At 31.8% G+C, this 124,391-nt stretch overlaps 2 protein-coding genes across 2 annotated transcripts; one reads left to right on the plus strand and one right to left on the minus strand.

Moving 5' to 3' along the window:
* Window positions 1–1,490: 1,490 nt before the first annotated feature.
* On the minus strand, window positions 1,491–119,366 carry LOC127733470 (adhesion G-protein coupled receptor V1-like). Its single transcript, XM_052242825.1, has 103 exons — window positions 119,197–119,366; window positions 117,566–117,814; window positions 116,952–117,053; window positions 116,543–116,662; window positions 111,124–111,246; window positions 109,939–110,721; window positions 107,363–107,471; window positions 106,827–106,970; window positions 105,655–105,803; window positions 105,050–105,188; window positions 104,222–104,436; window positions 103,548–103,736; window positions 102,487–102,637; window positions 101,999–102,192; window positions 100,730–100,853; window positions 99,320–99,574; window positions 98,110–98,239; window positions 97,488–97,711; window positions 96,803–97,023; window positions 96,193–96,349; window positions 94,906–95,123; window positions 94,099–94,223; window positions 93,447–93,575; window positions 92,976–93,190; window positions 90,857–91,092; window positions 89,777–90,037; window positions 89,172–89,309; window positions 80,545–80,817; window positions 79,963–80,166; window positions 79,519–79,642; window positions 78,790–79,074; window positions 78,203–78,375; window positions 77,069–77,333; window positions 76,574–76,702; window positions 75,035–75,153; window positions 74,556–74,734; window positions 73,702–73,876; window positions 70,713–70,862; window positions 69,784–70,159; window positions 69,280–69,405; window positions 68,730–68,915; window positions 68,114–68,253; window positions 67,495–67,594; window positions 67,021–67,200; window positions 66,025–66,282; window positions 64,541–64,625; window positions 63,903–64,047; window positions 62,078–62,219; window positions 60,212–60,450; window positions 59,644–59,828; window positions 58,778–59,135; window positions 58,240–58,386; window positions 55,622–55,902; window positions 53,533–53,798; window positions 52,296–52,527; window positions 51,537–51,741; window positions 51,103–51,261; window positions 50,441–50,588; window positions 49,614–49,785; window positions 49,107–49,236; window positions 48,628–48,804; window positions 47,571–47,810; window positions 47,233–47,355; window positions 46,405–46,572; window positions 45,518–45,910; window positions 43,000–43,194; window positions 41,195–41,430; window positions 40,702–40,841; window positions 40,027–40,269; window positions 39,074–39,249; window positions 38,171–38,446; window positions 37,783–37,935; window positions 36,266–36,486; window positions 35,453–35,612; window positions 34,606–34,768; window positions 33,681–33,794; window positions 32,300–32,481; window positions 31,440–31,622; window positions 30,558–30,719; window positions 30,002–30,089; window positions 29,239–29,388; window positions 26,670–27,001; window positions 25,796–25,948; window positions 24,936–25,082; window positions 24,105–24,250; window positions 22,555–22,759; window positions 18,337–18,443; window positions 17,710–17,829; window positions 16,790–16,897; window positions 16,387–16,554; window positions 15,164–15,250; window positions 14,627–14,690; window positions 12,924–13,004; window positions 12,147–12,250; window positions 10,230–10,434; window positions 9,654–9,761; window positions 8,385–8,525; window positions 7,881–7,962; window positions 6,658–6,772; window positions 5,445–5,602; window positions 4,962–5,083; window positions 3,311–3,496; window positions 1,491–2,292 (listed from the first exon to the last, which is right to left on the minus strand). Exons 1-103 carry the CDS (start codon window positions 119,356–119,358, stop codon window positions 2,014–2,016), a joined length of 18,759 nt encoding a protein of 6,252 aa, XP_052098785.1. The 5' UTR covers window positions 119,359–119,366; the 3' UTR covers window positions 1,491–2,013.
* LOC127734477 (asialoglycoprotein receptor 1-like) lies at window positions 81,456–87,576 on the plus strand. Its single transcript, XM_052244368.1, has 2 exons — window positions 81,456–83,026; window positions 87,121–87,576. The coding sequence occupies exons 1-2, from the start codon at window positions 82,378–82,380 to the stop codon at window positions 87,378–87,380; spliced, it is 909 nt and encodes a 302-aa protein (XP_052100328.1). The 5' UTR covers window positions 81,456–82,377; the 3' UTR covers window positions 87,381–87,576.
* Window positions 119,367–124,391: the final 5,025 nt, after the last annotated feature.

The following is a 124,391-nucleotide window of genomic DNA, read 5'->3' on the forward strand; positions in this document are numbered from 1 at the left end:
CTCTTTATAATAGTGAGTGTCCTTTAATGAGGATTTTTTTTGCCGTCTTTTGTACTTTGAGCAAAAACTAAAAAAGATAGAGAGAAACTAAACAGATTAAATGATCAGCAATACCAGATCAACAAAACAGAGATTTTTGTCGTGAATGCTATTCTTGTCTACAATGTTGGAGAATGTTCTTTGTTGGATATGCACATAGACCAAGGTGAGCGACACAGGCTCTTTAGAACCTCTAGTTTATATTGTGATTGTGCATTAAAGTTTTGGTTTCATTTGTTCATTTAGATTTCCTAAGATGAGGTTTATCAAGTAACCAAATTGAATTTTAAAGTAGGACTGTTGTACTAGTTGAAAATATGAAGCAAGTACTGCAATGCTGATACCAATGAGCCCCATAGCCAATACATTTCCTCTATACCTTTATATAACTGTAAAGTTACCTGATCATATTATGGTTTTGGTGTGTCATTTTTCAAATTTCTACTCCTCTGAACCTAAAAGGTCAAATTTAATCAACCTTTGCAGGTAAATGGTTTGGTGAAAACATTTGCAAAGACTCCTAATTTTTGTTCATTAAATGCAATGAGTGTACCACATTGAATCATATCTTCTCTTTGAATCAAACTACAGATATCCTTATAAAAATATCTCATTTTGTTCCTTATGGGCCACAAAAAAAAAACATGAACAAGAAAAGTCAAAGTTTTAAATATCTTTTCTTTGTAAACTATATTTTAAAAAGTTTATACTGATAAGGTGGAAGCATTCCATTTAGATTTCCATTAAACTGTGAAATACATTTCATCTTCTCTAATAACTTCATGGCAGTCTTAACCTAACTTGTCAATATTAATAAATGAAAGGTTCCCTTATTCTTATTTTGCATTGATTGGACCAACAACAACAAACAAAATGCTGCCAGAGGCAGTTCTTGATTGTGATAGGTCAATTTCTAAATTTCTACTGACCTGAAACTACAAAGATTTCTATATAAAAATTCCTTTATCCATTATGAATAAATGACATACATGGCAGCAATGAAGCCAAAGATGTTCATTAAACCCTTGGGAAGTCACTCTTTTAATCTACACAAAACTTTGAAATATACAACTGCACATTTTATGAAGCTGATAGATCGAGTTTTTCCAATTTTCAATCAAGACTGTACATAATTATGTAGATATGACAGAGTCCATGTTTTACAATGAAAATTAAAAATCATTCTGATAAAAAAAAAATAAAGAGTGAACAACTACCCATAGTAAAAAACAATACTTTCATTCATTCCTATATACACCAGATTTTATATGAAATTTTTTGTGATAGAAAGACAGATTAACCACAGACAAACAGGAAAACTATGTCTTTGAACATATAATTGAGGGGAGAAAACACATTAGGCAAGATTGTGCCTATACTAAGATTCCTTGGTGACATATAACATGTATCCTTATCCATTACAAAGTGTTACTAAAGAAAAACTATAAAAGTAAGGTATAAAAACATTTATTTGCTTAAACATTTAACTATATAACATGATGTGATTGCACAGATTTTGATTGCATGGATAAGTTAAAAAATATATGACTGACATAAAAAAAATAATATGATTACCATAAAAAACAATGACAAAAAAAAAAAAATATCACAGAAAAACATGACTAGATTTCATAAATATTAAATTAACCAATGAATAAAAATATAAATGAAGTATTGCTTACAGCTTATGTACTATGAACATAATGGCACAAATGAATTATACAATTAAGCGTTCTTGCCATGTTAACAAATCATCTTTAAATGTCAGATTTTTGGTAAAAAAGTTTCCATAACTTGCAACACCTATATTTGTTACTTCATGCATTACTGATAATAGCAGATTATAAATCTATTCAATTTTGACTGAAAATTGATAGTAACCCAATTGGACTCAACATATATCTCTGGAAAAAAATTGATCGTTACAACAACTGGTGATAATTATTTGTAAAATAATATATTAATAATTATAAACTATAAATGTGTATCAGCTATAGAAATCCTCCTCAATTCATATTTGTCAACTTTGCTTGAAATGTCTGAAGTCTTCCCTGAAGCAATGCTGGATGTTTCACTGGGAATAAAACTATCATTTTTTAGTGCAAACAACAGTTCATCTAAATCTTCATCCTGGTTATCATCTGTTATTGATGGAATTAGAACAGGTGGTGTGACGTAGATGTTACGGTTGAATGGAAGAGTACGTTTGACCTTCATGGTGCTCTTTGTGTTTATGGAATCTTTTTCCCAGCTCTGAAAAAATATCAATCAGTATATATGATACTCTTTATTAGCTCATGTACTTTCAATGTATAAATATATAATGAAAGAAACAAAATACTGTAATTCCAGAAATTATTGCGATTGTTTTTATTAATGCGAAAAATGTGCCAATAACAGGTTTGCAATAATAAAAAACTTGCATTCATAATTTCAGAAGTGATTTTCCTTCACAAAATTTTTGGGATCGCATTAATTTAATCACACATTTTTACTATTAGTCATTGATTCGCAATAACAAATGCATGCATTAAATTCTGAACTTACAGTACCATAAATGATGTTTAACTAAACAATCAATTGATTACTGAAGAGATAATTAATAATATAATTTCATACGGTTGAACGTAGTGAATTAGAGTTAAATTATTTTCTCTTGTCTTTTCATGATGTATATAGGTGTCGTACCTATCGTGTGGTCAGTTTCCTGTTTCTGTCATTCAGCACGACAGCGCCAAAGCGAGCGGTTCTCTTTAATCACTTGGTAAATTTTAATTTATTCAATAAGTTCCCCCTTTTTTATTATTTATAAGATAAGATTGATAGGACTGGAGGGTTGTTTTTTCTTTTTGGTATTATGTTGTGTGAAGTATATAGTTGTGTATAATATATACATATGTGTTTTTTGAATGTTCATGTGTAACATATTTAATAAACATAGCAGCGGCGTTGTTGTGTAGCTTTGCATGTTAATTATGAGTTTTTGTATTCTTCATACTTTCACAGTATGCTATTTCCTTTAAATGGTTTTTCAAAGGCATACATTATCATGGGGTGAGGTACATGAGACTAGTATTATGTAGTGAAGTTTAATACAGAATGAAGGTTGTTACAAGAGAACTGATAAAATTTACATTCAGTTATAAGGGGAAAAGATGATTAAAAAGGTAACAGATCTGAATGACTTTGTAATGGTTGAGTATATTGACAAAACAACCATTAATTAATTTTGCTCTCATACAGTTTGATAGAGTTAATGGTAGATACTAACCTCATTAAGTACAGAAGCTCTGGATCCCTTCAGACTGCCAATGTCTAGAATGTTGTTTGTATGATGGGATGGTATAGACAATCCATCTCCACCAGAGGTAACTGGAAATGCAGATTTTTGTGGTCCAAAACATTTCTGTATCCAAGGATTACGGAGAATGGTGTACAAAACTAGAGCCATTACACCCTAAAATATTTTTTAAAGTTGAAACATTTATACCTTTTACTTAAAACTTTAAACAAAAATAAAAATTCATTTAATTTAAAAGGTTTTTTTTCTAATGGTATAAAATACAAGTGAAGGCACTCATAACAGAAATAACCTCAGCTTTAAAATAAAAGATAACAGATATCAAGACGATGCAATCAAGGCTTCCAAAACGGTCATATATTCCGGACATTTGTATAATGTCCGGTAAAAGTCCGGATGGGCAAAGCACGAAACGGTCATCTACTTTTTAGTTTTCAAGGCTTTCTTATGAGACGGTCATTTTAACATAATTCGCGATCTTTTTGACCCAACCTTTTGCCTTTAACAGCCACACATTTCCGGTCATAAAAGTGACATGATCATTAAGTACTATCAAAACAACTCCTACTTTAATACATTTTCATTTTAATCAAGGCTAATTAGTTGTCGAACAGCTGAAATTTACCTGTTCAGGTGACAGCTAGGTAAACTATTTTGAACCGGACATTGATAGGTCTATTCAAAGTTATTTTCTTGAATTTCACCGGTTTGCATCTAATTAATTTAGTCAAAAAGATTTAAATAATCAGAAATACATTTACAAATATGATTTGATGAAAAAATTAAAAAGGTGAAAATGAAAAATCGTCAAAACCACGTTGTTTGAACCAGAGACATGTCTCTGTTTAAACTAGTACACGTGTGCGCAGGTGTGAAATTTAATTATGCATCCTAATTTCTTCAAAAAATGCTTAAATTGTCATTGATACCTTTATCTCACGTTTATTTTGAATATTTTCTTGAAGAAATAACGTAGAATGAGCTACTTACACTCATTCATGCTTTGCAAACGTACACGGAATTTACGTATCCGTCTCTGGTCCATGTTTTACCATTGTCAAGACAACATCCGGTATTTTAAAAACGAAAGTAAAGTTTTTGACAACGTTATTTTGCATAAATAAAGAGTCTAAGGCAGATATAAGTACGCTGATGTTGCACACTTCGAATGATGCACTGCCAATTTAACAGTTTACGTCAGAACTTCGAATTTGAATCAAAGAAAGTTTAAATTAAATATTATCGTTTTTTTTAATGTCAATCATTGGGATGGCCAACTCGGCAACTGATTACCATAATTGCCTTTTGTTTATTTAGTCTTAAGAGATTAAAATCAGGATAGTATATAAAATGTCCGGCTGGCTAAAAATAATTTTGGAAGCCCTGGATGCAATAAGTCTGAATATTGAGAATGACACTTACAAAATAACTCAAAATGGATGCTCAAAGACAAGAGAAAATATTTTCACGGTTTCCCCCAAGTTTCATAAATATCATGTTTGTCACTAGGAATAAGCAATACTCAGGTCATAAATTGTATAATACTCTCATGTAGCCCTTCAAAATATGGATTTTAAAAAAAGAAATCCTTGTGATTATAGTAACATTGTGTAAAACCAACCTGTATGATGTTGAAGATACAGAAGAGAATAAGCATCCATAGCTGTCCATAAGCCAGATGTAATCCTCCCCAGAACCATGTCAATGTTATCACTCCCCAGAATGACATTAATGTACGAATCTCTGAAATGTACAATAATCATCTTTATATTCGAAATCACTTCTAAAACTTGAAATGTCATATCTTCAAAATGTCTTGTATATTTTATTTACTATGTCTAAAAAAAATTATCCAATTCATATTTTGCTTTGGTTAATATAATCTAGTATCTTGTAACTAAATTTAATACTAAAAGCTGTATCATAAACTAACATAAAAAATAAACCAAATTGAATGTCAGTCTACATTAGTAATGCACCCAAAATATTTTAGTTTCTGTAAGACTACAATTGAACTTGTGCACTACATTTCAAGTTGGATCTTTAATACTTCAAAAGAACATTGTCTTTTAATGACTTTATGCCTTAATACAATAGTATTTACCATTGATATTATATCTGCCTCTATAAATGTCATCATAAGCCTGCCATTGTGGTGTCACCTGGAATGCCTTCATAAATATTATACCCACCATGATCAACATGAGAAGAACAGGTACTATTATACCTCCTAAACCAGCATAGGCATTCACAATAAAACATCTACAAGGTCAAATTTTACATATAGATAAATACTTATTGCTAAGAAAATAAAATCTTTCCCCAGAATCAGTTGTTGTTAATCAAGGTATTTAAATTTTTGCAAGGTGAACTGTCCCATTGAATAGTTACAATAGTTAATTTTCTCTGTGGAGTTCATTCAATGGGAAGTTTAAATTTTTATATTTAGTTTTTCAATGGGACAGTTCACCTAGCAAAAAATTAAATACCTGGGTAAACACCAACTGATTCTGGGAAAAGGTTTAATTTCCTTCGCAATAAATGATCATAATATCTTGACTATTGTTCCATAATGTTATCAAGTGATACAAAACTTCATAAAAAAAAATTTTTCAAATCATTTTTGTAGAGCCTGCAACTATTGTCGCAAAAGCGAGACATAGCGATCCTACATTAGTGGTTGGCGTCGGTTCCTGTTTTTCCGTATATTACTTATTTATATATAAATGGACTTAGTTTTTCTTCCAGTTAACATTACATACAGTCTGCAATTAAAGTTTTTAGAACATTTATTAGATTCATAAACCATCCTGGATTTTTACCAAACTTGGATAGAAGCTTCTTACAATCAAAAGATAGTATCTAGAGGAAAATTTTTAACAATTTTTTCCCCATTTTTGTTGAGCCTGCTACTAACAGCAAAAGTAGGCGAGACACTGGGTTACGCGGAACCCTTATGAATTTTCATTATGTTCATGAGGCAGGTTTCATAGTGCTTTTTGCTAACAGGTGACCTTAGAACATTTACTTCTGACCTTAACATTAAATATTGATTACCTCATTCTCAAGATAAAGCAATCATATCAAGTTTAATTATGTTTTTAAAACAAGTAAATTATGGTAATTATTACTCGTTGTATACAATATATATATCAAGTTAATCCATTAATTCACCTTTTTGAAGATGTTGCATTAATATTTCATCATCATTTTATCTTGCAGTCAAATAGGCAAAATTCTTTGAGTGACAAGTTTTCAGTGATAGTTTTTAAAATAACTTTCTGCAACATCCCTAATTAATAAGTTGAAACACTTACATTTGTCCATTATTGTTAACGTCACCATAGATATGATCCACAGGTAGATCATACACATATTTATATAGGTTATATGTGACTGTATAAAATATGGCTAGAATAACAGCAGGGCTTCCTGTACAAAAAAGAAGTAATATTTTAAAGAAATCATTCATTCACAAATTAAATTAAAAAGTTGCCCAATGTTTCAAACTATAATTCGATAAATATGGCCTTGAAATTCAACTTTATCATAAAATATCAAAATGGCCATAATTTGGTTCTCAAATGGATCTATTTCAAAAGCCTTACTACAAGGTTAACCAAATCTCTTCATTAGATAGAAATAACAAGATGTGGTATGAATGCCAATGAGACAACTCTCCATCAATGTCACAATGTGTAAAAAGTAAACAATTATAGGTCAAAGTACAGCCTTCAACACGGAGCCTTTGCTCACACCGAACAGCAAGCTGTAAAGGGCCCAAAATGGCTAGTGTAAAACAATTCAAACAGGAAAACCAACGGTCTAATCTATATAAAAAAGGAGAAACACTTGTGAACCACATCAACAAACAACAACCACTGAACAACAGGCTCCTGACTTATGACATTCTAGGCTTTAAAGCCAGTACATTTTAGATATATAGTCAAAAAATGATGATTTTGTGCATTTGTTGGACCTAAAAGCTTGAGGATACCCTCGGCCACAACCTAGGATCTAAAATGTTCTGTAACCAAAAGTTGCCAATGATGATATTGAATCGCTAGACACAAAAACTTTCTGGATCAGGGGTGGCTGCCAAAGTAGATTATTTTAAAAACTGTTAAGATTTATTGAAAATTTGACCAAATCGTCCGTTACAACGTAAGGTGATGTACCAAAAAAAAAGTTATTTTGTATTAATAGTTGTATCACAACTATTTCAATGTCAAATTTGTAGTATTTTGTCCTGATTAGAAAAACATAAAATTCTTGGGGCCAATTTTAACCCTTTGTAAACTTTCTCCTTTTCAAAAAGATTAAAAAACATTTTTTGGGAAAAAATTCCATATTTTGTGTATGTTTGATTTTTATGTTTTGCCATATTTCTGAATACAAGCCTAAAGAGTATTTCTACTTCTTTGAACCTTTAAAGTTGTGGTTTAACATTTACCAATGAAATCCAAGGAAATTGGTATCCACCAAAAATAATGAATCCACACTACATACATCAGCTATAAAAACCAAGAGATATACTAACCCCAGCCTATGAGGAAGAAGAAAACATATTTTCTGTCTGTATGTTCATCATTCATTACTAAGATCTTCCAGTAATTCATTGCCTGAAAATAGTTAAAGTATAGATGCATCTGTTTGAGCTTAGAAAACCAAATGAAATTGAGCTGAATTCATGGATTTTTTTTTTTATTTAAACAGAAATTAAAAAGTTTTGTGTTGTCACATAACACAAATTAAATTAAGAGTGTGAAATTTTACAAAAATCAACAAATGGTTATTTTGATTTCTCAAATACTTGGTGAATAGCTGCTTTTGATTATTTATATATATAAAAGTAGACCATAGAACACAGTGAAATGGAAATTTGACCCTATCTATCTGACTGAAGGGTATGCCAGTGTTTTACAAGAATCAGGATTTTATCAATGAGCTAATATTCTTTTGACTTGTAAGGAAGAAAAGTATATAAATATTATCAGCCACATAATACTCTTATTTTGTTATAAATCAGTGATTTATGTATTACCTGAGCTAATATCCATGTAAACTGTGTCAGAAAGAAATAATGAAGAAACAATCCCATGACAATGCATCTATAATTACTCTCTATCTTGTTATATATCAGTATCTCATCAGGACTACCATAGGCTGATACTATGTAACACAGCTAAAATAAATGGAAAACTATGTAACACAGCTAAAATAAATAGAAAACTATTAATGTCCGATTGTTTGGTGGTGTTTAACTCCACTTTCAGCACCCTTTGCATCCAGGTTCTACTGATGGATGAATCCATTTATTTAAGGTATACAACCACTAATTCATAGCCCCATTGCTTTCTATGTTAAATTCTGCAATTTCAAGCATTAATGGCTACTTTGTCTTAAGTTCAAATAAAGTGGCAGTCATTTCATGTCTAAACTATACCTTATCCTGACTTGTGCTGAAAAATTCAACATACCTTTAATTGCATATTAGAGCATACTGGTTCCCAGAAGTTTGATAGTACAAAAACAGGTACTTCTGATCTGAACAACAAGGCAATAATGCCCTCCTATTATAATTTTATATACTTTTTTATTATTCAAAAGAAACTTTCAACAAGGGTTCTACAGTAATCCCAAGTCCCCAAGCTTTCATTTGATACCAAAAACTACCCAAATATTTCAACTATTGACAAAGATACAGCTATGCATAGGAACTATTTTGTTTAAAATATGTACTACTTTCTTGTATGTTCTTTTCAGACCGGGCCAGAATTAGTGGTTCTATACCTTAAGTAACTGGAGAGAGTTCAACCTTCGACGAAAACTATGTCACACTATTGAAAAAACTATTCAACAAATAAAACGACTAATAGGCTGGCTTTTACAATTAAAAAAATGCTTTGCTTAGAAATAAAGTGATTTAAAATGCAATGCACTTTCTGTAGAAATAACTGTTAATTAGGGTATATTCAGAAATTTTTTGATGTTTTTATCATTGCCAAAATTGGGGACAGGATAGGATTAGCAAAATTTAAAAATTGTCTTTAAATTTTGGATAGCTTTATATGTATGCAGCATTTCCTAAAATCACAACATTTAATCTTGTATTTCTATTCATTTTGCCACAATCGAAATAATAAATGTACACAAAAATGTCTGAATTTTCAGTAGTCATGTATGCTCATTTCTGTTAATTTTCAAAATACTTTGATCTCCATTTGGAAAGCTTATATTTGTAAAGTTTTCTTCTCTTTAATGACGCCATATCAATACAGCAAAAAATTCAGATTATTGTATAGTAACTTACCTGTGTTGCAAAACAAGCAAAACACATATGCATGAGTAAGTTGGCAGAGAACATTGCATGTAACATAGAACATATGTGATGAACTAATATAGCCAATGCCATGCTCACCTGCAATGAAAGACTATATACTTTAGTAAATGTTCGATATTTATGCATCTTTTTTTCCATTTTTTTTTGTAAATTCATGGTAATAATTCTATACCACACATATAAAGACTGATATTGTAAGTGTTTTAATACTAAAAATTGAGCTTTAAAAAAATCACATTTTCCCTCACAAATATAAATATCTTTTCAATCCTTGAAATTGCAATAAGCCTTCAATAAATGAACTCAGTGGCAGATCTAGGGGGTGTGTGATGGGGTATGACCCCTTTTGATCCCCCAAAAGAATCTAATGTTTCTAACGTTTTGTATGATTTTTTGGCACAAAATGGTCCAAAACACGATATATATTCAATTTTCTAGAATTAAGACCCCCTTTCAAAAATCCTGGATCCACCCCCGATTTAACTCATATGTTTACAAATGATAGTTATTAGTTATTACCAGTTATAATTTTTTTTTAAATCTTACCATACAAAAGAAACATGCAACAAAAAACCAGGATGAATATCCCACAATTCCAGCATCTAAGGCTGTTGCCTTGACAGCATAGTGAGACAGATGTTTACATGAACAATCAACAAAATCATCCTGGCCCGTTGAAAGGTCATTGGTCACTTGACACCATCCTGATGGATTGACCCAATCTTTACTTCCATAGTCATAAAATACACATCTGAAAATTGGACACATAAAATAGTTATCATAATAGCTCTTTAACTGGGCAAGAAGAAATATAGAAAAGCTCTCTATATGGAAAGAGAAAAAGCAATTTCTTTATTCAGGCAACTCCTCAGAAGTCATTTGTACAATACTGACAAGAGTCATGATGTTAAGTTACATCAGAGCCATTATAAAAAAAGTCTTTCAATCTTTAATTAAATTCACAGTATCACAGCCTAATGTGCATACTTTAAGGTTTTAACAATATCATAACTTATTTCTAAGCAGATCACCAAATTATTTCAAAACACCTGATGAGAGCCAAAAAACAGCAATCTCTTCGCATACTGTTACTATTCAATAAAGGTCTTTCTCTTACTGACACACTTATCAATAAAATAAACTGTTATAACAGAGATATGTCTCGCCTTTTTGTAATTTTGATAATGCAAATGTTGAAATTAAAATTGCAATACTTTAACATGTAAGTTATGCAAATATTCAAAGTCGATGAACCATGACTTAAGGTATATGGCTAAACAATCTCTATGGAATGAGATGTGCCACTGCTAATACAACTGCATACCAAATACCATTGACTTATTATAAGTCGTTCCCTTTAAACAAACCTAAACATAAACATTAACTTGTAAACTATGTAAAAGTTTCAAAGTCAATGAACCATGATCATGGGTGGGGCAATATAATCTCCTTTGAAACGATACTTGCAAATGCCAATAAATTTGCATACCAAATATCAATGACTTAACATTAGCAGTTCATCTTAAACTGATCTAATCACAAACTAATACATGTAAACTAAGCAAAAGTTTCAAAGTAAATAGACCATGACTGAGGGGACGGGGCCAAATATTCTCCATGGAAATGAGATGTGCTAATGCTTATACAACTGATCACCAATTAACATTGGCCACTCCCTTGAACTGACCTAATCACAAACTAATACATGTAAACTTAGCAAAATTTTCAAAGTCTATAGACCATGACTAAGGGGGCGGAGCCAAATAATCTCTATGGAAATGAGATATGCCCATGCTTATACAACTGCATACCAAATATCATTGACCTACCACTAGTGGTTCCCCATAAATTGACCTAATCACAAACTAATACATGTTAACTATGAAAAGTTTCAAAGTCAATAGACCTTGACTGAGGGGGCAGGCCCAAATAATCTCCATGGTAATGAGATGTGCCAATATTAATACAACTGCATACCAAATATCATTGACCTACCACTAGTGGTTCACCACGAACTAGACCTAATCACAAACTAATACATTGTTGAAGCCGCCGCCGCCTTCATCGACGCCGGAAACAGCATACCTAAGTCTCGCTTTTTGACTCCGTCAAGGCGAGACAAAAACCCTAACAACAAGAATGCATTGTACACATGAACATAGGCTTAAAGCCAATATCTGTTTCACTGTAAATCCTATTTTAATAGATACAAATTGAGTAATTTAAATCATTTAAAAAAGCAAGACTCAGTGATGCTACTAACGACAGCTTATCAATATAGTCCAAAGTATTCCTGGAATTTTAATGGACACATATAAACAGCAAACATGGAAAAGTAAAATGAAGTATTGAAGCTATATGTATCTGTGTATTATAAATGTCTTTTTGTGTAAAAATTGTTTAACTTGACATTAATACCATGTACATGTATAGGGAAAATGTCTTAAGTCATCTGACACTTACTGTGCCTGGTTTGCAGCAATCCTATTATCTAGTGTATGTATCTGATATACTGCTGGCTTGTTAGTGTATGCAGATGGTCTGCCTTTTATACCAAAATTAATTATCTGAAAATATAAAAAGTTTTTTCAATGCAACCTTTTAAAGCTTTTTTGTGGATATTTCAAGATTAGATGTTTAATTTAGAATGTTCACCTTGGTATTGTAGGGAATATAAAAAAACAATAAGGTGTTAAATAAAACATGTAATACATTGCAAACTAGTAAGACTGATAATATTCACATTTTTTACCAACACAATAAATGCAAATTCATCCTTAGCAAAAAATTATATAAATATAACTTTTACTGGTTTCCTAATAGGTAATTCTGATAATCAGAAATTGAAGGTCCCAGTCATTACTGTTCAAAATCAGAAACTAGAACTTGGCTTTTAAAATTTACAATTCTGACTTAAAACTGGAATACAGTTTCTTTTCTCTGGAAACTAGTTGCTTACATGGCAATAATCTTTTATTTTTATGTAGATAATTTTTCAGTTTCATGGGACATGTTTCTCCCTCATTCCTTTGAGGTAACTCACCAAATTGCTCAGTAACTGTGGCTTATCACTTGTCATAAGTAACTCATCTTATTGCTCAGTAAATGTGGCTAATCACTTGTCATAAACCATAACTTACCTTATTGCTGAGTAACTGTGGCTAATCACTTGTCATAAACCATAACTTACCTTATTGCTGAGTAACTGTGGCTGATCACTCGTCATAAACCATAACTTACCTTATTGCTGAGTAACTGTGGCTGATCACTCGTCATAAACCATAACTCACTGCTATACTCTATCATATGGAAATCTACACACTGAAAATACATTTTATATTTTTACAGAGAAATATCTTTGTATTTAAGCATAGGTTTAGTTTCCAGGACAAAGAATCAATGGATAATACCATTCTGATATAAAAACAAAAGAAAAAAACAATTTACAGGTTGTTGGGTTAAGTATACTCCAGCTCAATTAATTCAAAGTATCTGCAAACAGGAAGTAGGAATCTGAAAGATCCAAAAAGTTCTCATAGACAACTATTCATCATTCTCAATCTGTTGACAAAGTTTGAAATCATTTTGTGCAGTAATGCTAGAGATTTGTGTGACAGAAAATGTTAAATTTATTCAACAAATTGAAAAATTCAAAGTATGGGCAAACAGGAAAAAGATATCTAACAGATCTGATAAAGTGCTCACACTGTCAACGTATGTTTGTTCTGCCTAAAAGATGTTCCCCTGGATACTTTGTTATAAACAATTCCATAATATCTGTTCCTCTTGGAACAAATATTCTATATCTTTTATTCCATGGAAATAATATTACAAAATATTATGGATTACAAATGTGTCGAGTTTTGTGATTGGATAACAACACAGAGATGTCAGTACCAGTATATATTCAGGAAACTGCAGGGGGATATACGACATTTTTTATCCCAATTGGAAGCTCAACAACGTGTCTCAACGAACGTTACTATGTGACGTAGTCTGAGGCTATACAGAACACATAAAGAACGTTAGAGGCTCACAGAGGGAAAATAATGATGTGTATCCGTCAATAATACGTTTTTAATTTAAAACCACGTGATTTACACATCAAATACTTAATTAATGTCTTAAAGTGCTATTACAAATTATTGCATACACAACAGAATTACTTTCACAGCAAATTACAAATCCTTCACGTATGCGGAAAATATATTTACTGCATGGTGAATGTTTAACAAATAACTTGTTCGGGAAAAAACATTAAGGCACAGGTAATCTGTAATATATGTGTAATTCATGTTTTAGACTTCGGCTCATGGAATATAAACTCTAAGCTGGGAATGTCACATTATATACCCTGTCTGAGACCTGAATAACATATAATATTTCTTCCAATTGAAACTTATATAATGAAGGAACTTCTATTTCATGACACCTACTTCTATCAAAACAAGACCTGAGTTTTCATCTGAATTATGGTCCAAGTGGATTACAATTGACCATTTTAGAATCTAAAGGATTGTGGGTTATTCAATTGTTCATACCCGAAAATAAAAATAATGTCACGTCATTGGTTAACTTTCCATTGTTTAGGACGTTTTTAACCAATCACAACGTTTTGGTGTACACTTTTGAAAATATTACCAAGAATGCATTTGATTCTGAAAAGGCAAATTGTGTAAATGTACTGTACATGTATTGCAAAAAGGATGTGTGCCAAGGCATAAATGCCATAAATATCTATAAAGAAATGTAAACAAGTCTAAATTGAAAACAAGGTTCAAACCTATGATTGCGTTGGATAAAAACCGCAATTTTTATACGTGTGCATGCAAAACAAATTTCTTGGTAGAGGGGTCTAAATACAGCACAAACAACATTTTCTAAAAGACCAAATGAGTGAAAAAGTATATTTTAACAAAACGCATAAAGAAATCTATACATACACTGTCTACTTGATTTGCTGGAGGATCATCTATTTCGTCTGGTACGGTAAAGGAATCATCTTGCCTGAAAAAGACAACAATAAATATATGTATTATTGAGGTTAAACTAAAAATGTAATACTATAATCTATGTGAGGTGTGTCAAGTCTGCAATATGCAGAGCACAGTGAAATCCAGTTTATACATGGTTAAATGAAAATAGCTCAATACACATTTATTATAAACGTTTTAGTGAAGAAACTTACTGTAAACCAACTAGTTTTTCATGGCTTTGGCAAGGAAGAAAAAAACGTGAATATAAATTGTTGCAGATATGTACAACTTGGATATTTCCTTATATAAATACAGCAACAATATTGGAAAAACAAGGAAATAAATCGCTGCAAAGTCGGCTAGAAATGGCCAAACGGAAATTTAGTATTCACGAAAATATCATATTGGTTTACAGTATTTCAGTGATTATATTTGCGTTTGTCGCTCTTGTAAGAGACCATGATATATTTTTAAAACATTCTTACTATTTTTACATGTACTTACTGTGCTGGGTACTTAAAGTTCAGTATTTTCTGCATTGGCCATCTTGCTGCTGAGATTTTTGCATGCAAACAATACTGCAGAGTTGACCTAAACAAATATTTTATATCAATGGATATTTGTTTTGGTTATTTTACATATATCCAATATAATGAAAGAACTGTACTAATGAGATCAAACAAAGAAAACTGTCAGCATTCTTTGATACAATACAAATTAACAGTGGTTTTCTCAAACCTGTGTTTTTGTTGCCTTATAGAATTTTGCATTTTTTTTCTCAAAAAAAATTTAAATTGTAGGTTTGTTTGCATTTTTGTACCTTTTGTTTTGAGATTATAGCAGTGACTGTTGAAAGATAAACAACTAGTTTACACATGTTCAAGTACCTGTACCAAGTCAGAAGCCTCAATATTGGTTGTCATTCATTATATCTTGATGCTTTTTGTTCTCCGGGGAATTTGATGTTGATGGCTGATATTTGATACTTTTTTTTTTTTTTTTTCATTAATGTTTAGACTCTGGGCAATTAAGAGCATACTATGATATATAGACTCCTGTTTATTTTTCTAGACTATATGGATTATTATCTCTTAACGTACCTCAAAATGAGGAACACAATTATAAAATTCTTACCGGTATTAAAAACCTCTGAGCAATGATATTGGATAGGGTACTATTTATTGAAAATTGAATTGGCCAAAGTATTTTCGTTTTTTGAATACCATAGAATGAAGGTGTAAAAACTTTGGAGTTTTCAAATATTTGTAAAGAGCTGAATTTCCAGAGGATTTAATTGTGTGGAAAAAAAAATTGTTTATATGCTGAAGTGGCATCATACAAGAGCCTTTAGTGGTTTCCAAAATTGTGAAAAATTAAATCACATTTTGTTTTTCTATCCCGAGAATTTAACCACATATGTGAAAATGTCTCAGCTTAGAACCCTGTCATCATACATTTCCAAGTTTATAATATGGACAGAGAAATTGAAGAAAAGGCTTCCACTACTGCCTGTCTTAAATGAATTGTCCAAATTGACCAAGATGTTGACATCTAGATGTCTGTATTTTTGTATCATTGGGTTGTTATCTAATTGATGAAAAATCTACCTCTCCATATCACATGGCTTGCAGTTTTCTTTTTTCTTCATAATGAGTATGATTCAGAATCTTTATTACTTTTTTTCAAATAACAACACTTTAAAACATGTTTGAGGTCACATGACTTACATAGTAGGATATTCTGGACTAGAACAAGATTTTCCAGTCAGTTTAGTATATGCTAACTTTTCCATTAACAATCCAAGTGATGATCTCCCTTTAGTAGCATCTCTTCTGCTAGGTTTCAACATTCCACATAAAATATTTAGTAATTCATTTAAGATCTCTTCAGGCAATCTGGAAAAATTTGGAAAAAAATAAATGTTAAGGGTGTCTTACTATTGAACTCCTTATAATACATTACAATTATATAATTTAAATTAGTTCCAAAACTGAACCCAAAAGGTGAATAATTTTTTGCTAACTTCAACCCTCTTATTTGGGGGTAAAAATACATCTAAGAAAACAGCATATTCTCAAACTGCAAATACTAATAACAATAAATATTTACCTGATCTTAAAATCTACTTACTCTCTTGTTTGTCCCTCATCCAAAATATTTTCCAGAATATTTTCCACCAATGTAAGTTCTGTTTTATCAAGATTATCCTTCACTATTAGATCTAGTTTCACTAAAGTTCTGATATAATAATGAAATACAATAAATTCAGATATATAAATTCTATATTCATTCATTCATAGTAATCATTCTTCAGAATTCATTGTTTTTTTTATTTAGTATTGGGTTTCATGCGTTATTTTTTGTTATGCAAATTTTTGTAATGCTTATTCCACATGTTGTAAAAGGTGTGAACTGCCTTTTCTGCTGTTGTATATCTGTTTGTCATTGATGCTGCTATGCATTGTGTATTCATTATTTCACAGTAGTTGTGGCATTTAGTTGTGTAGATCTCAAAAACGGCCATAACAAAGTATTGCTGAATAAGCACTTGGAGATTTTCTATTCTGTTATTCAATTATTGCATACTCTTACTATAAATATGTCATATTAATATGCATGTTTATAATTGTTTGTAAAAGCTCTCAACAGTTTTCATTCATTGTTGTAAATGATTTCTTGAACTGTACTAAATAGTAATAATTCATACCAACATGTTTAACCCTGCCACATTCTGTATGTGCCTGTCCCAAGTCAGGAGCCTGTAATTCAGTGGTTGTGGTTTGTTGCTGTATATCATATTTGTTTTCTGTTAATATTGTTTTGTACATAAATCAGGCCATTAGTTTTCTCGTTTGAATTGTTTTACATTTGTAATTTCAGGGCCTTTTACAGCTGACTATGCAGTACGGGTATTGCTCATTGTTGAAGGCCATACAGTGACCTATAGTTGTTAACTTCTATGTCATTTGATCACTGGTGGAGAGTTGTCTCATTGGCAATCATACCACATCTTCTTATTTTTATATAAATGTTGACAAACTTTTACATACTTAAGTATATCTGTGTTATTCTTTACTGATCCTTGGTTGATAACAGACTTCCAGATCTCTATATTAGATTCCTCAACAATTAGAATGCTAGCTTTAGAGAATGATACGTCAGGATGGACACTGTCAAAGTAAAATAAATTTCTATAATAAATACTTTAAGTAAATTAAATCAAGCAAATTCCTAACATTAAATTATTGACAAACAAGACTGGGAAAAATGAGTCAACAATGTTACATTGAACATTTCTCTTCATGTTAACAGCTATCTACCCTAAAACTGTAGTGACTCCCCTTAATACCTTGAGAATGACAATACAAGACTTCATAATTAAAAGGTCTTTACCAATCTCCTTTGATATAATTGCCTTTAATTCCCCTGAAACTGTAATGACTCCCTTTAATGTCTTGAGATCAATAATACCAGCATATAATATGTCATGGCATGGCTTTTTATAGCTTTTCTAGTATGTAAAGAATTTGCCAATTTTGAAGGCTGTACATTGTCATTTATAATACCAGCAGTTGTTTTAAACATCTCTGTCCTTTGGACTCTCAGCTGGATAGTTGTCTCATTGGCAATCAAACTACATCTCCATATTTTTGTCTCCACAGTTAAAATGTCCATACCTTGCTCCATTGTTAGGATTTTTCAATAAAACTTTAAAGAGTTTGGGGTAAGGATTTCCGTCCATGGCTTTCTGTGGTGTTAAAGTTACATCTACATGTTTGATTTCCTGTGAATAAAGAAAAATTTAATTTTCATACAACATTGAAATTTTGAGCTACCCTGTAAAGTAAATGATGTGATTGTAAGATATGGATGATTGCCTTGAAAACATTGGCAAAAGTTTATCATTTTGAATTGAGAGTTACTATTAAAGAGGACTATATCAATCTAATATATTGATTTGTTATTATTTGTTTGATACCAATTTTCAATGGATTTCAGGGGTATAGGGGAACCACAACTTTAAATGTACAACAAATTACAAATCTTCTATTGGAATATATGCAGGCTTCGGAAAAACAAAAAATTAAATATCCATGAAGATGCAAGTTTTTCTCAATCAACAACTAGATGTGTCGGAACGACTTGAATGGCCCTGTCTCAAAAAACAGAAAAATCTGCAATTTCAACAACATATGTGGACACAAACATGCATGGATAGTATCCAGCTCTCAAGACCAATACTAGTTTGATGAAAAATTTTCCTTGATCAATGAGTAGTTAAATTTCAAACTATCAGCAAACAGGAAGTGGATGTACTGAAGATGTGTTGAAACGACATGAAAATCAGCATATTGGAACTAAACATAAACTTGATCTGTAACTCATCATGGTAGACTCACAAATCAAAAATCAGCGCAAAATCTGAAGGCGTATAGAAAAAAAGTCCGTATAACTGTGATTTTCAACAATTTATCAAAGTCCAAAGCCCGTAATTTGGGCAAAAATTAGTAGAATGGAACAAAACTTAAACTTGATCTGTAACTCATCATGGTTAACTCACATACCAAAAATCAGCCCAATATTTGAAGGCGTTTAGAGAAAAAGTTGGTATAACTGTGATTTTCAACAATTTATCAAAGTCAAAAGCCCGTAATTTCGGCAAAAATTAGCAGAGCGGAACGAAACTTAAACTTGATCTGTAACTCATCATGGTTAACCCACATACCAAAAATCAGCCTAATATCTGAAGGCGTTTAAAAAAAAAGTCCGTATAATGGTTTGATGCGGAATGACTGAATGACAGACAAGGGTAAAACTATATGACCCCGACAACTTTGTTCCAGGGCCATAAAAACAGGTACCTACGAATTTAAATGATTCAACAGTAATAGACATATTTTATACATACATATAAGTTTTTGAGAAATAGATTGAAGTGCAAAATTAATCAAATAAGGAATATATCAGACAGGTCAATATGTCTAAGCCATATTCATGGCAAGCAGGGAATAGGTAGAAAGCACTGTCAATGTTCTAAGCTGTCAAATAATTTGGCTTGGTCATATTCATAATTGCATATGCCTTAAAATAAGAAAAGATTCATTTATCAATTGTACCTAATAATGCAATGAATATCTGGATACAATAATTTTTAATCTTAACTTATCAAATTGCTTCAAAAGAATAACTAGAGGCTCTCAAGAGCCTGTGTCGCTCACCTGATTCTACTTTGGTTTTGGAAATCATGTAAAAATAGATTAAAATCATAACAGATACCCTAATAATGAGTGAGGCTAAATTTGGTTTAATATTGGTCCTGTAATTTATTAAAAAATCCTGGTGGCCATCTTGAACAGTAAATCGGCAACAAAGTAGCAACACTTAATCAGCACCTCATAAGAAACATTTATGCCATGTTTTGGTTTCATTCCATTCAGTGCACCTCTAGAAGAAGCATTTGTATGTATTTCCCATAGGGTCGTATGTTAAAGGAAGTCCCCCCATTGGCGGCCATCATTGATGAAGGATCAGCTTCAAAGTAACAAAACTTAGTCAGCACCTCATAAGGAACATTCATGCCATGTTTGGTTTCAATCCATTCAGTATGTGGTTCTCTAAAAGAAGACATTTGTATGTATTGTCCATAGGGTCCTTTGTTAAACATTGTCCCCATCTGGCAGCCATCATGGATGAAGGATCAGCTTCAAAGTAACAACACTTGGTCAGCACCTCAAAAGGAACATGCATGCCATGTTTGGTTTCATTCCATTCAATGGTTCTCTAAAAGAAAACATTTGTACGTATTTCTCATAGGGTCCTATGTTAAACTAAGTCCTCCGCTGGCGGCCATCTTAGATTATGGATCGGCTTCATAGTAACAACACTTGGTCAGCACCTCATAAGGAACATTCATGCCATGTTTGGTTTCATTGCATTCAGTGGTTCTCTAAAAGAAGACATTTGTATGTATTTCCCATAGGGTCCTATGTTAAACTAAGTCCCCCGCTGGCTGCCATCTTGGATGATGGATCAGCTTCAAAGTTACAACACTTGGTCAGCACCTCATAAGGAACATTCATGCCATGTTTGGTTTCATTGCATTCAGTGGTTCTCTAAAAGAAGACATTTGTATGTATTTCCCATAGGGTCCTATGTTAAACTAAGTCCCTCTCTGGCGGCCATCTTGGATGATGGATCGGCTTCATAGTAACAACACTTAGTAGGGACTTCATAAGGAACATTCATGCCATGTTTGGTTTCATTCCATTCGGTGGTTCTCTAAAAGAAGACATTTGTATGTATTTCCCATAGGGTTCCATGTTAAACTAAGTCCCCTGCTGGCGGCCATCTTGGATTATGGATCCGCTTCAAAGTAACAACACTCAGTCAGCACCTTATAAGGAACATTCATACCATGTTTGGTTTCATTCCATTCAGTGGTTCTCTAAAAGAAGACATTTGTATGTATTTCCCATAGGGTCCCATGTTAAACTAAGTCCACCGCTGGCGGCCATCTTGGATTATGGATCGGCTTCAAAGTAACAACACTCGGTCAGCACCTCATAAGGAACATTCATACTATGTTTGGTTTCATTCCATTCAGTGGTTCTCTAAAAGAAGACATTTGTATGTATTTCCCATAGGGTCCTATGTTAAACTAAATCCCCCGCTGGCGGCCATCTTGGATTATGGATCAGCTTCAAAGTAGCAACACTCGGTCAGCACCTCATAAGAAACATGCATGCCATGTTTGGTTACATTCCATACAGTGGTTCTCTAATGAAGACATTTGTATGTATTTCCCATAGGGTCCTATGTTAAACTAAGTCCCCCGCTGGCGGCCATCTTGGATTATGGATCGGCTTCTAAGTAACAAAACTCGGTCAGCACCTCATAAGGAACATTCATACCATGTTTGGTTTCATTCCATTTAGTGGTTCTCTAAAAGAAGACATTTGTATGTATTTCCCATAGGGTCCTATGTTAAACTAAGTCCCCCGCTGGCGGCCATCTTGGATTATGGATCGGCTTCAAAGTAACAACACTCGGTCAGCACCTCATAAGGAACATTCATACCATGTTTGGTTTCATTCCATTCAGTGGTTCTCTAAAAGAAGACAATTGTATGTATTTCCCATAGGGTCCTATGTTAAACTAAGTCCTCTGCTGGCGGCCATCTTGGATTATGGATCGGCTTCAAAGTAACAACACTCGGTCAGCACCTCATAAGGAACATTCATACCATGTTTGGTTTCATTCCATTCAGTGGTTCTCTAAAAGAAGACATTTGTATGTATTTCCCATAGGGTCCTATGTTAAACTAAGTCCCCCGCTGGTGGCCATCTTGGATTATGGATCGGCTTCAAAGTAACAACACTCGGTCAGCACCTCATAAGAAACATTCATGCCATGTTTGGTTTCATTCCATTCAGTGGTTCTCTAAAAGAAGACATTTGTATGTATTTCCCATAGGGTCCTATGTTAAACTAAGTCCCCCGCTGGCGGCCATCTTGGATGATGGATCCGCTACAAAGTAACAACATTTGGTCAGCACCTCATAAGGAACATTCATGCCATGTTTGGTTTCATTCCATTCAGTGGTTCTCTAGAAGAAGTTCAAAATGTAAAAAGTTAACGCCGACGACGGACGACGCTGGACGACGAGGGACGACGCCGGACGACGACGGACGACGCCGGACGACGGACGACGGACGACGGACGACGGACGCCAAGTGATGAGAAAAGCTCACTTGGCCCTTCGGGCCAGGTGAGCTAAAAAAAGCATTTACATTACTATTCTTGATATGCATGTATAAGACAATAATGTTGTATTGTAAACTTCATCTTTAGAAATTTTTCAAAACTGTGCCATTTTAGTTTAAGCATTAATGCACCTGTGTGTTTTTCTGAAATAATAAGACTCCAGTCTTTAAGTTGAAGGCATAGTTCTCCAGTGCAGGGTATACATCTATCTGTTGTAGTGTTATCTGACTTGTAACTTGCTCTGTTTGATAACTGACATCTATGTCATAGTTACGACCTTTAACCCTCTCTACATTTAATGTCACTGTTGCCTCATTTTTATGTATTACTTTAAATCTGAAAAATAGTATCCATTCATGACTGCATGAATTAAAGGTCATAATATAAAAAAACTTCATGTGTGACTTAAAAAAATCCTGTATTTGAAGATTTGTTGGTTATTTATGTGATTGGGTTGCTGCTTTATTATCATAAACCCTGCATCTTCTTTTATTCATCTATATTTGAAGAGAAATCAGAGAAAAATGAAATTTATTAAGGTTCAAACAGATCCTAATCCAAGACCTTAAATGACAAAATTATGTGGTTATAAGCACTGCCACTGTGTCTAAGTGATCTACATAACTTGTCAAATACTATGTTTGAAAACAAAAGATATTGGCTGAATGTACAGGAGACAAAAAAATCTACTGAAATATTGGAAAATAGTCAATAGATCAAAAGAACAGCCATTTAAATACTTTTCTTCATTTTGACAGTTTCTGGAAGGTTTTCATGAGCTTAAGAACACACATCTTACAACACAAGATAAACAACCCACATTGGATTGATCTAAGCAATACTCATATATATTTATGAATAACTGATACAGTTTAATGAATCGCTTCAACCTACCACAATTGTAATCCTTTACGTCAGAAAGATCTTACAGAAAATGAGCCAAGTTGAGGTACTGTAAACCGAAATAAAGTATCCGCGAAAATAAGTTGGTTTACAGTAATTCATGTGTCTCTGTCAGAATCATAAGTTTCTCTTTGAGAGACAATTTCTATTCCTAGGCACATAATATCCACAAATTTAAGTGTCTCTCATAAAATTTCTAAAATATTCATTTGTTCAGTGTATGTTCACTGGTGTTAATATGTCCTTTGATTGAGTTAAGCTATTTCAGTTGATATTTTATAGTGTGTCTTTCTATGTTGTGATGTTACACTATTGTTTCAGAAAAAGGGTGAAGGTTTGGTACCATTAAAACGTTTAAACCCGCTGCATTTGTTTGCACCTGTCCTAAGTCAGGAATCTGATGTTCAGTAGTTGTTGTTTGTTGATGTGGTTCATAAGTGTTTCTCGTTTCTCGTTTTTTATATAGATTAGACCTTTGGTTTTCCCGTTTGAATAGTTTTACACTAGTAATTTTTGGGGCCCTTTATAGCTTACTGTTCGGTGTGAGCCAAGGCTCTGTGTTGAAGACCGTACTTTGACCTATAATGGTTTACTTTTTTAAATTTTGACTTGGATGGAGAGTTGTCTCATTGGCACTCATACCACATCTTCTTATATCTATTTAACTCATTAAGTTAAAATATTGTGCACTGAATGCAATGATTACTTAGTTCTGTTTTTGTTAGCAGTTATACTTGTATAGACTAGCACTAGAGCCTAATGTCGATGTTGTACTGACCTGGAGTCCTCAGTGAACTGTAGTAAACCTCGGACATAGTCACTACTAAGGACTGTTATGTTAGCTGTAATACTTTTATAATCCAGTTCAGCATCTTTGCCAGCACTAGTCAGTTGTATGATAAACTTCATCTCCTCTTCTGGTTCCTGAAAACAAAATATTTACAATTCATCTGAAAATACACTGACATAAAGCTTTATTCAAAGTCGATATATGCAATATAATTACAAACATAAGCTCGGAAGAGCTTTAAAAATTGAAAAAACAAAAGCACAACAAACAATAAATACATATCAAGTCATGCACACATACAATAAACATAGAAAGTAAGAGTTCATATTATGCATACACTATATATCTGGTAGTTAAGTAGTCCAAATAATTATGACGTCTTGAAAGGCTATTATATAGAAGGCATCAAAGCAAAAAAATAAAATAGCCTTTCAAGACGTCATAATTATTTGGACTAGCAGTTATGATAAAACTTATCAGTTTTCCAAAAGTTCATAAATATTTATTAACAATAAATAGGAGATCCTCAAGTCAATTTAAGGATATCCTGAAATCAAATCATGGAGGACCTGAAATATTTCAGGATATCTTGGTTTCAAATTATGGAGATCCTGAAATATTTCAGGATCGCCTTACCTAAATACAATTTATTTTGATTAAATCTGTGCCTCATAATAATATAGCCTAAATATTATAAAAACTGTCAATACAACAGACAGTGATCTTTTTAGGTCAACTCTATTATGCAGGTCACATAAAAATCAGTATGGTTATAATGGTAATTATGGAGAAAAAATAAATTACTTGATGTGGCCTTACCTGGTCATCCTTCAATGATACTTCAAATGTACATGATGATTCCTGTGCTGGGCATACAGCTGTCCCTGCTGTCTTCATCAACTGGTTCCCTAACACAGTATCCTCAGTCTCTGTACTGGTAAGAGATGCTTTTGCTTTCCATGATACCTGGTAAATTCCACAATCAATTCGATATGAAAAATGTTATGATTTGTTTAAGATTTACAAAATCATTAAGGGCTGTACCAGATTTAAACGCATGGGGGGATGGGAGGCCCTTTTTTCAGACACTGACCACCACTGATTTAAAATTTTCATCTTACTTATAATTCTAATAAAATTCTCATGAAAATGCATCCACCCAAAATTTATTTATTTAAGTGCCTCCCCTCGCCCCATGTGTTTTAATCTGGAACAGACAAGTACATGTAGTAATCTTTCCTTTTTAAATTATTTGTAAAGAATAGAAAATTACAAAAAAAAAAAAAAAATATCATTTTATAGAGCCATTCCTAATCTGTTCTATTTATGAAATATGGGATGGCTCTAGCTTAATAGAGAAATTCTGTGTATCAACTTTTAAAAACTAATACAACAGAGCTATCATAAATGTGAGAGACAAATAGAACTGTACAAGGAGTTCTGAGCAGGAGAATTGACCTTATATCAAAAGCTTCTCATATCATGATATTTTATGAAGAAAATTTTTTCATTTATTTACTCCGGTTATTTTTAATTTCCATCAAGAGAGACTGTTGAATTCAGCTGATTCATTGACAGTACCACCACAAAGAGACTACTACAGTAAAAAATTGAAGAATAAAAAATATTACAATGATTTTCATTAAAAGCATTTGGTTAAAAGTTGTAATATCTCTTACCTCAACTTCTCCAAAGTAGGCATTTATTCTTGATAGTTGGAGACTAAATGTAGGCGATGTATCTTCATTCACTGTTACAGATTTCGAGCTTTCAGAAAATCCAATTATTCCATTGGACAAGTCATTCTGAAGTATGGTTATTATAGAAAAACCCTGAAATTTAAAATCAATAATAAAATTAAAGTAGAGTGAGTTTTTAATAAGGTCAAAGGTACTCCTACATATCAGGCAATTACAATTTCACAGATAACAAGGGACATAACTATTTAATAGTAAAAGCAAAATCCACCATAAGCAACTTAAAATGTGAGTTTGTATTTGATAGAGTCTGTAATATTTATTTACAACAAGTCTAGACTGAGAGCAATTTTGAGCTTGACATATTGTACAGACACTTGTCTGTTGTTAAATAATGTATGCTGACTTCTAGATGTCTTCCCATTTTCTGTTTTGTTAGGTTGCTGTCTCATTAACATTTGTAAAAAAAATAAAATGTTTGAGGCATTGGAATCACTATTCATTTTATAGACATTGGAATTACTATTCATTTTATAGACATTGGAATCACTATTCATTTTATAGACATTGGAATTACTATTTATCTATTTATTCAAAATTACACTTTCAAGAAGAAGGATGAGAGAAACTTTTAACCTAATGTGAGTCTGCCATTAAAAATATATATGTCAATTTTTTTCTTCGATATCCTGCCATACTTACAATGTATCGTTAATTTTTTTTAAAACAAACACAAATTATCAATAAATCATTGGTATAAAATAATAATCTTTATAATGCTTTTGTTTCTAACTCTCTGACATTTTTTTTAGAAGTATAATCATGTTTAACCCTTGACACAAGTCTCTGCTATTACCTTCTTGCCACCATCAGGTGATCCCAAGGCTATTCTAGCACCACCTGTTGGCTGTGTCAGATAGATAATCATGGTTTCATCAGGCTCTGCAGTATTGTCTGCTAGTATTGTCACTGAAACAGATTTACTGACTTCCCCTTGTTGGAAGGTGACCTTGGATTCAAGGATTTCATAATCCTGACCACCTGTTGCTATGTTGTTAATATTCCTATTGCCAAGGGCTTGTGTTATGGTATCGTTTATGTCAGAGGATTGAGCTACTATCTGTGAAGTCCATGCCTCTCCTCCACCAACAGATCTCACCACTACACTAATTGTTCCAAAGACACCACCTATTCAAATATCAGTTCAAATATTAGAAATGATTTGTGAATTCATTGTTATACATGGGATACCAATTTCTTTGGATTTCATGAACAATTCGTACATGATCTGGTCTATATACTATGGCCCTGAAAAACCTTAAACAACATGGCTGGAACATTGTAGTATATGTGGACACTTGTAGTATATGTGGACACAATACCAACTGAATGCCCCTGAGTGGGAACACCCCCAAATGACCCCCCCATGCAGAAAATTTTGATTTATATTTAAAAAAATGTTTTCACTTGAAATATACATTGAATTTACTGACAGAAAGCATTTTGGATATATGCTGGTAGACTGATATGTATATTCTCTTTAAACATATCATTTGACCGCCATATATCCCAAAATACTTTGCTCTTAATAGTAAATAGTGCAGAGGCCACGCCAATTTAATTCCTTGTTTGACAGACACGCCCGCACATATTTTTTTCTAAATGGAAAAAAATATTTTTAAATATTCCTGCATCCCGCATCCAGAAAAGTAATCGCGTCTATTTGCCGCTGGATTTTTAGTTGACATTAAAAAAATAAAAAGCGATCGCCAGAGCGTTTTAGTCAACATCAAATCGCAACCCTTTAAACTGTTTCGAGCATTAACATAGATTTCTTATAAAAGTCGAGGACGATTCTTCACAAAATCATGCCAATTTTCGTTGTTAGAATAAAGGTGTATGTGCTAATACAGACACCTTTAAGCAAAAGTATCCATACCCCCTGCATTTTTATGCACCTGTCCTAAATCAGGAGCCTGTTGTTCAGTAGTTGTCGTTTGTTGGTGTGGTTCATAGGTGTTTCTCATTTTGTATATAGATTAGACCGTTGATTTTCCTGTTTGAATTGATTTACACTAGTCATTTTGGGGCCTTTATAGCTTGCTGTTCGGTGCGAGCCAAGGCTCTGTGTTGAAGGCCGTACTTTGACCTATAATTGTTAACTTTAAATACTGTAAATTCAGAAATTATTGCGTGCATTTATTATTGCGATTTTGTCATTTTAGACTAAAATGCGTTTTTAATTTTTGCGATATTGAGAAAAATCCTGTTTAATTCATATAAAAAAATTCAAAATGCGAGTTAAAATTATTGCGATTATAACCCTGTCGCACTTTCGCAATTATAAGAACATCGCAATAATTTCTGAATTTACAGTACATTGTGACTTGGATGGAGAGTTGTCTTATTAGCACTCATACCACATCTTATTTATATACAAAGTGCCAAAAAGACAAAGAACAAAAATGAAAACACCAAAATAATGGAGACACAGACAACCAACATATAACACAAAAAACTAAAAAGTACACACATCAACGAACAGCACGAACCACTAAAAACTGGGAGAGGCCTTGCGGTCATAAAACTTGCGAGCACGATTTTCGTACTCAGACTCAGAAATCAACCAATCAAAATCCTGGATTTAGTGTTTAGAGCACAAATTTTGTACTCCGAGTAATAAGTGTAGTTTTATGACCGAGAGCCCAGGTGTTCCAGAAGAATGAGCAGTTCCTGCTTCTTGCAAGACACCGGCCTTGTTGCTAGGTATTAGTCATGTCCGCTGAAGGAGGATAGACATCTATGACCATTCAATGGAGATCATTTAAGACAGTTGAAATAATTATTCAATTATTCAGTTCAAGATCTGATGTCCTCAGAAAGTAACAGTAATACAAGAAGTCATAAATATGCTGCAATTAAAAGTGGGCATTACATGTCTTGGTGAACAGGAAAAAAAACCACTTCAGCAGTTGATAAATTAAAGAAATGTCAAAGTACAAGTGGTAAATCAAATTTCATACCATCTTGTTTTGATCAACATTGTCAGAACCTATGATTTTATGTTTACTAAAAAAAAAATATAATCGCTTGCCTTTACTTTTCAAGCTTCGTCTCAAAAAATTTGCAAATTAAATTTTTTTTATTAAAATTTTCAAATTGCTCGCTCGTCCTAATTTTCGGGGGTGGAAAAATCCGTAGAACAAGATATTAAATTGGTGTGGCCTTCAGAGGAGTATCAAAAATCTATTTTAAAATCTTAGAATTGACCTGAAATTGAATTGAAATAAAATAATTCTACATCCCAGATAAGCATGATACCACAAGACCTTCAAAGCTGCTGTCAAATAAAAAAAAATGTAATCATTATCCAGAACACTATTTTATGTTATTTTCTTACAATAAAGTCATTAAAACTTACATACCTGTTCTGTGAATATTGAGAGGGATCTGTGTATACTTCTCCTCTACAGATATAGTGAGTGGTTCTATACTCAGTATACCATAGGGGTCATTGCTTTCTTCTATCCTCACTAATGATGTGGCATGTAGTATACTTAGTCGAGGAGATATTTCTGAAAAAGTGATGTGTCAAGATTGTAATAAAATTAAAATTGTTGTGAAAAATCAATCCATATATATATATAAAAAGTTAGAAGAAACATTAATGAGACAGCAACCAAAAAACACAATAAAACAAGAAAACAACTAGGGGTCAACATATGGTCTAATATTCTAGACACATGACTAAACCCTATGTTAATCTCTAAAACAACCTTAATCTAGACAATAGACATAGACTATTTAAGATCTGTCACCATCATGAAATTCCTTCAAGGACAAACAAACTCTACTGATCACAGATTTGAAATACATAGAGGTTAAATAAGTTTTTTGAGAACTCATCCATGTCAACTTTATCATCTCAATTACTTGAACAATCAATTGTACATATAAAAACTAATATTTAAAAATAGAATAAGAAAAATCACACATCTCGTAATAATATCACTTATTTGTTACTTAAACTAAGTATAAATGTTTGATAACAGTATATTCATATTTTCCTCAATTAAGTCCAACTTTCATATTTTTAATAAAGATACATGCTAATTAATTTAATTTAATTGTTTAATCAGTTTGATTTGCGGCAGTCATGTGAATGTATTTTGTTAATAATTGATTTACTTGGAACTAGTTCTGTAGGATATTTTTCCACATATGTCAGGTTAATGTGAAAACTTTCTTCCTCCTCTGGATGGTTATCTTGTAAAACCTGAAAAGAAAAATACTCTTAAACTGAAAAAAACATCAATTTAGCCATCATGTAAAAAAAATTTACAAGTTTGGCAAAACTGAGCTATTCACTCTTTACTAGTCATATAGTAAACTAATTGTATACAAAGGAACGTTCATTAAGACTATATAATACCAAAATATTTAAACAGAGAATATTGGAATTTTTTGTAGTTGGGCAAAATTGATGTAGAAAAGAAATTGTCAAGGGAGATAACTCATTATCAAAGCTACTGTTAATCCCAGTACCATTATTTCAACATTAGTCTTTACTTTAATGTTATCCTCAAAGCTTTTCTTAGTTCTCAGTTCCATTATTTCAGCGTTAGTCTTTAACACAAATGAATAGAATTCTCAAAGAATGAAAATTGTCGACCGTGCGAGACCTTCATGGGTAGTCAAGGTCGATAAACACCCCCTAGTAGTAAGAAGGAAAACTGATACACACCTGAATCATTATGAGAGCTGATATTTCTCCTGGTTCCATGATGACAGCATTGGTCTCTGTTGTAATGTAATCTAGACCCCTGTCAGCACTAACACCTTGAGACCTGTAGGTTACCTCTATTTTACCTTGGGAACCATAGATTCTTTGTACCAATAAATATGCCTTCAAAATATTAAATAAGAACTTTGAAATATATATTTATTTCAATACTTATATTTTTCTGTCCAAAAACAATACTATTTCCAGTGAGTTCATCTGTTATAAAAAAAATACTTTCCCTTAATGTCTAAGCATTAATAGTTACCTGTCAGCAGAGAAACACCATCTCGTTTGAAAAACAACAGATAACCTATACTGTAAATTAAGAAATTATTGTGAGGTTTTTATTAATGAGAATAACGTGACTACTTGAGTATCGCAACAATAAGAACTCACATTCTGATATCAAATACATATCTGTATGTAGCTTTTCCTTAAATCGCAATAATTAAACTCGCATTTTTGTTAATTCTTCAAAAATCGCAATAATAAATGCATGCAATAATATCTGAATTACAGTAATTAATGTGATTTTTGAAGAATGAACAAAAATGCAAGATCAATTTTTGCAATTTTAGGAAAAGCTACATACAGATATATGTTCCAGGTATCAGAATGTGAGTTCTTATTGTTGCGATACTAAAGGAGTCGCATTATTTGCATTAATACAATGTAAAAACCTCACAATAATTTCTGAATTTACAGTAGTTTGTTTAGATATTGAGGACAATAAGACCAATGAACTCCAAGGTAAAATACAACACAGTTATTTGTATCAAAAATATTTGAGTTGCTTTCTCCCTGAAAAGACATATTCTTAAAATCCTAAACTTTTAAATATACCTTTTCTGTCAGTTCAGAAACTACAGGACTGGTAGAATTATCAGCAAATCTGATTACACCATAAGGTTCTATCTGTACAGTGGTTTTGGTAGGGTCAAGTTTGGTTCCTCCTGATACTGTGGTAGATGGGGTGTGAGGTAAATGTATCACAAAATACTCCACTCTACCTGGTAAAGCTGTCACCTGCAAACAATAATTCAAAGAGAATCAGATTATTTCAAAGAAAAGCCAAAACTCCAAAATATGTTTCTTATCTGAAATTGCCATCTTGTTGAAATTCTAGATCTTTTTCAGCTTAACATTCAAATGAGATCTTGTTGCTCCAGTGGGAAATAGTTCATACATATTCTGAACAGTTCAACTATTAGGAAGATTCTACTCAGTATAAGGAGAAAAATAGCAGTCAACTTTGACGGTCACTAGAAGAAATGGGTACTATGTTGACTAGGGACAAAAATAGTGTCTTGCAACAGGTCATCTAACGACCCTTCATAAATTTGATGCAATGCTATTAAACCGGCATAGAGTGTGTCGATCACTTTTATATAAATCATCAGATTATACGTCTCCAATCACTCTATTGAAAGAAAACAATAATTCTGACATAGTACTTTACTAGGAAAATTTGATTTAGACTTGGTGGAAAACTGAAATCTTTAGTGTCTACACTATAAGGTATATAGCTATACACTTACAGTAACACTGAAATCTTTAGTGTCCACACCATGAGGTATAGAGCTTTACATTTACAGTAACACTGAAATCTTTAGTGTCCACACCATGAGGTATGGAGCTTTACACTTGCATTAACACTGAAATATTTAGTGTCCACACCATGAGGTATAAAACTATACACTTACCGTAACACTGAAATCTTTGGTGTCCACACCATGAGGTATAGTGACAGTTCCTATCTGAGGAGTTATGCTTCCTAAAACACCATTCCCTGGATCCTGGCCAGAACGATATCCTATTTGCCAAGGAATGTTTACAGGTCCATATGTCCCAGTTCTGTGAAGGGTCATTGTGGCAGTGTTGGTTTCTGAAAATGTAAAAGTAAAAATGACAGTGCAAATAATTAGTGATTTAGAATGATCACAATGAGAGCATTATAAAAAAAAATCTTGACACAAACCAATGAGACAAATCAGTAAAATATGTCTAAACCCTTTCAGACTAAAGATTTTTTTCAATTGAAATAAGTTTTCAGTTTACATAAGTTATATTGTTGAAGTAAATTTATTGTTATACTCTTATACAAGATGTCAGCTTGCATTTTTTTTTTCAAGTTTACACAGGATTTAGTTTGTACAGACTTTACTATAACAAGCATCATCTTATAACAGCAAAAAATTACATTGAGCATTACAATAAAGAGCTGCGCCATGAGTGCATGATACGCCCGTCGCTTTTTCAACCAATAAAGTTCCGTAACTCCTCAATGTCATATCAGAAATTTATAAAAACTAAAGGGAGCTTATTTTAATAGACATAAACCAGTCACCAAAGTTTCATGAAAACTGCTCAAAGCATTTTTCAGTGATTGTCCAAAAAATTGCCCCCTTTTTTATGAATAAAATCCCATAACTCCAAATCATAAAATCTAAAATTTATAAAAATCGAAAGGGAGCTTACATCAATAGATATAAACAATTCACCAAAGTTTCATGAAAATTGGTAAAAGCGTTTTTGAGTTATTGTTCGACATGTTGACAACGGACAGACAGATGGATGGACGGATGGACAACGGTATAACATAATACCTCCCGTAAATGGGCGTATCAAAATTAAAACAAATTTTGATGTATGATATATATATATGGCAATTACTGAATATTAATTCATTTCTTGAAAACTTCAAAAGAATCTACAGACCATATTCCTGCAAAAGGCTGTGTCATAATTTGCTTATAGCAAAGACTTATACTGCGAGAGATTGTGTTTTTTTTTTAAATTTTAAAATTACACATGACAAAAATCAAAAATGTTTCAACCAATATATCAATCAGGAAATGTATGTGTTTCTTTTTAATTGCAAGTTTGTGCCAAACAGATTTTTCATCAAATGCCCTCTACAAATAAAAACTATTTGATGACAAAATTCCTGAAACAAATTTATGTGGCAATCACAATCAATGCTAAAGGTGATCTTGAAAAAACATGTCATTATACTTAATTTAACAACACTAAGCTGTATCTAGTACATCTAAAGTATTGACAAATAGGTAAAGTTTTGCCTACCTTCATTTATACCGGCCAATAAATCTCTGAACCCTATCACACTATTAGCTGCTTCTGATGGCACTGTTATCTTGGCTTCTGTTTCTAGTGGCTTTAATGCTGGTGGTTCTGTTACTAGAAGTGGGAATGACAAGTTGGGTAATTATAAAAAAAAAATTAAATCAGTTTTTTAATGACTGCAGCCCTCAATTATCTTTAGGTATTAACTATATGTTATGTGTTCTTTTAAAAAAAATATTATTGCTATTTTCCAAGATTTTTTGTTGGTCTTTCTGTATGATGATTTTCCATATCATACTACTCGGTTTTTCTCTGTCAAGTAGAAAGAGAATGTATGATGTCATGGGCCTACGTCACAATGAGACTGCACATGAGAAACAACCTCTCATTGAAAGAACATCCATAATCTATAATCATATCTGGATGCATTGTTTGTAAAAATATCACAAAATACATGTACTTAAAAGTAGGAAATATATTTGTGTTGTTGGGCTGGTATCTTATTGAAATGTACCTCAAATCTCCTGACATTTATAACTTTTACTTATATTAACAAGTAAAAGTGTATTTAATATACGACAGCAGTTTTTTGCTTTTGATAGAAAAATCATTCTTTTCTTCCTGGATTCTTTAATTTTGGGTTTCAAGCTTATAACAAAATCCAAATATATAAAGATCATTTTTTTTTCTTTAACAATACCTTATAAAGATTAATGAATTTTTTTTATAATAAACTGTTTTAGACATCAACACACACAACTGTTTAAATAGTGCAATTAGAATAATAATAATAATTTACTGAGAACAAAGACCACAAAATGCCAAAATCTCTCAAATCCATCAGAATACTCCATGGGTTTGTGTAAATATTGTTCTGTTTAATATTTAAAAAAATATACAAAAAATATAACGAGTCTTGTTATACCTCCAGCGTCAAAATAATCTACTGCTTTAAGGGTAGCTGTAAATGTTGTACCAACAGCCAGAAATCCATTTCCTTCTATTGCTGTGGTAACCCTTACACTTGTCTGACCTTCATTGAACTGCACTCTGCCAGTAGTTTTTGAAAGAACAATACCAGACTGTGGCTGAAATATTTAACATGGTTTGATAAATTTTTTTATTTCAGTTTCCTAAATTACAACACATGGACAAAAGTCATTTCCTAATAATAAATAAATGTAAATGAATACATAATCAATGTACTTGTAAATTCAACATTTTTCATGATACTTTTATTACTATGAAAATCGTGACTGGATAAATTTTGCAAAAATAAAAAGTTATATCTTGAACTTTGATTGCATTATTTGTTTGCAGCATTTCCTGTTATCACAATAATTTATCAGCATTTGTGTCGGTTGTTCAACTTTTGCAATAATAAATGCATGCAAAAATATTCTGAATTTACAATATATGATAGCATTTTTTTTATTCAATAAAAAAACAAATATCTATAGAAAAGTAACAAATAATAAATAATGAATCCTTTATGGAACCTTAAGAAATCAAAAGATCTTAGTAAAATAAATCAATATACCATAACCATACCGGAACCAATCACATTCAATTTTGAACCTAGTTTCTTACCTGGAAGAATAAGATTGATTGATTGTTGGTTGCTTAATGTCCAGTGGCAAATATTTCATGCATGTTCAGGACGAGAACAAATTAACAATAAATACAATAGGTAGGTACTGTTTTAGAGATAATCTCGGACAAAGTCTGGGGAAATTTGGAAAGAGAAGAAGAACCTTATCAGTCATACTTACAATATCATATTTTAAGGTGAATGTCAGCACAACTTTACCGAATGTTCCTTCGTGTCTAGTGAAATTCAGTAGTACAGATCTTACTAAATCTGATGGGTCTACATTTATCACTTGTTGTGACTGGATTAGTCCAAATAATCCATGAGGGTGGTCGTTGTATCTGTAATGGAATGTTTTAAGTTCTCAGTATTTGTTCAAAGTAATGTGTGAAGCTGTTCATACAGTTGAGTAAAAGGGTGTCCAAGAAATTTTGTTTGGCTCCTTTTTTTAAATGAAGATTTTTGCCTTAAGAATGATTGATTAAACATCAAAGGCTATGTAATTTACTTGTATATGAGTGAGTCAGTAGGATACTCTTTGGTGTGATTATTACAACCAGTTCCTATATTTTAAGAAATTTGCTGGGGTGCAGGAACTGATTATTGCTCCAGAGCACCTCAGTTCAGCTCTAGTTTTTCAAAGGTATTTGTGTTTTTTTTACTTTAGCATTGTAAGCTCTTTGGGTTGGACATAAGGCATTTAAAATCTTCTATTGTATGCCTCTTAACCTGTTATGACTCATCAAAGCTTCTTAACAGATGTTACAAGACAGGTAGGTGTCGACAGTGGTGCTGACTTCTCCAGAGAACCAGAGTTCACCTTTGTTTTTGTTGGTATGTCTTGTTCATCCTTTCTTTTTATTGTAGTTTTGTAGATTGTAGGCTTTTCATATTCAAGAATGATACTAGCACATACAGTTTCTGTTATGCATGAAGTGAATCTGTGTAAATATAATAGAAAATACAAATCTAATGTGAAATAGAAAATACAAACCTAATGTGAAATACAGCTTCATTATTACTAGTATCTATCTCAGCACCACCTTCCACTGAGGTTAGGATAACCTTAAAAGTTTCTGTCAGTTCTGGAAGCATATCTGGTAATATCTGAATGTTAAAGCTGGCATCTCTCTGTAAATTACCAATATAAACAGAACCATTCCTGGGTTGGAAATCTGCAGTGCTATCAAATGGTCCAGTTATTTCCCAAAACACCTATTACATAATAGAAAGAACCTTATTCTATATTGCCAAAACACTTATTTTAAGAACTATCTGTAGGTAATTTTTTTTTTCATACAGCATCATATTTTAAAACAGGAAGCTATAACACTGGGCTTGGTTTTCAAATAAGACAATTTATACTTTTGACCAAACAAAATTAATAATACTATGGAATTAATAATACTATGGAATTAATAATACTATGGATTCACTATTACATGTGGAATAACAATTTTCTTTGATTTAGTGGGTAAAGGTGAACCCATAATTTAAATGTTCATCAAAATCCCACAAAAATATATGAATCCACAGTAGTTGTGTTTTGCATTGCATAGAAAGGTAGATGCTTTTGATTTGAAATTGTGTCAATATCTAGAAATTCAAAGTGTGAAATAGTCATTGACATTATGCTTTATTGCCATCTTTTCATACACTGACATAAACTTGGATTTTTATATAGTGTATAAAAGCAGTAAAAACCCTTTTGTATAATATGCGTTATGTACATGAATTACATACCTGTAAGGTTACCAACTACTCCTGTGGATGTCATACTCTCTATGTCCATTAATTACATACCTATATGGTTCCAGCTACTCCTGTGGATTTCATAGTCTCTATGTCCATCAATTACATACCTGTATGGTTCCAACTACTCCTGTGGATGTCATAATCTCTATGTCCATTAATTACATACCTATATGGTTCCAAATACTCCTGTGGATGTCATAGTCTCTATGTCCAACAATTACATACCTGTATGGTACCAACTACTCCTGTGGATGTCATAGTCATAATGTCCATTAATTACATACCTGTATGGTTCCAACTACTCCTGTGGATGTCATAGTCTCTATGTCCATTAATTACATACCTATATGGTTCCAACTACTCCTGTGGATGTCATAGTCTCTATGTCCATTAATTACATACCTATATGGTTCCAACTACTCCTGTGGATGTCATAGTCTCTATGTCCAACAATTACATACCTGTATGGTACCAACTACTCCTGTGGATGTCATAGTCATTATGTCCATTAATTACATACCTGTATGGTTCCAACTACTCCTGTGGATGTCATAGTCTCTATGTCCATTAATTACATACCTATATGGTTCCAACTACTCCTGTGGATGTCATAGTCTCTATGTCCATTAATTACATACCTATATGGTTCCAACTACTCCTGTGGATGTCATAGTCTCTATGTCCAACAATTACATACCTGTATGGTACCAACTACTCCTGTGGATGTCATAGTCATTATGTCCATTAATTACATACCTGTATAGTTCCAACTACTCCTGTGGATTCTTCACGTTTGATTGGGAACTGTAACTGAAAAGGATTTATTCCTGTTGGTTCATCTACTGTCCTTTCTGTCAAAGCCACACTATTAAACTGTATTACACCACTAGGGTCTCCATTCTTCTCAATCTGTAATTATATTGGAACCTTCATAATAACCTTTGTAACCTTCATAATAACCTTTGCAATCTTCATGATATAACCTTTCACATAAACGAATGAGTTTTTTTTTCCAATTTGCCTTTAATTCAATTTGATACTTTGGATAGGTTTTACTTAAGTTCAAATAAAAATGAAACACATTTGAAATGTTTATTCAAGGATCCAAAAAACATCAGTCAGTCTGGAAAATTATTAGACTTACAGTGACTGAAGCCTTGCCAGTATTTGGTCCTATCTCTCCATCACCACTTAATTTGGGGTAACCAGTAATTGTGACAATCTCTACAATAAATATTTCTTGTATTTCCCAACTGGAGTAAGGTTTAATATTCAGGGTAATGGTTTTTGCTGCTGATTCTCCATCAGACCACACTAGATTACCACTAGTGCTTTCTTGGTTGTTGCTGATGTAGAAGATATCATTGGTTTCCAGCAGTACTCTCTGTGGATTATTTGGTCCCATCAGTCTCCAAGTAACCTTAAATATAAATGGAATGTATTTATATGGGTCTTTTAGGCCTAGTTGGGCTAAAATTTGAGATCTTAAAATAAAAAATGGTATTCCCCACACTTGCCCTGTGGACAAGACAAAACACAGCATTTCTATTTCATTGATGCACCTTCTTTTTACTGACTAAATTGTTCTTGCAATTGACTAAAATTTTAATCAGTTGAAAAAAAAATTGCAATTTGAAAAGAATATTTGGCTCATTAGCAAAAAGAAAAACAAAACCTTCATTTAAAAGAAATATAGTACTGTGGATACATGATCAATCATTGAATTTCAATTTTTGCAGACTTCATGGGTTAAGGTTAACCACAACTTTAAATGTTCAACAAAGTACATATTTTCTAAAGGCTTGTATGCAGACCTTAGCAAAACCAAGAAATCTCTTATATCCATGAAAATACAATTTCTCCTTAATCCACAGAAATAAATGAATCCACAGTAAATCATTAACCATTCAATCTAGCATTCTAGTTGAGTTCAAGAATAAACAGTTTCAAAACAAAAGTCTTTTATCACACATAATTTCTCACAAGCAGTCACAATTCCTGACTTCAAAATCTTAAAAGATTATAATATAAAATAGATATATCTTACTGTTTGTTGACCTTTTACACCTCCCGACCTTTCAATGGTCAAGGTCGTTTGTACTTGTCTAGATGGATTCACCATGACAGTTTTCAGAGGACCTTTGAATCCAAACATTCCATTTGGATAATCTGATTTGGCTATGGTAACTGTTGTTGTAGAAATAGCACCAAGCTTGGCACCACCTGCAATTATTATAAACTCATGATGAAGTCCTGAATATATAACTAGAAAAAACATATAAAATTATTAGGCAGCATTCATTCATAAACCAGAACTGCCTTGTTGCAAATTTTACAGTGAAAAGGCTAATATAATATGTAGTGTTACAATGAATCAGTAATAAAACTCAAAAATTCCTTTCCAGATAAAACAAGAATTTGAGCCCAAAGGACACCATGCCCTGCTCGCACTATCTTATTTCCAGATCCAGTGAACTGTGAAATCTTGGCCAAAACTTTAATTTGGCATATATATTAGATAGTTCACATCATAATGAATATAATAGCTGTGTACTAAGTTTCAGTTTGATATAACCAAAATCTACCCTGAACAAAAACTTTAACCTACCTTGAACTAAAACTTTAACCTATCACATTTCCATGTTTTGTGAACCATGAAATCTTGGTCAAAACCTTAATTTGGCAAATATCAAATAGTTCACTTTATAATGAACATGTGTAGTAACTTTCATGTTGATATTACCACAAACTCTTTAACTTTCTTTAAACCAAAACTCTAACCTGATACGGGACAGGCAGACAGACTAAAGGATGGATTGACCCACTAACCAGAAAACATAATGCCCCTCTACTATCCTAGGCAAAGCATAAAATGAATTTGTTCAACAGAAAATTACTAAAAAATCATATGGCTTAATTGTATTTATTTTATTACCAAGCTAGACTTTATTTCCCAAGGATATATATTACAAAGCAGTATCTTACCATGTTAAAACTTACCTATAATACTATTAATGGTAATAGTGAACTGTTCAGCATACTCCATTTCAGAATCATCTTTCAGAACAATATCTATGGTGGCCTCATTTTCACCATCCTGAATAATGAAGTCAGTGTCAGCCATCACATAGTCCACACCAGCTGTAGCATTTATTTCAGTAACAGTAAATCTCACTGTCAATCCACCATAATTACCTCCCTTTCTGACAACAGGTATCTTAGCAACACCTGACTCTTCCAACACTGTAAATAATATAAAAATAAATTTACAGTAAAAAAAAACATGTGTTATATCTTGTTTCATACCTTAAGCAGCACTCTGAACTATTAAAACCAGAGGGTCTATTTTAATTCATTATTGGGATGTTTGTTCTGTTCTGCCTTGATACTTTGTACATTTTGTATTTGCACAGCAGAAAAAACTTCTTCTATGGGAAAACATTCATATAATCTATTTTCAAGCAAAAAAATCAAAATCATTTCTTAATCAAGAAGGTGAGTAATGTGAAACAAAGATTGAATAAATACAGATGGACAAGGTCAGCGAGTACATCAACCACACTAGTATTAGGGTCAAATACACAAACAGTCCTAAGTTTTGTCTGTATCTTCATTTCAACATAAAATGTTTTAAAATATGGCTTGAAGATGGAAAGTTACAAAAAACTTGAATACCAGTAAACTTGTCTGCTTTAAACTCCACGGTTCCCTCAGCATTATCATTCTTCTCTATAAGTATGGTCTTTACATTGAGGGATCCAATAGCTGGGGCCATGTCTAATTGTAGTCCATTTACAATAGTATAGTTATTGTTACTGTAAAATAAGAAACAGTGTTAACAGCATACCATAGATAAATATATTGCTATTTTCAGTAAACTTTTCTTTAATATGATAACAATCTTTCAACAGTACCATTATAAAAATCACAGAAAAAATCAAAAAACTAACTTTAACTATGTTTTTTTTAAATCATGCAACACTTCAACCCTTTTACTTTCATTTTGATCATGCAAGATGAAGTGAAGAAAATTCACACAAATAGATAACATCAAGGAAAATATAAAGTTATACAGGATAAAGGACATTTCTTGAATATTTTTTTCTCTGAACTAAATGGTCCCTAATTTTATCTGTATCTGTGTCTGTTTGCTCTGACTCCCACGTACCTTGGTACATTTAGTCTAGCAGACATCAGATTAAGATAAAACATCTCTGGACCTTCTGGTATATCATCTTGTTGTATGGTGATTTCCACATTCTTTTGTTTCTGTTCATGTTCAAAGGTCAATGTCCCTGATGTTCCATAGAAATCTTTATTGACCTCAGCTGTTCCAGGTGTGGTTGTGTACGTCAACATTACTCTGTTTATCCTACCATATAGACGTAGTATAGGGATACTGACCTATTCAATTAAAAATAATAATCATTTCTTCATGATAAACTAAAGCAGATATTACTTCTACAGTAACAAAAAAAAACAATGTTACACTGGCTGATAAAGGATTTTCAAAGAGGGGCCCAGAGGGGCCACTTTAAAAATTAAAGTCAGAAACAAACAAAAAATACACTAAAAGACACAAATGTTGGGCTATAAGTGGGCCCATAGTCTCGTCCCATCAGACCCCCCTGGATCCAACTATGCTTAACATGTATTACTGCAAGGACATACAACATTTAAAAAACACCGACAATACCAATATGGTGTCTTAAAGCCTTTACTCCTAAATGAAGTGTGTTCAACAGAGAATCAGCCATTATCAATTATAAAGTCTTATGGTTTGAATTAGCAGAAATACCAGTGGATGTTATTATAATCAATAGAACACGCCCGCGACATTGCGGATCCGTGACCTACAGTACGCCTTTTTTATAGTGTGGATTTTAATTCACTTGCATTAAAAGATGTAAATAGTATTCAGTTACGGTTTTTGCATTTCTGTATATTTTTAGGACAATAATATTTTATGAAGGAATGCATATACCCTTTTTGTTTTAGTATTTAAGTTCTTAATGTTTTATTTTTAAATAAGTAGTATTAAAATTAAGAAAGGTCTTTAAATACCCGTGTGACAAAGGTGCTCCGACAACGGAGGAATTTACTTAGAGAAGAAGAAGCCATATACTATTGGTATCGGTATCAGATTCGACCCGGAATTTGTTAATTATTGGTAATATTAATTATGTGGAAAATAAAAGACCCTGGAATGGTGTAATTTTTAATCAACACCATTGTCCTATATTAGTTACATATAAAGTTGAATTCTTTGATTTGTTGTATTTACATCATGACGGCTAACAAATTGGACTTAAGTATTATAGATTTCGCAGATAGTACGTCGACTGAGCATGCGGGAAAGCGTATAAGACACGGATCAATAACGGTCTCCGAATTTGGATATTTTCTCAAAAATTGGCGTTTTCTGAGGAAAAAAGATTGTTTCAAAGACAAATTTAGGAAGTACGAAACACTACATTTATACGTCATATCACAAATATTTCCAACTTTTTATGGTTTCAGAGGAGTTGCGGCTCAATGAAATTAGTAGTATAGATATCTTAATGTTTTTTGTTATTTGCAAAATTTTGTGCTGGTGGCTGAACTTCAATAGTCTCTGTTGCATTTATTCACAATGTTTTAAGACTCTGGCTGATTTAGAGCTTTGAATATTTTATAGACAGCCTGTCTATTTTTCAAGATCATGTGTTGACCTCTTGATATCATTTGGTTAATCATGCCATTGGGTGGCAGTATCATTAAGGTAAATTGCCCCACATCTCCTTTTATTCATATTCAATATATCAACCTAAGTTCTCCCAGATTCAAGACAAGCATGCTTCCACAAAACCATCAGTACAGATTGTAATTTAAAATGTAAGCAGCCACTTTAGTTTTCTAGTTGCTTCTTTATATTTTTTTTGCAAGGAGACATTTGGACCATTCAAAATTATGTAAATATTTATGAAGTCCTACTTTTGCTGTATCCTCTGTAACACTGGTAATTTCAGGTAATGTGAATTCAAACAGTCCATGTGGGTAGTCACTAGCAACATATATAATTTCAGATTTAAATGTTCCTTGCTGACTAGATATAGTGGCTCCACCTGTAGCAGAATTAATCTGTAATGTATAGATCCTCCTTATTTCTGCAAGGGTGTCATCTTTTGTCTAAAAATTAAAAAAAAATTGACCAAATAAAGATATTTTGATATGTAGTAAAAATTTGGAATATGTTGAAGAACAACCATATTATGAATAAAGAAAAGTAAATCTCATGTGTTGATGAATTATAATTCTTTCTGCAATATTTTGTTGAATTATAACTTTTAATATAAAACAAAGAGATGTGATATGATTGCCAATGAGACAACTATTCACCAAAGTTCAAAAGATTATATATTATTATAGGTCACTGTACAGCCTTTAACAATGTAAATAAAATGTTTCGCCGAGCTCAGCCTGATACGACCGCAGAGGTCGAACCGTGAACAGTAAGGGTAAGTTTGGACACAATATTCAAGCTTGATACTGTCTGAATTTGGATTATGATCAAATTTTTGACATAATATAGGTTTCTGACACAAAATAAATGTGGTCAAAGATCTTAAAAATTTCAAATAGGACATTTAATTTACCTAGTATGGTCTGATATCCAAAATCTAACAACATGGTTATATTCAGCACATAAAAAAAACACCAAAAATTTAATTTTAGTTGAAATCAAACACATTTTAATTTTTGACCTTTCAAACCTTAATATGGACTATAAATGTGAAAACAGGGTCCAAAATAAAAACTCTAAATGCACAATAAGATTCAGCATATCATAGAGCCACAATAATTCAGTTTTTGATGAAATCAAACAAAGTTTAATTTTGGACCCTTTGGACCTCAATGTAGACCAATTTAAAAATGGGGCCCAATATCCAAAATAGTAATACAAGGTTAGAACCCCCCAAAATAAAAGACTTTATATTAATCCCCTTGAAATTGGTTAAAAGATTTGTATTTATTTTCAATTGAAGATTCATTGCTATTGAGCAATACTGTGCAATTGAAGATTTCTTGCTATTGTGCAATACTGTGCTATTGCGCAATCCTGTGATATTGCGCAATACTGTGCTATTGCCCAATAATGTGCTATTGTGCAATACTGTGCTATTGCGCAATACTGTGCAATTGAAGATTTCTTGCTATTGCGCAATACTGTGCAATTGAAGATTTCTTACTATTGCACAATACTGTGTAATTGAAGATTTCTTGCTATTGCGCAATACTGTGCAATTGAAGATTTCTTGCTATTGCGCAATACTGTGCAATTGAAGATTTCTTGCTATTGTTCAATACTGCACAATTGAAGATTTCTTGCTATTGTGCAATACTGGGCAACTGAAGATTTCTTGCTATTGCACAATAGTGTGTGAATGTTTTTGGTGTGTATCTCCTGTCATATCAGTATTTGTTGCTCTATATATAAATCAGAAATAATCAATGTAAAAATGGAAAATTTTTAGAAAAAAAAAAAAAAAAAAAAATATGAAAAAAATCCCCCCCCCCCCCCCCCCCCCCAATTTTTTTTTTTTAAATTTGAAAAAATCCCCTCCAAACTTTTTTAACCCCCTTGGAGTAATTACCCCCAAACTCAATCCAAGCCTTCCCTTTGTGATATGGAACCTTGTGGTACAATTCCAGAGAGATCCATACACTTACACAAAGTTATTGTCCTGAAACTACAAAAAGGCTTGTTTTTGGCCTCTAATTCCTAAACTGTTGGTACCATAACCCCCATAATCAATCCCAACCTTCCTTTTGTGGTATTGAACCTTCTGGTAAAATTTAAAGTTATTGTCTGGAAACTAAATATGTCTTCGGACGACGCCAACGACGACGACATGATACCATTATACAAACGCCAAAAAATTTTTGCGGCCGTATAAAAACCCATACCGTATAGATAGCTACAAAAGGCTTGTTGTTTATTCTTTTAAATAACATCTGCCTTCTTTATTTTTTGGCTCTTCAGTGGTTGACATTTATTTATATAATGTCTAACTGCTTTGTGGCATACTAATTTTGCCATTGTGAGGATATTGCTAAAGGCAATCATGACTTCTTTCCACTCTTGTTAGTTAATTGCAATATTCATAAAAAAAGGCAACATATGTTCAAAACTTGTAAATCCATTATCAATATACAAATCAAGATAAAATGGCTGAGGGAATTGCAAATGAAGCCAGACTTTGTGGGTAAATGCCTCTCAATACACACGATATAAAATCTAGGCAACCCCCCTGCCTTTTGAAATCTGAAAATGTTGTCTCTTATTCAATACAGCGGTTGAATCAAATTGTTATTAACTAATAATGAAAAATTAGATGAGTAATAGAGAGAATACTGACATAAATAGGTGATGTTGAGGCATGTGATTGCTAGGCTTATGTTATAAAGAAAAATAAGTCATATATATAAAAAATAAAACATAATAGAATACCTGTAAAGTAATCTTAGCGGTTTGCTGAAGGTCCACAAACTGAACAGTTCCCTCTACTTGCATGAAAGCATCTAAATCTCTTGGTGTTAACACCCATGTCACAGCTATGTTGCCATAGATACCAGCTCCTCTTGTCAGAACAATTTCTACTTGGCCATTGTATGTCGAACTGGACTCTCCTGGTTCCCCAATATAGACAGTGTTATAGTCAGGTAATATTCTGACTGTACCAGCTGATCCAAGGTCAGGAAGAAGGACAACTGAAGCATCCCCTCTGATGTGGGAGATATCAGCATTATTATCAGCTGATATCAGGGAGACTCTGAATTTCTCCTCACCTTCTAGTATATTGTCTATCTTAGTCTTCAAAGTAATACTTTCCTTAACATCTCCCTACAAAAAAAATTGTACATTGTTTTTATTCCTCAGTTCAGCAAATTTCACTCTAATGTGAAAGACCACCCTTAAAATTCACTTACGAAATAATTTATGACAAATATCAAAATGAGTGGTCTCTAAAAATAACAAAATATGTGAATGTATCTTAAAAAACCTAAACTAATTTCCCAAATTTTGATTTTATTACCATTTTTATTTCATTTTCACTTTCATTACAAACTTTGGCTATACTAATCAAGACAATTGTCACAAATATATATGTGCTCATACATTATTGTATTTTGTCTTTTAGGAAATTTGGTGTTGATTGAAGTTCATTGATCTGACACTTGTCTAGTATAGAAAACATATGCTAGTTTACATGTGTCTTAGGTTCTTTGTGTTTTTAAGTTGTTGTCTTATCTACTTATCTTCATATCCCTTTATAGATAAGTAAAAAAAAACAGAAATTATTAAAGACAGTGGCTTAAAGCCAGACGAAAATTAACCTGTGCAAAAACAACAGTTCCAAATATAGGTTCCATGAAATCATTAACAGCTTCAGCATTGAGTCTCCATTGTACATTAACTACACCTTCCATCCCTTGTATTCTTTCTATATCTAAGGTTACTTCTCCATTAGGATCATTCACACTGGTAGACTCCTTCACAGAAACCTTCAAAAAAATAAGTATTTTAAATTGAAATGCATAGAGATAAAAATGAAAACAAAAACTTATATAATACAAACAGTTATCAATATTTGAAGGTAAAAAATCACAATTCATTCAATACAAATTGAAAAAATCTATATGAATAGGATTATGAATAAAACAGCATATTCACCTGTGGAAAAAGTTTATTCACCACGCAAAACATCGTGTGCTTTTATGTGTATAATTATGGTAAAATCGTTTGATGACCAATTGGTTTTTGGTAAATAATTGTCATTTCATACATTTTCTCTGTCAGAATACAGAATAAAACATTTACTGTCTTTTTGAAAAGTCAATAAAACCACATATTTACCTCAAATGACAGTAATTGTATAATATTTCACTAGCACAAAAAAAGCTTCAAATTAGTGATATCATTAATGCCAAAAATGTTTTAAACAGCTTTCAAGATTTACTATAAAATAAAAGGGTTATTGCATGAATTTTGGTGAATATTATCCCTCGTAGAATATTTATTGCACCCACAAGCTCATGCAATATAAAAATCTACTCTAGACAATATGTACCAATACACATGAATATTCATGTAATTATTCTATGTTACTGTACATTCCCACTGACTTACCATTACATTACTACAATAATGTTATATGACCTCACCTGATTCTGAACAAATCTGAACAATCCATTGGGAGAATCATTTTTCAGAATGGCTATCCTCACTCTGGTGTTTGGACCTAAGGCAGATCCTCCTGTCACTGTCAAAAGTTTGATATCAAAAGTCTATAAAAGAAAATAATACCTTTACAGTCAACTTCTAAAATTGGTTTTCATATTAAAAGGCAACTCTCAGATATAAAAAATTATGAATTTTAGGTATAGAAAGTTTAAAAAAAAAAAAAAAGACTGATAAATACAACACTCAATCTTATAAGTAAAAGATTAAATTGCAGGTATGTATTGACATATAAGAAGAATTAGAATCTAAATTTCAGTACCTCCATCTCTTCTGCTATGGTGTCATCAAGTATTGTAATAGTTATCTGCCCTGATTCTTCTCCATCCATTAGAGTTAAACTACCACTAGGTGGCTGGAAGTCAGAAAATGAAGCCTCTTTGGTTTCAGCTTCCCACGACACAGTCACAGTTCCCAGCAGACCAATAGTCCTCTTGACTTTCAGTGATATAGTACTGTTTTTACCATATTCTTCATAAGTGTCAATTCTTCCTTCAATATTCTGAAATAACATGATATTGTGAAAAAAAAATGCTATCTTAATAAATATTTATTTTATCTAACGTAGTTATAAACAATGTATAAAATATGAACAGACATACTGTACTCTAAATAACATTTTCTTTTACAAACAGCAGGGAGATGTAGGGGGTATAAACTCTAATGTGACCATGAGCAAAATGCAATGAACCAATTGCAAGACAATCTCTTTAGTATTTTCTACTTTACACATGGTTTCCCTGCTCTTTAAATTGTATTGATTGTTTTGTATTATATCATAATCGTCATCGTCAATAGACATATCAGCATTAACTTCTTTTCTTCAAAAATGATACCCACTACCCAACAACCAATGCAGTATTGATTTCAATACCTCACAAATGTTTAAAACAGCACTTGGTAAAATTCAAATTGACTTGATCAGATTGCAATAAAACATGTTAACACTTATTTAAGTTTGATTATCTCATTAATGACTGTATATGTAACCTTCTTTGCTAAAACTTTGGAATGATATGGGACAAAAAATATAAAACTAAAGTATCATTTAATTGGTATGAACTAGAAATTGATTTGTCTATAGTGTTGCATTTTTAATCAGCTGACCTACAACTAAGCTTTCAATCATGTTTCCCAATTTTGGACTTATTATTAGTTTTAAGCATTTCAAAATGAACCCCACTTTTCTTTAACTGAGGATTAAGTGATCTGAGAATAAAAAACCAATACTGTCGCTCCTAATCTAAAAAAAAATAAATACATCTGACATGAAAACTGATGGCAAGATAACAACGTCTTGTGCTATGTTACAAACTTACAGTTGTAACATCAAATTCTACAGATCCTCTTGCATTGTCATTCTCTGTTATAGTAATAGTTATAATATTCCCAGGGACCTTGACACTAGGTTCAGCTCCTGCTGGAGGGGTCAACCCCATTACTGTTACACCAGTGATGTTCACAATAAATGATTCATCTGCCTCAGGAATGTCATCCTAAAAACAGAAATTATGTATGTATTTATGTTCCCTTCAAATCCCTAGAATGAGTTCTATGGTTACTTTTAAAGACTCAAACACTTTTTACATATTAGGAAAACTCTTAGCAAATTATTACATCTGTAGTACCATCTCTTTTGTATACAAGTCTCATCTACTGCACTCAAAATTATTGAAAAATTAAAGAAATATTTTGAAACTGTAAAGAAACTTCTACAGTGATGACAGGCTGTGTAAGCTAAAATGGAAATACTTTTTAGAGAAAGCTTTATAATTCCCATTACAAGCAAAACACCTACCTGTTTAATTACTAACTTTACAGGGACCCTGGTAACATTCTCTTGCATGATTACAGCATTCATACTGGCTACATAGTCTTCACCTGATACTGCTCTTCTGTCAACAGGGTATCCAGTTGCTATGCCTGTCCTGCAATGGAATTATCTCCCTTTTTCAAAAAAAATTACAACTAAAATCTGTATTCCTATCCAATCTTATTATACACCAATATTGGTGAAGTTCTGGTTTTTATCATATTTTGTCTTTAACAAATCATAAATTAAGTGAGTGAAATGTGAATGCAAATATTTTAATGACACTCATTCCTCTTTGATTTGTTTCTCTATTCACACTAAGTTTTCTCAAAACATAAACACTGGTGTTACTGAATCCACAGTCAATGAAGTGACATATTTTCTCAGGTCTGTCAGGTTTATACAATGTTTCTTTTTTGTGATTTTAAATCATTTCTCATATGAATATGAGCAAAAAAAAGTTGTTTTTTTGGTGAACAGATATAAACATACTGGAATGAAACTTGAAGTTGACCCATCATGCCTTGCTGCCTTGTGATGTATACTTCCTGTGTCAGGTCAGTACCATCAGGTTCTGGTAAGATAACTGACTCTCTTTCCCACAGAACTACACCATAAGGTGAATCATTAGCTTGTACGATTATCTTGGCTACATTGTTTTTTCCTGAAATGAAAAATTATTCAGAGGCTGTCATGACACCAGTGCAAAATATCATGTTATACACACATGTACACAATAATGTAATGTTACACAGGCCTCTGTATCTGAGTAGTCTAAGTAATTCATCTACCACAATCACTAGCCTGTCAACACTGAAGTGAATTCTCACCCCACACATGGCATGCATGTTTGACTCCAACCTTAATTTAACTAGGATTGCCATTTTCCTGTCAAAGGTCGTAGTTCTTTCTGGGCATGTTGGTTTTTTCCACCAATAAAAATTGGCTGCAGCAATATAGCCAAGAGTACTGAAAGTGGTGTTAAACACCAACAATCTATCAAATATGTGATATTACATTATTGTTATTAAACACACATGTGCACTATATTAGAAATTTACATTGATTTGAAATTTATATCATGAATTAGCACTTTAATCTGCACAATGTCCATTTCAACAATGTACATGTCAGTTGTATATTTTTTGTTAGTTCTTTGTCAAGAGCATTACTTTGGGTCAATTCAAGCAAAATCAGAAATGATATAAAAATGTTATATAATTTTCTTTTTATGAATGACTGAAATTTCAAGATTACCTTGGATGGTAACTTACAATTTTAACAGAAGTCTAATATAAATATATGGTCACCAAGCTTACCAATAACAGCTCCGTTTGAAGGATCTGTTGAACCAGATTCTACGATCTCAGTAAGACGTATATAACTTATCTCTGGTAATTCTGCAAGGTTGTCATTCAGAATAGTAATTCTTATTTGGGCAACTGAATAACCATTAGGAAACTCAATCTGTAATTTACAAAGTATTTAAACAATGAAAATTCATGACAATACTAGATATGCAATAAAGTATTGCAGCATATTAGCATTTATATTTACTATATTGATAATTACGGATATGTTCCAATTGTTCTCTCCACAATCACATCCACTTTTCCATGATTGTGACATCACCAGATGAGACTTATCCCCTAACTCATGTACTTGCATGAACAACAGGACAGGTGCCTAATATGGAGCACTTGTGATCACCTCTGATTTTTGGTGGGTTTGTGTTGCTCAGTTTTTAGTTTTTTATCTAGTGTTTTGTCGATTTGTTTGTCTTTTTGTTGGTTTCTTTATGTTTCATATTTGTTGCCATGGCATTGTCAGTCGCCCTTAGACTTATTTGTTTTGAATGTCTCCTTGGTATCTTCAATCTCTTTTTTACTACAGTTCAAATAATGTTTCCAAAACACTTCTACTTTAAAATATTTCACTGAAATACAGTATTTCTGAATAATTAGTCTAAAAAATCACTTACTGTTCCCTCTAGAGGTGTTAGATCTGACAAACCATTCTGGTCTCCTGTTATAGACCATCTGACCACTACTCTACCAAAGAAGCCATGTTTTCTCACTACCTGGATTTCAACAGTATTGTCTTTGTCATCCTCCTCTGTAACTAATTTCTCCAATGATTCCTAAAACAAGAGAAAATCTATATATCTTTTCTCTATTTCACCTGGATATATACAAGAATGCACAAGTCGTCATGCTAAGTACATGTATACTACAAAGTTTAAAGTAATGAAAATAGGAAGTAAGTGTTTGACAGATCCGAAACACACACACACACCTTACAACTCATCAATGTTGAGCAGCTGACAAAATAGGAAGTAATTCTGTTCACTAGTATTGGGGAAATGTGTAACAATAAGTTTTAAGTTCATTCAACAGGGTTAAAACATGTACATACTAGAGGAAATTCTATAATTCCATTAGCATTGTCATTGGACAATATATTGACTGTAATCATATTGTGTGGACCAATCTCAGCACCACCTGTAGGATTGCTAAGGGTTACATAGAAGGTCTCTGTTTCCTCTGGCTGGTCATCTTGTATTATGGCAACAGATGTATGTAAGGTCTTCTGACCAGGTTCAAAGGTCATTGTGATTGTTCTGAAAGGAAAAAAAACTTATGGATCACCTTAAATTTCTCAATGTTAAAAAAGAATTTTCAATGTATATGGTAACCAAGATTACACTAAAAGTAAAACTATAATAGTACCCTAATAGAAATAGAAAATCACTATGTGGGGTAAAATATAAAATCTGATTACTAAGTTTTCTGATCTGTCATTTTGAAAGTAAGAAATCTGAAACTAAGAGACGAAATAATTACGGTTGACATACTTGGGGAGACCTGCTGCGAATGATTCCGACAACAAAGGTAGGCGTGTTATACACAGTTGTGTAGATAAATCAATTTAGATCTACGGCATGATAAGTTTTAGTGGGGTTGACAACCGAGAAATCGAAATATAACGGAATTTCGCGACTGGGTGACATTTTTCAAAAATGCTAGTTAAGTACCTTGTGTTATATTAAGGTATATAGGATTTTTTTTTCAGAGACACGTGCCTGTGGCCTAACTATTTCTTGCAACACCATTAAGTTACAAAATATAAACTTCCATTGAAAATTAAAAAAGTGAAACAATAAATGCATCTTACCTTGGAGAGAAGTCACTGTCTTTTATTTTAACAAATTGATATACGGTGGTATTTTCTGTAGATGCTAAACCACCTACAGTCACAACAGCCAGGGCACCAGTTGCCTGTGGTATAAGGATAGGAAACATTGTGGTAGCAGGAGGGCCAGTCCATACTGATATAAATTTTTTATCATGTATGTCCCATGACAATATCTCAGAATTTCCTATGCTGTTTGAAACTACCAAATAGGCTGAAATAAATAAATCATTAAAACATTTGTCTTAGTTAAATATAAAATAGTAGCATGTAAAATAATCTGATGAACATTTTATTGTAAAGCAAATTTAGTAATTACATTAAATTCAAAAGTGATTCATACCAAAGTACAGTGTATGCAGTATTTACACTATTATTATAATGTATGTTTCATGATAATGCAGATGTATATAGTTGTTAAACAATATAGAAGTACTATGCTGGGTAGCAGCCAAACATGTAGGATGTATGATAAATGATACATTTTTGGAAATGAGTGCTTTTTATTTCAAGTCAGTGGTATAAAATCTTAAAGATTTCCATTTAACACCTTTCTCTGCTTTTGTTTTATGGTAGACAAGTTAAATGAATTACTCTACTATGTTATGGCCAAACATTAGAGATTTTGTTGATACTGACCATTCAGAAAATTGTTTTTGGTTATGAATATCTTTCAGACCATTTCATTCAAAGAAGTGATATTTTCTATGGCAGACAAGTTTGATAAAGTAAATTATAAAGTTTAGGTAAAGCTTTCTACTGGATTAACAAAAGCAACATACAGATTTCAGAATTACATTATATATTGTATTTATTTGAACAGCATACTGATTTACATTTTATCGTCCTTCCCTTCCTCTATCATCCTGCTCAGTTGCTCCGTAATTCTTATATCATGTCTTTGAGACGTGAGCAGAACTTATCTGCAAGGTCACAATGTCTGAGGAGAAGTTACTAGTGCTGTCAAAATATGTGAGGAGACTTTGTCAAGCTTAACATTATCTAAGGGAGGGAAAAAGACCAGAAATAGCTTGATAAACAGATTATCAGATTTGCTGTGTATATATATATTGTAAAATATTTGCCACTGGACACAATGTGAAGCTTTTTTCTCGTTCGCAGCGCTCACTCACTAAAAAGGTTCACATTGAAGCTTGCGGCTGATATTTTACGATAGAAAACCCAGTAATCTATACATATATATATACTGTGATCTTACCTGTGTCATCTGAGCCAATAAAAGCTGATGTTGCTTCTACACGATATGTGTCTAAGTCACTATGCTTAAAAAACATCTGTGTTGTCGAGTCCCATCTATAGACCCACGATTTCTGGGGACTGTTGACAGAGTCCCCTCTATTGTTAGCAAATACCAATATATTCAGGGACTGTATTAGTAGATGTGTGACATCTACAGCTCCCTCAGTCCTAATTCTCTGATGTTCAGAAAATTTCTTATCAGCATTTAATTTATATATGACTGAGCTGAAACACAGAAAATGATATACAGATTATGTTGATTGTTCAAAATTTTTTGAAGCATATCTAAACAAGAGGCTCATGAGAGCCTGATATTGCTCACCTACAATTTCAGTTTCAGGCATTTGACTTATTTGTAGATCTTACTTTGCTGAACAATTTTGTCATTTAAACTTTCTCTCTTTCTATAATAATATTAGAGATGATACATAAACTGTAAAATTTCCTAAAAAATTAACTATTTCTGGACAGTAACCCAACAATAAGTTGTCCTATTGGTCTAAATATTACTTGACAGGTAGATCTAAACCTGTTTAACATTTTCACCTATGTCAGTTTTGCTCTTTCTGCTTTAGTTTTTGAGATGAAAGCCAAAAACTTCATTTGACTCCTATGTTCTATTTTTAGAAACTGCCGCCATGTTTTTAAATGGATCAAATACCCGAATACAATCTATAAACTAGATACCCTAAGGAACATTCCATTGAAGTTTTTAAGTATTTGGCCAAGTAGTTTCAGAGAAGAAGATTTTTTAAAAAGTAATTAGACTTTCAAAAAAAATGTAAAAAAAAAACGTTTTAAGGGCAATAACTCCTTAAGGGGTGTCTTGACTATTTTGATCATGTTGACTTATTTGTAGATCTTACTTAGCTGAACATGTATTGCCATTTATACTTTCTCTCTATCTGTTATAATATTAAAGTCAATAACCTTAAACAGTAAAATTTAATAAAAATAAACTATTTCCAACAGTAACCAAACAATGGGTTGTCAAACTTGTCTGAAAATTTCATAACAGATAGATCATGACCTATTTATCACTTAAACTCCCTTTCACTTTTGCTCTAACTGCTGTAGTTTTTGAGATATAAGCCAAAAACTGCTTTTGTCTCCTATGTTCTATTTTTAGCCATGGCAGCCATGTTTGTTGACGGATCAAAACTTCGGTTACAAAACTAGATACCATAAGAAACATTCAGTTAAAGTTTGAAGGTATTTGGCCCAGTTGTTTCAGAAGAGAAGATTCTTGAAATAGTTTACGACGACGAAGACAGACGACGCCAAGTGATGGCATAAGCTCACATGGGGCCCTTCAGGTCAAAGTGAGCTAAAAATAGATCAAAGACTCAAATGGCTGGGTTGCACTGATTTTATCTTGAACAAAAGAAGTGTTCTCTACTGAACATATAAATATATGGAAATATGATATGTAAAAATGAGAGAAAATCTTAAAACAACTCCATAATGATTGCCCAACCTCAATTGGTTTGCAAACTCTGTGAAGGTCCAAAGATCTGGGTTAAAAAAAGAATTATTACCATCTTTTGAAATCTTTGGCTGAAAATGACTAAGTTCCCAAATCTAGAAACCAGGTATTCCCCATTTCCATTCTCAATTTTATTCAACTTCAACATGTGTGCAATCTTCCTCTTAAGTTTCAAATATCTTGGTTGAAAACTGTAGGAAAAGTTGATTTACACAAAATTAGGTACCCACTTTTCCCTGACCGCCTGCCTGGCATCACCATACTATAAGCTGGTTTAAGATTCCAACCCAACCCAGCCAGAAATAACCAAGACTTCAAAATTATAAAAAAAATGCATTATAACATCTGATTTCAGTATGATTAATCATATTATTTGTAAGTTTAAATATCTATTTGTGTTTTAAAAATTGTAACTCAGTGAACCCAAGTTTACTTCATAAAATAGTTCCATTTGGAATTCTCTTTGTCTACATGCAAGGGCAAGGAGAATAGTGTTTATAGTCAGAAACTTGAGAATAAAAAGAGTGAATATCATTATGAAATCGAATAATTTAGGACTTACTCAACAATATATGTAGTTTGAACAGAATTATAATTATTAGCCACTGCCATATATACAACACCCTCCATTTCAAAAACAGCTACTGCTTCTGCACCCTGATTATCTAGAGATTGCCATGCTGCAAAGGTGAACATTCCTATAGACTGGTCCCATTTGTAAATGTCTACAGAAACCAGTGTGTTACCATTGTTATCCTTAGAGTTAGCGAATACCAGAAAGTTATCTGTTCCTGATGTGAAGGATTTAACATCTCTTGCTCCTGATGTTGATAAATCTTGAATCTGTATGGTAGAACAATGAAATAGTCTACACAAAAACTGTAGCAACACAACAACTGTAGCAATTATCAATAAATTTGAATAACATTCCTACACTTTAATACACATTATTGCTATTTATAACAATCTGGATAAGTTCTAAAATTACACAACTTTTTCAAACCAGTTGAAGCTATCTGGAGCCTTGTTCAAACAATATATTGTGCATAAAACTTTCATAGAGACAGATTTAAACCATCATAAACACATCAAACAAAGCATTTTTAACAACTTTAATTTGTCTTTTAAAAATTGCTTCATAAAAACTATCAAAATTTTAAAATGTTCACTTTCCAAACTTTTTCCTCCCTTAGCTCATTGCTGATGACCTTTGTTTTTGTGATATTTGACCCAAACAGGAAGTTGTCTAGAAGACTGTTTTTTTCGGAAGGGACTAAATAGCGATAAGGTGTATTGTGCCATTAATTGATTGATTCTTTTTTATTTTATGTCCAGTGAAAAATATTTCATGCATATCGAGGATGAGAACAAATTAACAATAAATACAATAAATACGTTATGTAAAGTTAGTCTATGAGGATGACAATTGTAACATTTTTGACTGCCAATTGAAAAGAAAGGTAAGCACTAGAAAAGGATTATAGAACTTTCTCAAGAAACAACAAAATATTGAATTTAAATTACAGATATTTAATAAATATATGTTGTAATGTGCCTTAATGTGTAAAATTTTGACCTCCCATTTGTCTTTTAGTCTTGGATATTGTATTGTGTAAAAATTAATCATCAAAATATATAAGATATGTGGGTCATTTTCAAAAAATGTCGAATTTTGAAATTGAAAAATATATTAAAAGTTACTTATTCAAACAACCCTCTACATAAGCAAATCAAAACAAACAGTACTTAAAGAACAACATGTTAAAAGATGCAATCTTAATAATGTCATACAAGAATATCTTGAAACATTTTTTGATAGGTGGTACAATATTTTGTCTCTCCTGTTACCATTTTCAAAAGAAATTTTGGGTTATTAAGAAAAGGTTTAGATAAAAATTTAAGCTTGTTTTACGTAGCCAATTAGATGGTTTTCAAGAGAATAAACTTCTATATATATATTCATTTTGTAAAATAATAGATTATTTGCCAATTTTCCAGGTTGTACTGAAAAATGTCTCTAAAAATTGGTTTTCAAAGGTTGTAAAAATTACTACCAGTAATGCAAGTCTAAGATAGCAATTCATATTGTTCGGCATTTTTTTCTCTCTTTCAAATAAACCCAACATCAAGTAAATCCCTCATAAGTTAGTTTACTTTTCTCTTTATTTCATTGGTAACAGGAACGTACGTTTATGATATGTCACTATATAAAAGTCTATCCTGTTGCCTTTTTGTCTATCCTGTTACCGATATCAGTATTGCACCTGCAAATGCTTAATTGGGAAGAATAAGACCTTATAACTTTAAGATGAGTTCAAACAACGAAATATTTCATTCGTTTTGCAACTATATGTTAAGATAATTTTTTTAACAACGTTTCTGTCTACAATTGTCTATCCTGTTACTGTAACCATAGTAACCATAGTAACAGGATAGACATAACAGGATAGACAAATTTCTTCATTTTTGAATGCTGTTGTGAAATGACTACTCCCTTTGGTGAAGTGATTATGGTTTTCTGTTGTGAATTTGATTTTCAACACGATATTGCACTTTTTACAAGTATACTGTTGGTGTAATTAATCAAAATTGTTGGTAACAGCATAGACATGAAAAAAAGTACCCTCTATTTTTTTTCACTAAATGTCTTAAAATTTATTTTCTCTACACTGTCGTACAAGAAACGTGGTGTTTTAAATATAAAGGTAACTTTGAACTTTTGAAATCAACATTGACTGATTCGATATTCATAGGGAGAACAATATCACGGCTGATTTAAGTAGTGGTAACAGGATGGACATGAACCTCCCGTACGCTGATTGAATTTAGTTTGTAGATAATATGTTACATAAAATGATTAAGAAGCTACGATTTTTCGTTAGAATACTTATTAACGTTCTTAAAAAGTCCCTTTTGCAGATATCAAGGCGATCAGAAAATCATTTGCAATGTGTTTTTCTGACACTGTACGCACACAAATACCCCAAAAATCGGACTTAAATACATTTTAATCTTATCAAAATAGATGTAAATCGTGTTTATTATCGATGTTCTGAATCATAAATCCGACAAGCTTTCATTTAAACCATTACAACTGAAATTTCCATTAGAAATACAAATTTTAGCATGGGTGTACTGAAAATTCGACATTTTTTGAAAATGACCCATATAAATACTTACTACTAGTAAGGTTCCATTTGTGTTGACTTTGTAAATTCTTGACTTGCTCTGGTACCTTCGTACATTTCCTGTGTTACTGATGGCAAGGTAGGTGCTGCTACCAATACTGAAGGAAACAGCTGCAGAGGCAATATCTGTTTCTATTGTCTGAAATTAAACAATGTAAATTATAGAAATCTATTTTATCAAATCATCATATTTTTAGGGTTTTTATAATTTTCAATTAAGTATTTAAAAGATACTGTGGATTCATTATTATTCGTTGGATACCAATTTTTGCGGACTTCATGGGTTAAGGTTAACCACAAATTTTGATGTTCAACAAAGTACAAATTTTCGATAGGCTTGTATGAAGACTTTGGCAAAACTATGAAATCAAATATTCACGAAAATATACAATTTTTTCTCAATCCACAAAAAGTATTACCCACAAAAATAAATGAATCCACAATATAAAAGTATATAAAAGATTAAACCATAGTTGTACATAGAATATTAGTTTGCTTGTTTGTTTGGTAAACCATACATTTATCTATACCTGCAATGGGATCATCTCTCCCTGCCATTTAAACAGAGTAGAATGAAACAATCTGTCCACATTTATAGTTCCTGCAGATCCATCACTACCGATCGCAGACGTCAATTCTCCCACTCGGAAATTTGTCAGCATGACAATATACACCATACCATTGTATGTGTAACTGTACCAGTTGACCACCTGTATAGATGGTATTGACTGTAAGCGAGACAAGGTCACCAAGGAGCGGTCAGTGTCAGTAATGGCTGTTCCAGGCTGTGTTGCCATGTCAACAGATATCCTTCCATCTGTTCCCTGAGATCTCTGTATGTCAAAGAATATCAAACCAACATTTTCATCTACAGTAATTGTCTTGTTGCTGAAAGATAAGCAAATTAAAGCTCCATTAAGTCATATAAAGATTCTACCACAATACTTTATAATATTTATCCGAAAGATATAGTTAAATTTTCAAATTCAAAATGCAAGGCTTGCAAAGCATTTTATTATTTTTTATTTAACTCTAGAAAATGAATAAAAAGCATTATTAATCAAATAAAGTATAAAAAAAATCTGTTTTTCTAATAGTTCTATAAAGTATAATATTCCAAAAAAGACAAAAATGGGTCTGGACCTGCTCTGCTGCATGCGATTGATTGAGGTAAGAAGTATACTGAAGCAGAACTGATCATTTCATTTCATTGGAGCCAAGAAAACTTTGACGGAAATTTTGCTTGTAAATTTCAGACTGTTGGCAAACAGAAAGTTCCTGCACGGCAAGTGAAGAAATTGCTTTCACACTACGCAAAACATTATCAAGCTATAGACCAAATATAAAATCAGACCCTTTCATAGAAGCCAAGAAAAGTTATGAAACTATTACATACCTTGTTCCCCTGGCATAAATTTGCATAAGACCATTAGGTGAATCATTAGGGTTTATAATAACAACTTTATCTGTATGCTGTCCCAGCAAGCCCCCATTACTTGGTTGTGATAACCTGACGGTAAATCTTTCTATCTGTTCTGGGTCACTGTCATCCACTGCCTCTAATTCTAAAATAGCTGAATCCTAGAGAACAATAAAACACCAGGTATGAATTAACTTTTCCATAAAGTATTGAAAATAAATATGTACATGAGGAATGGAATTATGAAAAGTATTCCTAAAACTGATGATATAAGCATTATTCCTTGCAAAAAAAACAGAAAACAATTGATCAAATGCACATAATTATGATATGCTCATCAAAAGAAACAAATTATTGTATACAAAATGACAGATATGCCATTTTTTTAAGTTCATTAATTCTAAAATCGCAAAGAAGGAAAATTGTAAAAATCACAACATATGATCAATATCAATATTATGTAAAAATTTCATGAGATTTGGTCACAATACACAGATTCTTTCCTATCTTAATGACTTATAAGCCAATATTTAAGATGGATTACCTGTTTATCTTGGAATACAATGATACTCTGCATAGGTGACAGATCATTCACATTAGATACTTGTTCTGGTATAACCTGGTAGGGAACATTGACCACACCATAAATCCCTGGTCCTCTGACTATCTTTAACATGGCTAAACCCTTCACGTCACCATTTGTCTCTTCAACAGTCACTGCTGTGTCTGTCTCAAAACTAAACGATCCACTAGCATCATCATTGGCTAAGATAGTCACATTGGCTGCAAACATTTAACAGATGAAAATAGTTTGTTTTTTATTTAAAGATATCTTGTTTGATGTTGTACAGGAATAATCAATTAAGTAGAAAGCAGCCAAAGAGGGATAAATATATAAGGGATTGCATAACCAAAGGGGTTAAAACATGTCAAATTTGTCAGAGGGAGATAAAATAACTTATTAGCGGTCAATGAAAATGTACATGTTAAACCATGGTCAAATGCAAAAAACATTCACTATGGGACAGTAAATTGAGAGAGCTGCATAAGTTTTACTTGTTTGCCCTCATCAGGAACAGTGAGAATCTGAAAATCCTTCAGAAAAAAAACCAACACAAGAAATAATATCACAAAGTGTAATTTAAACAGGACTGTCATGAAACATTGTCTTCCTTGCAGGTGTAGTACTAAGGATCTTTAAAGTGTGTTTTTACTTTTTGAAACAGGTAGAATATCTGCATGCACAACAAACCTATCTCTACTAGGAGTTCTCACATATAGCACCATTTCTAAGGTTAGCCAACATGACTTCAAATATCTCTATGTACAACAAACCTTCCTCTACTTGCAGTTTCCAGTATAGCACCATTTCTAGGGTTAGCCAATTTGACTTCATATATCTCTATGTACAACAAACCTACCTCAACTAAGGGTTGTCAAGTTGGTTAATTATTCGTTATTCATTACTTATTCCTTATTTGTTACTTATTTGTTAAAAAAGGGCAATGTCTAAAAAGCTAATAAGGAAGGAATAAGTAACAGAGTATCAGTCCAGCATGAGTACATTCACGAGAACAGGGTAAATTTGCATCGAAGAACTTACAGGAAAAGAGAATAGAATAAAGGCAGGAAAAGTCAAGTTATTAAAACTTGATAGTCTAACTTTGAGACGATAAACATGGTTAACAGACTGATTTGGCCCAGAGATAGGTTAATTTGTGGTTAGCACACTGGCTTCCTTTCAAAATATCTCAAAAAGTCATTAAAGTTAAGAAAAGAGTGATCAAAGTCAAGAAAGTTATAAAAAAAAAATAACAAAAGAGTTAGCGAATAAGGAAAAAGGAACTAATAAGGAATAAGGAATAAGTAACATATAAGGAATAAGTAACCAACTTGATGAGCCTCCTCTACTAAGAGTTCCCAGTAATAACCACCATTTCTAGGATGAGCCAATTTTACTTCAAATACTTGCATGTACATCAAACCTACCTCTACTAGGAGATCCCAGTATAGCACCATTTCTAGGGTTAGCCAATATGACTTCAAATACTTGCATGTACATCAAACCTACCTCTACTAGGAGATCCCAGTATAGCACCATTTCTAGGGTTAGCCAATATGACTTCAAATACTTGCATGTACAACAAACCTACCTCTACTAGGAGATCCCAGTATAGCACCATTTCTAGGGTTAGCCAATATGACTTCAAATACTTGCATGTACAACAAACCTACCTCTACTAGAAGATCCCAGTATAGCACCATTTCTAGGGTTAGCCAATATGACTTTAAATACTTTCATGTACTACAAACCTACCTCTTCTAGGAGATCCCAGTATAGCACCATTTCTAGGGTTAGCCAATATGACTTCAAATACTTGCATGTACAAAAAATGTACTACAAACCTACCTCTACTAGGAGATCCCAGTATAGCACCATTTCTAGGGTTAGCCAATATGACTTCAAACATCTCATCTGGTTCTGGTATATCATCATTGTTTATCTCTATCATAATATACTTCCTATTATCTCCTTTCTTGAAAGTCACTTCCTGTTCAATTTTAAAGTAAAACTGAATAATAGTAGTATATATTATTTAGAAAAAAGGAAAAACAATAAAGAGCAAACTTGATAAAATATATTGATATATAACAGAAGCAAGTAAACTAGTTTCAAAAGAACCTCAAGTATTTTTCTTTACCCTTCCATGAATTAATGTTTGGAAATTTATTCATTATCGTTATAATATCATTCAATTCTTCTGGGATGGATGGAAGTCAAATATAACATGTATATTAGGGACAAGAAAATATGATAATATTTAAGGATATGTTATTGGGTTATAACTATGAACTTTATTAATACCATTTTTTTATAATTTTTAATATTCTATTAAACATGGATACAGCCAGCAACCATCAAAAAGACATGTCATCCCATTCAGACACATTTTTCAGACTTTGAGCAAACTAGTCTTGGATATTACTCCCAAATTCTGTTCTTTAATATTGAACAATTTTTATAGTCTTTAAGTTAAACAAACATTCAATGAAAGTCAGGTTGAATTTATCTATTTTCCATAAGTGCTTTGCATGATGAATTTCTATTTCAACAACATTAAACTATCTAACTCTTGGCAAAAGTGGCAATTATAAACTTTGCAGATATCATGTACATGTATAGAACAGGTTCAAGAAAATGCATACACAAGCTTTTTGTTAAATAATTCAAGATATGAGTTCACTATTATGTAGACAGCTGTCTAAATTAACAATATAAGAAATAAAAAAAAAAACCAAACAATATAATCCAGGTTCACATACATTTTCTGACACAATGTAATAAATTTACCACATCTTTTGAAATTTCTGTGCAATATAACTCACGTTTCCCTTTTTCGTATATAATTCAATTGATCATAAACATACGTGCATTAATCATACATTTACACATATCACTTATATAGCAAAAAAATTCCCTTAACATTTTAAAATATGCTAAGAATTTAGGAAAATTTTGAAGCCTAAAATGGATATTTCTAAATTTTAAATGTAAGGATGTGTATGAAAACCTGCATAAGGAAAAACATAACTCAAAGCATATTTAAAACTGGGCATAGACATGGTGACAGTTTTACCTGCATGCTGGAGATCCCTCCACCTTTATTCCTAAATAAAAAGTGACATGTGAATCAAAGAAAATCAAATGTGAAGGGAAAATGTGAATACAACTACATGCTACTTGTATGTATGTCAATTAATTTTTCTTGTACTAATCATATATATGTAAAATTGAAAATGTTCAGCATTAAAAATGAAAAATAATGTTAAAGCCATAATTATGTTCGCAAATGTTTGTTTCCAATCCAAACTGAAACAGTAAATCTTATTATTCAGACCTTTAATAACATTTCAACATTAGAATATTCATCTGCAAATTGAAAATTACAAAAATGAAAGACACTGTTGCAAATCTAACATAACATTTTTAAAAGTTAAAACTTATAAACTATTAAATATTTTTTGACTGTGTTACAATTAAGAAAAAGACAATTATAAAAATATTGTTATTTTAAACATCAGCAACACACTGCTTATAGTAGATTGTCAGACAGATTTTCTTTATTCCAAGCGGGTATGCTCAATAAGAACAAACCGTATACTACCTCGAGGACCTTACATTCCACTCCCAATGCATCACACTAATAATTGATACAACAGTACAAACACAATACCTTAGGATCAAAACGAAAGTCTTGTCCTTGCGTAGTCCCATCAGTAATACCCTGGGCATAACAAAACACTGTCACTTCTCCAAATGTTCCTTGATCTCTAATTATAGTTAGTGTAATATTCTTTGTAATTTCATCTACTGCAACACTGCAAAGAAATAGGAAATTTAATCAAACATTCCATAATTTCCAACCATTTCCTGACTTTTTTTTCTGCGTAATGCAATTTTTTCCTATCACAACATTTTCACTAGTCAAGAATTTGAAAAAATAGCAGTACATAACCCATCACAAATATCTCAATGATGATTTTTCAAATACCATTTTGCAATAATCACCTTGCCTCTTTTGGCACAATAACCAGAGTCTTATATTCAATAATTTCTGAATTTACAAACAGTTATCTGTACTAAATCTTTTGGGAGTCTTTCTTACAAAAACAGCAAATGTAGTATCCCTTCAGTATAAAGGTCAACTATAATGTTATATAAAATTATAAGTATTTTCTGGTCTAATAATACTGATCTTGAAATTTCATTTTTTATGTATTGTTATTTATATTGCATGTCAAAATAGAAGGTATACAAAAAATTACTTTAAAGAAAAAAAATGGTGTTATTGACATTACATTGAACATATACCTGTGGGAATCTGATCCAAACATTATGATTCCTTTCGTTCCATCATTGGCTGATATAATTATCTCAGAGGTAGTGTCCTTTGTACCTGTTAATTAAATTTTGAATAATATCTGAATTATTAAAGATAGATGAGTCCATTAGGTAATTTATAGCTGCTATATCCGTAAAGGAGTAGGTCCGGTAAGGGCCGATTTTGGCCTCAAATTTCAGGTTCATCTGATGAAAGATTTTGATCACTTTTTAAACACTTAAGTGTCTACTTCAGTCGATTCAATTAGTTTATGTGACAGATTTGAACTGATTTTATCATTAAAGACGCTCAGATTCAAGCTGAAATATGAAAAATCTATCAAATATGCCATAATATGTCACTTTTCAGATGGTTTTTTCCAAAAATGAAAGTGGCCGCAACCGTGTTCACTCTCAACCTTTATATATGTTATGTGTTATCATCAAATACATCTTGCATTTAAATATTAAGAATGAACACAAATGCGGCCACTTCCATTTAAGACGGAAACCGTCTAAAATTTAACTCAAATGCTAAAAATTGAAGATTTCAGTAATTTAGCATGACTTAATGATGCTAATATCCGATATATATGCATTGTATTGTCAAAAACTGCCCATATTTATGTAGCAGAAGTATTCTACTTTCCAATAAATAGCTAAAAGTTTACATTTTAACAATTTTGTAAAACTGCTATATTTTGGGGCCAAAAAGGGGTCTTACTGGACCTACTCCTTTAATGTAAAGAACATGTCACTGATCTTCATCTTAAGCTATAGGCTCAACAAAATTCTCATATTTTGTTAAGATTATCGAGGTAAAAAGAAATCATGTGACAATTTAGAAGAAACTAAATGACACAATTTTATATAAAATTACAAGAAGATAATTCTCATTAAATGCTTTCAGGAAATTTACAGTAGAAATAGGGTCACCACACTTGTTCTCTTGCTACATAACAAATAAGAAAATGTGCAATGGATATATTATCTGAATTATCTCCCCTTAAAAGCAAAATCTTTAAATAAAAAAAATAATTTTTATATTTGTTTTCATGGTAAACACATGGGTACTGAAAATGACTATACAATGATTTGATAAAGAATATTAATAAAAACTGAGGTGGAAATCCTGAAAATAAATATATTTTGCCAGCTGAAGGACGCCTCCGGGTGCGGGAATTTCTCGCTGCATTGAAGACCTGTTGGTGACCTTCTGCTGTTGTCTGTTCTATGGTCTGGTTGTTGTCTCTTTGACACATTCCCCATTTCCATTCTCAATTTTATTTACCACAATTTTTAAAAATAGGTAAAATTTTCAGATTGCAAAGTTTCTCGGTATGCATTCAAAACAAGTTTTGTTCCAAAAATAAAACTTTCTGGTTTTGACACCACAATCCCAACACCTTTGATCAATTCAGATGCACCGTTATAAAAGGGAGTAAGATTATACCTTTAACAGGAATTATACTTACCTAGCTGAGGAGGCATGTTGGACACTTGTGAGTTATTCAGTAAGATAACACCAGTCAGTACTACTATAAAAACTTCATCCAGCTCTGGTATACTGTCTTCTTTAACTCTAACTCTGATTGTAGCATATGAGATTCCATTACCAATATCAACATACCCCTGTAAGGCTTCAAAATCATCCCCAGCAGTAGCCTTCAGGAGATCCTCTGACAGGGGAGTCACAGAACCCTCTTTTATTTCATATGATACTCTTATACCACCTGTTAATTAAGTAGTAAAAGTTAACATCTTTTATAATGCAGATTACTGACTAAGCCTTGGAGTCATATAAATACTGTTTGATGTATAATGTCTTAGTCAATGTATTTATTAGGATAAACAGCTAAAATAACTAAGGTTTGCCAATACTTTTACTACAAGTTTAACCTTTCTAAGGTACAGAGTGCTTCCGAGTACTGTAAATTCAGAAATTACTACATTCATTTATTATTGCAATTTTAGAAGAATGAACACAAATGCAAAATTAATTATTGCGATTTCTGGAAAAGTTGCAACAGATATATGTATCAGATATCAGAATGCGGGTTCTTATTATTGGGATACTCACCCAGTCGCATTATTCGCATTAATAAAAAACCTTGCAGTTATTTCTGAATTTACAGTATCCTTAAATATGTTAACATGTAGCAATAATTGCTGATTGCGTATTACATACACATACTTTAATTTTATTGTCATGTTCCCAATTTTATATCTCATTCTAGCCAATAGAATCTTTCCCTCATCATAAGGCAACCTATGAGAGCGGATATTTGTTAAGTAATAATTTCAAGATGACGTGAATATCCTATAAAACTAATAGCTTTTCATTGTGATGCAAAGCAATAAGATATAATAAAAGACCTGAAATTAAGAACAAAGAAGCAGTGAAGTTAAAACTATTTTTTCACCGAAAAGATTATGTAAATGATAAGTTAAAACACTATTTTTCCACAAACCTATATTTCCAAATTTTCTTTCTATCTGTAAATTGATCATGACATCTTGTTCCTCTTTTACAATCTGTAAAGATGTCTGACTAAACTGCAATAACCCATGGGGATAGTTACTACTGTTGATAGTTATGGTGGCCATCTTTAATTGTGAATCTATGATGGCTGCTCCTGTGGGTCCAACACCTTTAATATAAACCATTATTACTAACTGTTGTAAAAATTTTGACATTTCTAGTTGAATGTTCTATTTTTCGCAAGTATTTGTAATTAATGTAATCTTGAATTTTATTCAATTTCCCAGAGGATAGCAACAAAACAATACCATACTGTATGTAATGAACACTTTTCATTGACCAATTGATACTTATATAAAAAATATTAAAAAGAAGTGCAAAATAATTTCTTTGATGAATAAATTTTTCACAGCTAAGGTTTATCTCCCTCGCCTAACTTTTATTCTTCAAATGATATACTTACCAACAGTTCTAATATTTGAAAGAAGCACTTGGTACTCTTCATTCACCTCTGGTGTGTTATCATCTAAAATACTCAGTGTTACATCCTTAGATGTATCTCCCTGTAAGATGGAACAAAATTACAATGCTCAAAATATACAACTTCATATTGTTTGAATAATCTCAAATAAGGAAATGATGTGTATACATATCATATTGTGCAATTTTTAAAATGTGTAAGCTAATTATTTTTCACTTTATTACTTCTATCTACAACACATCTTGAAATCAGTAATTGATAAACAGATTCAAAGTGACTGTTTTATATCAAACACCTTGAAATAAAAGGTTTGTATTTGTTAATAGTTCATGAGGTTTTGAGAATTTTGAAAAATGATTTAGTGGCACTTGGAACTTGCTGTGACAACAAAACAAAACAAACAACCGGCAAAATTTTGTTAGCAACATTTCAAAGAACAAGCATGCTTGAACAAAATAATAAAATCATCAAACATTTTGCCTAAAGTCAGAATGATTGTATTAATATTAAACATAGTATTGTTGCATCGTGGTAATTTTTTTTTGTCTTTATAAAGAAGTTACATAATTTTACTACTATTTTTGTCATTCAAAAGACTTACGGGTAAAAATACAAGTGTTCCATTGACGTGTGAGAATCCTTTATCTGGGTCTACTCCATTCAATCCATGTATTTTCCAGTCAACCATTACAGTACCAAATGATGATCTTGCTCTTATAATAGCCAGTGTTATATCAGTACCTGAAAATACAATGTATTAAAATCATTTACATATCATAGAATTTTGTGTTTATATCAAATAAAAAGAATTGTCTACTTACATCCATTCCAAATATTTCTAGGGTAATGAAATAAAAACAAATATTAACATAAGAATCATTAAAAAAAACACCAAACTGCACCATGATAAGTAATAGCCAAGTAATAATTATTACCAAATTTATGATTTTTTTTTTACCGTAATGTTTCAGAAGATTTGCATTAAGAAGCTGTTATTGATTAAAAGCACAAAAAAAATGTTAAGGGGCAATAACTTCAACAAACCTGTCATTTCAAAATGGTGGTAGGTATTGATAAATAATACAACTTTTGATGAGAGATGTCAGCAAAATGTTCAATGAAACATAAAACAATGATGCTGTCACCTGATTGAATCGTTTAACATGTTAATGTAATTTTTTGGGGTAATCATACCTGTAAAATTAATCAGTACTTACCTTCTTTTCCAACCAAAGCAGTTGTTCCAAAACCTATAATACCAGCAATATTGTCATTTTCTAATATCACAATGGTTACCATTGCATCTTGGGAAAGTTCTGCACCACCTTGTGGATTTCTAAGTTTAACTATAACAGTTTTATTTTGTTCTGGTACAGTATCATCCAAGATGGTTACTGTGATTACTAAAAAGAAAAAAATATGATTTGCATGTATGTATTGAGCTAAATTTATTTCACCTCTTATATAACAGCTTTGGAGATAAATTATGATTTTATAAAACTATTGTAGTATGTTGATAAACAATAATCTAATACAGAAATAAAATTTTTTGATTGAAATATAATAAGCAAATTCTTTCCATAAAATTGTATGATGTATTCCGCTGAAACAAAGTACCTATTTAACTATTTAAGGCATGAGGAATTTAAGATATCAAGTTTTTTTTTCTTACACAATGTTCTTGAATTATCAATTATGTTTTGCAAATGTGTGAAAAATTGTTACTATCCCAAATTTTATTAATATAATAATGTAAGATGTACTTACATTTACTTGCCACACCAGAAGTAAACTGTAGCGTAGCACCGTCCCCTGTATAATCTACACCATATGTAGCAGTACTCGCTCCTATATCTATGTACCAGTCTATACTAACATCATCTAAATTACCTCCTGAAATAGTAAACACTTCAATAAAACCTGTAGATTCTGTTAAATGCTCCTTTCTAAAAAAAAATAATATTGAATTAGTCTCTGTATCTGTATCTGTTTTAATACTGACCTCTAATATATATTCTATGTAATTTTTTTTTACTTATGTGCACAAAGTATGGCATTTATAGACTACCAAATTATTTTTCTATGTGTATGTTTGTAAAACACATCGCTTCATCTCTAAAACTGTAGGAATACAATTTGCATAACTTGAAATCAACTATAAATTTAAACATAAGTTGTTTTAAATGAGTCATTATTACTGACTTATCAATCTTCATATTTTGTGATGTCATCGAGTATTACTGGTGGTTCTTCTTCTCTCCTTGTATTTACCTTTCCTCTCCACAACTAGATCTACGGCAAACTTGTGCCTTTCTTCCACTGCTATCTGATGTCCTCCCTCTATGGCTGTAGGATTATCACTTATCAGATTAAATTCACCATAAGCATTGTCATTCTGCTCTATGACAACTGTTGCTGCGGTAATACTACCCAATTTAGGTGGATGTTTTGTGGATGTAACACCAGATACTACCTCAACAGAATTAAGCTGGATTAGAAATTTCTCATCTATTTCAGGTAGATTATCTCCCTTGATGGTAACTGGAACATTTCCTGTGTTTGTGCCTTCAGCAATGAAAGCAACACCATTGTTTACAATTGCAAAATCAATTCCTTCTGCAGCTCTTCTTGAATATAAATTGTTCATCTGCAGAAAAAAAGACACAAATGAATAATTTTTAACTTCTGATCTATGATACAAAATTCATTAGCTTCTCTTTTTCAAAGGCATATATACTTTTTTTTTATTTGCATAATGTTGTATACATTTCCGAAGAAGCCTTTGCTGTCAAAGGTAGTAAGACACACGTAAAGCAGAAATTCACTGAAATTCAAAGATTAAGGGAAGAGGATATTGGTAAGACATTAGTTTCAGTAAAAGTTGGCCTTATTACAACACCATTGGGTTTTTACTTGTCATGCACAACATGCTGAGTGCAACTGCCTTTCCTCAGCATCAACGTTGTTTGAGTTTTCTATGTAATTTTCTATGAAATTTCTTTAAAGTTTTTGGTCTTGAAGACTTCCTTCTATTACTGATTTTTGATTGATCCCATGGAAACTTCTCAATTGTTTACAAGCAAATTTAAAAATAATAAAAAAGAACCAATGTATCTGAATGTCATGAAACACAGTACAAGGTAAAACTGTAAAAGGTTAGTTTGTCTTACCTTAGAGATCAAAGGTTAGTTTTGTCTTACCTTAGAGGTAAGTCTAATATAATATTGATAATCAGCAGTATTAGATAATGGTGTGGACAGACTAGTAGAATACCAGGCACATGTCTTCAAAGAGATAGACACTTCAAAGGCTACACAAGCCAATATCCTCAAACAGGCTTTTCCACATGCCTATTAAAAAAAAAGATTTACTAATGAGTCGAAATCAAATTTATTATTGAACTGTTCCTGATTTCATTGTGTCATTTAATATTTCATGTGATTTCATAAGTAAACCAATTTCAACTAATTAAATTATTCAGAAGACAATATGATTTTGTGCTGTTGTCATGAAACATTTTCAGTTTCTTGTCACCTTCCTTGTTGCTATGAAAGTTTGTTGTAGCCAAAAAAATCTATAAAAATATTGGAGTACAAGACAAAAAGAGAATAACATTTTATTACTTCACTTTTTCTAGACAAATTATATAGCGTGAAAAAAACAGAAACAAGAACCAGACACATACTGTCATTCCCTAAACCAGAATTTGCAAGATGTTAACCCTTATATTATTTCAACAGTGAACCCATGAGCTATGAAAACTACATACAAGCTAGTATTGGTTATATCTAATATCAAGTTAATGTCTCTTTCATTTACCCCATATCTACTCTTTAAACATAGAATTGACAATTCTTGGTTTGAGTTGCTGTCTCATATGCATAAACCCAAACCTCAATTCCTAATTAACACATGTCTGCAATTAGTAATAAACTAAGCACAACCAGAAGTGTACTAATATATACAACAAGAGTGCACACGCTGAATTGTCTCGCCTGTTTTACTAACCATGATTGACTTTATGTTCATGGTCCTAAAGATAAAGTTTTACTACAAGTATCACATAAACTTAACATTATCAATGATTCATGAAAATGAGGTCAAGGTCAGATAAACCAAGCCTGACTGACATGTACAACTTACAATAATTCCATACAACAAATATAGTTGTCCTTATTGCTTATAGTATCTAAGAAACAGATTTAACCAGGAAAACTTAACATTGACCAATGAACCATGAAATTGAGATCAAGGACAGATGATACCTGCCATACTGACATGTTCTCCTTACAATCATTCCATACACCAAACATAGTTGACCTGTTGCTTATAGTATTAGAAAAACAGACCTAACACAAAAAACGTAACATTGACAAATGAACCATGAAAATGAGGTCAAGAACAGATGAAACCTGCCAGACTGACATGTACCCCTTACATTCATTCCATACACATTTATAGTTGACATACTGTTTATAGCATCAGAGAAACGGACCTAATCATGTCACTTTAACCTTGATCACTGATCCTTGAAATGAGCTCGAGGTAAGGTGAACCCTGTCTGACAGACAATAAGACAATGCATGGAACTAATATACCAAATATAGTTATCCTACTACTGATAATAAGTGAGAAACTAATGAGACAAAAAAAAAAAAAATTTTCAAGCAGTTGCTTAACCATGGAAATGGTGTCAAGGAAAATGGACATATGACAGACAGAAAATATGTAACATAAAGTATCTGAGTACAAGGTATGAGGCATTCAGGTCTTCTACCTTCTGAAATATAGAGCTTTATACAAATATTTTACATCACTACCGCTGCCAGATAGTAATCCCTATGTCATACATACTGCGACAAAATTGTTGCAGGCGAGACAAAAACTAAGTACTTAACTATTTTTTATTTAAGAATATAGAAACATGTAAATTTATTTACAATATGCTGTACAGTAAAAACCAATACTGTATATTGTTCTATCTCCATATACAAAGGGAGATAACTCTAGCTAAATCTTGACACTTGGAATTGAGAAAATTTTTTAGAGATTGACTTAAAATGTTGTATCGAAATAGCCAAATACAGATGCTTGCAGCTGTAGCTCCAAGTTGAAAATAATGAGAAAAAATAACAAGAATGTGTCCATAGTACACGGATGCCCCACTCGCACTATTATTTTCTATGGTCAGTGGACCGTGAAATTGGGGTCAAAACTCTAATTTGGCATACAAAATTAGAAAGATCATATCATACGGAACAAGAGAACTAATTTTCAAGTTGATTGAACTTCAACAACATCAAAAACTACCTTGACCAAAAACTTTAACCTGAAGTGGGACAGATGGACAGACGGACGGACTGACGGATGAATGAACGGACACACGGACCAAAAAAACATAATGCCTCTAGGTGGGGCATAAAAACCCAATCCACTTTTTGCTGTCGGTACAAATTCTAATTATTCAAAGTAGAGGTCATTTGAATTTGAGCTTGTCTAAGTATATCTGGAGAGGTGTGAACATATTTAGTATAGCAATCTTAGGACCATTGTCCCAAAGTTTGAATAAAATAATCTTCCTGTGGTACTTTGTGGGCAGTAGTTGCAGCACCACTCCTGAATGAATAACTGCTATACTTATCACTAGATAATCCTAATTTGTCTAATGCACATTTTACATGAGAAAGGAAAAAGTTTCTTGATAATGGATCACCTTTCATAGTAACAAAAAAAGACTCAGAATTGCTAAAAATACTCATTCAGAGTCTATAGTATTTTTGTAATACAACAACAGGACATATATCTGAAGAGTTTTTGAACAAAGGAATAGTAATACCATATCTAAAAGGATCAGTCTTAGATTTTCTTAGAAACACAAAAATACAGTCATTTGTTATTTGAACATCACTAAGACATAAATTTGATTCAGGATCAAAATTTCGTGTAGCATGAACAGTGAATTCTTCACATCTTAAAAATCTGAAAAAAACTGTTACACATGCCGCTTCTATTAAAACATCTGTAAAACTTCTTCTATTGCAATAAATATTATTTTTTCCCAACTGCTTGTATTAAAAAATGTTATGACAAAAGAAATGTATGGCATACATAATGAGTTGTAATGGTACATAGTCAACATCTAACTAAGTATGCTATTTACATTTTATAATACTTGAAAAATTAACATACATCTGCTGGGTTGGTTTCTGATGTGATGTCAACCAAAAATCCTGTTAACCCTCTGCTGCCAACTAGTGGTTGATTGTAATAACTAAGAACACTGCTGCCATCTTTTGTAGCTTCAGTAACAATGTCAGTCTGTTTGGTGCTGTAGGAAACTCTAAGTTGTCCAAACAATCCTCCTCTGAAAAAGATAATATAAGGTTCCCACTATATAGCATCAAGAAAATTTAAATGGCACAGTATATTTTACCCTTGTTTTCCTTCTCCATAATAAAATGAGAGTAAAAAATCTTGTTACATTTGACTCCAAGCAAGACCAAAAGTAAGTTCTTCCTTGACCATAGAACCTAAATGTAAGAACATCCATATAGTGTGCTCATCAAACTTGTTAAGTTCTGTTGTAGCATCTTGTCATAATGTTATCTAATGACTATGTTGATATTTAAAATGGTATTTAAGACAAAGCTATTCAATGATGCCAAACAGTCAATAAAGGTTCAATATGCTGTGGCAGGATTTTCCAATTTGTCTCTGGGTTTGCAGGATCTGCTTACCCTTCCAGAGCACCTGAGATCACCCACAGAATTTTGTAGGATTTGTGCTGCTAAATCTTTAGTTCTCTATGTTGTGTTATGCATACTGTTATTTGTCATTTGGTTGTTTTTTGGTTTTTTGCCACGTGGTTGTCAGTTTGTCATTGACTTGTGAGTTTGAATTTCCCTTTGGTATCATCAATCAGCCTCTCTTTTAGAATACGCCACATGAATTCTAAAGTCTAAACATTTTATACAAATAATAGAAAGAGTTCACTTAAAGTATTCAGAATAATATAAAAATAAGTAGGGCAATACCAAACTTACGATCTAGTGAGTGACACCAGCTGTATACTATCACCCTGAGCTTCTTGTACAGTGAACATGTTCTGTGAAAATTGTACAGTACCATGTGGATTGTCATTAGGAAGAATGGATAGGGTGAACTCCTTACGCAGACCTATGGTTCCACTATTGGAAGCTGTTAGCAAGGTAAATGTAATATCCTGAAACCAAGGTAACAATAAATCAAAACATGCAACAGTTCTGGTTATTAAAAAAAATTAACAATAATGGCCATGGGAAAAAGACAAGTAAAGTATATCAATAACTTTAGGTATATTTTAGGGGAGCATACCTACAAAATTATAAGGAAGCAACTTTTTTACAGCCTACTTTAGCAAAATAATGTTAAATGGACATGAATTCTATCCATCTTATTCTTAACAGATTTTTATACTTTGACAGAAACTATAATATTAAATATAAACTTTTAGAGAGGGATGGATTTATTTTGGGAATCCTACCTCCTGACCTTCTGGGATGTCGTCTGGTAATATCTGTATTGCAATTGAACGTCTTAGTTCATTACTGACAAAGTACACTGATCCAGATATAGGACTAATATCACTTGCTGCACTGCCACCTACACATACAAAATTCAACAATAACTGCTTTTGTTTAATAATGAATAATCTTATAATAAATCTACAGCTAAGTCACTGGCACTAATAAAATAACTTCTAATCATTTTTCACATCTTGTTTAGATATGAGGAAAGGAGTAGGGGCATTAAGGGCTGGTTTTGGCCCAAGAAAAAATAAAAAGTTTTTGAAAAACATTTCAAATATGCACATAATGTTTGGAAATGCATAAAATCAATCAAGAAATATAAATAAATTGCATAAGATTTTTGATGTTATGACGTCACAATTACATCATAATATGTACCATCTTCATGAAAATAAAGAAAACTGCAGAATTTATACAATTTTTAATTGTTATTTCCATTGTGGAAACGTTGAGCGCAGACTAGAAACAACAAAATAATTTAAGAGAAGCTTTATTATAACTATTGAATTAATTCAACCAAATATAAAGTTTTTTCTTGGGTGCGCACATACTTTTCCTATACATAGGAAAAGTATGTGCGCACCCAAAGCTTAAGCTTCTCTTAAATTATTTTGTTGTTTCTAGTCTGCGTAAAATAAGTAAAATACAAATTATTTACATAATATACAAATTTTGTCATGGGTTGTTGCTATGGTAACTTGTTAAATGTGAAATTTGTTTTTTATTTTCTGAACACTATGTTTAGTTAAGACAAATCTAAGAATATGTATGGAAACTTTTTAATTTGCACTATATATTTGGGCAAAATAAGGGCCTTACGTATTGCCCCATCTCCTTTAGCCAGAGCTTGATATATGATATTTACCCTTAACTGTTTACTGAAGACTTTATATTATTGACTTTTTTATATGCCTTTTGTATTTCTATGTGTTGTAGGGTTGTGTTATACTTTTTAATACCCAACTTCACCCTAATACATATGTGATCATTTACATAAGAACTATTTATAGGTATAAATATGCATGTATATGGTTAGAGAAAAAAAGTTTGCTTTTTAGAGGGTGTTTTTGTAATTCTTTGCTGATATCATAGTGAAATAGACATAATTGGACATCAGTATACATTGATGATACAGCAAACCAACAACACAACAAATCAAAAGATATCTAGAGGTTTTTTTTCAAATTTTACAAAAGATACATGTTTATACAATATGTCAGCCTTTGTAACTGCCCCATAAAGGTTGAGACCAAATTTAACAAACTACTGGTATCAAAAACTTTATAACCTTATTCCTTTAAGAACCAAAATAAATCAAGATTGAACCTAGGACAACTACTGATGAGGTTCCTGACTACTTTTGAGTATCTTACTTGATTTGACCAACCTTTGAAATCCTCAAAATATAGAATCAATATTAGATTTGCTGTCTTTTTATCTTATTCAAAATCATAACTATAATCCATATTTGTTAATTATATTGCTATATTTACCATTCAATAATGCAGCCCAGGTGATAGTGACTACCCCTAAAGACCCTCCAGTCCTAACTATAGTAATATTTATAGTCACTGGCTGCCCATTCTCTGGTTCTTCTACTGATAGTCCATTGATCTCAAATTCTAAAAAAACAACCATTGCAATGTTTATATGATATGAGTTCTCTACAAAAATCTAATTATAGTACTAGGTAGTAATCATTGTCATTTGAAGAGCATCAGTAAAATTTTGATAACTACATTGCAACTACATTCTTTACAAATGATTCATTGATATCATATGAAAAAATCATAATCAATAAAAAACTAAGCTATCAAAGACAAAATTAAAAATAGTCTTCTGCCACAAATTGTTCCAAATTCTGTTACATATGTGTCGAACCAAATCTCCCAACAAAAATCCAGGAATAAGTTTTTTATTTGACAGACAAAAAAAATTTCTTAATCAAATTTTTCTGCTTTGAATAAAATCTTTCTAAAACTACTAACCAAATGCTCCTTCAGGATCATCTGATGCCAGGATATTTATAACAGCCGATCGGTACTGTTCAGCACCCAACACTCCACCTCCAGTTATTTGATTCAGTAATTCAACGTAGAACGTTTCCTCAAGTTCAGGTAGATTGTCGTCAATTATTCTGATTGGTAGATCAACACTACTGGCGCCATCTGGTATAACAGCCATGTCAGAAAGAGTTTCAAAATCAGCATGTTCAACAGCTGTTCCATTCACTACTCGAAACTTTACACTGACCTGCAATAGATATATATTTCAAACATCATTTACTCATTCCAAATATCATAAAAAAATGTACGTAATTTTCAAAAACTGTCACTGTGTGACAACAGCCAAGCAACACATCAATTTATAAACCTTTAAACATGTTAAATATGGTACACCATATTTATATTTATTCAATATTCAAGATATCTCATATACTTTATATCAAATCTTATAAAATGTATACAATATCACAGTTATTTGGATATCAAATAATAGATATAAGATATCTTATGAAATATATTAGATATCTTATAAAATAAATAAGATATCTAATAAAATATATAAGATATCCATATCTTATAAAGTATACATGATATTTCATATCCTTTATACAATATCTTATGAAGTATATAAAAAGATTAAATAATTTGTCTTCTATAATATTAAAGATTTCTTATGAAAAACATAAAAATTCTCATAAATATAAAAATAAGGAGTTGTGTCATAATTGCCAATGAGACAACTTTAGATATATATCTTATGAACTATAAACTTTATCAGATATCTTATATATTTGGGAAAAACAAATGAAATTTTGTACAATAAATCATAAAATAAATCTACAAATGAAGAAAGAAAACAAATCCTTAGTATTCAACTTATTAACTATCTACCCAGATGCTTTTCTTAACATTTTTAAGGAACTTTAATCTTGAAATGGGTATACCTTTAATCTGAAATCGACCTGATCTTTGACATAAATAATGAAAACACAAATTTTAGACTTAAATCCTAAAATGGAGTTCAAGTTATCCAAAGATATTTTATTCTTAGCCAGCTTTACAGACCTGTATTTTCAAAATTTCTTTCTTTGAGTTTTTAAAAGTATTAAGTTTTACCTGACCAAATGTTCCTCCTCTTCTTAATAATTTGACTCCAACATTTGGTGCACTTTCCAAAATTTTGACAGAAGTGGGAGACAACTCTAGGGCACCATTAGCAATATCATTACTAGTTATCATAATCTGAGCTATGAATTCAGATAGAAGTCCTAGTCTTGGAGAGTTAGACACTGAAATAAATAATGAAAATCATAACACATGCTATGGCTTCACACCGAAGCCTTTAATTCAATTTAAAAATACAATGAGAAAAGAACATAAACATTAAATGAGACAGAAGTATTCATATTGATATATTTCTGATCAGATCAAACCAATTTGGAAATTCAATGTCCATCCTCTCAAATGACATTGTAAAATCTTGAAAAAACCTCGTAAATGAAGCTAAAACAAATCAGTAACAAAGTCTATCCCATATTTCATCACAAGTTTTAAATTCAAGCTTAAATCTATTTTAGCTACTTCTTAGATTAAAATATTATGGAAATATATTTGTTGAATATAATACTTGGTTTTTTTTGGCATTTCATTAGGAATTAGGATTAAAAATATTTGTAAGTAATATATAATTTTTGATTTGATACCTGTTCTAATTTGAGCAGGAGTGTGTAGTGTTGCATTTATCAGGATAACATAGAAAGACTCATCATTTTCTGGATCACTATCATCCATTACTGTAACAATTATAGTCTTCCGTTTCTCTGTAGGTCCAAATCTGACCATGCCTTCTGCTGCCCTGTAATCATTGACTCCAGCCCTGTTTACTGTAACTGGAACCTGTGGATGAAGCTCTGCTGGGCCTAGAGTTCTATAATAAATATCAACTGTACCAAATGTTCCTTTAAGTCTGCTTATGGTCAGAGTTATATCTAAAATACACAGAATGCAAAATATGTCTTACATTTAGTTCCAAAAGTTGCTTCAATTTCCAATTTTCCTTCTATCCACTTATAATAAAAGTTTAAAACACAACTAAACTCATTTCAAACATCATATCTGATTATCTCAATACAATAAAGAATTCATATATGTATGTATGGGGCCTGTTATAGCTTACTATAAAGTATGCATTTGCTCATTTCTTCACATTATTATGTCTCTAGTGATAGTTGTCTCATTGGCTATCATACCACATCTTCTTATTATTATATAGTTTGATATTTAAAACTATTTTCTTAAACTGAAAAATTTAAGTGATTTTCATTACATTGTAATACTAAAAATATATACTTACATGGAAAGGAGCTAAGTATATAGATTATGGACAGTGATCATAGACAAAAGTCTGGATAGAAAGAAACATTTGTATTTACTTTTATAATTTTCTTCAACCTGTAATGGTCTTAGTTCACTAGGAAATACAAACTCTCCATATGGATCATCATTGGCCAGAATGGTCACACTGGATACTAATTTATCTGCAGCACCAAGTTCTCCCTAGAAAAATACGTTTGGATAATACTTTTTTTTCAATTCTAGTAAATGTATTAATCCAACTACTTTTAAAACTCTATAAATATTGAAGTTATTTAGTCTTTTGTTAAATTGAAAAATATTTGATAACCTCATTACAAAAATGGATACATAAAATCCAATATACACATGAATATGTCAACAGTCATTAGTCTACGTCCTTAAAGAATACTTGAAATTTCAGCAAACTCAGCATATCTTCCATTTTCATCAGATAAAATCAATTGCAACATTTCAAATATTCATCTAATTCTGGAACAGTATCTGTTCTGACCTTAACTTACCGGTTCAACTGATGTTAATTTAACTTGGTATGTTTCATCTAGTTCTGGAACAGTGTCTGCTCTGACCTTGACTTCTAAGTTATGACTTTTGTCTCCATGGTTGAACACTATTATACCATTTAGATCTACAATATCATTGTCTTGGTTTCCGAGCACCTCCCAGGTGACCGCTGATGTCCCTATAATGCCCTGCAGTCTATCAACCTAATAAATTAAATATATAACAGCAATATGATGGAATTTACTGAGCAAGTGCATCTGTAAGACAGGTAAAAGATCAGATCTATGACAATAATTTGTAATATCATCAAGAAACTTTAGCCACCAACAAGTCAATCGGCACAGAATTGAGATCAGTGGTAATAGAATTGTATAGCTCAAAAGAAGTGTATGGCTTTTAGGTAGTAAGCTTAGATCTTTACATGTACTGGTAATTTAATTCCATGTCTTCCTATGATTGGGATAGGGATATGTAACTTTATATATTTTTTCTATTATTTCATTGGAAAATGTTTCTGTTCACTAAGTTTCAAAGTAAATATAATTGGTAAAAGAAACAACTAACAATATAATGAGAATTACCCTTAAGAAGACTGATGTATAGCCAGATTCTCCAGGTTCACTTGTTTCTACACTGAGGGATGAATCACTAAACTGAAATTTCCCAAAAGCCCCATCTGATGCACTTATCACCACAGTAACAGTGGATGCTACATCTAAAGTGGCTCCTCCTGTTGGATTAAGTAACTGAACGTAAAATGTTTTATCATCCTCAGGATCAGCATTGTCCATAATGTTTATATTGATGAAGTGGTACACCTGCCCATCATTAAATTCTAGCTTCCCAACACCAGCCTGAAAAAAAACACTATGCATTATAGATTATACAGTTATGGTTATATCTAAATTTATTGATGGTTAATAAAAGGAAACAGTCTTCATTTGCCTCAAATTTTACACCCCTGCAGTAGATTTGGCTTGCTTGATATACAACATTTTTGTTTTCCTTTGTGAATACGTGTACTTTTAAATTCATGTAACTGATTTGATGATGTTAGAAATTTTGGATGCTTATCTTTAGCAACTCCGCAGAAACAAAGCTTTTACTTTGGATGCATTTTTATCTCCCCTTGTAACTGTATCATATGCACTTAACTTGATTGGGGGAAATAAATATTTTCTGTATTAATTCAAATTCAAATGGATTTACAAGTAACAACAATCAAAACATGAAACCAATCAAAGCACTCTTTCAAAAAAGATAATTCTATCTTTTAGTAAAAGCTAATTTTCTTTCAGATCTCAAATTAAATCTTTATAATAAATCTTTAAGCATGTATATTTATAAAAAAATATTTAAACATGTATATTAAAAATAAATCTTGAAACATATATATCTGTAAACAAAAAATTTGTATATCTCATTGTTTATTTTTAAAAAGATTTGTTATTCAAGGCCTAAACTCAAGTGGTGACATCAAATGAGTTTAAAATTTTACTCAAGCAGTTCTTTTCCCTAACTTCACTTGAATAAAATATGATTATTGTTTTATTTTTTAATTTCCTCGTTCAGAACTAATATTCCGCTGAGAAATCAAAGAAAAAATATCTCTTATCATGAAAATAAAAGGGGAATACCATTGTAATTTTGAAAAAAAGATGGCAATGCAGGCATTAATTTAAAGACAAACTTAATCATAAAAAAAACCCAAAAACCTCATCTTTAAAGTACAAGTATTATTTGAGGTAATTTGCATCATTATATAAAATATTTGTTCATGCTCTTTTTTTAGGGTTTTTGGTCCATTACCAATTTATACTCAATTCCACTTCTACAACTCCTACATAAATCAAGGGTCACATAAATCATTATTGCAAATAAATTTCAAATCTCAGCCCACATGTTGAATGATTTTAGAATTTTACACATCAGCCCATCATAAAATATCTATCAAAGGATGTCCTGAGATTAGCCACGCTTTTCTGGATGGTTATGTAAAATAGCAACTTCTGGGGATTAAATTTTCCCTTTGAAATCAGTAAACAACTTACTAACAATCGAATAAAATTCATAACTTTGGCCATAAATCAAAGTGATTAAATTTTTGTTACAATTATTATTCTGTAGTCAATATTGTATTAAACCTGCCTTTCAATAAAAGGTCGTGAAAAATTGAAAAGAACATCATTTGGTTAAGGTATTGATGAAAGGTTGTTGATCGTAAGGCGGTATTGTGTCTAAATGAGAGGAAAATGATATCGTTTACATTTTAGAAGCTGATCAGTGACATTCTGCATGCATATTGAAGTATTATGGAAAATGTGCATTTAATTTATTTGAAGTTAAAATGCCAGCATGAATACATTTAAATTACATGACTGATTTTTAAAATCAAGTGATCATACTGCTACAAGATGTTTGATAAATTCTGGACGACTTATTTTATTACTTTTATTCTGTTTGTCTTTATAAGTAAAAATGATGGATTGAAAAGTGATTCAGCAAAATGTTTTGTCAAACTGAACAATTTCACTTATGAAATAAACATCTTAGAGAAGCATGGTTCAGCCCAAAAACAAAAACAAAATAGAAATATTGAAGAATGGAGTTCAAATGAAAATGAACAAAAGACTTTGAACTCAAAAACTTATCATTCAAGATATAAAAGATCAACAACTGCTGGTGAACCTCAGGTTTTAGATCTTGAAGTCAGCAGACTTAAGAGAAAAATTGGCAGACTAGAGAAAAAACTGTCAGAATCTATGGATGACCTTTCAAAAGAAGTAACAAAAGGTTTTAGAAGAATGGAAGAAAAAATCAGAGACATTGGTACACCAAGTCATACTAAACGTGAAGTCAGATATTTATCATCTCAAACCCCATGTCCACAAGACTTTAAACTCATTGATGTAGGGAAGCTACAATCCTGTTATTTATTGTCTAATTTCAAAACAACTTGGTATGAAGCTAATGAGTATTGTACAGCTCTTGGCAGTGACCTTGTTGCATTGGAATCAATCCAGGAACATTATGTACTGACGTACATTATCAAAAATCATCAAGGTAAGTAACATTTTTACTAAGCATGTAAGTAAGATTGTTACTAAGCATGTAACTTTTAGTCATTTTCCTAACAAATATTGTGACTTAGTTGTAAGAAGTTTTCTTGCCTGATAGATTTAGGTTCAGTTTACCCGTATTTTAGAAACATTTAAACTTCTTATATCATTTAGACATGTTAGAAGGATCTATTGACCAGGGAATAGGGTTTGTTATTTCACTTGTGGATTCATTATTATCCATGGGATACTTTGGATTCATTATTATCCATTGGATACTGTGGATTCATGATTATCCATGGGACACTGTGGATTCATGATTATCCATTGGATACTGTGGATTCATGATTATCCATGGGATACTGTGGATTCATGATTATCCATTGGATACTGTGGATTCATGATTATCCATGGGATACTGTGGATTCATGATTATCCATGGGATACTGTGGATTCATGTGGATTCATGATTATCCATGGGACACTGTGGATTCATGATTATCCATTGGATACTGTGGATTCATGATTATCCATGGGATACTGTGGATTCATGATTATCCATGGGATACTGTGGATTCATGATTATTCATTGGATACTGTGTATTCATTATTATCCATGGGATACTGTGGATTCATGATTATCCATTGGATACTGTGTATTCATTATTATTTGTGGGATACCCATTTTCTTGGATTCAATGGGTATAGATACAATTTTTCTTTTCCTCAATTCATGAAAATAGGCACCCACAAAAATAAATGAACCCACAGTACCAATATTTGTGAATTTCATTGGTATAGGTAAAAATTTAATTTAAATGTTGAATGAAGTACAAACTTTCTATGTGATGTTTTTATTGGAGGAGGAAGCTGTAGTGCCTTGAGAGAACCACAACCTTCGGTAGGAAAACTGACAATCCCAGTAATTAAGATTGGAGTTAAATTAAATATGATACGTCATGTATATCAGTGTACAATAATTCCTACAATGTTTTGCTATCCTTGCTTCAAAACTGACACTTTGTTTTATGTCAGCTAATTATTACAAACATTTACTCTGGTGCTTTTACTTTTGATGCAAAACAAGATTCCCTTTTTTTTTTAAATTATTAGAAATGAGATTTTTAAACATTATTAAACTCATATATAGTGAGATATCAACAAGAAAAAAAAAACTCAAATGAATTCTAATTCTTTGACTGACTATGAAATGAATTCCAATTTCCTATGAGCTTATTAGGAAGGAAAGAGTAGTTTGTATAAGATCTCTTTGCAGTAATCTTTCATATGTCTTTTTAACAGAGAACATCCCTTAAAAATAGTTATTGGTCTCATGCGTGTTTCTTGCATAAAAAACAATCAGGTCAACTCAAAGAGTATTTCTGGCTGTGCCACAAAAAAGTCCCATTTATTCTATTTCTAAATGATCCCCAACTATATTATATATAGCATTGATTACTATTCAATGATAAAGTTAATGTTCCTTTATAGTTTATATGCCCTGAAAAAACATTACAGACAAATTCTAGTCAGATTTTAGAAAATTGCTGAGAAAACATATATATCTAACATGGAACTCTAATCTAATAGTAATTTACTACATTTAATCATCATTTAAAAGGCTTTTCAGAGTTTCTTGAATAAAAGAGGAATCATTTAAATTTTGTAAAAGTGATGATTCGATGTTAAAATACAATGAATAAAATGAGACTCCATTCAATTGATGTTACCAAGATAACTTAATTGAAAATACAATTGACAATCCAATTGAATTTGTTTCTTGTGGTAGAACATTTCATCCTTCTATCTATTGATAAACTAAAAGTGACAACCACTAATTTTTTTTTAATTTACAGACAGTATAACACGCATTTATCCCACTTGACGACTTCTTCTGATAGAGTTTGAAGAAATAACATAATAAACATCAGTCTTTTCCAATAATCAAATGATTCAATTCTAATCTTCAAAGGGAAAATAAAATTTTGAACATAATAAGAAACTCCACAGTTCTGACAAGATCTGAAAACAAACTCTGTGGTCTTTTTTCACAGCTAATCCAAATAATTTATGTCTTAAAGTGTTTCATACCGTATCATTATGATTAAATTAATTCTACAAGGAACTTCAAACAGTTCAAATAAGTGCAATCTACTTTTGATACCACCATTTTTTCTTCAAATGACAATTTTTAAATATTTATTTTTCTTGGCACAGAATAAAAAGTTCAGCAGAAAATGCGATGTCATTCAATGAAATGCAGATTTATTCATATATATGTGAAGACTTCACCTGCAATGAATTCAAATAGATATCACAACTGGCAATGTATGCTTGAATCGAATAAAACAAGAGGCTCCTAAGAGCCTTAACAGCACACCTGGTCCAAATATGCCATTTTGATATTAATTTTTACGTTAATAAGAAACAGTATTGATATTTTCATAAATCATATACTACTGATCATTTTTGCAGTGCACAGTTTGTACCTATCTAGTTTTTGAGATATTTCCAAAACACAAAAGTTAGTAAAAAATCTTTGTTAAAGGGCAGTAACTCCTCAAGGAGTCATTCAAAGGTTTCAATCATGTTGGCACTTTTGTAGTTATTGTATAGCTGATCATTTTTGTTATTTACAGTTTCTATCTTTCAATTATAGTTTTCGAGATAATTTGTAAAACTATGAAATATGTGAAAACAAATGTTGAAGGGTAACAACTAATCCAATGGTATCGGTAAAGTTGGCTTTTTTGTGTATCCTGTATTTCTGATCATTATTTCAATTTACAGTTTTTATCTCTATTTTATAGTTCTTGAGATAAGTGGCAACAATACAAAGTAATCGTCAAAAATCCTCTTTTAAGGACCATTACTCCTTATGAAGTCATCTAATGCATTAGGTCACTTTGCTTTTTTGTAGATCCTATATTGCTGATCATTTTTACTGCTCACAATTTCTATATATCTGTTATAGTTCTTGAGATAATTGGCAAAAACATGAAAATTCATAAAAAATCATCATTTTAGGACCATAGCTCCCGACAGAGTCATTCAATGGTTTAGGTTATGAAGGCATTAGTGTAGGTCTTGTAATGCTGATCATTTCTGTCTTTAACAGTTTCTATCTATCTATTATAATTTTCAGAATAATTGGCAAAAACTGGCAATAACTCCTTCAGGATTCATCTGATAATTATGGTGAAAATTGGAAGTATGTGGATCTTGACATTCTGAGCATTTTTGACATGTCAGATTTTTTCTATCTGTATTATTTATACAGATATGACAATCAATGCATTTGACCCTTATGTTCTATTTTTAGCCATGGTGGCCATGTTTGTTGACTGACAGGGAAAAAAAACACAAATTTTATACTAGATACAGTAAGGATCATTCATCTCAAATTTGATTCAAATTGGTCAAGTATTTTCAGAGGAGAAGACATCAGCGGATGCCTAGTAATGGCAATAGCTCACATGGTCTTATGGCCAGGTGATCTAAAAAGTGAAGGAAATTGATTTTACACCAGAATTAGACCATGTTCATCCAATGATTCAGTATGGTTGTAATGTGTTGTTACAGACATTTTTATCAGTTCTTTTAATATCTTGGCAGTTATTTGTCCATCCAATAGCAATTTAATATTTTTCTAAAAACATGTCAACTCTCACATTCATACAGCCATTATCTTAGACTTAGGCACACTTGTCATATAAATGCTTGAGAAAATAAAGATATAGACTGATCGCAATCTATTTAAAGTCCATGAAAATGAAGAAGTAGTCAACAATTTCTTTAGGAAAAAAATCTTTAAATCAGAGTTTTGGTTTTCGTAAATTTTCGTTGCATTTTTCTTACTTATATGGACATTACACTAATATCTAACTGCAATGCAGTAGAAGCTTACACTGACAACACATCTGGTCTGGCTCTGTTTGGTGTTCAGTTTTTGTTTGTTACTTGATTTGTCTTTAAATCGATTTATGAAAAGGTTATTTATATAAAGGTCTTTATGAAAAAAATACAAATAAAAATCAAGAATTTTTACCTTTGTCATACTAAAAGAGCCATCGATCATTGAATATATGTCTTTTACAGACCACAGTAAGGTAGAAGGATGGTGGACAAGTGGTATGTTTGTATCTAAGACCAAACAGTGGATGTGGGCTACAGACATTACTATAAACAAACCCTTCACATTCATCAGATGGGCTTCAAACCAACCAGATGATGATTCATCCAACTGTGTGTATCTCAGACGAGATGACGACCAACTGTGGAATGATGAACTCTGTACTTCAAAGTTTAACTTTGTCTGTGAAACATGCTTTGGGTGTCACAGACATAATGGCTATTGAGCAAAAGTTTTTTGTTTCAATTGCTGTTTTCCAATTTCATATGAAACCATGTGAAAGACAGCAATATTTTGAAAGCTCTATAAGCAGTCAATAGTCAGAGCTATTTGAATTGAAATTTCACAGACGGAGAATGAATTAGAATAAGAATTAATTTAATGTTGTTAACTTATTTTCAATAAACTGTTTATTTTGTCTTTGATTTGAATGCACATTGTCTTGTGTTTGCAGAAAGACTCATATTCACTTGCTTTATATTAAGCAGAATAAAAAAAAACGGATTCCATGCATAAGAAAATTTCCATTTTGTAAAAGTTAATCTATAACAGTAGATCTGCTTTGATTGATATAGTAACAATATGTTGACAAAAGAAATAAAAATGTCTTGCATACAAAACCTGTTTAATAGTCAATCAGGACATGCTTGTGTTTATCATACTTTTCTCTGATCAATCAAGATAACTCAGTTCATAAAAATAGAACAATGTCATTTTTGTTTCATACTGACTTTATGAGCAAGCCTGCTAGGTCGAGATGATGAAGTCTGTATAAAACATTAAATGCCATTATTCTTTTCATCTTTAATTTATCTTAACAAGATGTTTGGTGGTAGAATATAATATAAAATGAAGTACTGTAAATTCAGAAATTATTGCGATGTTTTTATTATTGCGAAAAATGTGACAGGGTTTTAATTTAAACTCGCATTTTGAAATTTTTTTATATGAATTAAACAGGATTTTTCTCAATATCGCAAAAATTAATATCGCATTTTAGTCTAAAATGACAAAATCGCAATAATAAATGCACGCAACAATTTCTGAATTTACAGTAGTTAAAATAAACAACTCTTTTACACATACAAAACTTGACCATAGATCTTTGGATGTTTGAATCACATTACATGCATTTCATTGAAAAATTGAAGCAGATGGACATGGAAAACATAATGAAACTGCATTATGAGTGTTCTCATTGCAGAATTTCATCAAGTATCACGTTCTGTCAGAGATCCAAAAAATATTAGGAATAAGGATCAAAGGGAAAATGTACAAATTGCTGATAATATCAGTAACTATAAATCAAAAAACACATATCATTTTCTTGTACTAGTAAGAACATTTTTTTCAAGTAACTTATATATGAAATACTACACAATGATATTTTGAAAGGTTCAAATTAAATAATTAATTCTCAAAGGAAAACAACAGTAAAGTACAAATCTTGTGTACACTGTATGTCTGTATAATGGATTATAAACCATGTTTACAACATACCAATATTATTTTCTATTCAAAGTAAAGGTCAATCTGTATCACACTATGGACAAAGTCTTCTGCTGTTCACATCAATGTACATATTTGAGTTTTACACTAGCTAAAGTACTTTATCTTAGACTGTTTTTAAATTATTTTATTGGTTCTTTTTTCTTTTATTCTATGTTTACAATTCGGTTCATCAATTTCAAATGAGAGTGAGAGTACCTGATTGGTAAGTATTCAGTGCCTGATAGAGTAACAAGGACAAGTATGGAATGAAATGATCTAACAAATATGCTTGTCCTATTAAAAGAAAGCTAGACATCATGATCAGATTGTTTGACTGGCAAGACCAAAAACAACATGAAAGAAAATTAAAACAATTGTTTAGGAATTGGAACTAATTAGACTTGACGTTGTTGCTTTTTTTAGAATGGTGGAAAGCTATCAGAAACCATCACCATGATTATATTTTACATTTATTAAATATATTTAGAAACATAGAAAGATATTAGAACTAGTATTAGAAACAAACCTGATAATCTGGAGTTGAAACTCCTGAACTTTTAGCTGTTCCATCAGTTGTCCTCCACTCCACTGTAACAAAACCAGCAGTGCCTTGTGCTCTTACAACCATTAGTGCAATTGTTCCTGCCTCTTCATATACTTTTATCTAAGAACAAAATAACAACATTATTTTCATGAAATTCAGTAACAAAATAATGTTTGAAATATGATACTCAACTTTTTCATGAAACATCTTTTCATATAAATCTTGAGATTCTATTACTGTGGATTCATTTACTTTTTATTGGTATTAATTTTTCATGGATTGATGAAAACATGCAATTTCGTAAATATTCGATTTTGTGATTTTGCAAAAGTCTGCATACAAAAAGTCTGCATACAAACCTATAGAAAATCTGTACTTCGTTGAATATATAATTCCGTGGTTTATCTTTACCCACCAAAAACATAAAAATTGCTATCCAACGAATGTTAATGAATCCACATTATCTAAAATAAAAAACTATAACCTTCTACTTGATGTAGAACTCATGTCAACAATTTTATTTATCGTTTATCACTAAGCTATCATACTGGATTCCTATTACAGGTCTTATGTTACTGTTTACTTACAGTTGGTTCTTCTGTAGCTACAGGTAGAATTCCTTCATCAGGAGTAGGGGGTCGTGTCCTGTTACTGAACTGTAATACTCCATTAGAATGGTCATTCTTTAGAATGGTAAAGACAGAACTAGATTTTGACAGGTCTATACTGGCTCCACTAGTGTTAGTAGGACCCTGTGTACCATCAGTGCTGGCAACAGTCAACAGTCTGATGTGAAATATCTCATCAACTTCAGGGATATCATCATCTTTGACAGTCACAGTGAAAGTCTGAAAAAGAATGTCTAAATTACTATTACTATTAAGCATGTGACCCAGGAATACATTTTTGCAATGTATAGATAGGTTTCTATTGACACGATTTGAGCAAGAGTTACTTCCCTTTTGACACCATGTTGGAGGTCTACATATATAATTTCTTTATAAATCAGCCAAATTCAACCTGTTATACTGACTGCTAGACTTTAGAAAATTTATTTTCGAAACCATTTTAATTTCTTTTATTCTTGCTTGATTCATCACTAAGATCTAGTAAGGATCTTTTATCAGACTTGTTTGTACCGCATGTTTCAATTTTGTTAGTTCAATAATAAAATCAACCATTTACCCCATTAAAATGATGACTAAGAAATATAACTCAAACTCAAGTTATGTCATATGAAAACCTATTTATTTGTCCATTTTTATTTAATATGCTTATTTGATTAAGGGTTGTTCATGGAAAGTTGTTTCACTCCATGCAAATGATAGACTTTATGTTTCCTTCCTTGTGAAATTCAATTTCATTTTATCTTCTTCAATGCATCCACTCTCTTCCCATTTATGGCCTTATATTAACGTTTAATGGGCTATAAGATCAAAATCATGATAATTTTATTTAACAACATTTTTGAAAAGTAAACAGACTGTATGTCTTTTAAAGAGGATAAAATCAATAAAAAAGTGATTGAATGTTCAAGAATATCAAAATAAGTTGGCAATAAACCTATTCTCAGTGATGCCTTCATACTAATGACCAACATCTGACTTTTGTTAAAAATAGAAATGAATTAACAAGTACCAATTTTACATAAAACACAAGCACATTACCTTAAGTCTTTCTCCAGCACTAAATACCATCATTCCTCTACTTGCCAAAAAATCATCAGCAGCCTCAACTTCCCCTGCCCCTAGAGACTGGAACACACCCCATGTCACATTAACATTACCATCATCTCCCCTTTGTCTATCCACAGTACAGGATACAGTAGTGGATTCTATTAGTGCCTGACTGGGGCTACAGGTACGAATACTGAACACACCATTAGCATTGTCACTCTTCAGAACTGAAAACAATAATAATTGAATTCATATTTTAACATTCTAAATATATATCTTAAGTAAAATTCAAACTCTGTGTCCATGAATTCAAGAAGAATAATAGATGACTTTGTTTTCACAGTCACTGAACAAGAAGACTAAGTTGTCCATTAGAGCAAGAGAAGCTTTAAGTTAAGTACTGTACAGAATATGATTACACTTCCATACAACCTAATATCACTCATTTTACTATGGGTGTAACCAAAGTATAAATTTTCAGCTTTCATGTTTGTTTTGATCTTTGATGCTTTTTCAACACTGGTCTCCTCTTTGCATTTTAGTGAAAATTTCATATTGGGAATGCCTGTTTTTGCTTCTACTAACTCTTTCGAACTGAAAATATAGAAACTTAAAAAGAATATTTTATAATTCTGTGAATGTTTCAGTGGCGGATCCAGAAATTTTCATAAGGGCCCACTGACTGCCAAAAGAGGGGAGGCCTGCTCCAGTCATGCTTCAGTGATTCCCTTAATAATCAACCATATTTTTCCCAGAAAAGGGGGGCTTGGATCCCCCCGGCCCCCCTAAATCCACCTCTGTGTTTGTATTTTAAGAAGAGTAACATTAATGTTTTTTAAAGTTATATGAAACTTCAAATTTAAAAAAAAAGTTGAATATGTTTCATAAACTTGAATGGTTACATTTTACTATAAAACAATTGTACATGAACTTTTTTGTAAAAAGAAATCTTTTATATTATCAAAATCTTCATAAAGATACTGCTATTGAATTATTTTCTTCCCGTACACTAATTCGCCGATATTTTCTGTATGCATTGACCTTAACTACGTGAACTCCTGTTAGAACTTTGGCTACTTCACAGCACAAGTGTGAGAGCAAAACCATGATGAACTAATGTAAACAAATGTGCATAAACAGGCAAATAGCAATAAATGATTCTTAAAGAACAAATTAAATACACCAAATCATTTAACAACAAAACGAAATGTTTAATTAACACATGGTAACGCATGGAAAATATAAAAAAAAAATGTCATGGCTCTAACAATTCACTTAAATTTCACATGCTTCACTTGCTCTGTGTTGATTGTTTATAAATGTCATGATCTGGTAAACTTCGGCAACATACTTGAAAGTTAATAAGGCCAAAAATAAAATCTAAATTGTTTGATGTTGCCTACCTACCCACCTAAAAAGCAGCCAACCAAAAACATTTTATGACACAAATCGTTTCAAATTTTATTTTAAAGACTTTTTCCAGCTCTAACATGTCTAACTTTGTTTTCTTGTCATGCGTGTCTAAAACATGTAACTTATGTTGCTGGCAAAAAAAAAATCCCTACCTACCTACCCAACCCTACATGGTATAGATAGGCAACATCAAACAAGGAATTTTTTATGGGTGGCCTTAGCCTGCAATAAACAATGACTGAATGAAATATTATTTGTCGATAATACATTATAGATTCGAAATAAATGTAAAAATTGTGCATACAGGACTTATTTTAGTATATATGCATGCATTGGTTCAATAATTTCGATAACATTATAATTACTAGAAAATTGTTTCATATGACTTTAACCAGTGACTCAGTAAATACTATAACATTGAAATCCTAACTATTTACAGAGAACAATGTCAATTTTTTATTTACTCAATAAGACAGTTCACTTTGCAAAAAATTACATGGCCAGGTAAACACCAACTGATTCCAGGGAAAGGTCTTATTTTCTTAGCAAGAATACTTGTCCTATTTTCAAATTCTGACTAATAATTTCATAATATGTAAAATTTAAAACAAAATGATCAATTCTTATTATCCATGTTTTGATAACTGTTCAAATTAGACAGTACTTCCTATTTCATCTGACCTAAAAAAAATCTTACTTGTAATCCTAGAAATGCTATCAGTCTTTGACAAAGTTCCACCCTTATTAGCTGTTAGTAACATAACTGTGAACATTTCATTGTTTTCTTCTTCCAAATCCTGAGTTGCCGTGACAACAATCTTCTGCTCTCTGAGTGCTTCATGGTAGGAAAGATATCCAGATACTGGGGACAAGTCTGTTTTTGATGGGAGGGTGTACACTTCATGAATTTCTCTGTAAATATATAATACATCAAAAAAGAGCATAGCAGAGAGATTGTATGCATATGAGTGAATGTATTTTCATAATGAATAGAAAAGACAAAATGTATAGGTATTATGTATTCAAATTCATTGCACTTGTAGTCATATCGATTAAATCTGCATTACAGAAATAAAATTTGGATATTTTTTTACATGGAAAGACCTAATGCATTCCAAACTTTAATTTGATATTGATTATAGAAATGTAGTATTTTTACAAATCTTACATGGGAGTTAGTTTTCTGGTATATATTCGAACATCCTGCAAATAGCCTATAAACCGCTCATTTCCAGGTGCAATGGCTCCGATATGCAACTTCCCTGTCAAATCTATCATGGGCTGGGAATTTAAAAGTCTGGAAAACAATTTTAAAGTACAAAAAAAAAATGTACTAAAGGTAATAAACACATCATAAATCATTTAACACAATGACAGAAACTGTTTTAATTATATTTTGCCATCTATAATCATAATAAAATAAAATAATCCATTGAATAACTTTCATTCTTAAAATCTGCAGCTACATCCTGCTAATTTTAAACATAACTCAATATAAGTTGTGCATATTTTCACAATACAAATATAACTGACAGATTTCATGTCACATAAGCAAAAAATAATTCAAAATCAGTATACATGTATTTTAAAGTAACAATCACATGAATTTAGCTTTTATACTAAAAACTGAGTCTTAAAAACTTAACTCCTGTATATGAAAACATAACGAAAATATTTTTACAGTCGTTTCAATTGGTCTAAGACAATAACCTTTTGACTTAAAAAAATATCATCATTTAGATAGAAGTTGTCTTTTAACATTAAATGCAATATCATTGCAATATAAAACTGAAAGAGATACTAAATACAAATGTACTTACTTAGTACCAAGGACTCCTCCATCCAAGTAAAATGATATAGAACTACTATCTACTGTTAATAAGATATGATGCCAGTTGCTATCTTTAATGTTATTGTTTGTTGTAAATGATATCTGCTGGTTGTTCTAAAATAAAAGTTAGTTAAAAGCATCTAGCTATCTGTTTTCTGATAATATATATCTAATACTATTCCTTTGGCTTAATTATGCATTTTGTATGATGAGCTGCATATTTCATAAAGTCTCTGGAGTAATATTCCTTATGCAGATTATGAAAACATAACGAAAATATTTTTACAGTCTTTTCAATTGGTCTAAGACAATAACCTTTTGACTTCAAAAATATCATCATTTAGATAGAAGTTGTCTTTTAACATTAAATGCTTTTTGTGTCTCATGTTATATCTGTTTTGAATCATTGTGAATTTGCAAATGCTTAAGACTGTAACTAGAGTTGATGGCACTAACATGCCTCAACTGCTTCAATATTTAGGTCTAATGACACCTGTCAGATGTAAAACTCAAAATGGATTCACATTTAACCAAATACTGTATCTAATATTTACAATTTCTGAGAAAAAGACTTAATTGAGATATAAGCCTGGTCATTGTGATATGAAATTGATGTCAAGGTAATTTAAAATGTCTACATATACTACTGAAACAAATATTTTTTCTCATTTCCTATAAATTCAAAACTTCAGCATAATAGATACTGCACAATATTTTTTTGAAGAAATGTGACTGAAAAGTCAACAATATAGTACAGAAAAAGCACAATCCCATATCAGTTCAACTTTCCACTTACACTACTTCCTGATACAGAATAACCAAACAAGAAAATGGCACCACTTGTTCCTGTGGTGACCTTCAGTGTATAGAAAAACCTTGATCCATCATCTGTGGTCTTGGCAACCACATAACTGTTAAGGTCAGCAAAAGGTTGTATCCATGCACTGATTGTGTAGCCATTCTTTAGGTCTTCTGGTGGTGGCTGACGGTCACTGGATACTGTCAGATAATTATCTTTAAAAATATACAGAAAATATTTTAAAGGCTGTATTAACCTTCCAACTTGATCTGTCTATTAAACTGTTGATTGTCTTATTTCAAAACCTTCCAATTCAAACACTTGGAAAATTTCCATTGAGTGAAATATTAGTTTTGATATCCAAAACACTGTTAATCTTATTTTAGTAATATTTTAATTTTTGTTAAATCATACAGCTAAAATGCTCTATACAATCTCTATTTTGTAACCTTTTTATCAATTAATTTCTTTTTACATTATTCTTATTTCTAATTATCATATATGAGAGTTTTGGGATAGTTGTTTCTTTCAATGTGGAGATTAATGTAACTGAATGTAATAATTCAAATAGATTTTACATAAAAAAGTCGACCAAACTGTTCTAGTTTGACCCCCTCACCCTGATGAAAGTATTTACATTGCTGCTGATGTTGTACTATTTCCAACACTGGATTACATAGATTTCTGACATTATCATACGACCTTTGTGTGTAAAATGAAATCGGATACAGCAAAACAGACTATAGGAACAAAAGTATTTTCAAAACATTTGAAAAGTGGAACCATTATATTTCAATTTTATTTTGTGTTAAATATAAACCTGAACAGCAAAATTTTACTTATTTAGAATATAAATATTTCAAAAAATTGAAAATTATAAACAGCAAACACAAGTATGGTTACAACTTAAAAGCAAATGGACATGTTTAAGAACTAATTAGTGATAGTTCCTATTCGGTATATATCATGTGTCCGAGTGGAGGGAGAAGCAGTTGAGAAAATTTCATCAGAATTTACTTCCAGTTACTGTGATGTATATAACCTATATCTTTGTGGGTGGTAAACAAATTACTCTGGAGGAAATTTTAGGGACGGTGGAAAGGTCGGGAGAACAATTAATCAGAACTTAGTGACACTTATACAGAAGTATATTACTTACTGACAGCTCCAGTGAGGTACATAACATCTGTCTCTGAGTATGGTCTATGTTTCTCTGGAGGGAGAAAGATGGGGAGAACAATTAATCAGAACTTAGAGACACTAACATGGAAGTATATTACTTACTGAGAGCTCCAGTGAAGTACATTACATCTGTGCCTGTGTATGGTCTACGTTTCACTGGATTTTTCTCTACAACTGTAGATGGTTCAGCAATGAGAAGTAAATCATAGACAGATGGCATAGTCACTCCAACCTGATCTGTATAGATCTCCCATGCAACCTGGAAAAAATTAGATGACCCATTGAGTAAAATACAAGTTAATTCACCATATAACCTTATAAATATGTTTCAGAGTGTTAAAAAAAAAGCATCACAATGGTGGCAATCTTGAACTACAGTTTGACATCATCATAATAAAATTAAGGAGCAATCATTATGGTGGACATCTCTGATTTAGGATGAAATAGGGCATAACTATTACTATGTATGCATAATACTAATGTGACTCCTAAGTTTCAAAGTATACACCTTAAAGAGAATTCACACCAAGTTTGGTCCCTGTGGCAAGAGTGGTGTCAGAAAACAATAATTTTGAAAATTTTAAATGGATAATAGAAAAGTATGGATAATGGATGGCAAATGATGAAAAAAAATCACAATAGCCCTTATGGGCCTAATTAGCAAATAGAAAACTTACATTCTAAATGTGTGTTATAAAGTAAAAATAGTAACCTGAACATTTCCAAAACCACCCATTCTTCTCTCTACCACAAGTTTTGCCTCAGTTTTACTCTGTTCTTGAGGATAATAATCTTCTGCTATGGTCACGTCTGTAGAATTATAGGCAAAGGCAAATCTGCCATAGGGATCATCACTCTCTTCAATGGTCAAGGTCACTTCTAAGTCTGTATCAGCCAATGAGGCTAGCTCTACATCTGTTCTGCCAACAACAACTGAAATGAAATCTCTTCACTGTAAGTTATTGACTGTCTAGTACTTGATACTTAACAAAATGTAACTATTACATCAACCAATGAAATTTCAGCCTTCAAATTTTTGAAGGTGTGAATCATTACAACAAAACCAAAGGATCCCAAAGGTCTTTAAAACAAAATGTAGAACGAAATGTTATCAAATCCTTGTAAGTAAAGAGTAGACACAGGATGTGTATTTTAATTGTGCAAGTAAGAATATAGTGCAATTTTTAGGAAATATGATGCAATGCTAATTGATATAAAATGATACACACATATGCTCTGCTTAGGTAAATAAAGATGCCTAAATGATAACCAGGTGAGAATAACAGCTTTTCAATTAACATAAGATCAGATTTTTAAATATCAAAACCAATAATAACGTAGTTAACTTAGTGCAATCTTTAAAACTTTAATACAAATCTAACATGAACTTATATTACCGTCAATATCATGAAGTCTCACTGTGTATACCCTTTCTTTCTCAGGTGCCAGATCAGATCTTGGGAATATTGTAAAGGTCTGTCTATGTAATCCTTCAGTAAATAGCACAGTTCCATTGGATTTGTCAAACTGACTGCCATCTGGTGGCATTTTATTGGTCAGTACATCAATTATCTCCCATGATACTTCTACTTCTCCATATACACCACCATCTCTCAATATTCTATATGAAAAATGTAATAAAATTCAGATACCACACCAATAGCATTAGTTTTTTCATATATAATATCTCATTTTCTTCAGTAAATTAATGCTTGATAATAATGTATTGTTCTATTAATCAAATATTAATTTGTCGTGTATATGCCTGAGATATTTGCCACTGAACTTTAAGCAATCAATCATAAGCAGTATTAAATAGTTGAAAAGATGTATTCATTCGAAATCCATTTGCATTTAATTTTACACACCAAATCGTTAAATTTCAGGTAGGCTATAAAAATGTTGATGTTGGAAATTTTTTTAAAAATCGAGAAAACCTTACTGGTGAGATGGAAAAAATGCAAATGTATTTATCTGATAAAACAGAATTAAAACAAAGAAAAACAATAAAATATTTACGTTAGTTCCAGATGACTTCCTTCTTCCACTCTAACTGAGAAAGGAGGTAGAAATTTAAATATTCCATAGGCATTATCATTTGCAAGAATAACTATACTACAGTTTGATCCTCTGGTTGTCACTAAATCTCCTGAAAAACATAAAATGCAAATATATTAACCTGCAAGTTAATGAAATTAAAATTGAAAGAAACATGTTTATTTGCTTGTTTTGTCTTGAAAACTTACCCTTTTCTAATATGACAATTTTCTAAGAACCAAATCAGAATCATCTAAGAAATTTTTTTTCAGAAAGTACTAAACAATCCCCTACCATATAAAGTATAAAATAAACAACACTTCTGAGAGATGTCAATAACTTAGCAGTTTTCCAAAGATTTTAATAGTCCTGTCTTATCAGTTCCATTCAAACAAAAAAAATATTTTAATTTTCATTTTTTAAGTACGAGCTTTTTCATGCATACCAGGTTTTTGTCAAGGACATGACAATAGCATGACAATAGCATGACAATAGCATGACAATAGGATGACAATAGCATGACAATAGCATGACAATAGGATGACAATAGCATGACAATAGCATGACAATAGTGTCCATTTAAAATGGCAACATTTTTCATTTTGAAAATTTGGGTGAAATAGAGTCAAATATTATATTCACCATAAAAGAGATGATACATTTTGGAGCTAGCATTGCCCTGTAAATTTCATTACTAATCACATTATTTAAACTTCAAAAGAAAGGCTTTCAGAAAATATAAAGTGTGAATATCTTTTTTGGTGACTGTTGTGCTCTACATTATTGCTATAAACCACTTATGAGTAAAATAGTCAAGTTTTTGTAAAAATTGTATATTTTAATGAATCAATTTTATTACTGAATAACCAATAAAAAGGGTATATTTTAAACCAAAACTGCAATGTTTTATTGAAAAACATAAATTCAACATATGACTTTGCAAATTTGGCATAGTTTTAAATACAAATAGTGTCAAGTAGCCATAACTATTTAGGAGGGAATGTTACTCAGGACTTCACCCTATCAAAATCTTGAGTAGCTAGATGCATATAATATTATGATTTTATAACATAGATATGTTTGATATACAATGTATTTTACATCCATTGATTGACTTAACTATTTTTTCTTTAATTCATGTGGTCGATATCATTGTTTAATAACCAAAAAAAAAACACCATAAAAATTTTACCCATTATTTGGAATATTTCTATAAAAAATGTCTCATTTCCTTCTGGTAAAGTATCTTCATTGATGACCACCTGGAATGATACATCAGTCTTTCCCACAGCAAATACAGCATCCTGATTAGTTAGTTTGTTGTAGTCACCAACCAATGCAGTGCCATCTAGAGTTCTGTACTTGACTGTTTCCTGTTTACTTGCATCTCCTTCTCTATGTATTGTGACTGTCAACACAGAACCCTCTGCTACATAGTAGATCGACTCTGTCAAAAAAGTAAAGGAACTGAGAAAGATATTTTAAAATAGAAGAGGACAAGAAAAAAAGTCCTTGGAATATTTCAGACAAAAGCACTATTTTATTTTTCAAAAAGAAGAGCTATAAGATGAGATTTACTAAAATAGTTTGCTGATAACTTTTAAAGAACATAAACCATGGTTGCTTATGCTTTTTTGGATAAATTGGCTGTCTATACTTATTAGAATCTGTTCACATTTTTTATAAACTAAACATTGATATGAAACTCACTTGAAAAAAATTCTAATGATTCATTTTTTTCACATGCAAAAGAATATTCAGTACAGCTGTGTATGAAATAACACCACAAATGACCTGTGATATTTGGTCAAAATATGCTGATACTGATGTACTGTAAAGCAAATATATTTCATTTATGTTAATCCCTTGTCCTCATTATGGTACCATTTAAATTCATTATCCAAGTTTTAGTCTTCATAAATAATAAGGTGGGTGGCAAGCTTATTCAAATTTGCATTTGTCTAGAGATAGAAATACAAATGATCCATTTTTGCATGCTAACAACTTGAGGTAATGATTCTACAAAATAAAACAAAGATTGATGACACTTTGTTATCTCCCATGTACTGTAAATTCAGAAATTATTGCGAGGTTTTTATTAATGCGAATAATGCGACTGAGTGAGTATCGCAATAATAAGAACTCGCATTCTGATATCTGATCGATATATCTGAATGCAGTTTATCCTGAAATCGCAATAATTAATCTCGCATTTTTGACCGTTCTTCAAAAATCGCAATAATAAATGCACGCAATAATTTCTGAATTTACAGTATTCTAAACTCATTGGATGGTCTTTGTATCATGCTTTATAACTGCTTATATTGACTCAAAGTGCCACTTACATGTTTTGTGTTGGAGATTTTTTATTTTGTATGTTTCAAGTCAACTGTTTTTGTTCACATATTTATATTTTTGGGAGGTATTTATTTGACTACTGACCTGAAATATAAATGATATAACATTTTTGATAATTTGATGACAATTCCTGCAGAAATTATTTGGCATTAGATAACTGCTCTGGTTTTCTTATGATTGTGTAATTTCAAAACACCATCAGTGCACCAGCTATATAATATAAAAATATGAAAAATATATAAACCTTGGAAGTAAACAGGGAAATCATTCTTGTTAATTATGATAGTGAAAGTCTGTCTTGAACCAAGCTCTGCACCTCCTGTTGGATTTTTCAACTGTATGGTGAAATTATCTGCAGATTCTGGTATCTAAAATACAGGAAGTAGTAATTAGTAACTATAGATATCATCAATGTTGGTAACAGACACTTTGGAAAAAAAAAAGGAAAATGTGCCCATGGGACACAGATGATGCCCCTGCTTGCATATAACGTTATAAAGGGACATAACTCAAGAACCAAAACGAAAAATTCAGCAATTTTTCCATTTGTAAAGGGGCATAACTCTAGAACGGTGAAAGTGTTGCCACCCAAATTCGAACTTGATTTGTGTTTTGTGGTAATAAGCATTGTGTATAAGTTTCATAACAGTTGGTAGAGGCAAACTAAAGTTAGAGAACAGAAACCAATTTTTGGATGTATGTACGTACGGACGGATGGAGGGAGGGATGGATGGATGGACGAAAGGACGGACAGACGGCCAGATGGATGGATGGATGGACAAGGGTAACACTTAATGCCCCCTCTGGTGATGGCGGGGCATAAAAATAGGAAATATCTCGTCAATTATGATATTATTTGATGATGTGTCTAAAATATAAGATGAAGTAATCTGTCGACTTCTAACAAATTTCAGTGGTGGATTACTTTCAATATTCTACTTCTGACATAGGTATACAAGTGGCAATAACAGCAACAAAAACATTTGTAAGGCAATCTCTTCAAAAACATAAATTAAACACTATCTATTTATTGTTTGTCAAGGAGGTAATCTCAAACACAATTCACCCATATCAAATTTCTCTTCACAACAACAACAACTAAAATGGTTCCACATTTTTTAATGTAAGAAGCCTTATCCCATCTTCCATTAAATAACTAAGGCTTTTTACTTGCTTTTATTATATTGACTAAAAATCCTATCTCAAAGTCTGAAATAATGTCAAATCTTTACAGTGAAACACACACCATCACATTTGTCAAAATTGTTTTGAAAGCACTATAATTATTTGATGTAAAAATCTCATTATTTGAGGTATAAATTTTTGCTTTTTTTTCTTCTCTTCTCATAAGCATTGAGATTGTGCTACCCTTCGGGAGCACTGAGCAGCCCATGGTAATGCATCATGCTCTAAAGTTCTTCAAGGTAGAACAATCGTATTGCCTATATTAAATCAAAAAGAAGATATTTGTAAATGTTTCTTATCTATAAAATAGGACACATGTATTAATTACATCATCAGGAACTGTAGTGATCTGTATTGTTCCTTGACCTTGACTTTCTCCAAATGTAATTGATCCTGATATAGGAGTCAAATCTTGTTGGTTACTAGGTATAATATCCCATGATACTGTAACACTGCCAAATGTTCCCTGTGTTCTCTGTACTGATATCAAATTTGTAACAGTTCCACTGAGGGTACTCTCATCTAAAAGATATTTTTACTAATATAGAACGTACTTCTAATAAAAAAACATTTAAAACTATATACCGTACTATACAAATTTATAATCTTTTAAAGTATGTGTGAGTATGCAAAAAATTATTGTATTGAGTTTCAAGCCATTATATTATATGTCAAAAATACTCAAGGAACAAATTTGGCTTTAAGTGCCTTTGTTCATTCAGAGACTTACATGGTTAAATGTGTGTTCCTAACAGTATTACAACTATAATGAAAACTTATTTAGTCAATATCTTTAATTCTAAATCTAATGGTTACCCATATAGACAACTGGAGGATCATCTTCAAATTGGATCAGCCCATAGGGGTTATCATTCTCAAGGATATCTATAGTTATCTGTGACCTTGACCCTATCTCTGATGTACTGTTACCATAGCTATTCAAGGTCAAGGTAAATCTTTCCTCTTTCTGAAAAATAAACAATTGCAATTGCCATCTCTTTTGTCTAAAACAAAAATTGCAATTTCTTACCTAAATACTTTACCCTGCAAACATCTGTTTTACAAGAAAATTTTACTTTTGTTTTTTAATATATAAATATGATTAAAAGGAGGTGTGAGATAAATATTAATGAAACAGTAATCCTAAACAATACATTGTACAATGTCAATCTCCAAGTCACCTTGACAAGTTGTGAATAAATTTACTAGATATTACCGAATATCTACAGCCAAATAAGTATGGTAAATATATTATGGTCACAAGTATTTGAATAGTACTTTTCTAAATTACCCCCATCAAAAGAATAAGGACAGTGCAATACTGAGTATCCTCTCTAAATATTGCTCATAAGAATAAAAAAATAGATGTATGGTATATGTCAATGACACTACAACCAATCAACACAAATAACCAAAGACATGTCTTTTTAATGCTTTGAACAAAACTTAATAATAATAAAGTTCAAGCTCTCCCAATGGCCATGTCTTTGATGATGCTTGATGAAGACTTCATGCAATACTGGAGCTTTAACACACGTTGACAAGCTTAATCTCATCGATCATGTTGTGACCTTGATTATTTATCTCTGATTTTTAAATTTCAGTAGTGTTCAAGTTCATCCTATTTGGCAATACAGAGGGGGTGAAGAACTCATTTGTGACCTGCAAAAGCGTAACATGCAGATGGACACACAAAAAAAACTATTATTTTTTCCTTCTGAAGTTTGTTGGGAGGAGACAATATCTATTTTCCCAATCTGAAAGTTTTAAATTACCAAATGTGATTTATATCAATTTATTCACAAAACCTCTCTCCTTAAAATTCCCCAAAAATTCCAGGAAACTTTCTTTTAAATTTGACAATCTAAATGACATACCTCTGGAATCCCATCAAGTATAGGTAAAAGTGCAGCAGACATCTTCATGATACCAGGTTCAAACTTGAGTACATTGGTATATCCATAGAATTCAGCAGCTCCATTGGGAACAACTGTGTACTGTACATGTCTAGTGACTAAAGAACCACCATGTCTGTCAACAACTATATCTATAGGAGAACTGCCTTCCTACAAGTATGTTAAAAAATGATTACATGTAGATATAAAATTTTGGTGTCACACTAAATGCAGCTGCAGACAAACATACCATTTAATTTGTGGAGAATGAAAAACATTTTCCCAAAAAACAGATAAATAAATGATTTTAGTATTAAAAATTCCTGGATATTATTTCTTATAAATTCAATAGTCCTCTGCCTATTGCATAAACTTATAGATTTTTCTACTGAAAAAAAATCTTTCTTCCAATTACAATGACTAAATTGACTTATTTCAAGAAGATTGTCAACTAGAAGCATTTAGGCAAATTTTGAAATCCACTGATGAAAAAATAAGAAGATGTAATGACTGCCAATGAGACAACTCTACACCATATGTTTGTTAGTTATATTTTATCAACCATGTATCATTTAAAAGCAGGTGATTTCATTATTAAAACTAAAGTACAAACTTCATGAATTAAGTGACAAAAGATAAAAAAAAAATATACTTACTTGAACTTGATATGAATCTTGCATATCGGATGAAAACTGAAAAGTTCCTCCTGGGTTGTCATTTTCAAGAATGATAACCTTGACCTGTGTTGCGCCATGCTTTAAACGTTGTGTATCAGATGGACTGACATAAGTCAAGGTCACTGTCAATTCTTCATTAAGCTCAGGTAAATCATCTGGGTTAATCAGAATGGTAAAGTCTGCCTCTGATTTGTCTGCAAAGGAAATGTTTTATTACATGTATGACATTGTTATATTCTTTCTATTTTTTACAGCTTTATTTACCAGGTAATTTGAAGCTTCTTTCATCTAAGAATCAACTACATTCTTCATTGATAAAAATGTAGACACCTTTACTTAATTGCAGTTTTTCCCCCTATCCAACATATCCTCCTCTTTTAGTGGTAGTCCAAACTAAGTGTCTCCATCTTGTAGGGCCAACTTTGAAAAAAAACCTACTCATTTAATTGATTAATTGTTCATTTGTTTTTGTCTTGACTATGCATGAAATATTGCAACTATTTGTTAAAAAAACCAATAAGGAATCAAATCTATCTATACAAGAAAAATCACACAATAATACTTCATCAACCTATACTTCTAATCAAATATACATGTACAAACAAATAATAACTGTGCAAGGATATAATAGACTTTGTTTAATTACTGAACATATTTCATACCAAACCAAGCTAGCTACTATTTGAGTTACTTCCTAATCACTTATCTGTTACTATGACAACAAAATCTATTTGAGATCATTATCCTCCTGATTTTCTCAGTTATTATTGGTTAACCTTCAGTGCTGTTGACCATCTGATTACTTACCTGCTTCCATAACAGCAGTACCAGAAGTGGGTCCAGTATCTTCCTGGGTTACTGAGGCAGCATTGGTACCAGAACCGGCTAACGACCAGCTAATAACTGCCTGACCACTTGTACCTTCTCTGCTCAGTTTAAGATTAACCTGTAAAATGTAAGAGCTATAATTAGGTCAGTATCAATTATTGAATACTTTACTTAAGTGTCTAAAAAGCCTATGGTTGTCAACTGGTCACTTGCCTTTGTAAAATAACATAGCAGATCTTGTTTTACACAAGTAAACCAGTGCATTTTGCAGTTTTTTGCTGATGACCATAGCAAGACTCAAATATCTACATTATCACTGGTGATAAACTTAAATGCCAGTCAGTTAACTAGACTACTTGGCCATTAAGACCTTTTAAGAATTCTGGGTTCAAAAATAGTGAACAAGAAACTCACTCAGGTTACACATAAAACATGTATCTTTAATTTTTATGTACCGGTATACTCTTTCAGGGAACGTCAATAAAAAGATGAAAACTGTAACCTTATTGTAACTGAATTAACATCCTTTAAACATGTTAAAAAGGATGTTAATTAAATTCAAGTAACAAAATTATTTAACTTACAGAGTATGGACTGGTTTCTGGTTCACTAACAGTAACAGTATAAGTGTTCTGAAATCCAATCTCCCCATTGGCTTGTTGTATAGTGACTGGTATCTCTACTGTTGTTTTACTACCTAACTTTGGGGTGTTAAAGGCTCCTAGTGGTGGATCTGAAAGAATTATAGTAGAGTTGTAGTGGAATAGAAGTTATTTGAAAATATCAGTTCCACTGATATACCCTAGAATATTATTCACGGAAAAAGAATTATAGAATTAACATCGGACAGAGGAAATATTGTAATAATTTCTTCAAAGAATACTTAAGAGAATGGACAGAGGAGTGAAGCATTTATACATTCTCTATTCTAAGTAAATACATGTAATATGACTCTAGTAAATAAACAGCTGCGCCATGAGCGCATGATACGCCCGTGGTCTTGTGTGTGAATTTTTATGCAATAAGCATAAATAGTTTCTGACATACGGCGTGACATGCGAAAACCCCCTTTTTTTTTTACAAAAAACTCAATATCTCAAAAATATAATTTTGAATCAAAACCAAAAAGTATACAGATCTTTAGATTAATATAACTAAAAAGTGTGTAAAATTTTAAGCAATAATCATAAATCGTTTTTGAGATACGGCGCGACATGTGAAAAACCCCTCCCCCTTTTTTTACAAAATACTCAATAACTCAAAAATAAAATTTTGAATCATCACCAAAAAGTATACAGATCTTAAGATTAATATAACTAAGAAGTGTGTAAAGTTTTAAGCAATAATCATAAATTGTTTTTGAGATACGGCGCGACATGTGAAAAAAAACACACACCTGTTTTAGTTACTAAGTCCCGTAACTCAAAAAGTTTTAATCTTATTTTCACCAAAAAGTATACAGATCATTTGACCATCATAAGAAACAACTATGTTAAGTTTCATGAAATTTGGATAAGTCATTCTCAAGTTATGGTGCGACATGTTTACGCCGGACAGACAGACGGACAGACAGACGGACGCTGGACATTTGTATACCATAATACGTCCCGTCAAAAATTTGAAGGGCGTATAAAAAAAGAAAAATGTTAAGGTCATTTTTTTTTGCCATTTTTGTAAGTCATATATAAAAATTCTTAATTAAAAGGCATTTGGGCTATTTTAATTATAAACTAAAATGGTAATCATATAAACAAACCATAATTAAGATCAACACCAGTTAAGGTTGCAGTAAACTTTCCACCAACATGTAAGAATGCTGAACTGTTAATTGGAACTTTAAAAATCTGGCTACCGATTCCTGTTGTAAATATCGTCTGCCACTCTGATTTCTCTATAACATCTGAAATAATAATTTCTGATATATGTATTCTTCTGTCAATTTTGAGAAACTTGAGACAAACAATAAAAATAATTTGAAATTTTTAAACTGGACTTTTTGTCATTTGTATCTTAATGTACCTTATGAATTAGTTAGAAGGTAAACATTTTCAATTTCAAATTTTCTATATTTTACCGTCACTGATTATTTTTCACTGCCCGGTAACTTCTGTTTGTTTATATTTACCTCTGAAAGTTTTATTGGCCATTTAATGATTTCTTCCTAGCCCTCTGTGCATTACTGTCTAACATTAAATAGTGACAACTACCTGGTACATTTTTTGAAAGCCTTTTGTTTTTGGATTGCTGTCATATTGATATTAACTTTTTTTACCAATATAACCTGTTATATACCTTCTGTATCTCCTGGTCCCGTATAAACTACTGTCAGGTTGATGTTTACTGTTCCTTGGTTAAACCCTGTTCTAATAATTGTTAATTGTACATGTCTTGGATTGGATACCTGTATAAGACAGAAATAGAGATCAATCACCCATTATTTTTGTCTCATCTTGACATATCTTATACATGTTATAGCAGAGTACTTTTATCAATTTTCAATTTCGCAATATCTGAGCAGCGAAACTTACAATATATATATAAGTGATGTTCTCTTTCGTGAAGGAGTATTCATGTAAAATATGATTCAGTTATTTGTATGCAATTACCATTATTTTCAGCAAAAACCTACAAAATTCCTTTACTACAACACTGTTTTAACCATACTCTACGATCAAATTGCATGATTAAAATAATTTCACATGAATAATTGTTGTACAATATTTCCATAATTTTCCAAAAATTTCAGAGGCCACATGCATCTATTCCTCTTTTTACCAGATCATTCTGTACAACGTTGGAGAAAGAACTACCTTTGAAATACTTATTTGTTGTCTAGAAGATCTAAAATACTGTCAAGAAGATTTGAACATTGTTACAAAATATTTTACCATTAGCATAATTAACCTTAACCAGAGCTAAACCATAAATATGAAGCTTTGAAATTCAACCATGCATGTTAACAAACAAGGTCATGTATGAGTTCATCATATTTATTGATTAAAATGGGAATGGTTTTGATAGGAAGCAATTGTATCAAAGCAATAATATATGGCAACTGCTATCATACATAATCATTAATTCATGACACAATAAATCCTTCATGTTTTCCATCTTCAATCTATGATTTGATGGTTGCAACAATTAAGACTGCAGTATGCTATGTGTGACTGTGAAAGCCAACTTTCCTTAATTGCAACCATAGCCAAATTTTATCATAAAACCAGCCTGATACCTTATACCAATGATCAAATCTATTCAGATTATTAACTTTTTTTACTAAATAAAATATAGTCTAAGATGTAAGTTATTGAAAATTTAGCTAAGAGGTATGCTAAACTCTGGTGAATTTACCTTATTCTCACAAAAGTTCCTCTTTCAACAGCTATATAGTTTTAGACATACTGAATAAATTTGATCAAATATAAATAAATTAGTATATATATATATATATATATATATATTTAGTAAACAAGTCTAAATTGAAAACAACGTTCAAACCTATGATTGCGTTGGATAAAAACCGTTATTTTTATACATGTGCATGCAAAACAAATTTCTTGTTAGAGGGGTCTAAATACAGCACAAACAACATTTTTGCAAAAGACCAAAAAAGTGAAAAAGTATATTTTAACAAAACGCATTTGACTAGTAGGTCGAACAACTGATGTTCTTAAACCCTGCTGACTGCCATTGGCGATTGACAAAAATTTGTACACCATATCCAGATTTCTACAATTAATGTCTCTTCAGTGATGTTAGGAATCGAAACAGTATTTGGAAGGCCATATAATTTATCTCAATTTAGGATAGACTCTTGAATTTTGAAAGAGTCGAAATAGGATGAACGGATCATATAATCCTGAAAGCAAATATAATACAAGCCCAAACGAAATAATATAAACAAGTCTAAATTGAAAACAACGTTCAAACTCTTTCAAAATTCAAGAGTCTATCCTAACTTGAGGTAAATTATATGGCCTTCCAAATACCGTTTCGATTCCTAACATCACTGAAGAGACATTAATTGTCGAAATCTGGATATGGTGTACAAATTTTTGCACCTCATGTTTGCGATATACCATCTTTTCCGCAAGTTCATTGTTTTCTGTTTGGTAATAAATTAATAATAAGATCCATTTTTTACATCTGATGATCCGTTTATTTGTCAATCGCCAATGGCAGTCAGCAGGGTTTAAGAACATCAGTTGTTAGACATGCTAGTCAAATGCATTTTGTTAAAATATACTTTTTCACTTTTTTGGTCTTTTGGAAAAATGTTGTTTGTGCTGTATATATATTTAGTATATATATTAAACTAGCCATCTTGATAGTATTCCTGAATATCTTAGATTTGGATAAGTTTCTACTGCAATCTATAAACTAAATCCCAACAAACAAAACTTACCTCTGATGGTATTATTTCCTGTGTTAATTTAGATAATAAATTGGAAAAAAAAAATAGTAGCTATTGCAAAAATTTAAATCATTTTATACAGTAATACAATAAAAAGACCAAAATTCACCTTGTAAATAATCTGCTTTACCGCCCCCCCCCCCCCTTCCTCTCTCCCTTCCCCCCCAAAAAAACTCAAAACAAACATGAATCTTAACACTGTAACAGTAATAATGAAAATAAACTTCATTATCCTCTTTGGGGATGTCCATGAATTTTTAAATTTCAGGGCAGATTTTAAGAAGTTTTTAGACACAAGAAAAAATAAATTTTAGATTTGAAATTCTCTCCTTGTCTTGCCCTCAAAATTTCCTTTAAACTGTTTTCTACAGAGTATAAGTATGTGGGCCTTTAATCAACAACTTTACAACAAATTTCTATGGTGAAAAGGAAACAAATTTCTAAAACCACTTACCACAATGATTTGCTGTTGAGTATCATCTCCAAACTCTACAGTTCCATGATAATTATCACTATCCTCTATTAGTATTAATCCATTGATAACTCCATCAACTTTAGCTCCATCATTTACACTTCCAGGTAACAACTTGATTACAAAACGTTCAGGTGGCTCGGCAACAGAATCTTGAATTACGGTAACATTAATTTTAGCCTGAGACTGTCCTGCTTGGAATACAACACTTCCCTGTGTACTCAATATATCTCCACTCACCCCTCCAGAAAGGGTGTCGTTTCTTTGTATCTCCCATTGAACTGTCACAGTACCAAATGTACCTGCAGTTCGTAAAACTGTAAAATAATCTGAATTTTTACCATCTTCATTTAATTGGATAAGCGGCGATGAAACACCATCACTTCCTGGGCTGAAACTTATCACACCATTAGGATTATCATTTCCATTAATAAATATGGTTGTTTTGATTGGAGTTCCTGAAATGACATCACCTATTGCATTGGACAATAAAATCTGAAAACTTTCTTCAACTTCTGGATTGCTGTCATCTAGTATTTGTATCTGAATAAAAGCTTGTGTACTACCAGGACTGAAGACAAGCTGTCGATTACTAGGTCCTGTAAAGTCTAATCCATCTGAGGCAGTATCTGTCAATATTACAAAATCCACTGTGGCTAAACCATTGACAGATCCAATTCTACTCTGTCCATCACTTTCTAAACCTCGTAATACTGGAATCTGTATATTTTTAGTGCCTGGTCCTTCATCAAATCTGTATTCAGCCTACAAAAAATGGGAATATTACTGTTTGCTGATTACATATATACAAATTTATATCAAGATTATTAAACAGTATTATGTAGCAATGAAACCTTCGCACCACCACTTTTTTTTGGTGGAGAAGAATGCATTTTGGTGTTATTTTCAAACCAATTAATCCTAGATAAATACCACTGTATATTTTTTTCTTTTCATCACAATTTGGTCTATCAAAAAAAAATTTACATCTGTTGATTCTTTTTTTTTAAATTTTTATTCAACAACATATTGCACTACTGCTGTCAACAATTTATTTCACTAGTCCAGCATTCTAGTGAAATTATAGTGATGATTCTATTCCTATCCCATGACCTTTCACTGGAATCAAATTAGGGCATCTTTAATCTAATAAACCACATGACTTACCTGTTGGAATCTGATTGGAGCATCATTAGCCTGTATAATCAGTACCATTTCTGTGTCTAGTACCCTCGCACCCTGTGTAGCTCCAGTTAAGGTTATTATAAACTCTTCATTGTTTTCGGGTATCTAAAGTAGATAACCACAAGTAAACATTTTTTTTGTGTCTCAATGAAATTCAGTAAAAATTATTACTCAAATAAATTTTACACTCATTTAAATTCACAAACAGATTTGCTTATCATAATAAATGGGTTTTGGTGTCTCAGTTTACTGGACGGTTGGTATATTGTTATTCATTTCTATTAGGGAATACGATACAGTAGCAGGGGCAGATAATAACGTTTTCAAAACTGTTCGTGTTGTTTTCGCGACGTTGTTAATCAGAACGTTGTAATTTCGCAAAGTTTCTAATAAGAACGATTACATTTCGCGACGTCGTTTTAAATGTAGTCACATTTGCGGAAAATCCAGTGACGTCACAAATCCGGTTGCGCGAATTTGAAAAAAAAGTACCTGCCAAGAAAATCGGCCATATCATGAAAATTGTTATATTCATTCATTAATATTGAGGTCAATAGTATTAACTTGAAATGTGAAGAAAAAAAATTAAATCCACATTCATACTCTTGTATATGTTTTATTTCATATAGGAAATGAATAACAGATATGCAAATAATGATACGTCGATGAGACAGAAACCCACCTAAACAAAAAGACCAATAAGTAATTAAATGTAATTTAGATATCAACGTACTGTCTTGATCTATATATAATATCTACACCATTTGGAAAACTGTATGGAGAATTGTGCAAATAAATTTAACAGAGACTATCAACAAAATGACAAAATAACATGATTAATAAAGACAACGCCTCATACTGCACCTGACTTTGAATAAGTACATTAAAAAGTTTAACGGCATTTTTAGAATTTAACCCAGTGGAATACATATGTGTATGAAAAAGAACTGTCAGTTTAAAAGACCCAGTTATAAGCCCCGTATTATAGACGGAATGACGGACGGACAGACGGACAGGTGTAAAACAATACGCCACCCAACTTTCATTTGCGGGGGTATAAAAATACCCTGAAGACAAATAAACTTAGGCAACTTATCTATTGATACAAAATCATGCAATTTCATGATCTAATACCGACTGCTGTACTTCCTATGAAATGTTAAACTACACCGTAATGGACTTTATTGAGACAATTACGACATGAATTTGCTCGAAACAGCTCTAAATATACACCTTTTTGAACATGTTCAGAGTAGTTCTAAGCTGACCCGAGTTAATTTGGGTATGGTTTTGTGTTCATATAATGCCTATATAGTAGGCCGATAGTTTTCTTGATTGAATTGTTCACATTTTCATGTCGGGGCTTTTTAAAACTGACTAAACAGTGAGGCTTTTTTTTTGGTGAAGGCCGTGCGGTGACCCTTAATTGCGTTTATCTTCGTAATTTGAAATATGGTTGATAATTGTCTCATTGGCAATCATACCAACTGTCTTTATTTTTATATTATCCCACTTACTTGATAATTGTTTCATATTTTGTCTTGTTGGGACCTTTTGAATAATTAAAAATATGCCCAAGCTGTGTTGTCTGCATGAGTTGAAGGACTAATGTCGGACTGAGATGCAAATTATTTTTTATGCCAACGCCGTAGCGGAGGGGGCATTAAGTTTTACCCTTGTCCGTCTGTACGTACGTACGTACGTCCCAAAATTGGTTTCCGTTCTCTAACTTTAGTTTGCCTCAACCAAATGTTATGAAACTTATACACAACGCTTATTACCACAAAACACAGATCAAGTTTGAATTTTGGTGGCGTCACTTTTACCATTCTAGAGTTATGCCCCTTTACAAATGGAAAAATTGCTGAATTTTTCGTTTCCGTTCTCTAACTTTAGTTTGCCTCAACCAAATGTTATGAAACTTATACACAATGCTTATTACCACAAAACACAGATCAATAGATATAAGAAGATGTGGTATGAGTGCCATTGAGACAACTCTCCATCCAAGTCAAAATTTATAAAAGTAAACCATTATAGGTCACAGTACGGTCTTCAACACGGAGCCTTGGCTCACACCGAACAGTAAGCTATAAAGGGCCCCAAAAATTACTAGTGTAAAACCATTCAAACGGGAAAACCAACGGTCTAATCTATATAAAAAACGAGAAACGAGAAAAACTTATGAACCACATCAACAAACAACAACTACTGAACATCAGATTCCTGACTTAGGACAGGTGCAAACAAATGCAGCGGGTTTAAACGTTTTAATGGTACCAAACCTTCACCCTTTTTCCGAAACAATAGTGTAACATCACAACATAGAAAGACACACTATAAAATATCAACTGAAATAGCTTAACTCAATCAAAGGACATATTAACACCTTTGAACATACACTGAACAAATAAATTTGACCTATGACACAATGTAAATACAAAATAAATAAACTAAGGGAAGAATAATAAAAGTAACATGTTATATCGGTAAGAAATGTTAAACAATTAAAGAAAAACAATATGCTTGAACAAAAATATCAGCTATTTGCACTAACTTTAAACACAGGTAAATGAAAATAATTTTGTTGTTAGGTATACGTGTATATAGTACCAATGGAGAAAGGAAATAGTTTTACAAAATAAATAATTTTGATGTTCATAGTACATTTATAGTTATAGTTATACCAAACACTTATCAAAGCTGGTATATAGACCAGATATAACCCTGAATAACATTAAATAACAAAAAAGCAATACAATTAGTATCAACAGGTCAAATAAACAAGAAAGTACGATTTGAGAGTACTCGCAGTTACTGACAGCTAGTTAAAAGCCAAAACAATTAATAATAAAAAATCATGCATCAGAGACTAAAATCAACTAAAACACATCCCAGGGATTTAGTATTTTAACGTCATGGACAGTCAAAGAAGACATGAGAAGTTTGAATTTTGGTGGGGTCACTTTTACCGTTCTAGAGTTATGCCCCTTAACAAATGGAAAAAATTCTGAAATATTTGTTTCTGTTCTCTAATTTTAGTTTGCCTCAACCAAATGTTATGAAACTTATGCACAATGCTTATTACCGCAAAACTCAGATCAAGTACAAATTTGGGTAGCGTCACTTTTACAGTTCTTGAGTTATATCCCTTTATAACGTTATATGCAAGCGGGGGCATCATCTGTGTCCCATGGACACATTCCCCATTTATTTTTATTGTTATTATTATATTTTGATTATGAAATATTTATTTTTATCAAATTTATCTTTTTATGTTTCCGAACATTTCTTTTCTAAAAGTAATTTACTAGAATACTTTTTGTATCCAGCATGTCCAAGATTCGTAACAATTCATAAAGGTTTGGCAAATATTTTATGCTATTTTACGAGTAACCAGCTTTAAAAATTTTAATGAATAATATCATTGCTTTCGAAAAAAAAACTTGGCTATACCACTGAACTTGACAGCGTAATCATGAACGGCGGGAATGATTTTACGACGTTATTGCGATTAAAACTTATTTCAACGTAGTTTAGCGCCCTATTGGCAAACGTCCCGTTTGCAATTAAAAATCAAAGTTTATTGCTTTTATTGAAAAAACAAGCACATGGACCCCCAGTTTTTTCTTTTGCAATCAATCAAGTAATATTTAAAGAACACTCCGCCAAAATTTTAAGAAAAAATCAACGATCGATTTTTTTCTGCATTTCTGAATAGACGCAAAAATATTGTCAATTTCTTTATTTCACTAATAGTAAAGTAAATTCAGAAAACAACAATTTTGTTTAACCTTAAACTTGTTACAGCATGGTCATGCCATGGATCAAGGGAACATTTTACAAAAAACCCGGTTAAGTTATGACTGTTCGTTCAAAAGTATTGTAACTTTCTTTAAAAGTCCTTTTTTATGAAATTTCAGGGTTTTCCCTTCAAATATGCAAATTTCAAACCAAATTATCTCAAAAAGTAAGTCATGAAGGTATATTTTTCTTTGCATATTTCAAAAGTACACATCGAAATTGACCTTCTACCAAAATTTCAAGAAAAAATCAACCAGGGATCTCTACTGTATCGTATGCCCTTAAGGTCATGTAAAATTTGTCAAGGCATGGAGTAATATTATAGAGCTTTCACATGATGCAAGCACCAGCTTATTGTTGATGACTATATATATATGGTGAGCCCTCAATATAAAAATAAGGAGACGTGGTATGATTGCCTACGAGATAACTATTCACCAGAGTATAAATGATGCAGATATAAACAACTATAGGTCACCATAGGGCCTTCCAACAATGAGCAAAACTCTTATTCTATTATTTGCATTGTCAAATTACTGTTGTTTATGGAAGTCAATATTAGTGGATTTGAAAAAGGTTTCTTACTCATCATTTCTTAAATCTGGAGTTTGAGATTGGTAAAGTATATATTGTGTAATTCATGCTTTTTTTTTTCTTTTTGTGGTTTCATCAATCATTCTTCCATAAAATTAAAGTTTCAAGTTTCATATAAATCGTAGTTCATTTATAAATAAAAATTTGATTTTAAGGATAATCTTTACATTCTAAAAGATCTGAAATGCTTTAGTAAATGTGTTTTATGTCAATATTGTTCTTATAGTAAGAAATATATCATTGATATTGCCTATCACAATTTGATAATCAAGTGTATGACAATGTTTCCATGTATTACACATCAATATCTGATTTATCTAATTATTGGACAAGCTGTTACACATTTGTGTTGTCCTTACATTTGGTTTATGTCCTTTTGTATCATGGTGTACATTTAAAAAGTATTACAAATATAATCTATTGTAAATTGAATACTATAAAACTTTTTTTCAGTTTCAAAGACCTCAGGTTCTCTCTTAGAACTTGATCGTGCATTGTTGAACTAACATTATTTTGAAATATGTCACTAAAAGTGAAATCTTATTTTCGTTGGGTTGAGATGCAATTGATAATCAATGATTTTTAACTGGAGTTTATAATTTAATAAGACAAAACAATTTTTGATAAACAACTCAAAAAATTAGTCAAGCAACAGTTGCTTAAATCCATGTCATTTGGACTCTTGTGGATTGTTGTCTCGTTGGGAATGGCAATCATACCACATCTCCTTATTCTATATTTACTATAAAACCTGAGTGGTGAACCAGACATACAAATTACTATGGAACAAACAAGTCTAACAGTTGAATAATTCATGTAAATTCAAACATCTTTGCACTGTTTAAATCATTGGCAATATTCCCTCTTCAATAATAGACAGGTGTCCATACAATATGCCAACTTTAAAATATCCCACCCTGAGTCATCAATAATTATGACTAAATTAAACAGAAATTATCAAAGACATGTCATCAACACCAAATTATATAAACAGTATATTTACATTATCATCTTTAATTTGAATATATAAGTAAGTCTGAGCTTCACCCGCTTGGAACACAACAATTCCAGATTTGGGTGTAATGTCTTCTCCTGGGATGGCGTCTGCTTGGGTACTGTTTACCTGTATTATAATAGAAAGTTTTGTCTTGCAAAGTTTTAAGTAATGCATATTATATCTAATGACTGAAAATGTATCAACAGAGCTTAAAAAGAAAAATCCATGAGACATGCAATTTGAGCCTGAGCAAGATTCTTTCAATACAGAATAATTATATAAATACGTCTCGTTAAATTGAAATTGAAAACGACAATGGTTGAAAGCTCCACACTTATAAGGTTTGTGTTGAAAATAATTTGTAGTGGTTCACCCTTGAATAAATTAACAATACACAATTTACAGAAAAACTAACCACAAAAGTAACTGTAACTTGACCATTTGCTCCTCGATCTCTGCCAACACGTAATTTGACTGGTGTTATGATGTCTGCTTCTGTTACCAATGTATGAGAACTCTGGAAAATAATTAAGTTAAGAACAAAAGATATAGCAAACTCTTTTAATTAGGGTAAACTTAGTTTGTTTTCTGCTTCCACATTTGATGTGATTTGAGGGAGGGAGGTTATGTACATTGAAGAATGAAGGAAAACTTTTCATATCATCAAGAAAAATATTATTAGGCTAAACACTGAAATTGTGCATGTCTATCTATTTGCACAAATTACTAGGAAATATAGGCCTTTCAGCATGATTATCTGCCAAACATGATGCACCAACCTTCTTATCTTATTCAGGGTCTGATCCAGGTTTTTTGAATGGGGTAGGGGTGTAATTCCATAAAATGTAATAGATACCACGGAGTGAGGTGAAAAGATTTTAGACAATGATTAAAATCATGAAAAACATGAGATTTTTTTTATGGTGAAAAAAGGGGGGGGGGGGGGGATAAAAAAGATATGTGATTTTTAAATATATTTGTCAAATCCCTAACTTAAAGACTGCAAAGGAGCAGCACTCTTTTACTTACATCAAGAAAGCTAAATACTCCATAAGCATCATCATTAGCTGAAATTGTTATAGCTGCAATGTATGGTGTATCCACAGTTACACCACTACTTATAGCTGACAGTTCAAAGGTGAAGGTCTCTTCGACCTCAGGAAATGAGTCATCAGTGACAGTGAAGGTCACAGCTACAACATCAGGGCCTCCTGGATAAAAAGATCCAACCTGACTACTACCAACAAAATCACTTCCTGTATCTAGTGGACTTTTTACCTGTCAACAGAAACATAAAGTTATTATGTGATTACAATTGCTAACTCTGTATTGATCAAGGATCTAGAAAAAATACCAGGGAGGCTGGGGTATAAAAGAGTTGTAACTTTGGCATGCTATCTGCATGTTGAAAGACCTAGAGCTACAAATTTTCAAAGTGGCCCATAGATGACCTGCTGTTTTTGAAATGCTCATGTCAATTAAATAGATTGACCTTAGATGACTACCAATATGCATAAAAAATCAAAACATATAAGCCCAAAAAAATCTTTTTCTTCCTACATAAAGGACAGGGTTCACTAAGGGCAAAATATGGCTTGAATTTCAACGTTTATCATAAGATATCATAATGGCCATGATTTGGTTCTTAAATGGATTTATTTCAAAAGCCTAACTGCTGGGTAAAACAAATTTCTTCATAATGGTACAGAATAGGCTCCAAAGTCAGCCCATTTTTGAGATATTGTCAAAATAAGATGATTTTACTCATTTTTCAGAACTGAAAGCTTTAGGAAAACCTTGGCCGCAACCTACAATCCAAAATATGCTATAACCAAAAGGTGTAAAGTTTAATATTGAATCCCTAGACACAAAAATTTTCTGGATGAGGGATGGCAGCCAAAGTAAATTATGGAAAAAACTGTTATGAATTGAGGAAAATTTGGACCAAAACTGACATAACAACACAATTAATGTATTATCAAGGGGTCATAACTTCCTAATTCATAATGTAAAGTCATTTTGTATAAACAGTATTTAAAAAAACATCAAAATGTTAGGGCCAATATTAGCCCTTCATGAACATTCTTCTTTCTTTGGAATAATTAATCTCCCATAAGTTATAGCTAATTCATGATAATCAGCAAAATATTTGCATCTTTATATGAGTGTAATAAGAACCCTTGACCTTAAACTTTATTTTTTTATTTCTGTATGATTCATTAAGAAGAAACTGTTGTATATTACCTTGTAATATTACACCTCAATCTTTCATATAAATCTCATTAATCTGAGTTAACTCTTAGCCAAAAAAGATGAAATAAACTTAAGATCTCCTTATTATTCCATTTTTCTTTACCATGAGACCTTAGTAATTATAAATTACGTTTTTATTCTATGTTATCCTGCAAAAATTAAAGGCATACACAATTGTCAATGAAAAAAAATGAATTAAGGGATTTAGTTGGCCTGCAAACAAAGTAGTGTGACAGGATCTAATTTTTTTTTCTGTTTTTATTTTGTAATCTTTCCTTTAAAATCAAGTTTAAAAATAAGGATTAATTAATTTTTTTAAAAGCTACCTTCACCATTTTTTAACTTCCAGTACACAAAAGAGAAAGATTTCTTTGAGAATTGTCTTGCCGATGATTTTTTACACTTACTGCCACTACTGTATTGAGGACAGAGGTGATAAGTCCTGTTTTCTGTATACGTATTTGGAACTGCTGTCCTTCATCCACTAACAGTGCTGTATCTAATAGCTTGACTGTTACTTGTCCATAAGTCTGAACTACTAGTACCAGTAACCAAATATATCTTATCATCTTATAGTTATGTCATTTATCTGAAACAATATCATGATCAAAATTAAACAGATTGAATTTTGACCTCCGGACCTTTTCTGCGGCTTTTAGTTGCTGCCTTGTGGAAGTATACCCAACAATGACTAATCATAACATGGTTGAGTGGCGATATTGTCTGGGTGCATTGATGGAAATTTGCACTAAAATTAATGCTACTCCTTCAAGCAAAGCAGAGCAGAGTACAGAGATTTTGGCTGTACTAGCTGTGTAAACCTCTTTGATTTTGATGCTTGAACATTGTATGTGTTTAGCTTTCCAAACTTTTGGTCTTGAGAGTAACTGGAAAAGGTTATTCCCAAAACAGGTTGTGAATGCTGTTATTAAATATGGGCAAAAAGGAACACTGAACAACACATGATAAGTAACTAAAAGAAGACAGTAACTCCTTTATTGCTGTGTATAGTTTTCAAGCATTGTTGTGTGGTCTCAAATATATAAAATGTGCCATTAACCAAAGACAAGCTATAAAATCAAGACAAAGGAGTTTTCAGTGGCGTAGCTAAGCCATTTTTAAGTGTACGCCCGAACCTCGGCGAGGGGTTTGAGGGTCCCCAGCGGGTATAGGGCAAGGGACCTCCCAGCAGGGGTCCGACGGAAGCTAACGATTTATTGAGAGAGAGATACTATTTCTGTCATTAAAACTCATCAATAGCAACATACTAGTACTTTAAAGTCTAATTTCTTGATTTTTTCATGTATAATTTATTCAGTGTGTTGATTTGGAATCTAATGGCCAATAGTTGTTACTATGAAATATGTTTAAAAGGAGATGTGGGGTAAAACAATCAATCGACCAAAGATCCAAACCTTTCGAAATATAAAAAATGCAAGTTTACATTTTCAATGGTGTCGTTCTTTTGATTATTATGACTTAATCTAGTTTTCTCCCCTTTTATGCGCAAATTTCGTTAATGGACAAGTACATACAATAATAAATCTTCATAGATGGTCATGTGTGATATAAACATACTCAAAGGGTTCCGTGGAATCCTGTGTTTCGCCTGGGATTGCTGCTGTCGGTTAAACTATAAAAAGTGAATCCATTTATCAGTCAAATACAGGATTTAAAAGAAATCAAACTTTTCTTTAAATGTTTTTCTTGATCTTGGAAGATAAGCTTCTGTCCAAGTTTCATAACAATCTATGAAAGTTTACAAATGTAGCAGGTGAAAAATATTTAATTCAAGACCGTCTGCTAATTGCCCCAAAAAATGGTAAAACACTGAAAAATGAAAAAAAATATTGTTTAGACTGAAATTTGCTGACTGTTGTAAAAGTTTTGAAATCATTTAAAAATAAAGGAATATATCTCCCCCATGCAAAGCTCTGGTTCTTTGTCCGGAATTAGCGATACTTTATATACGCTTTATTTTGATCAGCTCTTCCAATTTTTTTATTAGGTTTTGGATTTTCAAATATTTCGGCCTCGTGCATCACTGATGAGACATTAATTGTGGAATTGCGCATCTGGTGCAAAAAAAAATCGTACAGTTGGTGTTAACATTTTCACATAAAATTCGATGAAGTTTTGACAAAGTAATTGATGCGTAACAAACAGTATCCACTTGTTAACTAATAAAAACAATGTTCTATTCAGTAAAATGCGGAAAAATTAAAAGTAAATTTTCATAATTATGCTCTGGATACTCTTTTGATCATAAAAAAGTTTCTGCCTTTATTCTGTAAAATTTCATAAAGGTTTTACAAATTCATTGATGTTTTAAAAAAAAATTAACCACGGGCTGAACATAAATATTGACGACGCCAACGCCGATAACGGAATGTCTCGCAGGCTCAACAAAACTGCATATCGTATCTCAGCAGATAATGAATTGCTTTAAACTATAGGAAAGGGAGGATAATTCACAGTAGATTCAGATTTTGACAGAAAACGAACAAATAAATAATATGATACCATTTGATTAAAAAGTAAATTTCTTGCGACTGTTATCTTCAATTACAAGTCAGTGGAGAAAGAACTACAAGGCTCATGTGCTTTTAGCCAGATCTTTTAATTTATTTAGATTAAAATATTTTTTCTCCAAATTTCATGTGTACGCCCGGGCGTTTTGACGTAAACGTAGCTACGCGCCTGGTTTTATAGTGGCATATTTATTAAGTTTTTAGATATTTCTTTATTTGGTGCTGGCAACCTTATAGACAGCAGACTAAAGGCATTCTTTCATCTCATTAAAATGTAATGTGTATTACATGACCATAAAAGGATTTTATGTATTAAAGAGACTATATCCCTGACATATGGGGGATATTACACATATTTATTGGCATTTGATGTTGATTAATCAATTTTTGTTTGAAGAAAGAATTGATTACCAGTTATTTTACCTTTATGAAAGTTTCTCATTTCATTTTTGCTTTAAACATCTGTTATCTTTAGCTATATATTAATAGGGAGTAAGACTTTGTCTATAAGAGTGAGCTACGACTGCCATTGAATGTATTTCTAATCCAAACATATAAATGAACTGTAATACAAACCCCATGACTTTTTGAAACACTTTCTTAGTATATTTCAGTGTGAATAAAATCTAGTCCTTCTCATCAAAGATTTTTTTAGCAGTAATCTATGAATATGAAAAAGTCTTCCATTTAAGTCTATGTTTCAGTAAGGTTGGAGCAATTTAATTCATTGTTGAAAGTCATCCAGTGACTGTTAAGATGATAAAAAGCTAAACAGTGTTATTATCTAGATACATGAGTTATTTCCTAGTAATCTTGAGGTTATGATTTCATCTATATCCATTCTAAATCCATTGTCTTGAAATCTGGTTGTCATCAAAAATCAAAATATGATGCAGACCTTAATCAAAGATCTTTAGTGCCCGTATTAACAAGTCATGTCATGTCTTATGTCTGTCAGATACTATTTCTTTGTTTGATGAGGGTCGTAAAAAGGGGTATGTGTACAAACAAACAAAAATAAACTGTGCATTACTCTTTAAAAAAAAAAAACAGCTTCCATGTGTTCTTTTTACTGATTCACACGAAACACAATGAATACTGAGCTTACAGCAGGTAAATAACCCATCCGACAAAAAACTGAAAGACGTCTAGAGGTCAGCATTCTGTCTCCAACAATAGAAAGGAATCTAAACAATATGTTAGGTCTTAAATCACCTAGAGTCTAGATGTGAAGTGAATAAATGTAAAGTACATTATCGACCATTCCTAGCCTATATCACCCTGCTCAGTCGCTCCGTAATTCTTGCATCATGGCTTTCAAATGTGTGCAGACATTATCAGTGACATCACAATGTCTGAGGAGAAGTTATCAGCAACGTCACAAATTGTGAGGAGATGTTATCAAGCTTACTTTTGTCCAGCGTAAAACTGTCTAAGGAAGACAGAAAAGACAAGAAATAGTACTATAAACAGATTATTGAATTTTCTGCTTATAGATATCGTAAAATATCAGCGACTCGACACGATGTGAAGTTGTTGAGCTCGTTTGCTACACTCACTTGCTCAAAAGGTGTACATTGTGGCACGCGTCTGATATTTTACAATGTTGATGTGTAGAAAATCCAATAATCTATACCTACAAAAAATCTGCAATCAATACTTAGCTCCCCATAAATGATAAAATAACATTAAGAGTTAGATATAAGTTGAAGGTTTTTATGAAGAATTAACTGTCACTGTTAGTCTTTCCACTGTTAGTCACTTCTGCAGTATTGTTTCTTTATAATACAGTGTTATGTTCAAAACTTCAGCACAACTTCATCAAGTTTACAAAACAAAAATCATTAATCATGTCTCCCGAAAACATATAGTCAGGGTCATGTAGGGTGGTTGAAAGATTTTATCATATACTCCTCACTCAACAACCCATATTATGTCTTGACTTCCTACGATAAATAATAAAAAGACGAGGTATAAACAAGAATGCATGTCTTATTGTGCTCTGCATACCCTAACTGGTAATTGAAAGTACCTGAAAACAGGAAGAAGGTGCAGGAACAGATCCAAAAGGTGCACCTACATTACAACTCATCCCTGTTAGGCTGCTGCAAATTCAAAAGCACTCTATTCAGAAGTACTTGAGAAAAGTGTGACAAAATATTTTAAGATGATTCAACATATATTGAAAAATTCAAAGTACAAATGTATCAGCAAACAGGAAGATGGTGTCTGAAAGATCTGAAAAGTGCTGATTACTTACAACTAATCACCATTAAGCTTCTGACTAAAGTTAAAGTCAATCTATTCAGTTGTACATGAGTAAAGTGTGACAGAAATATCTGGATGGACAATTTGAATACAACATAGCCCCCACTTTAAGAGTTGGGGTATAACATGTTCAATTGTTTTATACTAATGAAAAATCTAATTCACATCTGTAAAGGCATGAAATTATACTGATCGATATAGCACATTGTGTTTCTGAGAGATTGGTATTCAATTCACAACTTAACCACATTTTGCTGAAGTGTAGAATGAATGTCACAGTGACTTCTTTTTTACAGAAATTGTGTATTTAACCAAAGTCACTAATGCATGAAAAGAAGGTCAAGTTCACCTAATTTTATTGTAGACCTTCATCACTACAAAAGATGTATCAAATGACAATAGATCATTCCTCTGTTAAAATTAGATCAAAACGTTGATGCAAAAACTAACCAAAGCCAGTCATGTGTAAAAAGAAGATCAAGGTGACCTTATTTTAGTGTGGACCTTTGTCACTAAACATGATCATGTATCAACTGACAACAAATCATTCTTCTAGGATTTGTATCAATTGCTTAAATCTGGACCTTAGTGCAAAATTTAACCAAAGCCTTTCAAGTGTAAAATGATGGTCAAAGTGACCTTATTTAATGGTGAACATGATGCAGAGCTACAAAAGATTATTCCTTTATGATTTGTAGCTGCTTAGATCTAGTCCTTATCACAAAACTTAATCATATGGACAAATGAAGGGACAAAATGCTGTATCCCTCCTCAACTTCACTGCGGAAGGGGATAATGAAAAC

Source organism: Mytilus californianus, unplaced genomic scaffold (assembly GCF_021869535.1).
Source record: "Mytilus californianus isolate M0D057914Y unplaced genomic scaffold, xbMytCali1.0.p SCAF_3, whole genome shotgun sequence".
NCBI classification, from domain to species: Eukaryota; Metazoa; Mollusca; class Bivalvia; order Mytilida; family Mytilidae; genus Mytilus; species Mytilus californianus.

Coding starts and splice junctions, on each gene's coding strand:
- LOC127734477 (XM_052244368.1), top strand. CDS start 82,378: ATGTTTGATAAATTCTGGACGACTTATTTTATTACTTTTATTCTGTTT. Junction 83,027..87,120: donor CATTATCAAAAATCATCAAG/GTAAGTAACATT, acceptor TGTCTTTTACAG/ACCACAGTAAGGTAGAAGGA.
- LOC127733470 (XM_052242825.1), bottom strand. CDS start 119,358: ATGATAAGATATATTTGGTTACTGGTACTAGTAGTTCAGACTTATGGA. Junction 62,220..63,902: donor ACTTTCGTTTTGATCCTAAG/GTATTGTGTTTG, acceptor AAAATTGAACAG/GAAGTGACTTTCAAGAAAGG. Junction 39,250..40,026: donor TACCATTAATAGTATTATAG/GTAAGTTTTAAC, acceptor TAATAATTGCAG/GTGGTGCCAAGCTTGGTGCT.